Source organism: Eptesicus fuscus, chromosome 7 (genome assembly GCF_027574615.1).
Source record: "Eptesicus fuscus isolate TK198812 chromosome 7, DD_ASM_mEF_20220401, whole genome shotgun sequence".
Taxonomy (NCBI): Eukaryota; Metazoa; Chordata; class Mammalia; order Chiroptera; family Vespertilionidae; genus Eptesicus; species Eptesicus fuscus.
The window spans coordinates 104,686,652-104,808,547 of record NC_072479.1 but is presented as its reverse complement, the minus strand read 5'-3'; the positions used below and the strand labels follow the sequence as shown (position 1 = coordinate 104,808,547).

The 121,896-nt window shown below is 50.5% G+C and overlaps 1 protein-coding gene, 2 long non-coding RNA genes and 2 pseudogenes across 13 annotated transcripts; 2 read left to right on the top strand and 3 right to left on the bottom strand.

The window, feature by feature from the left end:
* Positions 1–9,129: 9,129 nt before the first annotated feature.
* On the top strand, positions 9,130–120,874 carry PACSIN2 (protein kinase C and casein kinase substrate in neurons 2). 9 transcript variants are annotated; one of them, XM_054719606.1, is made up of 12 exons: positions 9,130–9,299; positions 57,575–57,678; positions 98,427–98,546; positions 105,604–105,760; positions 107,554–107,789; positions 109,131–109,286; positions 110,442–110,617; positions 112,703–112,823; positions 115,031–115,152; positions 117,068–117,190; positions 117,615–117,811; positions 119,186–120,874. In XM_054719606.1, exons 3-12 carry the CDS (start codon positions 98,487–98,489, stop codon positions 119,296–119,298), a joined length of 1,461 nt encoding a protein of 486 aa, XP_054575581.1. In that variant the 5' UTR covers positions 9,130–9,299; positions 57,575–57,678; positions 98,427–98,486; the 3' UTR covers positions 119,299–120,874. The 9 variants fall into 9 exon arrangements, with proteins under 9 accessions (XP_054575581.1, XP_054575580.1, XP_008153614.1 ...); XM_054719605.1 differs by having other exon boundaries at positions 57,572–57,678; XM_008155392.3 differs by lacking the exon at positions 57,575–57,678.
* On the top strand, positions 60,051–61,291 carry LOC114227742 (palmitoyltransferase ZDHHC4-like; annotated as a pseudogene).
* Positions 73,116–74,347, bottom strand: LOC103298667 (keratin, type I cytoskeletal 18-like; annotated as a pseudogene).
* LOC129149871 (uncharacterized) lies at positions 90,586–92,273 on the bottom strand. Its single transcript, XR_008556680.1, has 2 exons — positions 92,157–92,273; positions 90,586–90,891 (listed from the first exon to the last, which is right to left on the bottom strand). It is a non-coding gene; the product is annotated as an uncharacterized LOC129149871 (long non-coding RNA).
* Positions 94,245–101,872, bottom strand: LOC114227743 (uncharacterized). 3 transcript variants are annotated; one of them, XR_008556678.1, is made up of 4 exons: positions 101,785–101,872; positions 101,461–101,580; positions 100,879–100,990; positions 94,245–94,819 (listed from the first exon to the last, which is right to left on the bottom strand). It is a non-coding gene; the product is annotated as an uncharacterized LOC114227743 (long non-coding RNA). The 3 variants fall into 3 exon arrangements; XR_003613809.2 differs by lacking the exon at positions 94,245–94,819 and adding an exon at positions 98,483–98,809; XR_008556679.1 differs by lacking the exon at positions 94,245–94,819 and adding an exon at positions 99,857–100,443.
* Positions 120,875–121,896: the final 1,022 nt, after the last annotated feature.

Below are 121,896 nucleotides of genomic sequence, written 5' to 3'. Positions count from 1 at the left end.
GGCTGCATTCCGTATGATTCCAACATCAGATATTCTGGAAAAGGCGAAGGCATGGAGGAGGAAAGAGGTCGGGGCCGGCCAAGGGTTGAGGGTGGGGCGAAGGACGAGTAGGCGGAGCACGGAGGATTTTTAGGGCAGGGAAACCATCTGAATGACATAGTAAGCAGGACACATGCCATAATGCACTGGTCAAAATCCATATAATGTACAACACAGAGAATGGAGCCCAGTGAAAACCATGGACTCCAATTAATAATAAGGCGTGGCTCAGTGGTTGGGTGTTGACCTATGAACCAGGAGGTCACGGTTCAATTCCTGATCAGGGCACATGCCCGGGTTGCAGGCTTGATTCCCAGTGTGGGATGTGCAGGAGGCAGCCAATCAATGATTCTCAACACGAAGCAGATTATTATTGTAGATCACGCAGGGAGAACAAAGGGTAAAGTATTTAACTGCAGCAGTGTTTGACTATATTCTGCACAGTGAGAAAACCTGAAGTCATTTTCAAGGTCCACCATTTCTTCTTTTCAGTCGGGTCAAGTTTCTAAATCTCCATTTTCCGGCTAATGAAAAGAAAATAGGATTCCACCGAGTCTCCTATCTACCTACTCCAGGACTTCTGCGAGGATCAAATGAGATGAGGCACGGAAAACGCTTCACAGACATTTGGTTAAGGTGTGAAATGTTTGCACCTGGCTGTAAAGCAAGTCGTGTTCCTGGGCTGAAGAAACTGCCAGGAGGCTAGTCGCTAGGGAGAGGAAGCAGGGCGTTGCTGCATGACATCATTACCTGGCACTCACAGCGACCATTTCCAGGCTGGGCTGGGCTGTGGGCTGCATTTTGCACCATGGAGTCTCGGCAGTGTAGGCTGCGTTTTGGTGGGGTGTTGCTCCGGGGTGGTGGCTGGGCCTGTGTCCCACCTGGGGGAAGCCGAGTGTTGCTTTAGGGGCACCAAGTCTGAGGTGCCGTTTCTCTGTAAACGGCCAGTGCGCGTCCCGGCAGCTCCTGCGTTGAGCATCTGGCCCCTGGTGGTCACTGTACGTTATAGCGACTGGTCTGATGGTCGGACACTTAGCCTATTAGCCTTTTATATATAGACTAGAGGCCCGATGCACGAAGATTCGTGCAAGAATAGGCCTTCATTCCCATGGCTGACGGCACCGCCTTCGCTCCGGCCAGAGCTGCCTTTCCGCCTCTCGCCTTGTCGCGTCAATTTGCATATTCCCTCCTTATTGGCTGTGGGCGCCACCATCTTTGTCGTGGAGTTATGGTCAATTTGCATATTCTGTCTTTATTAGGATAATAATAATAACGATGCTGTGCTAATATAGGCTCATCAGTTGTAACAAATGGATGTAACATGGGTGTAAATACCAGGGGCTAGATGGAGGGGAGGAGAGACATGTAGGCAGGTGGGGACTTTTCTATTTTCTGGTCAATTTTTTTGTAAACCTAAAACTGCTCTAAAAAAATTCACCTCTTCTTCTGGTCAGCACTGAGTTCTCCTCTGGAGACTGTGTCTCTGTCCTCTCTCATCGGGACCTTTCTTCTCCGAGGCCTGAGCCCAGGAGGAGCTGCCGGGTGCCGGGTGCCGGGTGCCGGGATGGAGGATTCGGTCAGTTTCAAGCTGTGGGGTGGGAGGCCATGGGGGCGCTGGGAGGCCCGGCCAGGCCTGCATTTCCTGAGGGAGGCTGGTCTGAGAGGCCTTCCTGAAAGAGGCACCGAGGAGGGTCTCCGAGGAAGAGGATGGGCTCATGTCTGGCGGGGGGGGGGGGAGCTAGCAGGTGAGGGAGGACGCGGGAGCCAATGCCAGGAGGCGGGAGAGAGCACGGGGCTAGATGGGCGAGGGCATCACAGAGCAGGTGCCTGGCAACAGCCTCCAGCACCAGGCCGGTTCCAAGGCCCTGCTCGCGAGGCCCAGGCTGCAGACACTGGCCAGGCACGTCCTCTCTCTCCGGGCCGCCCACTGGGACTTAGTGGGCGTGGGTAGTGCCAAGGGCATGGCTCTGGAGCCAAAGGCTGCATGACCTTGGAGAAGTCACTTCATCTCTCTGAGCCTCAGTTTCCCCAAGTGCCAAGTTGTGAGGAAGCAGGAGCTGCTATGTCTCAGCATAGTCACGGCCTGTCGCCATGGACGGAGGTCATTGGGTGACAGCCATGCTTATTCTGGGGGCTGGAGAAGCCCGGGCCAGTCTGACCCTGTGGGGCGCCCCCCCCCCCCCCGCCCCTGGAGCAGAGCCTGTGATCTGCCCTGGCAGGTGCTCCAGGAAGGCTGGCCTAGTGACAGCATGAATGAGCACGCGGTGGCTGGCGCCCAGGCCTTGTCCCGGGAGGCCTGGCTCTGGGTGCCGGCTGTCCGGGCACACGTGCCGTGACCTGTAATTAGCCCAGCCGGGCGGGCGGGCTCCCGGTGCCCACATGATACTCGCATCAGCCTCGATGATGCACGTGCCGCAACCTGAAACCGGCCACCGCTGGAACCAGTTGCACAGAGAGTGGAGCTGTCCCACAGGAAGGGCGGGTCAGGAGGGACAGTGGGAGGCCGGCCCTGCTCCCAGCACCAGGCCCCGGAGCTGCCGGGACCGGAGGCCTGGGGGCTGGGTACCGGGAGCAGGACCTCGGGCTGCTGGATTCGCCCTGGCTGCTGCCCTGACCTTGGGCTTGCCCTCTGAGGAGGGTTGTTTGCACTCGGCCTTTGGGGATCTGCCTGGGCTCCACCTCAGGTCCCTGCACCTGCCCCTCAAATGTGACCTTCTGAGTCCTGCTTATCTTCTTCTTTTTTTATTTATTTTATTTTTTTTAAATGTATTTTATTGATTTCTTACAGAGAGGAAAGGAGAGGGATAGAGAGCTAGAAACATCGATGAGAGAGAAACATCGATCAGCTGCCTCCTGCACACCCCCTACTGGGGATGTGCCCACAACCAAGGTACATGCCCTTGACCGGAATCGAACCTGGGACCCCTCAGTCCGCAGGCCGACGCTCTATCCACTGAGCCAAACCGGCCAGGGCTCTTCTTCTTTTTTAAAATATATTTGTATTGATTTCAGAGAGGAAGAGAGAGAGAGACATCAATGATGAGAGAGAATCACTGATCGGCTGCCTCCTGCACGCCCATCACTGGGGATTGAGCCCGCAACCCAAGCATGTGCCGGTGTGTGTTAACCTGCCGACCGGCAGCTCTGGCTGGATCTGTGTCTGCTGACCGGGCCCAGAGGGGGGAGGAAGTGGGTGGCCACGGGCAGTCCACGGGCAGAGGAGTTGCTTGAACTTTTTTGTTTGTTTGTTTGATTTTTGTTAATCTCACCCGAGGATATTTTTCCATTGATTTTTTTAGAGATAGTGGAAGGGAGGGGTGAGGCAGAGAGAGGAACATCCATTGGCTGCCTCCTGCACGCTTCCTGACCAGAGCCAGGGACTGAGCCTACAACTGAGGTCCGTGCCCTTGACCAGAATCGAACCTGGGACCCTTCAGTCCACAGGCTGACACTCTATCCACTGAGCCACACCAGCCAGGGCAGGAGCTGCTTGAAGTTGCTGTGGGCTGTTTGATTGGCGGGCAGGTCTGATGGGTCTCAGACCTGGTTGGAGGCTCCTGCAGAGGGCGGGGGACAGGGAGTGAGGCGGCACGGGATGGCCTGGGAGGAGCAGAGGCCGTGGGAGTGGGAACCAGGCAGCAGGGCGGGGCGGCCTGGGAGGTGGAGAGATGGTGCCCACATTCCTCGTGGGTGATGATTCCAGGGAGCTGAGGTCCAGCGCCCCTGAAACTCACCCTCGGGGCAGCACCCTTAGCTCTGCCCCTCTCGGGGCGGGGAGTGCAGGAAGAGGGAGAGAGAGAGAGAGACATCCCTGATGAGAGAGAACCATGGATCGGCTGCCTCCTGCACGCCCCACACTGGGGATGGAGCCCACAACCTGGGCCTGTGCCCTGACCGGGAATCGAACCCTGACCTCCTAGTTCATAGGTTGATACTCAACCCCTGAGCCATGCTGGCCGGGCTGTGCTGCTTATCTTTGAGGATGTGCTTTTCTTAGGAGCCCCTTAGGGCCCCCCAAAGCCCCCCAGGGCGCTGCTTGGCCCCTCCGGAGCCCTGCTCTCAGCTGCCTCCTGGGGCGCCCAACCACAATGAATTGCTCAGAGGGGGACTGTGCGCTCTCCATTCAGGCCTAGGTGCGGGCATCGTGCGTGTCAGAGGGGAGTCACCGAGGAGGGTCTCCGGGGCGGAGGGCAGTGTCTGGGAGGGCTCGTCGGCAGTGACCGGATGGCGGGAGCCAATGCGAGGAGGTAGAGGGCGTGGGGCTGGATGGCGAGGGAGCTAGCTTGTCCACGGGGCCTGCCTGGCCTGTCACCTGTCCCTCTCCCCTCCACCGACCAGGAGGCGGCTCAGGTGGACACGTGCACGATGCCAAAGGCAGTGCCAGCATCCGCGGAGTGAGCACCTACTGTGTGCCGGCGCCGTGCAGAATGCTTTAGTCCGTGACCGCATTTAACCCCCCGCCCCCCAGTAGGGGTGAGCCATCGTTCCTCTGTCCAGACAAGGACACTGAGGCCAAGAAACGAGGTGACTTGCCCAAGTCCATAAAGTCTATTAGAACAAAACCCAAAACAAAGCAAAAAGTAAAAAAAGCACAGGAACCTCTGGGCCTAAATGTCCTAATTGCTGGAAGCAGCACCCTTTTTCACAGAAGATAAAACTGGGTCTGTGAGGCTCAGCCTCTCCCCCTCCTTTCTCTGACACCCGGACGTGACCGGGACCCAGTGAGATACTGAACCCCAGGGGGGTGCCTGGGGGGGCCTGACCTCCTCCGCTGCTGCTGCTGCCGTGGTAGTGACCCGGCTGCATACAACCCCGGGCTCTCGGCGGGAGAGGGCCCGGGACCAGCTCACCTGGAAGTCCCCCGACCCCCAGCGAGGCATGGACGCCCCTCCCCACCCCAGGCAGCCCTTGTCCAGTTTCACAGATGGTGATTCAACAAGGTCCCTCCTGGGCAGCAGGGCCTTGGGGAACAGCTGGTCTGGGGTCCGAGAGCAGCCCCTGATGGCTTCCCGCTGCCTTCCATCGTGGTTTCAACACCTCTTCATCTTTTTAGCTGCGGGACACTTTCCGTGACATCTTACATGCAACCAACAGCAGCGCTGTATGGCTGCATGTTTATTTCACAGTGTAAGAACTGGTGCACAGCTTCTTTTACAAGTTCAAGCTCATTAACACTCCTTTGTTATAAACTGAACCAGTAAGAGCAATGCCCCTTTTCTGATGAATGTACATTTTGAGACTGTTACAGGTACTTTTTAAAAAAAATTAGTTTCAGCATCTAATATTATTTCGTATCAAGGAAATCTGGATTCCCAGGACTAGTCACCTATGATAACAAATATCTCGCTTTACCATCATCACAGGATGACCTTCAATTTGTCCGAGCCGGGAGCCGACATGGGTGAGATGAGACTTAGCATCAGAACGGAACCCGGTGGTGGCTTCCAGTCCCCCTGACTCCAGGGCACAGGAAAAGTCCCCAAGGAAGCTTCTGTCTCCACTGGTAGAAAGTACTTACAATGTATCCCGTCAAGGCTGGGCATGGGGAGTCTTCATTCAAAGTTTCAAACTCTCACCTCAATGTATCACTTTCGTTGTTGACACGTGTGCCACTTGGGGACCCACGGCAACACTGTAACACTGAGCGAGCTTCCGCACTCGGTAAAAGTGAGCCGGAAGTGTCTGCGAGGAACGGTGCTTTCAGAATGCCCGAGGGATGTGAGGGCCATCTGGCTGCGACATCTGTCACCCCATGGATCGCCAGGGTTGATTCGCTGATCTGGCTGGCTGGGCGGGTGTCCCCCTCCTCCCTCACCGATCCACGTGCGTCCCTCCCGAAGCCGCGCGCTCCGTCGAAGAGGACGACCTTCCCCCCAGAGGAGAGGACCGTCTTCGGTCGAGGGTGTACGAGCAGCTGCGCTCCCCGCTAGAACCTCCAAACAAGCTCTCTCAATGCCTGAGACGCGGGAACCCGCCGAGGAACTGAAGACGGGGTGATCCCCATGTCGGTGTCTTGGAGACGCCCAAGTGGGGAACCGTCCTCGTCCAGGTGATGTGACCATGTGGCCCTGACTTTGGGTGGGAGCAGGCTCCAGGCATATGTGTCCTGCTCGGTGGCACTGGGTGGGACGTGGCATGGTGTGGCACAGGTGTGAGGCCACGTCCTGGCTGGTTTTGTGGGAGCAGACCTGTGCAGGCCAGAGCGGGACAAAACAGAACAAAGCAAGGAAGGCCGGGTAACTGCTTCCTAATCAACGACACATCTGCCAGGAAGTCAGATCTTTACGCAACGTTGGCCGGTGACAGGTTCACTCCCGTGTATCTCGAGATGTGTGTCTTTGGCCTCGACGGTTAACACTTCGGTGTCCGTGAAATATCACTGGTGCGCAGCACGTGTTCTTTGGTCTTTCTTCTTTTTTTATCACAATTTTTTTAAAGAGCACTTTCACAAAACGTGTATGAGCCCTCGCACACTCTCAACAACCACAGACTGGGCCTGTGACCTCAAGAATCCGCACACTTTCCCTCAGCACTAGATTCTGCGATTATTCCCATTTTACAGGTGAAAGAATTGAGGCCTGGGGGTGAAGCAACTTGCCAGCACGGCACAGCTACTTGCTGCTCAGCCGCCTTCCCCACAGGTTTCCCCTAACCTCCCCTCCAGTCTGCAATACTCTGGCCAAGCAGAACCCTCTCCCTCCTCGGGCCGGATTTCTTGCCTCTGGGCCTTCGCTCATGACTCCCACCCACCCAGGCGAGGTGAGACTTCACTGCCTTCCATGTTGTTGCCCACCCCCTGAGGTCCCCCCTGTGTCTCTTCTAGGCTCTGTGCCCTGCAGGGTCTTCCCAGGAGCACAAGCAGGACCCGGGTTCATCCCTCCCTGAACCCTCGCTGCCACCCCCTGCCTTGCGCATTGGAATTTATCGAGTCTGGAACAAACTTAGATCTTTGTTTTCTTTTTTTCTCTCTCTTTCTTTCTCCTTAAAATATATTTTTATTGATTTCAGAGAGGACGGGAGAGGGAGAGAGAGATAGAAACATCAATGATGAGGGAGAATCATTGACCAGCTGCCTCCTGCACGCCCCCTACTGGGGATCGAGCCTGCAACCCGGGCATGTGCCCTTGACCGGAATCGAACCCAGGACCCTTCAGTCCGCAGGCCAACGCTCTATCCACTGAGCCAAGCCAGCCAGGGCAGATCTTTGTTTTCTTTTTTTTTTAAAATATATTTTATTGATTTTTCACAGAGAGGAAGAGAGAGGGACAGAGAGCTAGAAACATCGATGAGAGAGAAACATCGACCAGCTGCCTCCTGCACACCCCCCACTGGGGATATGCCCACAACCAAGGTACATGCCCTTGACCGGAATCGAACCCAGGACCCTTCAGTCTGCAGGCCGACGCTCTATCCACTGAGCCAAGCCAGCCAGGGGAGATCTTTGTTTTCTTGGAAGAAGCATGTGTACCACTGTACGAGGGTGTTTACCAGCAGCACCACTGTCTGGATGCTTCTATTTTTTGGAGAATGTTCTGTTCTCTGTGAAAGGATGCTCTAACCTGGGCTGCTATCCTGGCTGGTCAGTGGGAATGGCCAATAGAGACTGACGCAGGCCTTGGTTCCAGACCCAGGAAATGGACACATTTGTGGGAAAGAGGAGCAGAATGGCAGCTGACAAAGTGTGGCCTCAGGTTAGCCGCCCCGGTAATGAGCACGCCCCTGCTGGGCCTGTGCTCCCAGAGGGGCCCTCCCCGCTTCCACCTGCTTGCCCCATGGCTCCTCACCCCAACCCTGCGAGGAGGGCTATCCCTGCGTCACCGATGGACACAGAGGTGCATTGACTGGGTGGTGACCTCTTGGGCCAGGAGGTCAGCATCCGGTCTGCAGGGACTGCTGGGAGCTGGCAGTTCCAGGCGTGGGGTGGGGGGATTTGCGTGAGGTGTGGCAGAAGGTGACGATGGAGAAGGTGACATGCCGAGGACCCGTGCGTGTGCGGGGAGGAGCAGGAGCACTGAGGCAGGGGAGGCGGACGGTGTTCAGAGACCTCGGGAAGGACTGGATCTTCACAAGGCGTGGGCCTTACCCAGGTCCCCGGGGGCTGGGAGACTCTGATGACTGGGTTCGGCACTCATGCCCCGGAGGTGTTTTGGGTGGGAGTTGGCCCCTTTGGGCTGAGTCCTGGAGAATGGCAGGGACTCCTTGGCATTGGCTTGCCCCGGCACAACATGGGGGTACCCTCCCCCCCACTTTCTTTCTCAAATATTATCATAAGCACAGAACAGTTTGGAAAGGGACCGACCACTGTTTCTCGTGGCCTCTCGTCCTGTCCCTGTCCGAGGCACAGGAGTAGCAGTTTTAGGGCTCCCACCATTCTGCATTTTGTACCGGCTGTTTCTTTTAACGTTTTTGTTTAGCATTTCCCCGTATCTTGCTACACTGTCCTCATGATTATTTCCAAGGTGGTGATGTGGAACCAGTGCCGGCCTGGCGTCAAGCAGACCTGGGGTTCTGATCCTGGCTCTGTCATCTACTCTCTTTAGTTGGGGCCACTCCCCCCAAAGTTACCTGGTGTCAGTACCGGAAACCCTCCCTTGGGCTTTGTACACCACCTTCTCCCCTCCAGCCCGCCCCCCCCCCCCCCCCCCCCAAGCCGGTTGAAGTGGAACACACTCTAGCAGTGTGCCTCTGAGGGAGCCCTGATGACGCTTTCAGAAAGGAGACTTTCAGAAAGACTTCCTTGAACTCCCAGTCAGATGCGGTGTTGCCCTGCCTCGCCCCCCATCCTGGTGGCCTCCCCAAACCCGAAAAACTCGGGCTCCACTAGCGAGCTCTGCGGACCACATCCTGGGAGTCACTGGGCTAGAATGACCCCGGCAACCTTCTCAGCCGCTTAAGTAGCCCTGCTCCTTTGATTGACAGAGGAAGCCGCCAAAGGCGCCCAGGGGAGGTCCCTTTTGCGCGCGAGGGGGCGTGCCTCCTCGGCTTGCCCCTGGACCAATCAGATGCGCCTAAGGGGCTGTGGGGTGGGGCCCGGCGCCCAGCAGCCAATGGGACGAGCACAGCGGACGCGGAGGAGGAGGTGCGCTCGGCGCTGGCGGCAGAAGTAGTGGCGGCGGCGGGTCAGGGCTGGGCCGGGCAGCGCAGCGGGAGCGAGGGCGGGATCCTGGCCGCAGCCGGAGCCGGAGCCGGAGCCGGAGCCGGAGACGCCGTCGCTGCCGGAGCGGGGTGCGCGGCCGGTCGAGAGGCGAGCGGCGGCCGAGGTGAGGGGCGCGCGCCGGCGGTTGGGGAGGCGCGGGCGGACGCGGGCGCTGGTCGGCGGCCGGGCCCTCGCCCTGTCAGGCCCCGCGCCGCGCGCCAAGGGCAGCCTCTGGGGTCGCTGCCCGCACCTCCCGGGCCCGCGCTGCCCGCGCGGGAACTTCCTGTCGCGGTGGGAGGGGTGTGTTCGGGGCCGAAGCGGAGGGGGCGCCGAGAAGACGTCTGTCCGGGGGCCCGGAGGAGGTGGGGGGGCCCGAGGGAGGGGGCAGCCGGCGGGGCGCGGGCTGGGGCTGACGGGGGAGAGGAGTGCGGGAGCCGAGCCCGCGGGGTCCGAGGGGGAGGAGGGGGCCACGGTCGGAGGGCAGCCGGGTCCATCGGTTCGCAGCGGAGGCGCCGGCGTCCGGGGGAGACGCCGCGGGAGAGGCGTGGCCGGGAGCCGCCGGGTAGGGGCTCGGCGCGGTCCGAGGGTGGCCTGGAGGGAGGGGCGGAGGGGCCGGCGGGACACATATGCGGATGCGCTTATTTGGGCGCTGGGAGGACCGTCCTCTTTTCCTCCCCCCCCCCCCCCGCCCCTCTCCCGGCTCCGTGGGGCGGGGGCCAAGCCCTTCCTCGTTCCAGGTCCGAGGGCTTCGGGGCGGCCGGGGAGCCCGGAGCGGGGTGCCGTCTGCCCAGACCGCCGCTGCTTCACCGACGCGCGAGCGCCCTCCTCCCCCGCGGGGGTTCCGGAGCCTGCCTGGCCTCGGGGGAGGTCGGCGATGGGCGAATTTGGGATTTCTGCCGCTTCCTTGGAGCGGTTCATTGGGTCTCCGCGCCGCCGACTTTCTTGGGAGACGCAGCCGGCCCGGGCGGCCCGCGGTGCGCTCTCCTGGGGGCCCGCGCGGCTGCAGCCTGGGAGGATGCCGCTCGGCGGGCCGGGCGGGGGGCAGGGGCCTTCAGGTGTGCGCGCGCCATTCCTGGATCTTGCCTTTTCCCTTTCCCCGAACGGCCCTGCGTTTTTGTGGTTCCGGAGGGGAGGCTGCTCCGCATCTCCAGGGCTACTCGTTACCCTGTTTACCAAACACTCCCTGGCTGTCCTGGGAGCATCGAGGGGCCAGCTCGCCCCTTCCTCCTCCTCTCTCCGGTTCCTCCTCCGCAGCCAGCCCGATATGCTGACGTTCTGATGGAATCCTCCTGGGCCGGAGGGGCTGGAGCCCCGGGCCAGGTGGGTGCCCTGGAGGGGCAGCCCTCCCGTTCTTGCCCCAAACGTTCTTATTCCGCTTGACCACTCGCCTGCCTGCAGCCTCCCTGCAGAGGCACCCAAGGGGGTGGTGGCGGGCATGGCAACTTGGGTTTCTCTTGACTCACACGGGAAACTCTCGTCTGTGTGCATTTCAATTTATAATGTTAGCGTTTGGCCATCTCCTTGGTGAGGTTGTGCCAGCTGAGATAGGAGGCCACTGCAGCAGAAACATACTTTCCTGTGGTGTGTTTTTCTTTGGACAATTGTCTGGAATCTTTTAAGAAACTGGCCCTTAGGCCGGTGATATTTATTACTTGGGAAAGTAACAACACAGAGGAGATGCGTTGATTAGATCTGCACTCTACTCACTTTTTCGGAGAAGAATAAACACTCATTTGAATGGAAATGGCATTCTTAGCTCATGCTGTTTGGGAACTGGAAACTTCATTACTTTTATTTATTTTTATTTTTAAAAATATATTTCTTTATTGATTTCAGAGAGGAAGGGAGAAGGAGAGTGATTGAAACATCAATGATGAGAGAGAATCATTGATTGGCTGCCTTCTGCACACTCCCTACTGGGGATCGAGCCCGAAACCCAGGCATGTGCCCTTGGCTGGAATCGAACCTGGGACCCTTCAGTCCGCAGGCTGCCACTCTATCCACTGAGCCAAGCCGGCCAGGGCGGAACTTCATTACTTTTAGTCTCAAATGTATAAGAGGTCATAATACTGAAATAATCAAAGTATGCATTTGTAAACGACAATATCTGGGTTTTGAACACATTCTCCTTCTGGGAAATAAAGTTGGCTTTCCCTAGTCCTGGATGCCAAGTCCAGATCTCTGATGGCCTGGCCAATTTTTGGGTGGGACCTGAGGTTCCTTTGTCCTTAATCTTTTTGTTTCTTCTCTATTCACTTCAATTTCCGTACCGACTGAGTTAAGAAGCAAGATGTTCAGGCTTCCTGCTTCTGCTGGGGTCATCTGCTGTTGCAGGATGTTATGGAATATCAAAAAGGTTGCATAGGTTCCTTAATGATGATAATAATGGCACCGTGTGTTTGGAGATCCTGCTAGCATTTACCAAATGCTCTCTGGCCACCCTCCCGTGAACGCCCCAGCTCACTTGGGCCTGCCTTATCTGCCATCAGGTTGTAAGGTGGATTGTGGAGGCTGCCCTGTAGATTATGGGGGTAATGACCACCTTCCCATGAGTGAGAGTGCTGGTTCAGTTTTTTTCCAATTAGATTGTTTGGAACTGCAGCTGCATACCTGAAGGCAGTAATGCCTTACTTATGACGTCAGTTTACATTCCACAGGTAGCTACCTTTCTTTCTGGCCCTGGCAGTGATCCTTCACATACCTGGAAGCACCATCAGTGCCCGAATCCTGTCTCCTGATTGGTCCAGTGGTGGCCCCTGGGATGGCTTTGTAGGAATTTCTTTAGTATTTATTACTGGGACTAAGGAATTCCTGCAGATAATGAGGCTCTGTCTGGTGATTGGCGACAGTCTGAAAAGAAGTAGTCTCAGAGTATTCTGTGCACTGCAGCATTCTTGGCATATGTGTAGTTCTAAAGGTAACTATTTGAAGAACAGTTGCCATTTAGGAGCATAAGTTTTTTGGTATTTTGATAAAAAACACCTTAAGAACAAGAATCTCCTTTAATTATGTAATGACTTGCATTTATTCCCATAATTGTACATTTATGTTTGCTTAATAAAACAGAGAGCACCATGTAGTCTTTTTATTTTGTTTCCTAGAATAAAATCTTTATTTTTAAAAATTGAAAAGGAGCCCAGCCAGTGTGGTTCAGTGGTTGCACATCAGGAGGCCCCAGTTCTTTTCCTGGTCAGGGCTCATGCCCAGGTTGTGGTCTCGATCCCCAGCAGGAGGTAGCTGATCAATGTTCATGTTTCATCAATGTTGCTATCTTTCTCTCCCTTTCCTTTCCCCTCTCTCTAAAATAAATAAAAACATTTTTTTTTTAAAGAAATTGAGCCCTACTTGGTTTGGCTCAGTGGATAGAGCATTGGCCTGAGGACTGAAGGGTCTCGGGTTTGATTCTGGTCTAAGGGGCATGTATCTCATTTGAGGGCTGGATCCCCGGCCCTGATTGGGGCGCTCGTGGGAAGCAACCAATTGATGTATCTCTCTCATATCGATGTGTCTCTCTCACATCGATGTTTCTCTCTCTCTCCTCCCTTCTACTCTCTCTAAAAATCAATGGGAAAAATATCCTTGGGTGAAGATTAACAAAAAAATATAAAAATTAAAAAGTATTTGACATGTAACATTGTATAAACTTAATGTGTTAAAATTTTCAATATTAAAAATTATCTGAGTATTTCCTGTCTCCAGGCACTGAACTAGACTGAATGAGAATATAGAAATGAATAAAGTACAGACTCAACTAGCAAAAACCTCAGAAAGAAGCCTTAAGAAGGAAAATGATAGAAACTTTGTTATAACCTGAAACTAATATAAAATACTAGTTTTTATATTACAAATTTAAAATTTGATTTATTTATTTTAGAGAGGAAAGGAAGGGAATCGGGGTGGGGAGAGAAACATAAATTTGTAGTGCCACTTATTCTTGCACGTGCCTTGACCGGGTACCGGTATATCAGGATTATACTCTAACCAACTGAGCTACCCATTCAATAAAATAATATTGAATGTCAACTGTAATTGAAAAATAAACTTTATTATATTTTTAGGTAGAAAGCATGTTTCAACATTACATAATAATATATATTATTGTTATGATGCTTAGAAAGAGCCAGGCTGGCGTTCTTCAGTGGTTGAGCTTTGGCCTATGAACCAGGAGGTCAGGTTTTGATTTCCTGTCAGGGCACATGCCCGGGTTGTGGCTTGATCCCCAATAGGGGGCATGCAGGAGGCAGCCGATTGATGATTTTCTCTCATGATTGATGTGTTTTTTTTTTAAATTTAATATTTTTATTGATTTCAGATAGGAAGGGAGAGGGAGAGAGAGATAGAAACATCAATGATGAGAGAGAATCATTGATTGGCTGCCTCCTGCACAACCCCTACTGGTGATCGAGCTCACAACCTGGGCATGTGCCCTTGTCTGGAGTTGAACCTGGGACCCTTCAGTCTGCAGGCCGACGCTCTATCCACTGAGCCAAACCAGCTAGGGCATGATTGATATTTCTATCTCTCTCTTTCTCTCCCTCTCTGAAATCAATAAAAATATATTTAAAAAATAATGCTTAGGAAGAAAACAAGTGGAAAGATGAATAAAATTAGTGTAATTATTTTGTTAATCTACATGGGCTTGGGTACTTCTGTATTCTCTAAATTTTATGTTATAAGATTATTATTTTTTAATGGAAGGAAGAGTAGTATACTCTCTTAATAAGTCTAGTAGAACTTCAAAAAAAGAAACTTTGCAGTGACTTTAGAAAGCCCCTGTTCAGTGGTTTGTGTAACATACTCTGGCTATAAGGTTTATGTGACCATTTTCCTTCCTAGACCTGTGGAGTGGTAGAGTGGGAGGGGCATGGATGGAGACGGGAAGCCCTGGGCTGGTCCACCTTTCCCCGACTGACCTGAGGCCCAGGAAAGTCACATTCTCGTGGGTCTCAGTTTTCATTCGTAAAATCAGGGGCTTAGAGGTTCTTAACTTTTTGAGAAACTGATAACTATGGACTTTTCTCCAGAAAACACACGGGGACAGCTTCGGAGGCCTGGACCCAGAGTAAGAACTGGATCATCTCACCTCTAAGCTCCCACTCACCTCTGCTATTCTGTAATCCTGTTGTCCTGGTCATCTTTGAGCTAATAATAATGATGACTTGTGTTTAGAGAGGATACATTCCAAAGCCTTTCACCTCATTTTTTTGTCCTTAAAACGTTTCTGAGTGGCGTGGGTAGTGAGGGATATTCCTTTTCGTGACGAAGAAAGGGTACCAAACCGGGCCACCACTTTGGTAGGGTCACACAGCCATCGGACTGTCTTGGGATCAGAACCGGGCTTCTGGTGGCCAGCCTGGGTTTTTTCCATTAGTTTAGTTCCTAGGTGGTTGTCTTTACGAGTTATGTTTGGCAGTGCACGTATCCCAGAATGTGTCACTTGCAGAGGAAACTGTTTGTTCATCTGCTGAAAGACCTGTTTTCTTGTCTGACTTTGGATCACTAAACACCTTTCTGCCTGACCTTCAAAAGGTTACTTACTTTGTTTTTGTTATTTTTTCTTGCCATATTTTCCATAGGGGCACATTTGTTAGACTTGGGTGTTTTGAGCAGACTTTGTTTAATGTTTATTGATTAAAGAGCACATCAAAATGATTACCTCTCAGTATTGCTTAGCACTTGATAAACTTGTGAAATAAATGTTAAGTGAAAATTCCAAATATTTTACTTGTTTCATCCAAGTATGTTCTCACAGAAGAGAGATGTTCCTTGTAGCCTGGAGACCCCTCCCTGGGCTGAGAGCCGCTGGGTGGGCTGAGAGCTGGGGGTGAGTTGTGCCAGTGACCAGGATTGTCCAATAGTGGTTTCTTGTGGCCTCTGGCCGATTCTGAATATTTTAAGGACTGATTTTTTTTTTTTTGAAGTTTATTAGTATAGAGTCTCAGCTACATAAAGAGCTCATGTATGCAAAAGAACACTAAAGCCTCACAGATGTTAGATGGTTTATTATTGATGAAAAGAATTATCCATCATAAAGAGGTTTGGAATACTCAGACCTGGAGGTGATAGGATGGTATACAGTAGGTATCACTCACATGTTGTGTGTGTCCTCCTGTCTTGTCAGTTATGTCTGACACCTGTGAGGAGATGGGCTGCCATCCTTCACTGTCCAGGCATGGAAAAAGGTTTTGTTGATTTCGGGTGCATTTCTAGGCTACCGGAGAGGATGAGGCAGACATCCACAGCCTCACTGACACGGCATATAAAGCTTGGTGTCATGTGTCAGCTTCCCGAGGTGACTTGCTCACTAGAGAGAGGGATTGGTGGAGGTGTAAGGCAGTCAGTGAATCCCGAACATTGAGCAGTAGAAAATCACCAAAAGTAGAAGGCTGATCAGGGCATGAGGCTGTCAGTGAGCAAGGCCCATGATGAAGTGTAAGCTCCAGGCTGCTGCCACTGTGCCGGGATCGTGCCCGTTAACCTGCCGTAGCGCCTCCTTCCTTAGCTCTGCTAGTGCTTATGAGCATCTACTCTTACCAGGAAACTTGCATCCTATGGTCAGCCCTTCTCTGCCGGGGGCCTCTGGTCTGTGATTTAAATATTGATCGAGTGGCAGGGTTGTTAGTAGTGAGCTCCGAATGCCTTTAGTGAGGCTGCTTTGTTGAAGTAAGTGCTTTTTATTCTAATTTCACTCTCGGAGCTGAGAGTGTTTGGAGGGAGTGTATGTGGGTGAAGGGAAGTAGGCGGGTCGGGTCGAAGGGACTTCCTGGTCACTGAGGGTTCAGTGCCCCTGGCATTGGCTGGGATTCTGAGACTCAGGTGGCTTTTGCACTCTGCAGAGGCAGCTCAGTCAGGAAGCGGGCCTAGAAGCACTCACATTTCATTGGGACAGTAGCAAATAGGAGTATGTACCGAGTGGAGGGGACTGAAGAAGGCAGTTCTGACTGCCCTCAGGGCACTGCAGAGAGCTGACTCTGAGGGAGGTGACTGAGGAGTGGTTTTGCCATTTCACAGGTGCTTGCTTTTGTGTGTGCTTTTTAAATTTATTTCTAAAATATATATTTTTTATTGATTTCAGAGAGGAAGGAAGAGGGCGAGAGAGAGAGAAACATCAATGATGAGAGGGAATCATTGATTGGCTCCCTCCTTCACGCTCCCCACTGGGGATCGAGCCCACGACCAGGGCAACATGCCCCGACCAGGAATCAAACCGTGATCTCCTGGTGTCATAGGTTGATGCTCATCAGTTGAGCCACACTGTCTGGGCAGTATACTGTTTTTAAAGCCCCAACATTGATGTTACGTTATCCAATTCTACTGAAAATTCTTCTGAAATGTGTTCCTCTCTTCTCCAGCCAAGGCCTATTTAGTATATTTGGACCTTTCCTTGGTGACTCAGGGTCCCAGGGTTGTTGATGTGGGCGAGGCCTGCAGCCCTGCATGGAGTACCCTCCCTCCTAGCACTACAAGGCCTGCTTCCTCTCTTCTCACCGCCTCCAGGCTTCTTTCCTCTTGGTTGGGATGCGGGCCTGAGGGTGGCCATATTCTCTTTGGGTTTTGAGGACAGCAATGAGGTTAAGGTTGTAGAAGTCTAGAAAGTTTCTTATTTTCCAAACTGTACCATTGCCCTTTTACTTTTAGAGTGAATATTTAAGTAACAACTTGGCTTTGTAATTAAAAAATATATATACACAGCTTGGTTGTGTAGGTATTTGCCGTTTACCAAGAACTTTCCATGGCCCTCATTTTGTTTTCAGAGCAGCCCTGTTGCTTTGCTCCCTCTTCATTGTTCAGAGGAGAAAAAGAGGGAGGACTGGAGGATTGGTGGTTTTGCCTGAGGTCAGTGGGCCAAGACCCCACACAGGCCTCGCCCCAAGCCCAGAGCTCCCAGGGAGCCTGGTTATGGGGCTCTGCTGGGGCCTGCAGGTGGCCTTCCACATATAGAATAAACTGGGGCTAGTGTTTGAAGTTTCCTGTTCCACTGAATGCAATTTTATTATTATCCAGTGATGCCCAAACATTGTTTGTGAGCATTTTCACGTCTTAAACTACATTTGTGTTCCATTGTACCCAATTACATTGTCGCCAGCCGAGTGTGCCAAGTCTGTGAGTTGTGGTCTTCAGAGAAACCACAGAGCAGGCTCTGCTCCCCTCTCGACTTCCAAGCCTGCTATTAGTGGGTTTGGGAGCTGCCTGGTGCCCTTTAGCATGGATATGACAGTGTTTTAGTTAAGGAAGCCATTGTGACCTCTGCACCAGCAAGGGTTTTATTGGCTCAGGAGCCTGGGCAGGTGCCAATGAGGGGGTTGGGCGAGGGGAGGGGCAGATCATGGGTGGGGGTCACCGTCTGAGACAGACCTCCGGATACAGAGGTGTCTGAGGGACCATACAAGAAGCTCTACATTCTGGTCATTTAATTCTTGCACAAGGCAGCATTAATCCACTGTCCTTATGCGTAAACGGCAGCTCTGAGAGATGGCATGACCTTCACAGGATCACTATCATTTCACTTATCTTGCTGCCTTGAATAAGTGAATTCTGGTTTACTCACCTGCAAATATGAAAGTAATCTTTAAAAGTTAATCTTTTCCCCACCCCTCAGAAACAGAAACAAGACAAGTTATGTGGTCTTTTGTTTAAGATGGTATCTATGCCTGCAACTAACTTGCTTAAGATAATCTGAAAGTTTGCAGTAATTTACACAGTTGGGAGATAAAGGGAAGAAAGGGAGAGGCTGCTAAACAGCCTAGCTGCTGGGCGTGAGTCCAGGTAGCCTCTGCTTGTCCGCCTGTTCACCTGTCCATCCGCTGTGCTGTCCGCCTCCCGACTGGTGAGTGGAAGCAGCGTGCCCGGGTGCAGACCTGGCTCCGGAGTACTGTCGTCTCACCTTCCGCTAGCTGCCTTTGGAAAGGTGTCGTATGCGACTAAAATGAATCAAGAGAGGAGAAATGACATTTCTGTAGAGCATTGAGTTTGCATTGCACTTTGTAAAATTGTGTAAGATTTTCACATTTTGCTAACACTGTGATACCAAATTACGGTCATTTGTGCAGGTATATTAGAGCAGATGTTTGTTTTTGTGCTGGTGATCGTCTTCATTTTTGTGTCACAGGAATTCCCTTCCTTTCTTGTCTTTTAGGTCTTTTACATGTTGAAGATACAACATAGAAAATAGAGTTTTTTGAATAAAGAACTCTCTTTGTATTTTATCTTCCACACAGGGAAGCAATCAATAGCTGCCACATTTGTCTCAGGCTTCAGAAGAGGCGAGACAAGCGCAGTGCCTCTGTCGACCTCCGGGGTTACTAGTTAGAACATGAGGGTGCTGCAGGTCGTGAAATCTGTGCTCAGTCCCCGGTCATCCAGGTTGGAAGCAGGAGAGCGGCTTTGAAGCCCGGTCTGACCACATGTGCTCATCTCTTTTTCACTGATCAATATTGTTACAAATGTGTTATTCAGATTTGCTTAAATATTTTTTCATATTAAATTTTTTTAAAATTGATTTTGGAGAGGAAGGAAGAGAGAGAACTAGAAACATCATTGATAAGAGAGAATCATTGATTGACTGCCTCCTGTACTCCCCCCACTGGGGGACTGAGCCTGCAACCCGGGCTTGTGCCCTGACTAGGAATCCAACTGTGACCTCCTGGTTCATAGGTCGACACTGAACCACTGAGTCATGCCAGTCGGGCTATTTTTCATGTTTTTAACATTATATGGTGTGGGGGTGGATGGATGGATGGATGGATGGGTGGGAGAGATTAATGGGGGAACTTAAAGGCATATATGCATAACCCATGGACACAGACAGTAGTGTGGTGAAGGCCTGGGAGGGGCTGATGCTGGGTGGAGGGGGTCAATGGGAAAATAAAAAGGCGGGGGGGGGGAGACATCTGTAATACTTTCAACAAAGATAAGTAAAAAAAAGACTTAATGGTTGCATAATCCTGTTGATGTCATGAGATTAATATATTCCCCTAATGCTGGACATTTTAGGTTATTTCTACATTTTTTTGCTATAATAGATGAATTTGCAGTTTATAATTTCATTTTTCATCTGTGTAATAAGTTCCTGGGAATTTGGGGGATAAATTCCCAGAAACAGAAGTGCTGGTTTAAAGGATCTGCACATCTTAGAGGGTTTTAAAAACCTCCTCTGTTGTTTGTGGGTTTATTTTTCTGGTTGAGGAATTCTTTCTCTTTAAAATACCTTGGACTTTAGAACTTCCAAGTATCTGTGAGATAAGAAACTTTTGTGAGAGTTTCTTACATGAGTCACATTTTCTTCCTAAGTTTCTGCATATCATTTTACTTGAATTGGATGCTTTACTTTTTAAGTAAGAAAGTTTTTGGAAAAGTCTTCCTACTTTTATTTATTTATTATATATGTTTTTATTGATTTCAGAGATGAAGGGAGAGTGAGAGGGAGAGGGAGAGAGAGGAGAGAAACATCAATGATAGCGAATCATTGATGGGCTGCTTCCTGCACTCCCCTCCTAGGGATCGAGCCCGAAACCTGGGCATGTGCCCTGACGGGAAATCGAACTGTGACCTCTTGGTTCATAGGGTGACACGCATCCCCTGAGCCACACCCAGCTGGGCCCTACTTTATTGTTTAATCACCTGAGCTATGATTCCCCACTCCCAGGATGTAAGTGTTTGTGGCTGCATGCCTGCCACCAGCAGCTCAGTCACTGTGGAGTCTGAACCTCAGTATCTCGTCTTCACTCCCAGGCTGCGTATTAGGAAAGGCTGTGCAAGGGGGTTTCTCCCGTGTCATGCATCAGTTGGGATGGCCGAGGGGGGATCTTGGCATTCTTCTGATTTTGCCTGACTACCTTGTAGATGCTGCTCTCATGGATGTCCCTGGCTCGGTTCACACAACTCAGAGAACACATTGGGAGGTTTATAGTGTTGTTTTGTTTGTGTGTTTTTTTGTTCTGAAGTCACTGCGTCCTTCACCTTGTTCTTTCACTGTAGGCTGGCTTACTTACTCACCTACTGTCACTTCGGTATTCACCCTCAGTGAGTGGCGTCCTGTTTCCTGGTGGCTCATTTTCCAGGATCTGCAAAGGAAAACGAGCTTAGCAGGGACAAGGAAGGGCTCCAGGTCAGGAGCAGTGCCCGGGCCTCAGCTCTCACCCTTGGATTCTGTTTCTCTATCAAGTCCCCCATCCCTTGCTTCCCATGGGGGCTACTTCCCTTTTAGTTCTCTGGCCTCACCATGACAAAAACTCTCTTTTTTTGGTTCCTCTTATACTGATTAGCTAAGAAGGGCTGACTTCACAACAAAACAAAAGACATTATTACATAGAAGGTGGAAATAAGAGGAAATAATCACGAACAACCCAGAAGCATAGTAAGAGTTTTGTTTCCCAGGCACAAGTCGGTTTTTGGTGCCAGCGCCGTAGGGCTAGCCTAACGGCATTGGCTCGGCTGGGTGTTGCCTAGCTTCCTGCTTTTCCTCTCTAGCTGTATTTATTCTGTCAATAAATCCAAATTTTAGAGTAATGCTATGCTCTGTGCTTGGCAGTCTGTTTTTATCACAAGTATGGAAAGTGTACTTTGCCCTGGTTTCCACAGATGCCTAAACATGTCTAGGTTGGCTGTTGCCTAGGCAACTGGTAGAGCTGTTGGTTGTGTGTGTGGTGAAGCTTGGACAGGGGTTGGACAGAGGGCCCAAGTCATCCGTAGGCTTCTCAGCCAGGCTGGGTGGTAACCACCAACCCCAGAGGCACAGGCTCTTAGCTTCCCTTTGCCCTTTCCACTCCTAAGTCACGGGAAAATTGATTGGATCATTGGGGTGCTACACTCTGTCTCCTGTCATGGAAACTGAGTGAAATAGTTGATGGAGAAAATTCCAGGCTATCTTTTGTTACCTTATCTTTAATGCTGCTTTTATTTTTGTTTTGATTTCTTTCCTTTTTGCTCTCGCAGGTGTGGGTCTGAAGTTGGTGATCATCTTCAGAATTGCTATTTTGGACCTGTGCTTTTTGGTCTACAAATTCTATCAGAAACTTGCAGGTTCATGAAATTTAGAAATAGTTGAAAATAGCATGCTCTCTTGCTAATAATTAAAGAGACAGGAAAAAAAAAACCCTTCAAATTCGTGTCTTATAAAAATTTAATGTTAGCAGAATGACTGGAGAGGTGGCCTCATTCTTAGAAGACTGTCTGCCCACTTAGACTTGTGGCAGGCAGAAGGAGGGGCCTTTCCCTCCTTGGGAGGAGGTGGCAAATTGCCTGTATCCACAAGGGCTGTGAAGCCCGCTCCCTAGTCCCTTGGTTTGCCCAGGGGACTGCCTTTTGGGGCCCTGAGCTGGGGTCCAGGTTGCTTTCACCTTAGGAGGGCCCTTTTTGGAGCAATGGGACAAGGACAAACCTCTGCTGCATTCCTGTACCCCGTGCTGCAGGTGTATGCAGCTAGCCATCCTAAAATATAAAAAAACCCAGGGTCCATAACGACCGACTGAATGCTCAACCGAACACCGGAAGTCAGTCCTGCAGTCACTGACTGCTGAGGGGGCTGTGGATCAGGCCCGGAGAGAGGCCCGAAGAGAGAGGCAGGGTCTGATCAGCAGCCTCCATGGCAGCTGTTGATCAGCTGTTGCCTCTCTCTTTCTCTCCGGGCTTCGTCAGCAGCCGCACCTCTGTTTCTCTCCAGGCCTCGTGGGGGCTGCTGATCAGCCCGCCTCTCTGATCAGGCCTGGAGATAGGCCCCGAGACGCTGACTGTCATAGAAACCAATCAATCAGAACCAAATCTGGGTGAATTGTGAGGAGCCAATGGCTGCCTAGAAGGCAGAGCTTTTGATGCTGACTGGCATAGAAACCGACCAATCAGAACCACATGGGCCAGCAGGGGAGGGCAGTTGGGGGCGAGATCAGGCCTGTAGGGGAGGGAAGTTGGGGGCGAGATCAGGCCAGCAGGGGAGGGCTGATGGGGGCAAGATCAGGCCGGCAGGGGAGGGCAGTTAGGGGTGATCAGGCAGGCAGAGGCAGTTGGGGGCGAGATTAGGTCGGCAGGGGAGAGCAGTTGGGGGCGAGATCAGGCCGGCAGGGGAGGGCAGTTAGGGGCGGTCAGGCAGGCAGGCAGAGGCAGTTAGGGGCGATCAGGCAGGCAGGCAGGCAGGTGAGCAGTTAGGAGCCAGCAGTCCCAGATTGCAAGAGGGATGTCTGACTGCCGGTTTAGCCACAGGGACTGGGCCTAAACCGGCAGTCGGACATCCCCCAAGGGGTGCCCGATTGGAGAGGGTGCAGGCTGGGCTGAGGGAATTCCCCCCCTCCATTCACGAATTTTGTGCACCGGGCCACTAGTTATTATATAAGGAGCTTGCAGGCAGATTGTCTGGGCTTGAATCCCACCCAGCTCTGGGCAAGTTATTGCATCTCTCTGCGCCTGAGTTTCTGTGCCTCTAAAATGACGATAAGTAGCTGGTTTGGCTCAGTGGATAGAGCATCAGTCTGCAGACCGAAGGGTCCTGGATTTGATTCCTAGTCAAGGGCACATATCTTGGTCGAAGGCTCCGCCCCGGCCCGGGCCCTGGTGGGGCACATACAGGAGGCTACCAATTGATGTGTTTCTCTCACATCGATATTTCTCTCTGTCTTCCCATCTCTCTTCCACTCTCCCTAAAAATCAATGGAAACATATCCTTGGGTGAGGATTAAAATGGGGATAAAGACAGGATTGTTGTGAGGACTGGTCGAGTGCCTGTGTACCCCATACCCCACACTTGGGGATTGCGCCCAGAGAGCCTTCCTTAGTGCTGCCATAGACGTGCCTCTGAGCCCCCAGCATCCTGCCACATGCCTCTTTGATTCCCACTTTACAGTTGAGGGAACAGGCTCGCAGAAGCTTAACAGCTCCTCAGACCCAGAGCTGCCTTCACGCTCCGCCTTCAGTGCATTGGTGGTCTGCTGTGGGGACCTGGCTCTCCAGGACGCTGGGCTGTGATTGCACAGGAGCTGCTCACTCAGGGCTGTGCCATCAGGCGTAGCTTGTAGATAGGTATTTTTACTGCCCCTGTACATACACACATGCACACTATTTATTCATATGTTATACTACATAAATGATACTATGATTATGATTAATAAAATACCAATTCATTAAAAAAAACTTGAATTGAAAGCTAGCTTTTTGTCATCATGATTTCCTTATCATTGAATGCCGAAAGTACCATCCTCTAGGGAGCTAGGGAGGGAGTTGATCTTAAGAGTCCTCTCTTTGTGGGGAGAGTTCAGTGGAGGTTTATTGCTGCCCTTTTAACCCTGTCTGGTATGTTAGTGTATGTCCTTCTGCTGTCCACCATCTGCATGCCTCATGGATCAGGGCATGTTGGGGAGATGGAGTCCCCAGTGTGGCTGGGCTGAGTTGTGAACTGGACGCAGGTTGGAAGCTCAGTCCGTGCCAGGTTCAAGAAGCAGGAGGTCTGAAGTGCCTGTGGGAGCCAAGAAGGTGGTTACGTCCGAGGGGCCTGGAAGGAGTTCTGCTGGGTGCTTGTTCTCTGGAAGCATTGGTGCTGGCTCACCTGTCTTCCCTTCGTGGTGCAGCGTGATTTTGTTTTGTTTTAATTCAACAAATCCAGCTCCCTCCTTAACCTGGGGCTCTAATTGCAGAGTATGTTCCTGAATCCAAACCACAGACCTGAAGGCTGGGCCTGCCCGTGGAGAAGTGGTGATTCCATGGTGGCCAGCCCAAGAAGCCCCTTTTCTAGGAAAGCTCTCCTCTTTGTTAGATTTGGTTCCGTAATTTTTCTGCTTATTCTCCTCACCTTGGTCATTGGTGCTCTGAGACATGTGGTGGAACCCAGCCTACTTCTTGACCTGTATTTGGGTCTCAGATCTCCTTCAGAGTTTCATGAAAATAGATTCTCTTCCTTCCATACTGGACACAATTTTTTTTCATGCAATTCTGACAGGTTCATAAGTCCCCAATCATTTATTCGACAAACATTTGAATGTTATATGCCAAGCATGGTTCTGGGTAGTGGGATTGTAGCAGGAACACAGTGGACAAGTGCTAGTGGGAGAGGGAGGCTGTGGACAGAGCATGGTAGCCATCCCCTACCGCAGCGTGCAGAGAAGGCCAGCCTCGGTGGGCTGGAGTGGCCGCCCTCATCCGCCTGCTTGGGGCTAGGCTCATTGCCAACCTCCCAGTTCCCTTCCAGCTTTTACCTTCTTGAACTGGTTTGTGACTACATCATTATCATAATGACTTAAAAAATTTTAATATTTACTGAGGCTTATTTTGTGCAGCTGCCCTGCTTTTCCTTGCATGATTACACGTATGACAGCTTTGTTTTGCAGGTGGAATGCTGGGCGCAGAGAGGTTCAGTGACAGGCCACATAGTTAGGAAGGGCGCTTTGGGTCAGCATGCCGCCCGGTGTTGAATTCAGCAAGCCCGGCCTGAAGACATCATCGGAAATGCCAACAAAAATTAAGTTGACCATTTTGTCCTGGACCATCTCCGTCCTCAGACTGGTTCCCTTAGCAGCCAGAGATTTCATCTTTACGTGACAGTCACACCAAATTGCCTTGTCAAGGATGGGAGCCTGAGTGGAACATGCGTTCAGGCCTGGATGGGGCAGCCATTATAGATACCATATGTATTTACTGTTAGCAGAATTGCATACTCCCATCCTCAGTCCCAACTAATTGCCTTGTGAATGACATTTGAAATGCACATTATTCAGTACTTGGCCTGAGGAGATTTATATGCACGCTGGTTTTTCCACACCAGACAGTTGTTTTCTTGTTTTAATTTTTCAGGCACTGCCCAGCTGACATAGTAACTTCCTGAAAAGTTGCTTTAAAAAACGTTGTATCCTCTGTAGAAGGTGGAATGAAATAGCATTTGTGATCTTGACTCAGTCCCTGACAACAGAATCGTTATTCTGACTGGAAGTTTGCAAGCTGCCATTCTCCTGGCATCCACTGCTCGTTCCTTCACTATTTATTTACATTTAATAACTTAACAGCTCTGCTTCCAGAATTCTAAGGCTTGCCACCGCTTCGTGTGAAGCACAGACTGCACTTTGGAGTAACTCTGAAACCTGACTAAATGCCAGCTTGCATCATGGACACGCGGTGGGACTGTGTTTAGCTCAGGGTTAATAAAAACGTGGCCGTGCCCCGTCATTCTTCCTGGGCCCTTGGGTCCGGAGAAGCCCCAAGGCTGGGAAGGGGAAGTTCTTTTATTGTGTGACCAAATGATGGCTGTGGGAAGTCAGGTCCTGAGACAGGGCGAGGGGGAATTCTAAATGCAGTGTCCGGTCTGAAGGGGTGAGGCAGGGTTGGGGAAGTCCACGTTTGAAGTCCAGTAAGATGGAGATTGGGAGTGGGAGGATGGCGTAGCTGACAAGAGAGAACCTGTCGGTTTTCTGAGTGTGTGTGAGTGGGGAGCTCTAGTGGCTTCTTTCCCTGGCGGGCTGTGCTAAGGCTGGATGTGCCGCATGGGGCTCCCGCCCTGGGCCCTCTTCTAATGCGACTCTCCCCGGGGGGTGAGGAGTCTGAGAGGCCGAGAGTTGTGCCTACCTGAAACCCGTGCCTCCACCTCTAGACCCTGCGCAGGGACAGAGACCCTGGCATTCCCTGTGGTCCACCTGGGGTTGGACCGTGCCCCCTGTGCACACGCCTCCGCCTGAGCGGTGGCCAAGTGGTGGCTGTGTGCAGGCTGTGTGTGTAGCTGGAGCTTGGGTGTGCAGGCGGGGTGTCCCCATGAGTGCACGTGGGGTGCAGGGTCCAGCTCCGGAGTCATTGTATATTTGCTTTCTTGAAATAGCCAAGTCTGGGCTTATTTATTGGGTGTGTTTGTCCCATGCCCTCCCTGCTGCTCAGGGTACCCTGATGTCCCTCCCTGTCTGACACTGCGGAGCTGGGTTCCAGGGCAGGCCTGTCCCTGCTCAGCTGTTCTCACCGCCAACCCAGCCGCTGAGGACGCCACTTGCATTGAGCCTTTTCCCTGGAGTCTCCTCTAGGGCTTGGCGGCTGGAAGTCTTGGATTTTGTTAGCATCTGGCACCAAATCAGAAGGATTCTAGTCTACATCGTGGACTTTTTAGAGCTCATACTTTATTTCCGCTTTATTCCATGGACTTTAGCCTGGAAGGTTCCCAGTAAGCAGTGTTCACGTTGACACATGAGACTTTTCCTTGCAGCGAAGCACAGGTACCCTGGCTCTGAGGTGAACGGCTCTTCTAGAAACTGGTCAGGTCACTTCTTCAACAGCAAAGCGGTGCTCCCGGCACATTCCTGGGCCTGCTTGTCCTTCAGGGGCAGGGCGTGTGTCTGTGGTCACTGCCAGTCACAGTGTCCACGGTGCACACGAGCTTCCGGGTGCTGCTGGGGCTGGGGTGCCACCCCTCAGGAGGAACGCCAGGTGGGAGATGGAGACCGCAGGGCAGCTGAGGACGTGGAGCCTTCAGCGGTGTCCCCAGCCCAGAGGGTCACCAAGCTGGTCTGCAGTGGTATTGTCACCAATGTGAGGAAACTGAGGACAGTGTAATCTTATGTGTGAAGGTTAGAAACGGCCTTTTCTTGGGAAGAGTTGTCTTTTAGTGTGAAACTGTGAGCTCTGTATCTTTTAGTTTTAAAGTGTCCTTATTTTTTAGTATTGGTGATAAGAGCTGGTCTGGTAGGTTTCCCCCCCCCTCCTAATCCTCACCCCAGGATACACACCCTTTCGACTTTCAGAGAGAGAGAGAGGGAGAGAGTAACGTTCATTGCCCCCTACCCCTCATCCCGCCATGCCCTGACTGGGGATTGAACCCGTCCCCTTCCCCAGTTCCCAGGTGCCTAGGACCATGCTCCAATCAATGGAGCCACCTGGCCAGGGCAAGAGCTGGTAGTTTTTAAAGAGTATTTCTTTCTTGACAAAATAAGAAGTTAGTGGTCATACTTTTCCACCAAAATTTTAAACTTTCCTGAGTATAATTAACAGTTAGTTGCACATATTTAAAGTGTACAGTTTGATAAGTGTAGTCATATGAATACGCCCGTTAAACCATCACCACAATCAAGATAATAAATACACCCATTATGCCCAAAAGTTTCACCGATTGACTTGAATAGTTCCTTCTGCCTGCTCCTCCTCACTCCAGGCAACTGCTCTGCTTTTTGTAATTAGCTTATCTTTTCTAGAGTTTTACATAAATTGAATCAGACAGTATATGCTCTTTTTAGTCTGGCTTTTTCATTCAGCAATATTACTTTTAGATTCATCCATGTTGTGGCATATACCACCGTATCATTCTCTTTAACCCAGTGTATGGCTATGCCGCACTCACATGCACACACAGTTTGTTCACCCATTTGCCTTTGATGGACAGTGGGCTGTTTGTAGTTTGGGGCTGTTACAAATGAAGCTGTTTTGAACATTTGTGTACAAGCTTTTGTACAGACACGCTTTCATTTCTCATGGGTAGATAACAAGAGTGGAAGGGCTGGATGATACGGTGTTTGTTGGACTAAAGTGCTGGACCCTCTTGCATCCCCACCAGCAGTGTGAGAGTTCAGCTCCTCCAGATCCTCCCCAATGTTGGCTATAGTCAGGCTTTTTCTTCTTTGCCATTCTGGTAGGTCTGTAGTGGTGTCTCATTATGGTTTTAATTTACATTTCCCTAATGACTAATGATGTTGAGTGTTGTTGTCTGTATATCGTCCTTGATGAACTATCTATTCAAGTCATTTGCCCATTTAAAAAAGTTGCAGTTTATTTTATTATAGATGCTCCCTGACTTATGATGGGGTTATGTCCCAATAAACCCATTATAAATTGAAAATATCCCAAGTCAGAAATGCACTTAATACACCTAGCCTACTGAACATCACAGCTGAGCTCAGCCCCCCTTAACCATGCTCAGGACACTCACATTAGCCTCCAGTTGGGCAGATCCTCTAACACAGCAAAGTGTCGATCCTTACTCTCGTGATTTCGTGGCCGCTGGAGGCCGCGCCACTGCCCAGCTGCATTGGAGAGCATCACTAGCCCCAGAAAAGAGCAAAATGCGAAATTCAAAGTACGATTTCTACTGAATGTCTGTCACCTTCACACCATCGTAAAGTCGAGAAATTGTATGTTGGGGACTGTCTGTACTTAGTTTCGAGATTTCTATATTCTGGATGTAAGTCTTTTATCAAATATGTGATTTGCAAATATTTTCTCCCAGGATGTAGCTTGTCTTTTTATTCTGTTAACACTGCTCTTTGAAATTTAAAAAATTTTGCTGATGAATGTGTTCTTCTGTGGTTTGTGCTTTTTTGGTTGGTGTCATAGCTAAAATCTTTGCATAGTCCAGTTGAAGGTTTTACACTGAGGTTCATCTGAGTGCTGTGATGTGTACAGCTCCCTTGGTCTGTGTGTGGGGTGGAGATGTTGCAAGAAATGTCCTCTCTCATTAACCAAGTATTGAGAGGGAAGTGGACTCCACAGCTGGCAGAGTGGTGTGAGGGGACAGGGCTGTGGGTACAGCTGGGGGTTGGTAGTCTGGGAAGGCTTCATGGAGGAAGTGGAGATGTGTGTATCTCTGGGTGTATAGAATTTACATACAATAAACTTCACTTAAGAAATTTGGTACTCAGGGACTTTATTAGATAGGCAGTGGGAATTGACAAAGCTTTTAAGCAGAAGAGTAAGGTGAGATCAGATCTGGGTTTCAGATAGGTTTTCTGGCATGGGTAGGAAAGGATGGAAGGCAAATGTTTGATGCAATAGCAAATGCCCTTCTTAGGGTCTTTGCATATCTGGTTCCCACTTCCTGGACTGTCCTGAGCCTGGCTGGCTACTTCTTATCGTTCGGGTCACCAGCCCTCGCACTTAGTCTGATGTTGCTCCCTGCCCCTTGGTGCCCATTGAATGTCTGAAGGCGTCGAGCTTCCATATGGATCTCAGTGTGTTACCTCCACCCTCAGACTGTCACCATCACGTACGTAGGGTGTTACCTCCACCCTCAGTTAGACTGTCACCATCACGTACGTAGGGTGTTACCTCCACCCTCAGTTAGACTGTCACCATCACGTACGTAGGGTGTTACCTCCACCCTCAGTTAGACTGTCACCATCACGTACGTAGGGGCCTGTCTGTCCCCTGTCCTCTCAGAACAGTGTTGGGTCCCCGATGCCCCTGTGGTGTGAAAGCACAGCTGAGGTTCAAGATCCCAGATGCCGAGGGATCGGGCTGGGCTGGCGGCAGCACAGCCGGGAAGGGGAGAAGAATGCCAGGGCCATTCTTTTTAATTCCATGTCATCAGATGAATGCTGCCCTCGATGGACACTTGAGATGTCTCAGTTGGTTGGCCACTGCTCTTTCCTAAACAGCTGGGGTGTTTGCCAGACTTGCTGACCATTCTGGCTGGGCTGTGGCTTACGAAGGCGGCATGATTTTGCTTAGTTTGGATCTCCTTTGCTTTTCTGGTGGGAAAATGCTCTTTTGCTAGCTATCATTTCCTTTTTTCAAGTCTCCCAGCATAGCTCCTGGTATTCCTTTCCACGTCTCTCCCTTGTCGAATGCTTGCTTTTTCTGTATTAATTCTGGAAAAAGGGAAATCAACTTGGAATTGCTTAACCGAGACTACAGAGCAGGGGAGTTGTCAACGTGGAAATTAAAGCTCGAGCTGCCTGACTCTGGACAATTGCTTTGGGCCAGACCGCGAGGTCAGGCAAGGTGACCTTGATGTGTCCTTTGCACTGGTAATGTGAGGGGTGAAGACAGGTGGCCAGGATCTGTCTCTGATGTCAGTCCTGTCGTCAGTGAAGGGAGAGCACTGTGAGGATGGGAGTGGGTGGAATCGCCTCAACTGGCAATAGGGCTGTGAGTTTGGGGTGAGGATGTGGGTTTGCTAAGTGATTTCTGGATGAGGAGGCCCTTATCACATTTCAGGGTCTTTTTAAAACTTGACCTCTTCCTCTAGAATATGATGCAGAAGCAGAGAAGCAGACACAGGTTAACGCTAGCTGAAGCTGGGTGCAAGGTTTTCTCTTTACCAGGCAGGCCCTTCTGAGGGGTTGGCTGATGCCTGGTAGATGGTGTGGAGGGCTGGGGGTGCTGGTTAGTAAAAGGTAACCCTGCTGAGCCCTAGGACTGGGTCTGAACCTGGAGGGAAGTGAAGCCAGGGGAATGGGGAGTCTGGGACCACCATGGAGTCTCCTAGCACTCCCGTCTGCTGGTCCTAGAGCGGGGAGTGTGGAGGTCATCAGGAGCAGCCGGGCAGCTAGCCAGCACCTGGGCGTGAGCACCCCGTCCAGCTGACAGGAGAGGGCCAGCTGACCTTTGGTCACCACACAGAACAAACAAACCAGTATATTCACCTCTAGGTTTAACTTAGAATAATAATGAGGCATCAGCCCCACTTTTGTTTTTCAGCCACCTCCCTCCCTTGCTTTTTCTGGGCAAGCAGCTGCCTCTTTTGAAGTAGTCGCCACTGCTTGGCTTGACAATCTGTTCGTTATTAAATTCATGGCATTGTTGATGTGCCAAGGGGAAGAGACCTGTGTCTGTAATGGGGAGGTGCTCAGTCCAGCCCCGGGTTAAGTTAGTCTTGTGACAGTCAAATAGGCTTTGTAACCTGTTGGCACAGAGGAATTTAATTTCCATTTCCTCTGGTTTACTTTGCTCCTTCCCAGATGCTCTGAAGCACCAGGTAAAGGGAGTGGTTTTTCCACGCGGAGCCATCTTTGCATCAGGTGTAGCTAACCAGCTGTCCTAGGTCAGGTACCGATGGTCACAGTTACCATGCTTTTTCCCTAGCTGGTGAGTTTTCACTTTAGCTCCAGATTCAGTTTGGAGAGAGGGGAGGTGGGAACAGAGTTGTGTTAGGTTCACATATCAACATCAGCGTACTTTCAGGGATGCCTGGGGCTTTTAGATTAGAAAATAAGAATTCTGAATTGGGCATTTTTCTTTTTTCCCCTTTAAATACTAGAGGCCCGGTGCATGAAATTCATACATGGGTAGGGTCCCCCTAGGCCTGGCCAGTGATCAGGGCCGATCGGGGCCTTCTGGCTGCCAGCCAGGGCCTTCCTTCTCCAGCTGCTGGCTGCTGGCCAGAGCCTTCTTTTGTTCCGTGCTGCCCCCTGGTGGTCAGCGCACGTCATAGCGAGCGATCAAACTCCTGGTCTCTTGGTCGAACTCCCGAGGGGACACTTTGCACATTAGCCTTTTATATATATATAGACTAGAGGCCCAATGCACGAAATTCGTGTATTGGGGGGGGGGGTGTCCCTCAGCCCAGCCTGCACCCTCTCCAATCTGGGACCTCTTGAAAGATGTCCGACTGCCCGTTTAGGCCTGATCCTACCAGGGCCAGTCAGACATCCCTCTCACAATCCAGACTGCTGGCTCCCAACTGCTCACCTGACTGCCTTCCTGATTGCCCCTAACCGCTTCTGCCTGCCAGCCTGATCACTCCCATCTGGGAAGGAGCAAAGTAAATCAGCCTGATCACTCCCCTGCCAGCCTGATTGATGCCTAACTGCTCCCCTGCCAGCCTGATTGCCCCTAACTGCCCTCCCCTGTAGGCCTGGTCCCCCCTAACTGCTCTCCCCGGTAGGCCTGGCCCCCCCCCCCCCAACTGCCCTTCCCTGCAGGCCCAGTCGCCCCCAACTTCCCTCCTCTGCCGGCCTGGTCACCCCTAACTGCCCTCCCCTGCAGGCCTGGTCCCTCCTAACTTCCCTCCCCTGCTGGCCATCTTGTGGCGGCCATCTTGTGTCCACATGGGGGAAGCCATCTTGTGTGTTGGAGTGATGGTCAGTTTGCATATTACTCTTTTATTAGATAGGATAGAGGCCTGGTGCACCGGTGGGGGCCAGTTGGTTTGCCCTGAAGGGTGTCCCGGATCAGGGTGGGGGTTCCCTTGGGGCGTGGGGCAGCCTGGGCGAGGGGCCTGTGGTGGTTTGCAGGCCAACCACGTCCCCCAGCGACCCAAGCGGAGGCCCTGGTATCTGGGATTTATCTTCTATAATTGAAACTTTGTAGCCTTGAGCGGAGGCCAGGGCTGCGAGCTTGGCTTCCTCCATTGCTGGGGAAACCCAAGCCTCCTGCTCGCTCAGAGGCTGCAGCTATCTTGGTTGGGTTAATTTGCATACTCACTCCTGATTGGCTGGTGGGCGTGGCTTGTGGGTGTAGCAAAGGTTATATATATTACATATATATTACTCTTTTATTAGATAGGATGTTTTCATTGATTTAAAAATATTTTTATTGATTTCAGAGAGGAAGGGAGAGGGAGAGAGATAGAAACATCAATGATGAGAGAGAATCATCGATCGGCTGCCTCCTGCACGCCCCACACTGGGATCAAGCCCTCAACCCAGGCATGTGACCTTGATCAAAATCGAACCTGGGACCCTTCAGTCCGCAGGCTGACACTCTATCCACTGAGCCAAACCAGCTAGGGCCCAGTGATCTCTTGGTTCCTGGGTCCACACTCAACTGCTGAGCCACACCAGCCAGGTATAGATACTATTTATGTGAGTTTTTTTTTAATCCTTACTCGAGGATATTTTTCCATTGATTTTTAGAGAGAGTGGAAGAGAGAGGGAAAGACAGAGAGAAATATCGATGTGAGAGAAACACATCGATTGGTTGCCTCCTGCACGATCCCTGACCAGGGCCCGGGTTGGGGAGGACACTGCAACGTGCCCTTGACTGCAGTCAAACCCGGGACCCTTCATTCTGCAGGCGGACGCTCTATCCACTGAGCCAAACTGGTCAGGGTGGTACTTTTCTTAATTTGTCCTGGTCTTTATGCAAATTATATAGCTGTTCTGTTTTCACTGATGGGAGGGAAGAGTTTTTAATGCCCCTCTAAGTGCTGAGCCCCATAGCTGTTCATAGCTCACTCAGTGCTTTCCCCCTAGTTTATTTTCCATGAGGCTGTGTTGTCCTCAGGACTTGACACCTGACCAGTGTCATCAGCATTTGTCTCATGGGATTGGGACTGGCCAGCAGTCCGTTAACTAAAGAAGTTGGATAGAGCAAGGATAATTAAAAAATAATACATAGTTTAGGCATTTTATTTTTAACTTAAAAAAATCAATGTATCTCATATGCCAATCTTTTGTTGACCTTTCTTTTTTTTTTTTGACCTTTCTTTTTAAACTTTAAATCTGCTTATCAGAATTGTCAGTTGTTTTCTTGCATAAACCACACCTACCATTCATTTATTGTGTTCAATATTTGGTTTTTGCTTGAAGAGGATTGAGAACGTAGATGCATGAAGCAACCTGAGTTGCTAAATCCTAGATTTTTACACATTTTCACCTTGTCCTTTACACTTGTCTTACCCACAGCTATAATTTAGTTAGGATTTTTTAAAAATTTAAAAAATTTTAGCAAGTTGTAGTTTTTATAGAAACAACTGTGCATTTATTCCACAGGTTTTTATAGTTAAGTATGTGTATGTGTGTATGTATATATCTACATACATATCCATATATAATTTCTAAATACATACATGTTTATATGTACAATTGGCGTAAGCAGGTTTAGGGACAAATACTTGTGTAGCGCACTGGGAATGTGTAGGTCTGTTTGCCACATGTGCTTACTATGCCAAGGGGGTCGGTGCTTTAGTAAATCACAGTGATTCTGCTCTCAGGAAGCTTCCAGCCTAGTGGGGGCAATGTCTGTATTTCAGTAACTAGAACACAAGTTAAAAAGTGGCAGATGCCTTCAGAGAGAGCATGGTCTCCCAGCAGGAAGGGATCAGAGAATTCATGGGGGGGCAGGCTATTCATTTCTTTCTGTGCTTAGGCGAGTGTGTTTCTGTAAGTAGAGGTGTAAACAGAGGTAAATATCTTTGAGAGCCTTGGGCAGTGGTACGAACATCTGGCGCGTGTCTGAAGTTTCTGTCAGCCTTTCCTAGAGGCACCTGCTGTTTCTCCTGACAAAGCTTCGAATATCCCTGTTTGTGCTCCGCTGCAGGGGGTTAGTCAAAAGGGATGGCGTTCCTGTCAGTGAGGAAACAGTGGAGCAGTCACGGTTCTGTTGTCCTGAGCTAACCTGGGCATAAAAGCACTTCCCTGGCATAGTGAGTGGGGTGGCTCCACAGACTCAGAGGGAACCTGACTAGGAGCCAGGGGAGGGACGAATGTTGCAAAGGGGTGGGGTGGGGTGGGGAGGATTCCCCAAAGCCCAGTTGGAATGCTGTTACAAGGAGGAGGAGGAGGAGGAGGAGGGGGAGGAGAGATGGGTACTGGGCAAGGAGCAGCCCTTTCCGATATGCTTCGTAGAGCTCCCCACGAAATGGGTGATGCATTAACCAGGAGCCAGCCTGCATCCAGGAGCAAATAGACTTTGTCTCTCCAGTGAGTCCACCTGAACTTTAGAAGCTAAAAGCGTAGCACAGCATCCAGAGGAAATCAGGAAGAACTAGGGTTCATAGGAATTCAAGAAATGTTGCCAAACTGCCTCCTGAAACTTACTGTCCACATGAGCAGAGAGCCTTCCTGTGTTGTGCCCTGTGTGGGTGTGTGAACTCACGTGTGGGGAAACGGTGTCTGAGAGCGAAGAGCCAGGTTTGCAGTCATTCAGCCGGATAGAGGGCAGATCTTGGCTCTGCCACCAATTTGATGTGCCCTTGTGTTCTTTTGTTGTGTGTAAACCAAAGCTGTTTGCAATATTCTTTACTAGATTCTCAAAGTGACAGGTTATTGCATTTGTTTCTATATGCTCATACCAAGTGAAACAAAAAGATGTATACACAGCACAGTGATAATAAACCTCCCATCCAACACTCAGCTGGTGGAGGCGAGCCTTCCACAACTTTCTCCAGGCTCCCACCAACACCAGCGCATATTTAACAGGAAGAACATCCTGAAGGCATCACTCAGCAACTTGCTGTTTTCACTTCCCTTTGGCTTACAATCTCCTGGTTTGAAGCACTCTGAGAATCAAGACTTAACAGAGTGCTCTGCCTGTTGTAGGTGTGTACTGTTGAATGAATGAATAAAAGAATGAAAAAAATGAATGAATGCCGTATTCTAGGTAGCTCTCCTGGTTAGTAGTTTTGGTTAGTTGCCCCAGATCGAATTGCTTCAGCCCTGTTGCGGGTCATGCTTTGATTAGCAGTGTATGAGTACTCCCTTTTCTGGGCATTTCCACCAACACCAAATGTTGTTTTTTGCTAATGTGATGGGTGAAATACTATTTCATTGTTATTTTAATTTATATTTTCCTGAGTACCTGTGAGGTTGAGCATCACTTCACATGTTTATTGGCCATTTGTATTTCTTTTCCTTTGAATTCTATATCCATACTAGAGGCCCAGTGCACGAAATTTGTGCACGGTGGTGGGCGGGGAAGGGGGGTGGTGTCCCTCAGCCCAGCCTGCACCCTCTCCAGTCTGGGACCCCTTGGACATCCCTCTCACAATCCGGGACCACTGGCTCCTAACCACTCGCCTGCCTGCCTGCCTGATTGCTCCTAACCGCCTCTGCCTGCCTGCCTGATTGCCCCCTAACCTCTCCACTGCCGGCCTGATCGCCCCCAACTGCCCTCCCCCGCTGGCCTGCTCTCGCCCCTAACTGCTTGTGTACCTATCTCCCCCACCCCCCCACCGGCCTGATCGCCCCTAACTGCTTGCTCCCCTGCCGGCCTGATTGCCCCTAACTGCCTCTGCCTCGGCCCCTGCCACTGTGGAAGTCGGACATCAGGAAGATGTTCGGTCCACCAGGTCTAATTAGCATATTACCCTTTTATTAGTATAGATTCATTGTCTCCCCCCCCCCTTTTTTTTTTGTCCTATTGGATTGTGGTTTTTTGTTTTTTTTTTCAGTTTTAGAATATTTTTGTATATTGGGCTATTGCAAATATGCCCCTACTCCCAGTTTTGTTTCTATACTTTGTTTTTTGCTTTGTTTAGGTGTCTTTTTCTATTAAGTTTAAAGATTTTTATGTAGTCAAAGATGTCTATCATTTCTTTATAGTGTTTAGGTTTCTGTTTCATCCATGATCTAGAGAAGACTATATCCCAATTTCCTATGTACATGTGTATATACAGATACATGTTTATATAAATACTCACAGGGTGTGGCAAAAGTAGGTTTATAATATGAGTACATGAAACAGTTTTTTATTGTGTTGTTATTTATTAATCATTGTATTGTATTATTTTCCATATGAACAACTATAAGCCTACTTTTGCCCCACCCTGTAGGGGTGTGTGTGTGTGTGTGTGTGTGTGTGTGTGTGTTTGTGTGTGTGTGTATTTGCAACATTTCTAAATAAGTAATAATTTGAATGGAGTCGTGTGTTAAAAGATTAATTCTCCATGACCAGGTGAGGTTTATTCCAGAAGTACAAGGATTGCCCAAGGTAAGGAGTTGGGTTGGCTGGAGGAAGTTCTGGCTCAGAGCTTCAAGCACGATGTGTCGCAGTCCTGCCATCTGCTAACTCTGACTTTGGCCAAATTATTTAATGTCCCTGAGCTTTAATCTCATCTGTAAAACGAGCAGGACAAGAATAGCATCATTGTATAGGATCCACATCAGGACTAGTGGTTAGAGCAGGACTTGGCTCATAGTAAGTGTTCAATTAGTGTCATGCTAAACAGTTCACTATATAACATTAAAAGAAAACCTATGCTGATATATATTAATAGGTGTTTGAAAGGCATATGATAGAATTCTACAGTTAATTCTAATAAAAATCTAAGTAAAATGACGACAGTAGTAATCTACATGAATACAGACGTGTTGCCCAGAACCCAGCAACAAGCATATGAAGTGGCCATTTCATTAGGCTCCAGGCATGACAGGGAGGCCTGCGTGGAGCACTGTCCCCACACATCTGTGAACCCCAGATGGTCCAGTGGACAGGCTCGTGAGAAAGGAGTCAGAGAAGTAGCTGTGACAGTGTCTGTCCAGCCTGAGCTGGCTCTGTTTCTCTCTCGCTGCCTGGAGCACGTGACCACTTTGTTCCTGAGGCCTGCACTTCCCATTGGCCTTTCACTACTTGGGTGAGAGGCCTCCTGGTCTCACCCTGCAGAAACCAGGAATGAATTCCTGGGGTTGGGTGGGAAGAGGATTGTGAAAGTAACAAGCCACCTCAGACTGGCCAGGGGAGCAGTTTCGTGGGTGTAGGAGGAGTCCTGGGAACCAGGTGTGACACGGAGTGCTGAGGGCCAGCAGCAGGTGGGTTAGCCTGGCAGGTGCCCGGGGCTCTGAACGTTCTCTGAGAAGAATTAGCGCACTCATAATTTCTAACTCCCTCTCCTCTTCCACATGTAGAATAAATGTACCAGCGCTCTCAAAACGAGAGAGGGAGGGAAGGCTGGAATACTCCAAAACCCGGAGGACTTCAGGTCAGAGTAGACCTTCCGGACTGGCCTGGAAAGCCATTCTTGGGGGATGGGGGAACCTTGGCATTGGCCTGCTTTGGGCCTGGCGTTTGGTGAACACACATTTCTCTCCTTGTGCCTTTTTCAGGGCACTTTTCTTGCCTACCTCTAGCTTAGAAATGTTTTATACCTTAAAATTCATGTAAATGGGTGCTGGGCATGTAAGTTTTGAAGCGTTATTATAAAAACCTCAAAGCCAACCTCCTAGCTTGACACCATTGTGCATCACAGGGGAACTCCTGGTGGGCACTTCCTGCCAGGGGTAAGGGGTCCCAGGAAATTTTATTGTTCCCTATTCCCTTGTTTTTTTAAAAAAGAATACATAGTTATGTGTATCTTTAACTAATACATTCAGCTCTTGTTTATGAGCTTTATAAAAAGAGAATCAGGAAATCTGCAAATTGGGGTTTTCCTCCATTTTCACTGCTGAATAATAGTCCTCTATTTGTATTGTATTAGTCAGGGTTCTCCACTAGGATGGATGTGTATACATAGAAAGCAATTTATCTTAAGGAATTGACTCACCTGACTATGGAGATCAGTAAGCCCTAATCTGCAGCCGGGAGAGCCAAGGCTGGCAGCTGAGGGACGGAGGAGAGTTGATGTCCGAAGGCTGTTCAGTTCTGGGCTTCACTGATTAGATCAGGTCCACCCACATTGTGGAGGGCAATCTACTTAACTAATTACAAAGTTAATCTGATCTGAAAACACCCTCACAGAAACACCCAGAACAATCTTTGACTTAATATCTGGGCATTTGGGGCCCAGTCAAGTTGACACATAAAATTAACCGTCACCTGCATAGGCCCGGATTTATCGTTCTCCTGTGGGCAGGTACTGGTTTGCTGCTGTGTGTTGACCGTTGGGGGTACTGCAACCTTAGCCTTCTTTATACCCGTCTCCTGGTGTACTCATTCCTCTAAGGCTTACACTGGAGCGGACTTGCTGGCTCCTGGGCAACATGCACAAATGCCACACCCAAGTGACCGTGCCAGTTTACTCCATCTGCCATGTATGCAGGTTCCTACATCCCCTCCCACACTGGCTATTGTTATATTTCTTAATTGTACCCATGTACTGTAGGTCAAATGTCTCATTCTGGCCTTAATTTATCCGTCCTGGTTACAGAGGAGATGAGCATTGTTTCACATGGGTATTAGCAATTCATGGTCTCTCTTTGGTGACATGCCTGATCAGGTCTTTCCACATTTTTCTCTTGGGTTGTCTGTATTTTTCTTACTGGTTTGTATTATTGTGTTGTTTTTTAAAAATACATTCTGTATACCAGTCAATTTCTTGGTTATATGAGGTACAGATACTGTCTCTAAGTTTGTGCATGTCTTTTCATTTTCATTATTGGCCTTTTGCTAAACACTTTAAATTTCAGTGTAGTATAGTTGACTATATTAATCTTTTCTCTTATGATAAGTATTTTTAATGCTTTGTAAAGGAAGTCCTCCCCTACCGGAGGTCATCCTATATAATAAAAGCCTAATGTGCATATTGTCCCCTGGCCGGCTGGTGGTGGCGGCAGGTGGCCGGGGAAGGGAGGCCCCGGCTGGCAGCCGGCAGCTGCTAGGGACCCTACCCGTGCATGAATTTTGTGCACTGGGCCTCTAGTAAAGATATACATTCTATTTTTTGTTTGAAGAATTTTATTTTACTTTATTTTTATTTTTATTTTGAAATATATTGTATTGATTTTTTACAGAGAGGAGAGGAGAGAGAGAGATAGAAACATCGATGAGAGAGAAACATTGATCAGCTGCCTCTTGCACGCCCCCCACTGGGGATGTGCCCGCAACCAAGGTACATGCCCCTGACCAGAATCGAACCTGGGACCCTTCAGTCCGCAGGCTGACGCTCTATCCACTGAGCCAAACTGGTCTCGGCTTTATTTTTTAAAAATATGTTTTTATTGATTTTTAGAGAGAGAGGAAGGGAACGGGGAAGAGAGAAAGAAACATCGATGTGTGAGAGTGGAACATCGATTGGCTGCTTCCTGCACGTCCTCCCACCGGGGATTAAGCCCACAACCCTGGCCTAAGTCCTGATTGGCCTGAGTCCAATCTTTCAGTGCACTGGACAGTGCCAGCCAGCTGAGCCACACTGGCCAGGGCTGTTGAAACAATTTTAAAGTTTTGCTTTTCAAGTGAAGCCTTAGTGTATCTGGAGTTGACTCTTGTAATGGATTTTTGTGTTTGGTGTGAAAGGCGTCCAGGTTTATTTTCTTCCAGGTGGATGATTAATTGAGTCAGCATCACTATTGAGTGGCCTTCTGTGCTTTGGGACACCACCTCTGTCACAGGAGTTTAGAGATAGGTCTGTTTCTTTTTTTCTAAATCAAAATTTAATTTTTATTGCAGTAAAATATACATACCATAAAATTTATCACTTTAGCCATTTTTAAGTACATAATTCCGTGGCATTAAATACATTGACATTGTTGTGCGGCCACCACCACCACCACCATCTCCAGAACTTTTTCATCCTCCCGACTGCATCTCTGTACCCAGCCAGCAACAACTCCCTGTTCCCCTTCCTTCCAGCCCTGAGGGTCTGTTTCTGGGTGCAGATGGTCACCGTACCACCCGCAGAGGCAACCCTCCTTCCTCTGGTCTACCTTTTATTTTTTTTATTTTATTTTTTAAAATATATTTTATTGATTTTTCACAGAGAGGAAGGGAGAGGGATAGAGAGTTAGAAACATCGATGAGAGAGAGACATCGACCAGCTGCCTCCTGCACACCCCCCACCGGGGATGTGCCCGCAACCAAGGCACATGCCCTTGACCGGAATCGAACCTGGGACCCTCCAGTCCGCAGACCGACGCTCTATCCACTGAGCCAAACCGGTTTCGGCGGGTCTACCTTTTAATAGTTTTACCTTCCTTCTGAGGAAACCACAAGAACGAGGACTTTGTCTTACTGGGTCTCTGTGGCTCTTAAAAGCACTTCACTTTGTGGTGAGTGTCTGGTGGGAGCTTCATAAATGCTAGTAACTGAGCATTGGCATTGGGTTTGAGAGCGGTAACAAGTTAAACTCCGGTTCAGACCTGTGAGAGTGATCGGAGAGTCGGAGTGTGACCCAAACACCACCTAAGTAACAGGCACGGTGGCTGCGGTGTGGCTCATACGGGCCGCCGGCCAAGTGGACGTGCACCGTTTAGGCTGACACAACCTCGGCTGAGTCTGCAGAGCACATATTCTTGCTCTTGATGGCTGCCTGGCACTGGTTTGGGGTAGAGAAAGACGGAAAAGAGGTGGGAGGTGCTGGTCTCTTTATACAGTCCAGGAAACAGGCTGGAGGGAAACCAAATTGTGATTCCTCAGCTGGAAGGCTGCGAGTTGAAGCCACACTTTTATTCCTGAGACTGGGCATTGACACCCGAGCCGTGCGTGTCCATGGGGGAGGCTGCCATTTCTCCCATGGGTTTTTCCTTTCTTTTTTCAGCATGTTGTGCCCCTATGTGCTCCCTGTCCTGGTGCTTCCCAAGGCCACAAGTGCAGTGAGGCATGATGGGGCAGGGATGGGGTCCGGCACAGGCCTGCTGCTGTGGCAGCTCAGAGCGGGGAGCAGCCCACTCCGCTGGGTGTCTGGGGAAGGGGGCTGTGCCTGGCACCGTTGTGGGCTCGCCAAACCTGCTGGAGCACAGGCACGTGGCCCGAGAGCTTGCCCATGAACTTCGCAACTGTCAGATGTGTCAAGTCCAAGGAACGTGACTAGTGTAATAAAACATTTAAAAAATGAATGGAAAAAGCATACGTAGTCTTTTTCTCAATGTGAAGTTACAGGATGAAGCCTCAGTGGAGGGCTGCTGGGCAGTGACACTACCCTACGGATTCCTAGTGGAGTGATTGAGAATGCTGGGGAAGTTTCTCCCTGCATTTTGCGGGCACTTTCCAAAGACTGGCTAAGTGGAAATGGAGAAGCTGCTCAGGAGAGATGGCCTCTTTGGTGAGAAGCAAGCATGGCAGATTCTGTCATTTTCACATTGTCGTTCTGGAGAACAGACGTGATCTCTTTTAGAGTGTCTTCTGGCCCTGGCCGGTGTCACTCAGTGGATAGAGTGTCTGTCTGCGGACCAATGGTGCCCGGGTTCGATTCTGGTCAAGGGCACGCACCTTGGTTGCAGGCTCCTCTCCGGCCCAGGCCCTGGTCAGGGCTCGTGCGGGAGGCAACCAGTCCATGTGTTTCTCTCACATGGATGTTTCTCTGTGTCTTTCCCTTTCTCTCCCACTCTCTCTAAAAATCAATGGAAAAATATCCTCGGGTGAGGATAAAAAAAAAAAAAAAGTCTCCTGTCTTTTAAAAAAGAGATTATTTTTAAAAACATCACTGCTGTGTTTCTCTGTTTGTGTTTCAGTAATTTGTTGCAGGGCATTTGGGGGAATTTTTTACATAAAGTCCTAGGACTGACATTTAAGGGTAAGACGTTTGCTGCAGCGCGTAGGCAGATGTCTGGCTGCTCCGTGAAGCTGCTTGCTTATGCTTTAACCTCAGCCACAGAGGACTTCTTGAAGCCGGTTCAGAGTGAATTCTATCCCACATGCTGTTCATAATTGGAAAGTCCAGGTGTGTACTTTTATTTCTAGAACTGTGTTCTATTTAAAGTGCAGGAGGGTACAGTTATAAAGAAGCACCTACAAAGCCCTTGAAAAGCATGAGTGATTTCTTAATCACTGGGAGGCGGGAGGCTCTGCCGCTCCGAGCATGGTCCCCGGATCAGAAAGGCTGCAGGCAGCATTCTGTTTCTGCTGCTTCCAACCCCCCCTCCCTGCGGAATGGCTGCAGGGTGGCCTGGGAGGAGAGGGCTGCAGAGACGGGGGCCGCAGGGAGGGTGGCAGCGGGAGTGCAGCTGGCGCCTGCAGCACTGTGAGCGTGCGGAGACCAGGCAGAGCGGCCTCACTGTCAGCACAGTTCACTCCCACAGTCAGGGCTCTGTGTCCAGTGGTAGACCGCTGTCCAGTACCCATGTGGGGTGTCCTTTGCCTTCAGACAAGCCCACCTTCGTTTCAAGGGGCTTACTTTCTTTGAGATTTTGAAAAACAAATTATTTCCTTAGTCTTTATCTTTCCTGGCTTAATTTTTAAATGAAAACCACATTGTCACTAACGCGTTCTTGTGAAGAACGTAATGAATGCTCAATAGCCAGTTAAAATTTTTATATTATTACTAGAGGCCCGGTGCATGAAATTCGTGTGCGGGTACGGTCCCTAGGCCTGGCCTGTGATCAGGGCCATCTTCCCCAGCTGCCTGCAGCCGGCCCTGCCCCTGCCCCCCGCCCCCACCTCCACCCACCCCTAGATTCTCCGTTCGCCATCGGGTGATCGGTGCCTGATGGCCTGGAGAAGGGACCGAGAGATTGGCTGTTCCCGCCCGCTTGCCGACCCTGCCCCCACCTTGGGTGGCCATCAGGCGATCGGAGCCTGCCGGCCGGGGAAAGGAACCAGGAGGTGGTCAGTGTGCTTAATAGTGACTGGTCCAGTGGTCATTCTGCTGTTAGGGTCAATTTGCATATTACTCTTTTATTAGATAGGATAGAGGCCTGGTGCACAGGAAGGGAGGGGGGCGGGGAGGGGGAGGCGGGCTGGCCTGCCCTGAAGGGGGCCCCGGATCAGGGTGGGGGGGGGTCCCCGCAAGGGGGCAGGGCCGGCCTGGGCTAGGGGCCTCGGGCAGTTTGCAGGTTGACCACACCCCCATTGGGGTGGGGGTCCCTGTTGAGGGGCAGGTGGTTTGCAGGCTGGCCACGCTCCCGGCTTTGTCAGGAAGAATGTCCAGTCTATTCGGTCTAATTAGCATATTACCCTTTTATTAGTATAGATTTCTGTAATAAAGTTTTATTTTGGAAAAATTTTAGATATGCAGATATATAGAAAAGTTGTAAAGATAAGAGTTCCCATGTGCCTTTCACCCAGTTTTCTCTAACGTTAACACCTTGCATAACCACAGCCCATTTGTCAGAATTAAGAAATTAACGGTGGTACATTGTTATTAACTAAACTACAGACTTGACTCAGATGTCAGTTGTTCCACTGTTCCAGGATCCAGTCCAGGAGATCACATTGCGTTTAGTCTCACGTCTCCTTAGTCTCAATCTGTGATTGTTTCTGTCTGTCCTTATTTTTCATGACCTTGACAGTTTTGAAGCATGCTTATTAGTTGGATAATTTGTAGAATGGCCCTCGGTTTGTGTTTGCCTGACCTCCCCTCCCCCCATATTATTAGACTGGGCTTATGAGTTTTGGGGAAGAATACTGCAGAGCTGAAGTGCCTTCCTTATCACATCACATCAGGGAGTACATGGCGTCAGCATGACGTATCCTGGTTGCTTTAACCTTGCAGTGTTTGCATTCCTTGGCTTTATACAGGTTTAAGGGCTCTGGTCCCCCATAAATTAGCTTGGTCCCTGTTCTGCCTGCTTTGTGCCTGTTCCCACCGCGAGGACTTGTGCTGTGGATGCCAGGGTCAAGGCGGACCCACCAGGTCATTGAGAGACATTTTGGTCACGTGATTCTGTGAGCATTTAAGTTTTCACAATCATAGATGGAGCAAGATTGGCCATGTGCTGCTAATTGTTGAAACTTGAGGTTATTATTCTAGTCTCTCTACTTTTTATATGTTTGACATTCCCCATAAAAAAATAAAGAGAAAAACATTTCCAATATACAGGTATAATGAATCCCAGATTGTTTTGATAGTGAAGGTGTTAGGATGTTGGTTGTTACCAGGGTTGTTTAGGCTGTATTTGTTTTTTTTCTCCTCAAGGCCTCCTTAGGGAAAGAAAACTTACATCTAAACCAATGTTAAATGGTATTGCTAGTAACTGTGGAACAATAATATTCCTTAATATCTTTTTTTTTAATTCTCACCTGAGGATGTGTTTATTGATTTTGGAGAGAGGAAGGGAGAGGGAGAAAGAGAGAAACATTGATGTGAGAGAAACATTGATCAGTTGCCTCCTGTATGTTCTCCAACTGGGGATCAAACCTGCAACGTAGGTATGTGCCCTGACCAGGAATCGAACCTGCAACCTTTTGGTGTGCGGGATGATACTCCAACCAAGTGAGCTATCCGGCTAGGGCCCTTAACATCTTTGAGGGAAAAAATCGTTGATGTGCCGTCAGTAAAGAATTTCAATTAAAATTAGGTTACAAATTAGTTGGGATACATTTATAGAATAGAAAGAAAATCTTTACCACTTATTGTCACCCTAATTTGTTGTAAAGAACATCTGAATCTAATGAATGTGACCTGGCCTATTTCTAATCTGTACTTTGACATTACAAACTGCGATTCTGGTCTTTCAGCAAATGTAGCAGAGAAATACTGATATCATGTAAAGATCCTAGTCTACCCTCCTGAGCCCAAGACAGCGTCTAAGAGGAATTGAGTGTATAGGGGGAATGGGCACCGAGGGACCAAGGGGCCGGGTAAACTCGCTTGTCTTTGTGTTCCGCCATTAACCTGCAGGCACACTGTCACGGCGTTACGAGCCGTAAATGTGTGCCCTGTCGTGAAATAGAATGAGTGCACTGGGTGCTGTCACATTTTAAGAAGACCTTGTCCCTGGAGGTCAGATGACCTCTCAGTGGTTTATCAATGTCCCCAGCCCTACTCCATGTGTGCAGGTCTGGTCCTCTTCCCTGCCGTAGGCCTTTGTAACAGCTTTGTGGGTGCATGCTAATTTGTGGGTTTGGTGTCACTGAGTTCTGTGGGTCATGTGGGCTGTCAGGGGCACTGGGATCTTTGTCTCCTCTCTGGGATGGGACTGTCTGGCTGCTGACTCCCCTTGCTCAGGGGGGTCACTAGGAGGGCCTGGTTGTGAGCCTGAGGAGTCTCCTGCCTGCCTGTGTGTGGATGGGGTTTGGGCCCCTCATTTGGTTCTGCTCATCCAGAGAACTAGGACTGGTTTACTCGCCCGAATGTCTCCCTCATACGTGCCTCTGCCGGGATTAACTCATGTGCGGTGGAGGTTTAGGAACCTGCTCACCGTGGAGGAGATTGCTGGTCTAAGGCCGGGCCAGCACCTGCTGCTTTGGGATCCCGCTGGAGGTCGTGACTCTTCCTGGGACTTGCTTCTTTATAGAAATGGTGTGTAAAATCTCAGGCTTTAGGGACCAAATTGTGTGGAGCACCCAGGAATCACTCCCTCTCTTCCCCATGTGGAATGTTGTATGATTGGTAAAGCCAGCGGCAGGGGTGACGCACTGCCTCTGGAGGAGGAGGCATTGGAAAGGCAGATCTTGGGTGATAGCCACTTGTTCTAGGGTTTATCCAGAATGGGATTTTTACCAAAGCTCTGCAGGCGGTTTTGTGCCCGTGACCTCCTGTGTCTGGTGGTTTACAGAGGACCTGCGAGTGTTGTGGGCCCCCCTCTGTTCAGCAGCGGGGCTCTCGGCAGCCCTTCCACACTGCCTCAGTGCTGTCCGTCCAGGTTTCAAGACTCATTAAGGAATTCAGTTTATTCCTTCAAGATAAAATTCATTCACGCACTTTGTAAAATACATATTCTAAAGGAGAAAATCACTGTCGACACCTTGATGTGCAGTTTCCCAGTGTTGTATTGACACAAACACAAACGTGATTTGAAAAAACAAAAACAAATGGGATCATACCACTTAAACTACTTTGTACCCTGTCCATCTTTAGCTGGGTCACACGTGGGAGATACATGCCCTTCGTCTGTACAGCATCTTAAGCCGAGCCACCTGTCCTGTTACAAATAGTGACCACTACCAGGCTGAGCGCCCTGCTTTCTCCCGGTGACTCCTGCCAGGTTGCTCACAGCACCTCCACCACAGCACCCTGACCTTCCCAGCAGGAGCCCGAGAGCCGTTCGGACTTGGCACTCTGGTGCTCGGCCCAGTCGGCCTCTGGGCAAAGTCCCCTCACACTGTTTCCCTTCACAAGGCCTTCTGAAGCAGCCCGTCCTTATCCATGCTTCACACGTGATCATCGTGAGTTCTGACAGTCACTTCCGTTTTGGTTGCTAAGGCATTGGTTCATTGATTTTCCAATGTTTATTGATTGCCTGCTGTCTGAGTTTCCTGGGGTTAACCTTACGCTGCTGCCACCTAAGTATGTGTCCTCCTGTGCTTCACACCTGCCCTTCGAGAGGCCCTTGGGGCCTCCTGTGGCTTGAGTTGTGATCAGCATCATTGGGAGCTTCCATTTCTGTCATCAGATGGTCCCAGTGGCTACCATGAAAAACGCACTGTGTGTGTATGTTATTTCGCTTAATCTTCACAACTCCTGCGGCGGCTCCTGCGGCTGTCTTCATGGTACAGGTAGAGGAGCTGATGCTTAGAAACTTGCCAAGGGCCTGCATCTGCTCCCTGCTGCCTTGCTCCACCCCACTCAGCTCTGCTTTTCCAGGCGATGTCTGTGGAAGGTCCGGTAGGGGACCAGGCTGTAGCCATTACCTGGCTCATGTCCTCACACAGCAGGATCTCATTCCATGCTGAAGTACGACTGGGATCATTGTATAAAAATATTGCTTAAGTACTGTAGACTTTCATTTACATGGTAAAGGTAGAAAAAAAGCAAAACATTTGTAAAATGAGATATATAGTTAAGTTTGTAGTTGGTATCCTGTTTTCAATCAACTCCATATGTTGGACCTAGAATGGAGGCTTTTGGAGGTTAGAGACCATGTCTTCTAAATTGAATTTATATAACACACAACAGTGTTATAGGATTTAGATTCATTCATTTATTAAACACCTAATAAATATGATAGGTGTTTATTACATGGCACGTTGAATATGATATTGAAACTTCTAAATAAGGGTTCAAATGTTATTTCTTGACACACAAAGCGTACTTGATTCTTGTTCATCTTCCCATCTTACTTTTCTGGCACTGGGCCAAAATAGAGGAGAAAGGGGAAGATAATGGGGGCATTCTGGAATGCTTGGGATCGCCATTTCATTTATTTACAAAGTTATACCTCTCCTGGTTTCGCAGAGGATTTAAGTTGGTTGCTTGGGACTACAAAGCAAAGACAGTGGTGGCAGAACTGAATTTTTCCTTTGCCATCCCCAAAGCAACAACAATAAAGTGCATGTTTAGTTCTGATGAGGACCTCAGAGGTCACCTGAGCCCTCCCATGGCATCACGGTGTGTCTGTGGGTGCTGTCTGAGCGAAGCACTGTGTGACATGGGCAAGCTGTAGTGTTTTCATCTGAAAAATATGGGCATTCTCTCACCTTGCAGGGTTTTTGTTGTATGTAAAGGCCCTGGCACATGTGTATAAAATGTCATAAAATAGTATCTAATTTTATTATCTATTTGCAGGGTTTCTAAACACCAGTTCGTGATGGTATTTTTACTGTCATGCAGCCATACTATCAACAGTAGTTACTATTTTATAAAGCTAAAGATATTAGTTTGAGGCTTTTCATTTATTCTCAGGGTGTATGACTTGTTTTCTGGTGTTAAATGCCTTGGAAATGAAATACTGGGAGGTGGTAGTTGTTTGTTTTAATGCCCTTAGTGGGCAGAATAAAGCTGGTGGCCTTGTGTTGGGTGCTCCCCCTGCCCTTAGTAAAAGACACGGGCCAGGAAAGTTGAGAGCTTGCTCTGGTTCCCTGCCTGCCCTCGCAGGAGGAGGGAGCCACAGCCAGGGAAGGGAGTCACAGCCAGAGGCACGGGGTGACTCCACCTCTGCCTGATTGAGCTGAGGGCCTTGCTTTCCTGGGAGTTTCCCCACATCTCTGCTCAGCGCCCCCTTCTACGCCCCCTTCAGCGCTCCCTGCTTAGTTCTGTTATGTGGCACTTGTCACACTGTGTGGTCCTGTAGTAGTCTACCCCACTAGACTCTAAGCTACGTAAGGACAAGTGTGGTGCAGTATTTAGCTTGTGACTTCTAGAGCCTAGCACGGTACCTATAAATCAGTGAGGGGAAAAATTACTCTAAGTAACCTCCAATGAAACGTTAACATAGCATACATATCTCCACCCTCACCACAAACCTTGTTGAACACTCCTTTTTAAAACAAAGTTTTTTAAAATTGATATCAGAGAGGAAGGGAGAGATAGAAACATCAATGTTGAGAGAGAATCATTGATTGGCCACCTCTCACACACCTCCTACACTGAACCCAACCCAGGCACGTGCCACAGCTGGGAACTGAACCATGACCTCCTTGTTCATAGGTGGATGCTTAACCACTGAGCCGCACCAGCTGGGCTAGCACTCCTTTTTGAATTCAGACCTTCCTTCTGGAGTCATTTTCCATCTTCAGTGTGGTGCCCAAAGAAGGCTCAGATGTTCCCAGGACGGTGGGGCTGTGTGACGTCTTCACCACCAAGCTATGTGTCAGGTGTTCCTTCTCACGATGGGTTTTTATAAAATGCATAAGAAAAAATTAACATGTTTTCTATCACATTGGTGCTTTGAAGTTTTTCCCAATTGGTCTTTCTGCTTTAATTAGTCTGGCTTCTTCTTCTTCTTTTGTTTTGAGCTTTGGACAAGTGCCAGAGAAGCAAAGAAGCTTATATAAAGGGTTTTATTTTTTTTTCACTTTGCCAAAGATAGAACTGGTACTTAGCTCAGCTTGTCCTGGCACCTTCTTTGATAGAGAATGTTAGAAATTTGGCTTGGTTTATTCCTTTTTATGTATATATGTGGGAAGAGTCACAGCAGGATGGCTCTATTTTTGTCTTGGTATATGAAAGGTAACAAATAGGATTTAAACATAGCCAACTCCCCTCCCCCCCTCAAAAAAAAGCTTGACCCATCATATCAGAATGTTTTTATATAACCTGTTTATGAATATGATAGGTTTCTAGAATTTAAAGTTTATTTAAGACAAAGAAAAGCTAATACTTATAATTATCATATTAGATTTTACATATTTACAAACTGTCAGCCATTGAAACATCACTGAAAGCTGCCATTTCTAAGTCACTGACCGGTATTATCACACTTTTTTACTTAATAGTGGAGAGAACTGAGGTAACCTGGTTAGCATGTAGACATTCTGGCTTCTCAGAATCATTTGTGTATGTCAGAGGATAAGTTATTCCAAGAATTGAGACCCAATGAAATGCACTCGGTGCTAACATTACACAGAACTTATTTTAGTCTTTGGAAATAGACTAAAACCCTTTTTAAAGGGTTTTTCTCCCTTTCTTCCTCTTTTTCTTTCTTCCTTTCTTTTCTCCTGTCTTCGTCCCTCCTCTCCCTGTCTCCTCCCTCCCCTTACTCTCCCTTTTCTCTTTATTGAGATACAATTTACATACAACTGAATGCACCTGTTTAGGGACATTGACAAATGGGCAGGCCTGCGTAGACCTGTCCCTAATCAAGGTACAGACCATTTCCATCACTTGAGAAGTTCCTTGTGTCCCTGTGTGGTCCGTCCCCCACCGCACCCAGTTCCTGGCCCCCGGCAAACACAGCTCTGTCACCAGAGATGAGTGTTGCCTGGTTTAGAATTTCAAATAAACCGCGGTGTGCCGTGTGCATTCTGCTCATCCTGATGTTTCTGTGGTTTACCCCGTGGCTCCCATCAGTGCTGAGGAGTTCCATGTGTGGGAAGCCGTGCGCAGGCGGTTTTTGATGTCCTGTGTAGAGGAGTGTGGCAGGGAGATCGGGGCTCGGCAGGAGTGTGTGCATGGTCTGTTTGTAGTTCTCCCTCCCCCGGCACCTGAGGGCTGAGAGCACATGAACAAACCCACACGAAGGAGTCACCTGTTCCTCACGCCACGAGTCCTGCTGGTCCTCGAATAGTTGGGCTTCTCAGAACAACTCCATCCTGATTACCCGTACCATCTTGGTCTTTGCCTTCCTGGCGGTGGGCAGGGCAGGTGGAACAGTCCACATGGTGGAAGGCTGTGTGACCTTGGGTGTTTGCATGACTTCTGCCCGCCCTTCCGATGGTACACCACCTGGCTCTGTATTTAGGGCTTGTGAAGATCAGGGACATTTGAACCATTGAGCCCATCTAGCATGGGGGTGCTGCCAGGTACCCCCACCTCTCACCCCAGCACCTGCCCCTGAGTTGCCTGCTTTTCCCTCGTCTTGGCCCAGCTCAGCTGTTAGCTTTAGCCCAACAGGGAGGCCTGAAGCCCACAGCTGCAATTTGCACTGTTTCATTACCATCCTGGTCAGTTACGGTGTGCCCATACCCTCTGTAAGAATCACCCCGTTAGAGGCAGTGGTTTCTCAGGCCAGGGAGGAGGGATGGGAGGATTGAGCAGTGATAGCTAAAGAGTATGGGTTTCTTTCTAGGTAGTGAAAATGTCCTAAAATGGACTGGGGTGATGGTTGCACATATCTGTGAATATACCAAAAACCATTGTGTTGTTCACATTAAATGGCTGAATTGTATGGTATGTGAATTATATGTCAATAAAGCAAGGACAGACCAGGAGAGGAATGGGGGGAAATCATGTCATAGAAATTTTATTTTTTCCCCATATGACTTGACCTGTTGCCCGATAGCCTGATTTTTCTCACAGGCGTAGTTCCATGGGAGGCATAAGAGTGTGGTAGAAAAGGATGAGCTTTGAAAGCATCAGGTGGGCCTGAGTTAGAATCCCATCCTGCTATGCTGGGTGACTGTGGCAGGTTCTTAACTTCTCTGTGGTGGTTTCCCTTCTGTAAAATGGGGCTGATAGTACTTATTTTACGCAGTTTTTAAAAAGAGTTCAATAGCTCAGCCAGTGTGGCTAAGTGGTTGAGCATCGACCCATGATCCAGGAGGTCACAGTTTGATTCCAGGTCAGGGCACATGCCTGGGTTGTGGGCTTGATCCCTGGTAAGGGGGCGTGCAGGAGGCAGCCGGTAGATGATTCTCTCTCATCATTGATGTTTCTACCTCTTTCACCCTCTCTCTTCCTCTCTGAAATCAATCTATAATAGTAAAAGCGCAGTATGCTAATTAGACTGGACATCCTTACAGATGACCTTCCGGATGAAGCTGAGGCAGAGGCGGCTTCCGCCCCTTGCATGAATTTCGTGCATTGGGCCTCTAGTAAAAACATACTAAAAGAACCCAGTAAAGGCCATTTTTAGCGTGTGCCAGTCGTAACAGAGGTATCGGAGCAAGAGGCTGCCTGGCCAGACGCTGTCCTGATGTTTGTGAGCTATGCCAGGGAAATACTTCACTCACACCCCCGCTGATGTGGGCCGTGGCCGAGGTAATGGGTGGCACTGGTCGTCCTCAGCTGACTTGCTGGACTCTTTCTGAAATTTTTTTGCCTTAATCCACATGCTTTGAGTAGGCAGTGACGAGCTCTCGGAGAACCACCTGTGTCCCTCCTCCGTGAAGCCTTCCCTGACCCTGCTTCCCGCACTGGGTCATTGCTCCTCAGCGGTCCCTCAGCACCCGGTTCTAGCTTTGATCAGCTCATGCCAGTTTTACTTACTGACTCCTGTGCCTGCCCGTGCACTGTGAGCAGCCCAGGGTAGAGACCCTGAGGCCCTAAGCACTGTGCTTGGCACTAATGTTTGTTGAATGAATGCCCAGCAGTTCCAAGTCTGGTGACAGAAACCAGACTGGAACTGGAAATACCAGTTTAGTCACTGCACCGCAGAGGTTAGCAGTCTTTCTGTCCCAGCACCACCTCGGGAGGGAGAGCTGCCTGGGCCAGGCATGTCCCCTGCCGCTGAGAGGTGTGGGCAGGTACCGGCCACGCTGGAAAGCTGGTCTCATCATTTCATAGTCCCACTGCTGTCTGCATTCTGAATTTAGTTCAAATAAAAATTTTACTAAGACCTAGTGTGATCCTTCAGGGAAGCCAAGATGGAGAGACAGTGTGCTGTGATGATTAGCAGCCGGACTCTGGAGGCTGACTGCTTGGGTTCAAATCCTGGCTCCTCGACACATTAGCTCTGGGACACTGGGCAAGTGACAGAACCTCTCCGCACTTCCGTTATCTCAGCTGGAAAATGGAGGAGGTAGCAGTACTCAGGCTCATGGGCCATGGTTAACCCTAAATGAAGGCAGCATTGTATATATGTTTATAAGCAGCCGGTGTTTGTCGGATTAAAAAAAATGAGAAAGAGGGTGTCAGGCAAACAGAATGAATACATCTGCCTAGCATGGTCTGTATGATTGTCTCTTCCCCATAACCAAGCACCCTAAGTGAGACTCGGGGCAAAGAAGCGCTTTCTGCCTTGCTGGCTGATAAAAGGAAAGGTAGACAACCAGTTTGCGTTGCCAAACTCACATGCTTGTTTTCCTTATTGGAAGAAAATACCATTTTGTGTGTGCTGCTTAAATTTAGTTTAAGGACTTTGAAATAAAACCACTAGATCGTTCCTTTTAGAAAGACTGCCCATGTGCTGTGCTCAAGGACACTGAAGTAGTCTCCAGAAACATTTGATCTGAAGCTCAGCCTTTTCCAGCCTTAGTGTCCATCGCTGGACAAAGTGCCTGTTAGGGCAATCAGACCCCCAGCTCCTGGTCCTCTCTGTTCCACAGCAGACCCTGAGAACAGTGGTTCTCAACCTTCCTGATGCCGCGACCCTTTAATACAGCTCCTCATGTTGTGGTGACCCCCAACCATAACATTATTTTCGTTGCTTCTTCATAACCGTAATTTTGCTAGTTATGAATCGTAATGTAAATATCTGTGTTTTCCGATGGTCTTAGGCGACCCTGCTAGCGGTTCACGACCCACATGTTGAGAACCGCTGCTGTAGAGCCTAAGACCATCGGAAAACACAGATATTTACATTACAATTCGTAACAGTAGCAAAATTACGGTTTTGAAGTAGCAACGAAAATAATGTTATGGTTGGGGGGCACCACAACATGAGGAGCTGTATTAAAGGGTCGCGGCATCAGGAAGGTTGAGAACCACTGCCCGGGGAAGATGTGCTGGCCTCTGCAGACCAGAGGATGCTGCTGGGTGAGTGTGGCTGGCCTGGTACTCCTATGTGCGCCCCTCTGTAAGGGAGTCATTGACTTAGCTACAGTGACATCTGCCTTGGGTCAAATTCTTTGTTGTTGTTTTTTTTTTTGGGGGGGGAGAGGGAAGGTGAATTATTATTATATTCTCATATGTCAAGTAATCAAGCCTTGTATTGATATGGTCTTTGCTTTATTGGTGTTTTCCCATTAAAAATTTTCTAAACACAGATTATAGAAAGATTTCTAACTGTTCTGTTTAGTGTTATAAGGTCAGACTAGATGGCTGTTTTTTAAATTTTTGAATAAATTTGGGTAGCAAGTATATCCACTTAGCATAATTTCCCCTTTCCTCTTGCAATATATTCTTTTGTCAATTTCATATCTTCTCTTGGTTACAGACTTCTCCTTAGGCCCACGTTGCAAGGAGGGAATGGTCTGATCCTGTTCTGGCTGCCACCATCCCAGGTTGCCATGGGGTGGGGGTGAACATATATCTTCTGGGAGGGCACTTTGGAGAAATTGAGCCCTTGGAATATTTGTTTCTTGTCTGTTTTTGCAGATTAGTTTCAATGTTGGCTCTCTTCAGTAGTGTTTATATTTTTTATATTGTTGCATAATATGGTATATCCATAAAAGTGCACATATTGTAAGTACCAGTACATTTTTACAAACACAGCACACCTGTAATAGCTCAAGAGATAGGACATTGCTCTAAAGTGCCCCCTCTGACCTCTTCCTGCCCTGTGCCCTCCCACTTTGTCCTGTCCTGGCTTCAAGCAGCGTAGATGGTGCCTCCTCTTTACTGGAGCTAGAGGGAAGTACCGCCAAGTATACAGTATTCCTCTGGGCACATACATTTGAAAACGAGGAGATATAGGATCTCTTCTTCCTCCCCTAAAATTATATTATTATTTTATTTTTCCCCCCTCTGCTTTCAATTCCTTGTAAAACTCTAGGAAGTAAGGAGTTTTGGTGTTTGGTGTTTACTTCTAGGTGATCACATTTGTGCTTTTGAGTGCCCCCGTTCTTGGGAGGCAGTCGTGCTCCGGGGAGACAGGGCCGTCCCTGCCTATCTGCAGCAGTAAGCCTGCATTTCCCTCCAGCACGCTGCTGTGCTTTGGCGTGTGGAGTCCGAGAGAAGTAGGGACAATGTAAGATTTTCTCATGCATGTAAGTCCCTGTCACGTTAACTCCTGTGCCACCTGGCTCCTTAGATACAGAGCAAGTCTTTTCTCCTCAGGAGAAGAACCCAATACAACAAGAGATTCTGAGACTGTCACCTGTGGTATAAGTTAATGTAGACACTGCAAGTTGACTTTGGGGGTAATCTGACTTTTGTTCTTCGGCCTCGTGTCTCTCTGGTTGTCCATGGGAGACCAGTGTTTCTATTTGGTCCCTTTCTGAAAAGAAAGCTCTTTTGTGATGGTCCCAGAGGCCCGGGCTGCAGTCTGAGAAGCTGGTGCTGTAGGACGAATGCAGCAGTGCAGGGGACTGGCCTTATCTCAGCTGCAAGGAGCCGGCAGCCAACAGGAAATGATGAAATGCGCTGGGATTCCGGGGAGCCGAGGTCAGACATACCAGCAGGGCTGCAAGGAGGCAGGTACCGGAGCTGAGCTGCAAAGTTAGGCAGTGGAAGCCAGCATCTGACAGAGAAACGTGAGTGTGCCATTTAAGGTGGACGTTTCCTTTAAGGTAGACCTTTTTGAAAGTAAATTTTCTTTCATTGTGTTTTTTTCCTGAGTGATTGTTTTCACAGAAATCTTGCCTTTTTAGCTCACCTAGTTTTAGAGCTTCTAAAGAAATGTTGAGGCAGTTCCATATTAACTACGCAGTGTGGAATGTTTTATGCAGAATGCTTTGGTTTTCTCGGTGTAGATTTTGGCCTAAACAAATGAAGGATTGTGCTTTATAATTTTTACTCTGCTTTTAGAACGTATGTGCATGCTTCATTTCAATATAGGTGGGATAAATGAGAAACTTTGGCATGTTTTAGGCTAGCTTCCCTGTTGCTAGCTGTGTTTTTTTCTTACTAGGTTGTTAAATGAGTTCCTTGAGGTAACTGTTACCCCCTACTTTCAGCATTATGGTCATCACATGCTGCCATTTTCTCTCTTAACAGCCTGATCTAATCTACGGCATGTAAGTGGACCTTGTGAGAGAAAACGGATAAATTAGCTTTTCCTGTTGGCTGTAATTGCTGTTTTATGCCAGTTTACTCCCGACTGGACTCGCAGACAGAATTAGCGTGCGTTGCTGCAGTCCCCTCCGCCTTCCTCCCCAGCCAGCGCTTTCTTCTCTTCTCTTCTCTTCTCAGCAGGCCCTGTGCCCTCGTCCCCATCCGGCTGCTGTCACCAGACACAGTGTTCTTATTAGCTAGCAACATGTAAAAGTTTTAGTGCTTCAACAACCGAGCAGCCTTACATACATAGTTGTTTCTTATCTTGGAAGTCTTATTCTAGAACTGAAAAAGTATGGCTCCCTCCCCCTCCCTGTATTATGTAGCACTGTCATTGCAATGAGAGGTTTTCTCTAATCCTGATAACGTGAGTACCCATTGCCGAGTGCGTGTGTTTATTGGGTTACCTATTGCTGTGAACATTAGGAAGGCGGTCCCCTCTTTCTGTTCTCCAGAAAGTGCCATGCGGTGCAGTCTGTGCCACACGGAGAAGCACATTTCCCTGGGAGGTCATTCCCGAGCGTGATGTGTATAGATCTCATTCTTTTAGAGCTGCATGCTTTCTGTTTTCTAGCACTCCCCCAAATATATAATACTTCTCTCAGACCTTAATCATGTCCATCAGTTTTGCCCTTGCTCTTGTAATTCTGAACATTTCCTTTAATCCCTTCTTACTTAATTCGCTATCTTACTGAATTCTAGATGAACTTTAACGGCTGCATTTATGAAAATAATGAAGACGTAGTATAACTTCGAACCAAAGCATGTCTTGCAGGTCTGAGATTTATGCCAGTGGTAAATATCAGCCTCCTCCCTTTCTTTTTATACATTGGTAGTGTTCTGTTTTCCCAGCTACATACTTGTATTATTTATTTGGTGGCATAATTAAAAAGGTGGGGACATGGTATTTAAAGTTGTGATGGCTCTTGGAGTTGATATATTCAGTCCTTTTTTTTTTTTTTTTTAAACAAAAGAATTAAGACCAAGAGTCAAAATGCCTTGTTGACTTGTCCAAGGTCACACGGCTTGGTAGCTGAGATAGCCTAGAACCCAGGTCTCCTGACGCCTGAGTCATTGGCCTTTCCTTTATCGCCTTTCTTCACATTATCTCAAGATTAATAGGACTAGGTTAAGAATGGCTTTTTCTCCTGATGAGTCCATTTTTATTTGTTTCATTTTCAAATACTCAGCTTTTATTTAATAATTTTCTTAAGTGGCATTAGGTGTACTTGAATTATCTCAAGCCACAAAGAGCATTGAAATTCCTCTTCTTGCTTCTCCCCTAGTAAACTAGGTTTAAACTGTTATTGTTATAAATGAACCTCGTTATATGATTAACTGCTGGATGAGAAATCCAAACTTAATAAAATCACAACTAATAAAAGAAACAGACAAAGGAATTCGACTCTTCTTTGAAAGAGGATTTCTCAGGATGTGAAAGGAAAACCGTGAACTCTGGGATCATTTCGGCCCCAGTTAGGGAATACTGACAACTCTTAAGTCTTGCTAACCCTAAGTGTACACCGCCCACGTTTTCAGACTGTAAAACAATGCATTATGATACAAATAAAGGAGGAAATGATTTAAATTTATAAAAAACGGAATGTATCCACCACTTTCCAGAATCAGTTAAAAATAGTCTTTCCTAAAAATCAAATGTGAATCTTTCTGAAATTCAAGTATGGGAATTAGATGCAAATAGAGGCGTGCTGAGAACAGTGGATGACTGTTCTTAGACCTTAGTGTGGCTCCCTCTGTCTGTCCAGTCACCTTAAAATGCCTGGTGGGGTGGGCGGGGGCGGGGGGGAGGTTCCTGGAAAAGCACTTACTTGTATTTTCTGAAGTGTATGGAGTATACATGCCTTGAAGAATTTCTGAAACAAATGTACTATAGGAAAACAGGCATTTTCTTAATATTGTAATTGTACTTGAAGTTGTGGTCAATAACTTTATACCTACTTGAATGTATGAGACCTGAGACTGAAGGAGGAAACATGAGCGCTGTTTCTCTGCAGTAGGTTGGAGCCGTGTCTGCCCTCCTGGTGTGCTGGTCGGCTGTGTTGGCATTATCCTGGGAGAAGCGCTTTCATTGGTGAGCCAGAGGACCCATCGGCTAAGGCAGGTGAGGAGCCCGCTTCAGGGATGGAGAAAGTTCACTGCTTCCATAATCTAGTTACCTTTGTTCCCCAATCATTCTTATATACGGGGTGTCCCCAAAAAATATACACACTTTAAATGATTATAAAGTCAGGGGTTATTAACATACAGTTCTTTTTCAAAACTTAAAAGAATCTACAGAAATGAATAATTTTTTTTGTCAATGCCTGTTTTCAAACTTACAACCATTCTGGTCCAGGCACTGCTGATAACATGAAACAATGGAATCGCAAACGTCAAGAATCATTTCGTTCGGCATTTGTGTGCCCTCACTTCGTTGATTGTTGCTGGGTTTGTACCTTAAACTTGATCTTTTATGTATCCCCATTAAAAAAAAAAGTCTAGTGGCACTTTAGATAAAGTTTTATTTGTACAAAGCTTTAGTCTGGCTTCACCCATTATTTCAAATCAGTTAAACCTGATTTAAGGAGTGAAAATTAAATGAATTAATAGCTGTTAAAGTGTGTATACCTTTTTTTTGGGGGGGGGGGTGGGCACCCTATAGTTTCAGTACATGTTAAGTATAGAATATTTTAACTGACTTCTTTTTCTTAATATATAATTGGCCTTCTTAACATATATGCATAAATATGTATATATAAATATGTCATTGATATATAATTGTCCCAGTCAGTAAGTAGTATTTGATATTCCTCCTTGCCCCTCGCTTCTGCCCACATTAGTGTGTATTCTGGTATGCCTGTGAAATGAAAAGATCTGAGGGGGAAAGTGGTGCTGACTTTGCTGCAGGACGGGTTGCTATTGGACCAGAGTTTGTGCTGGTGGTGTCATCCGGGTCTTCCTCACGTCCACTCTGCTCAGGCCTTCTCTCCAGGCCTGTGGGGGTGCCCTTAGAACCTCCTCTAGGTTGAAGAAACGCCTCCCAGTATCCCAGGTAGATCCTAGGCCCTAGAGCTGGGTCTTTAAAGAGGTGTGAGTGAATGAGTGGGTGAGTTGCAGTGGTCTCTTTCTGTAGAGATTGCCTTTCAAAGGCACTACAGCCGTGTGTCCCCAGGCTGGTCTAAATGCATTTGCATCTCATAGTTCTGCCTTGATACCAAATGGCAGAGTAGCTGTCTATTTAACGTGTCCTCCAGCCCTGGGAATCTGGCCTAAATTTTTTTCTCATTAGACTCTGTCATTCATGAATTATAAGACATGAATCTTGATGTGGTCTCACAAAGCATATTCTATTTCTGGATGACTTACAGAACCTAACAGGACGCATTCTGAATGTGAAATGTTTGCCGAAGGCCACCACAGGAGTACAGGATTTAAAATTTCTTTCTGTTAACGAGAAGACAATTTCATATTCAGTCTTGCTTCCCTTCAGGATTTGTTCTGCAGCAGAGTCCTTGAGGGAGATCAGGGGAGAATGATTTTGCTGAAAAATGCTTACTTGACATGATGTTGTTGATGTAGTTGACAGGCTAAATGTTGCCCTTCCCAGTTTGGAATTCTCTCTTTGATTCTCAAGTCTCTGACACGTATTGCTACTGCTAGTTTAGCGAAGTAAATGAAGTACAGGGCAATTTAGGAACAACGAATTGCTCTCGTTATGGTTCTTTTCCAAAAAGAAAAGACACATAAAGAAAAAAATAGCACAGGGCACAGTGAACTAATGACGAAATACCTATTGACTTTGTTAATTTGCCGCCTCTGAAAACGTTATGTGTGAGGCCGTGAGGCCGTGCAGGCAAGCAGCAGGATCTCTTTGGGAGGAGAAATCTTTGTGTATTGCATGTTGAACTGTAAGGCATTTCACTTATTCTTTGGTGCATCCAGTAAACTGCTAACGTTGAAGAGTTTGAATTTGGGATGGTAGAAGTTGTCATCCTGATGAAAATCATCGTGTGAGGTTTACATGAGCTGTCCTCATCCCACCACCTAACTGCTCTCACCCATGGACATGCGGGCACCTGAGCGAGCTCCGGGCTCGTTTCCATTAGGTCACAGCCCGGAGGGGCAGTCCGCCTGGATGCTGGCTGGCTGGATCCATTGTTCCTTTCTGCATGGGCACATTCATTCTCTTCATTGAATTTCTCAACTAAGTGAGTACCATTTGGCATAGGTGTATAATGGGTTACCTCAAGCACAAAGAGCTTTGGAGAGAGATTTTCCTTAAAAATAAAGAGTTCTAGGGTGTGCTGTGGAGGCACCAGCATGGCGCAGCTGGTCGCTCCTGGAGCAGCCAGGATTGCTGCAGCTTTGGGTGTCAGCTGTGGTGCCAGGCGCATGCCACTGCACAGGAGACAGTGTTTGAATTCTCCATAACTGTTAGGGGGGGAATGCCAGGGCTGTTGCTGAAAATGATCTAAACAGGAGAAAATCCCCAGGATGGATCTGGTTCTCTGCTTGTTCTACCTGGCTTTGGTGCTGAGGGGTGGTTTATGATCTACATCTGCTCGAAAGCCCGTTACCTGAAAGGCCCGATCAGGGAAGACAGATATTTTCCTGTGTAATTCCAGAATGCCTTCGGAGAGCCATGCTCAGATTGCTTCATTACCTCTTTCATACACGAAACCACACCTTCATTAACCTGCACCTCGTCTTGCAAGGAATGGTTTATACCGAACACACACGGAAAATATTTGGCTCCTGTCAAGAGCTGGACTTCTCTTGTGTTACCTTCTTCTGCCCTGTCTGCTGCTGATTGTAAACCTGGCTTTTTCCCCCCTGAGTTGTGCAGCCGACCCTGGTACCATAACGGAAGCAAACAGATGATTGTTCCTTCACGGTTATGAATCCCATGAGTGCTGTTCCCAGAGAACACGAGGCTCTCTACTTGTGATTGAGGAGACCAGCGCCGTCCAGGCCCTGCCGTGTGGCCCAGCGTGGGCACCGATCTCACCGCCACTGTGTTTGGGTGAGCAGCTGCATCGGGGCCTGGAGTGCCAGGTACTTCCTCGTCTACCTCTCGACGCTGAGTGCCTCGGCTGCCGCCGCGGTCGTGTGTGCACTGTTTCTAGTCTAGTTGGTGGTGTTGTCAGACTTGCACCTGGAGACTTAATGTTGATGATGTTGGATTCTTCCAAGTTCTCGACCCCATCTTTGCCAGCACCTTTCCCGACCTTCCCAGGGATTGTCTCCATTCTGGGTTTGTGGTTGTACCAGGCTTCCTCCTGGGCGGTTTCCTGTGCTTTGCTCTATACCTGGCCGTCACCAGCCAGACCACCGAGTGGTACAGAGGTGACCGGGCCTGGTGCCGGCATCGCTCCCCTGTGGCCCGGCCCCCATCAGCAGAGCCCAGGTCTACCAGAACATTCGCTCCTATGGGCTTTGGAGCAACCTTGGAGAGAGCTTTCTACCTGCTGCTGCACATTATGAGAGAAAGAAGAAATGGGAATGGGAAGAGTCTTACTGCCTCTTAAATACAGTATATATTTATTTAGACATATGGGTACTTACTTTCTAAGAAAAAGAAAAAAGAATTCGGTTTTGTCAGTCCTCGTCAGGCACTGTGCTCGGCCCTGAGATCCATGATTGTCGAATTCTTGCCTCTGAGAAGCTCACAGTCCAGTGGGGAGATGCGGGTGATGAGTCATCTAGAGTTATAGGGACCTTCTGCCGTGAAGAATGGGGGAGGCTGGGAAAACGTCACAGTTGGGTGGTGTGTTTTGGAGACAGAGGTTTTCAGTCACACAGGAGAGATGGAGGAAACAATATACGCAGAGGCAAGGAGGTCGGAGAGAATACGGCATATTGGAGCCTGTTGGCTCTCTGAGCAGCAGCATGGCGGTCGGCAAGAACCAGTGCCTTATTCTCTTGGTTCCTGGGTCGACGCTCAACCGCTTGAGCCATACTGCCCGGGCAGTGCCTTACTCTCAGCACCAATCTCCCCACCCTCCCCATCCTCTAATCCCCACTATTTGCTGGCTATTCTTGGCTCTGAGAAAGGAAATGTTTTCCAGCCCAAGTTATGCCTGTGAAGACTCTGGGGTCTTGAAAAGAAGTCTCAAGAGAGCATTGCTTAAGGTGCTTCATTTCCTAATCCCCTTTTGATTTGTTTCCAAATAAAAGAGTATTTCCCCTCTTCCCCCCAAAAAGAACAAGTGCCTTACAGAAGGCAGCAAAAGGGGAGCCAAAAAGGAAGTAGTCCATTCATTTTCTAAGGAAGATGGGTGTGACATGACATGAAAACACCCTCAGTGTTCAGTATAAGAAATGTTGAAAACACACTAGTCACAGAACTCATGGAACCAAAATCATATCTGATGATCTCAAGGAATGTGTTTTTAAAAAAATATGTTTTATTGATTTTAGAGGGAGGAAGGGAGAGGGATAGGATAGAGAGATAGAAGCATCAATCAGCTGCCTCCTGTACGCTCCCTACTGGGGATCGAGCCCGCAACCTGGGCATGGGCCCTGACCAGGAATTGAACCAGTGGCCTCTTGGTTCATGGGTCCATGCCTAACCACTGAGCTACACTTTCCAGGCTTAAGATTCGTGTTGTGTGTGTATTTTTAAATATATGTTGATTGATTTCAGAGAGGAGATCAATAAACATATATTGGGGGGGAGTTGGAGAGAGAGAATAATTGATTGGCTGCCTCCTACAAGCCCCAACTGGGGATTGAGTTGCAACCCGGCCATATGCCCCCACCTGGAATGGAACTGTGACCTCCTGGTTCAATGCTCAATCGCTGAGCCACGACAACTGGAGAAGAGTCGTGTCTTTGAAGTGAGTCTAGCTGATCTGCAGAACTATGAAGTTGCATTTAGAAAATTCAAACCAATTACTGAGGATGTTCAGGGCAAACACTGCCTAATTTCCATGGCATGGTCTTACTCGTGACAGAATGTGCTCCATGGTCAAAAAATGGCAGACCACGACTGAAGCTCATATTGATGTCAAGACTACCGGTGGTTATTTGCTTCATCTACTCTGTGTTGGTTACACTGAAAAAAGCAGCAATCAGATTCGGAAGACTTCTTTGCTCAGCATCAACAGGTCCACCAAATCCAGGAGAAGATGATGGATATCATGAGCCGAGAGGTGCAGACAAATGATTTGAAAGAAGTAGTCAATAAGTGGATTCCAGCTAGCATTGGAAAAGACATAGAAAAGCTTTGCCAATCTATTTATCCGCTCCACGATGTCTTTGTTAGAGAAGTCAAAATGCTGAAGAAACCCATTCCCTGCAAGCTTCAGATCTCGCCCCAGGCTCTCTTCCCTGACTTCCTTCAGGTCAGTATCGCCTCCTTGTACTCCACTGCACCTGTATCACCGTCATACTTGCGTCTGGGAGAGTAGAGGTGGTGTCCTCATTATTTGTCTCTCACTCTGTGGCAGGCATAGTGGTTAAGCTTTGGGGACAGATAGATTTAATTTCAAAAGCAGTCATTTACTTGCCAGGTGGCTTTGGGCAAGATATTTCACCTGTCTGAGTCTCAGTTTCTTTATCTGTCACAGGAGGGTTACAATGGTGTCTCCCTCGTGGTAAATGAGACCCACTGCACAGAGCCCACAGCACTGTAGCTCTGAAATCCCAGCAGTGTCCGTCAAGCTTGCTAAAACCCTATCAGCTGCAAATAATGATGTTTTCTTTCTTCTTTTCTAATTCTTACATCTTTTACTATTTTCTTTATTGCATCGGCTAATACCTCTAGTACAATATAAATAGGAATGGTATTGCATAGATGCAGCCTTTTCTTGTTCTGGTGCCTTCTATTTGCTATAGTTTTTCTGGTGAGTTAAAAAATTCTTTTAGATTCTCTTTATTTTTTATTACAGTAGACATACAATGTTATATTAGATTCGGGTGTACAACATAGTGGTTAGATATTTATGTAACTTAAGAAGTGTTTTTTGCCTTCTTTTGTTTTGAGTCCTGTTGTTACCCCTCACCCCCTTCATTGCATTTGTTTTTTCTAAGGTTAGAAATTAAATTCTGTCTAGTCCTTTAGTAGCTATCCTAGATATTTTAACGCACTTAACAAAATGTAATGTCTTTACTTCTCCCTTCACTAATGAAAGGATTTAAATCCTTTTAACTCCACACCCCCTTCCAGCTTGTCCAGTATTTCTCTCCTGAATTGTTTAATTCTGAAAATTTGATGCTGTGTTTCATGCAGTCAGTGCTGTTTAGATTTATCCATATATTCACCAGTATATTTACTTACCATCTTTCTTGTGCTTCAAGCTTTCCACCTCAGATTATTTCATTTTCCTAAAGTATATTCTTTAAAATTTCCTTTTTCTGTGAAGGTTTTTTGCTGTGGTATATATTTTATCTGTCTTAAAATGCCTAATTCTTTGTTCTTAAAAACTAGTTTTGCTGGGTATGGAATTCATAGTTGGCAGTCATTGTTACTCAGCATATAGTATATATTATTCCATTGTCTCCTGGCTTTCACTTTTGCTCTTAGTTCAGTTGCCATTCTTTGTGGTCTTTCTGCTGACTGCTTTTATGATCTGTTCTACAACTTGGAGGTTTTACAGTTTCGCTTTAATTGTGGTGGTCTGGATCTCTCTCTTTAAAATCTTGCTTGAATTCATTGGGCTTCCTTGATTTTTGGTTTAGTCTGAGAAATTATCTTTAGATATTGCTTCTTCCCCATTCTTAATGTTATCTTCTTCTGTAACTTCATTAGATGTAAGTTAGGATTTCACTTTTTCTCCAAGTCTATTAATTTTTCTTTTATATTTTCTTTCTTGCTATTTCAGAAAGAAATCTGATTTATCTACTTTTATTCTATGGTTGCTTCTTTAAATTTGTGTTTTTAGTGTCTTTATCTCCCTTTATTTTATGCCAACTCAGTGATGTAAACATATTTTGTTCAGCTGTTTAAATTTTGCAACAAGAGAGTCATTAAGATACCTGCTTTTCCTTGCTGCTGAAAACAGAAGTCTGTTCTGTCACACTGGGTGTGTGCTCCAGAGCCTCGCACATTTCTTGACTCATTCATTCCAGACATGTTTGTTGTATGCCTGTTATACATCAATACTAAGGCTACAAGTTGAACAAGGACTTGGTTTTTCAGAGCCTGCGTTCTGGTGAGTGGAAAGAGACAGTATGTAAGTTGGCCTGTGGGGCTAAGTGTTATTAAGAAAATGGAGCAGAGTCAGGGCTGAGTGTCAGAGGAATGGGATGGATTAGGGGAGGTTTTCTTCAGAAGAAGGTGATGTCTGGTGATGTAAGGCAGCACAGCCTGCAGACGTTGGAGGAAGGGTGTTCCTGGCACAGGGGTAGCCAGTGCAAAGTTGGGGCTAAGCCGGTGCATTTGGTGACCCACAGGAAGGTCACGGTAGCTGGAGGAGTCGAGCCAGGATTGGAAGGAGCTGAGACTGAAGTTGGAAGCTGGGGCCAGATAGCATGGGATCTTGTAGGTCAGAGAGGGAAGGGTAGGTAAGTATGGCAGACAGCTCTTGGCAAGTTTGAACGTGGTGGCTTGAACCAGGTAGCTGAACAGAGAGGAAGTGTGAGGTGGCCACATTCTGGCCCTGTTTCAAGGTGGAGCTGATGGCATGTGGGGTGTGAGGGAAGGAGAGGAGTCAGGGATGACGCCAGGGCAGAGTCCTGGGCGGCTGCACAGATGACGGAGCTGTTTACTGAAGGAGAAAGATTAGGGGAGGAGCCCATGAGTGGGTGGGTGGAGGAGCAGAAGGTGAATGTTGGGCAGCGGCTCTGAGAGGTCTCTCAAATGCCCAGGGTGCGTCCTGAGCCAGTGGCTGGGTTGTGTGGGGGTCGGAGCTCCAGGGAGAGGTCTGTACTGGAGAAGTAAAGTCAGAGAAGAAGGGGGTCGCCTAGGAAACCGGTGTGCATATCTCGGAGCCCTGGGCCCTACTAGATCGCACACAGCCGTGAAGGTGTTGCCTGGGGACTTTGCAGGACAGACCGAAAGGCATGTGGGCACTGGGATTGAGTGAATGTAAGTGATACCCAAGCCAGTTATCTGTGACTTAAAGATAAGGAACTCGAATTCCTTTACCGGAAAAGCTTGAATTTCATGATTTGGAAATCGTGGAAGGTGCCTAGTGGTGCCGTATTTTCCTTTTAGATTTTCAAAAGTAACTCAACTAGGCCTGGCTGGCGTGGCTCAGTGGTTGAATGTCGACCTATGAACCAGGAGGTCACAGTTTGATTCCCAGTCAGGGCACATGCCTGGGTTGTGGGCTCGATATCCAGTGTGGGGTGTGCAGGAGGCAGCCGATCAATGATTCTCTTTCATCATTGATGTTTCTTTCTCTCTCTCCCACTCCCTTCCTCTCGGAAATCAATAAAAAAATATTTTTAAAAAAACTTCACTAATATATTCTTAGGGTAGAAAAATAAGAAATACAGGGATGCACAAAGAAAAAACCAAAACTCACATATTCCACCATCTAGAGAAGGGGAAAGTTAACATTTATTCAAGTATTTGCTCAGATGTCAGCTCCTCAGGAAAACCTTCCTGACCACTCTGTGCCCCAACCCTCACCCCACCGGCCACTACATTCCTTACGGGTCCGTCTTCAGGTCTTCGGGGCTGACCGTCAGCAGGGCCTTTCCCACTCTCCTTCACCCCTGGACCCCTTGTGCCTGGCATATCACACGCCTTCATTACAGTTTGTTGAGTGAAAGAATTCACACACTTTGGCTATGCCTTCCAGACTTCTTTTCTGGGCAGGCACCACTCTTAAACATGCATTTTTCATTAAGCTGAAGTGTTTGGTGTTTTAGGTACTGCAGAGAATCTGTGCACTCAGTCTGTCTTTCCAGCGGGAGCACCTCAAACACACTCACTGGGCTGCAGGCAGCAGGCTTCTCCTTCCTCCTCGCTCCCTCCCTCCCAGCCTAGTCAGATGTGACCTTGACTTATCTTTCCTGCTGCTATACTGTGTGCTCATGGACTGCAGAGCCCTGGCTTATTATGGATTTATTTCATTCCCTTCTCCCAGCTCTTAGTAAGGTTTCTGGCGCTCAGAAAGAAAATGTTTTTAGAATATTGGGGAAAATATACATAAAATGATAAAACATTGTTTTGACTTAGCATTTTACCCAGTTTTTCAGAATAAATTATATATTTTATTGGAAATGTTTAAAAATTTGGGACACAGGCTATTTCTTAATTAAGACAGCCAAATTGACAACTGTTTTATTAAGGAAAGGCTGTGTGTGTATGTGTGTGTGTGTGTGTGTGTGTGTGTGTGTGTGTGTGTGAAAGAGAGAGAGCAAGAAAAAGAGGAGGATGTGTATGAGGAGAGAAGGAGCGAGAGAGAGGATGTAGGAGGCATGGGGATGTCTGTGCATGTACTTGTATGTGATTTGTACATTTATGTCTGTGTTTGGTATTATAATTGAAGTTAAGATAGAACCAAGCCATTTTCAGGGCTTCTCAGGTAATACTTATTTATGCTAGTCGGGCATCTATATATATAAAACCTTAACATGCAAATAGACTGAATGTTGGAACAACCGAACAACCGAACAACCGGTCGCTATGACGTGTGCTGACCACCAGGGGGCATGCACGCAGACCATGGCAGGCCTCGGCCATAGCAGGATGTTGGAGGAGGTGAGTGGGGACACCAGACCAAGGCGGGGTGCCGGTCACTGTCATTGGGGTGAGTCTCTGGTGGTTACTGAAAATTCTTGGCTCTCATGCACTGTGGTCCCACTTGGCACTTGCACCTGCTGCCGGCGCCGGCCCCATTTGCACCCGCTGCTGGCGCCGGAGCCGCCACTCGCATGCACTGCTGGCACCTGGTGCCGCCACCTATTGCTTGGCGCTGTCAGCGGGTGCAAGTGGCAGCTGCCGACCCCAATCACCCCTCAGGACTTCACCTCCCCCTGCTCCTGAGGGGCAATTGGGGCTGGAGCTGCCTCTCTCACCTGCTGCCAGTGACAGCCCTGCTTGCACCCACAGCCGGTCCCGATTGCTCAGTGCCATCAGTGGGTGTGAGCAGAAGCTGCCAGCCCTGATCACCCCTGAGTGCTTCTCCACCTCCCCTGCTCCTGAGGGGCGATTGGGGCAGCAGCTGCTACTTGCACCACTCTTGAATTCCTTTACCGTCAGCGGCTGCGAGTGGGGCCAGCGCTGTCAGCGAGTGGGAGTGGTGGGAGGGGGAGTGGGGCTGCTGGCAGACAGGAGACTGGGGTCCACAGCAGGAGGGGTTGGGTGGGGACATGGAGGATGGGCCAAGACCCACCCCTGTGCCCATCACAGCCTCGCAGCCCACAGTTCCTTTTAAGGTGCACGAATTCATGCACTGGGTCCCTAGTTGTATCATAAATAGAAATAGCATAAATTTTTCTCCTTTGTAACCTGGTAACTGGAAATGTATATTAGGCAGGTAGCATCATGAAAAAAATATAGGAGGCTTAACATTGCAGGCGTTTGTTTTGTATTCCTGGAGTTTTCAATGGCACAACTGAGGAATGAGCATGTAAGTCTGTTTGCTGAAGTGACATGTGCCCTATGGGATGAATTATGGCCAGAGAGACTGAGAGGAGTGTAATGGGGACAAGCAGGTATAGACGGACATTTGCTGAGTGCCTTGTGTGTTTAGGCATTTACATATAACGTACCATTTAAGTTACTTATAACTTCCCTGAGAAGTAAGTCAGCCGTGGTTATATCCCCATTTTATAGATGAGAAGAATGAAGCTTACAAGTTAAAACTTGTAGCTGTCACAGCTAGTTCAAACCATGGGCTCTCTCTATTCTCCTCCTTTAAAGGAAACTTTTGCTATATTATGCTTGGCTTTAGCCCATCAGTTTTAGATCGTTGCTTGATAAATAGATGCCCTGTTTATTTTTTCGAATTATTGGATCGACCTTCATGTTATATGAACTTTTTAAAAAATAAACTCACTTTCAGGTTAGAACTAGTTGTCAGTTTGTCACACCAGGTCCAAACTGGCCCTATGTCCTTCTTTAAAACAGAAGGCATTGGCTCCAGCTTGTACATTTGAATGAAATGGAGTAGTTTCTTGAGGAAGTAGCACCATAGTTGAGTGCATAGACACCTACTTAAAAACCAAATCCTTTTGTGGTTTGTATGACTTTTTTTAACTCAAAGGCACATATTCACAGCACTTCACTTCCTGACACAGCTCTGATGGGTGAGTTCTCATCAGGGGTTTCCTAGCCTTCTTGTGGGGGGTGGCAGGTCGGGACGTGCTGGTAGTAGACGGAGCAGAGGTCTCTCTTCTTGCAGCGTAATGAGTGACTCGGGCTGGCAACCAGCGATGTGCCCATGGGCACCCTGCCCTTTGTAAATTCTCTCTCCCCTTCGCTTAGAAGCCAGAGCCACTTCCTAGGACCTGCCTCAAGGACCTGTGTGACCCTGCACTGAGCTGGTGTGTGCCTCCTTCTCTTTGCCATGCAGGGTCCTCTCCCTGGGGTGCCTGTCCCTCCGGCTCAGGAGTTCCCACGGAAATGTCAGTCCATGCACCCTTTCTGGACCCTCCTGTCTGTTCCTGTAGCGTTTTGTGCAGAATTCTCTTCGAGGACGTGCACTCTTGTTAGAGGCCTGTCCTCCCCATGGCAAGGGGAATGCTCAGTGTTTGTGCCTGGCTTGTTGGACGGAGTCTGGCCCGTGGTCACCACCGTCAGCCTGGCACTGTGACCGGTGGTTGAAGGCCCACACTGGCACCGTGCCAGGCCTCGGATAGATGCCATTGGGCCCTCAGAACCTCTCAGGCAGATTGGGTTCCATTTTACAGGTAAGCGGTATCAGTCACAGGCCTCTTCAGTCGTTTGCGTGAGGTGACTGGGCCATGGAGCAGGCATGCCAGCATGTCCGGTTAAAGAATCACAGATGCACAGTTCAGAGACCGCCTCGACTGACCCAGGAGCGCCGTGTTCTTTGGTCTCACTCTCTCTTGCTGCCTCTAGCTTTCAGGGGGGGCACTCGCCCGCCTGCAGTCCTTTCTCAAGGATTCAGCAGGGAGGTGCGCTCAGAAAGACGCGGAGGGAGGGAAGAACCTCGGGAGTGCCTGGCTCTGCAGGAAGAGAGGCAGCGGGAACTGCCCACAGAGGCCCTTTGTGTGACAGGAAGTCCTGCGTCTGGAAGGACTGCCTCAGAGTGGAGGGGCTGAAAGCAGCGAAGTGGCTGACCTGAGGCCACTCTGACTCATGCTGTTGTTAATAACGCCCTTTGTGAATCTTGGGAACCTGCTTCAGCAGACCTCGGCTTGGCCTGGCCTCCTAACCGCCAGCTCTCAGGTCGGCATTTCTCCGGTCACATCTGCCCTTGTGAATGCCCCCATTTTCTCGCCTGAACAAAGGACAGCCTCCCTCCCGATCCATTCTATAGTTTTCCTTCTGCTTTTGCCAGAGAATCTTTCTGTCTCATCTGGGCCTACGCCACTTTCCTTTCTTTAGGCTTTAAGTGTGTGTCTTAAGTTGGAAAACTTGCAGCTCAAGGAAGAAGTATCCCACTGGGCAAGTTCTTCTGCCCGAGAGAAGGAATCCTCGGAAAGTGTTTGATGCCGCTTAACAGCTGGCGGTGGCGGAGCTGCGCCAAGAGCTCAGGGAATAAAGATGAAATGAAGGGGCCCGAATCGACAGCCCAGTTCCCCGCCACTTCCTCATACACTCCGCCTATCTGTGGCCATCGGTGGTCACTGGTTAGCACTGTGGATAGGATGCAGGATACCCTGACGTGAACGGGGGAGGTAGTGGTGGTGATGAGCTGACAGTCCTCATGTGCTCTCCAACCCTGAGCACCAACTCCAAGAGAGAGAGAGAGACAGAGAGAGAATGAGAATGTGTATAATGCTGCTTGTATGAAGGGATTCTAAAATTATGTTGGAATAACACCCCTTCTGTCTTTAGCAGGCAGCTTTACGTGTTGGGACTCCTCCTGGGTTGACATGATGGCAAATCAATGTACATTTGTTCTTTAGAGCCATAAAGTGAGTCTTTGTTGAATGTGGCTTTTTCAGTGTGCCTGGGCAATCAGCGTAGAATGCTTGCGTATGTGGGGCAGAAGAAGCCACATCTGTTGAATGTGTTTAATTGTGGCTCATACATACTCTTTAGATTTTGGTGACCAGAGGTCATATCCTTTTCCATACTTAGAGTGGTGGAAATCAGAGCTGCAAAGACCCTTTTCATCTAGCCTACCCCTCACATTGTCGAGAAGGGGAAGTGAGTGAGTATCAGGAGGGTGCGGGGAGGAGTAGGAACAGATCTGAGAATGACTCCAGCCCCCTCCCCATTCATGTGATGAAACCTGGGGTGAGTTACTCAAAGGTGGCTTAGCCCTGGCTGGTTTGGCTCAGTGGATAGAGCATTAGCTTGTGGACTTAAGGGTCCCAGGTTCGATTCTGGTAAAGGGCACGCACATGCCCGGGTTTGGGGCTCAGTCCCCAGTGGGGGGATGTGTGGGAGGCAGCCGATAGGTGATTCTCTCTCATCATTGAAGTTTCTATCTCTCTCTCTCTTCCTCTCTGAAATCAATAAAAATATATATTTTTTAAAAAGGTGGCTTAGTGTCTGGTGAAAGACAACTTAGTATGACTACTCTTTAAATTTCTGGTGAAGTTTTCCCATTAATGTAACTACTAGTCCAAAGGAAGACACATGGTGTTTATAGTTATGGAAGGAGGTTGTATGGTTACAGATAGGAGTCCATTGAGAAAGTGTCCAGGTGTCTGAGTGATGACTCTTCTTTGTGTGGCCGCCACTCTTCTGGTGCTTTAACACAACCTCGTGGGGGCCTAATCCCACTTCCGTCTCTGCCTAACACTGACAGGTGGCCTGCCAGCCTCTCCTTGAACTTCAGGGCACCACCTGCTTAGGACTCCTTCCCAGTATTGGAGAGCTCTGAGTTTAGTGAGTTTTTCTTTATGTAAAGTCATGCATGACCCATTCTCTTGAACATGAATCCAGCTTTGGTATGTGAAGAAAGAGTATGATTTCCCTTTCCCTGGTGGACCACTGACGCCACTTTACAGAAACGAGGCTGAGGGGACTCCCTGCATCGCCACGGTCTTCTCCATCCCGGTATACTCCCTCCCCCACTCACTCACACAGTTGGTCATTTGTTGGTTCAGACATTCAGTCACTTAGCAAATATTTGAGCGTCTACCTCACTGGGCTACAAAAACGAAAACACAGTCTTGCCTGTAAAGTTTGTGAAATGAGTGTCCATGTGCTGTTACCCTCTGCTTTTCTTTGCTTATGTCCAGTTTCGCATATTAAACGGCTCACCTGCTGGTCCTTTATAATGGCCGGTGGCGTCCGTTCTGTCAATCACCATGTTTTCTCAGTTCACGAACATTTGACTCGTCTCCAGTCTTTGCTGTTATAAATGTTACTGAGATGAACATTTTGTTCAGGCTATTTTTCTTTGAGTTTATTTGCTTGAGGCATATTCCCCAAAGTGGGACTGCCAGGTCAGAGGTCGGTAACTATTATCAGCCTTGTTCTGCATTTCCCGATTTTTCCATGAAGCCTATTAGCAGTGTTAGAATACATTCCTGTTTTCCGATAGCCCCACTAAAACGGGCATTGTCATTTTAATTTTTCTTATTTTTATAAATTACTGCCTTTTTTGGTTGTTGTTAATCCTCACCTTAGGATATTTTTCCATTGATTTTTAGGGAGAGTGGAAGAGAGAGGGAAAGACACAAAGAAACATCAATGTGAGAGAAACACATCGATTGGTTGCCTCCTGCATGTGCCCCAACCAGGGCCCAGGCCAGGGAAGGGCCTGCAACCAGGTATGTGCCCTTGATAGGAATCAAACCCGGGACCCTTTGGTCCGTAGGCTGACACTCTATCCACTGAGCCAAATTGGCTAGGGCAAGTTTTATTCCATTTTTATTCCAAGTATTTCCATTTTTAAAGGGGGTTAAGCTATTTTCCTCGCATGGAAATTTGCTCTGTTAGTCTTGGCTAGGTTATGTTGCAGTAATAAGCGAGCCCCAAATCTCAGAGGCTTAAGATAACAAAAATATTCTTCTGACTCACTGTGCCTATCACTGGGGGTAGTTCCACACAGTGTCCAGGGCCAGGCTGGTTGAGGAGACTCTGTCCTGTGGCTGCAGTGGGATGCTTCTCGGTGGATGACAGGCAGAGAGGAGAGGGCCAGGACTGGGCGAGGCTCTTCACTGGTTACGGGGCCTGGCTGAGCAGGTGGAACTTCAGGGAGCCTTCCTGCCTGTGCCCCAGCTGTCTTTTCTCCAGGGTGCTCACCTGCTCACCTGCGGCAGCCTCTTTGGACCCTCAGTCTTCATTTCAGCCCTGAGTATAGTTTAGGTAATAAGATTTTGTCAGTTGTGTTGAATCCATTTTTCTTTATTTGCTTTCCACATGACATTTTATTATGCAGAGGCTTAAATAATTACATAAGTTTTGGAGACATCATCTTTTTCTCTGGTATTTTTTTCTTTTTTACCCCCAATGATCTCTGAACTTTTTATGGCCTCCTGCCCCCCAAGGGGTACTCCACTTCTGCTGCCTCCTTAACACCTCAGAACTTTGGTGTCACTGCCCTCAGACACCACTTTGCAGACATCCCGCGGTGGTGGTCTTTAGGGCGGAGTTGCTGTTGTCTAGGGCGTCACCAAAACCGAAGTCCTCCCCTGATCCAGCAGGCAGCGGTAGGTGGTGATCTCAGCCTCCATCGTGACCTTGATGTTCAGCAGGGCCTTGTACGCCCCCTCTGCCCAGGTCTGGGCCAGCTCTGCCTCCAGGTAGAGCAGGATCCCGCCTGCTGTTCCATCTGCCTGGCATAGCGTGTCTCCACCTCCCGCTGGCTGTTCTCCAAGCTGGTCTTCAGATGTCTCATCAAGTGCAGGTCGATCTCCAAGGACTGAACCATTTGTCTTAGCCCCAGGAGTGTCATCGCAGAAGCTCCTACCTTAGCGGTCTGCGAGGTGACCACTGTGGTGCTCCCTCAGTCTGGTGGGACCAGTGCTTGTCTAACTCCTCTCGGTTCTTCTGCGCCAGCTTGTCATATGAGGCCGCTGTCTGCCAGGATCTTGCTGAGGTCCTGAGGTTGGGAGCATCCAACTCCACAGTCAACCCAGAATTGGCAGTCTGGTTTTGTAGACCATTTGCTTCCTCCTTGTGGTTCTTCATGAAGAGCCGCTCCTCCTTGAGAGCTTTGATCTCTGTCTCCAGCTGCAGCCAAGTGGCACTTTCGGAGCCCAGTGATGTCACTCTCTAGTCGGTGCATGGCCTACCCTATCTCATACTTGACTCTGAAGTCATCAGCAGCAAGACATGCATTGTCCATCTGCAGAATGATGCTAGCATTGTCCACAGAACTTGCGAAGATCTGAGCCCTCTGGTCTTCCATGGTCTTGAAATAATGCCCCCAGTCTCTGACCTGGGGTCCCTTCTCCACGTGTTTACGGATTATGCTCTCCAGTCTCCCGAGTATCAGCCTTCAGGCTCCTCACCCTCTCCAAGTAGGAGGCCAGGTGGTCATTCAGGCATTGCTTAATCTGCTTCTTACTCCAGATGCCCCCGGATGCTGCCAGACCCCCAACCATCCTCACAGTCAGGCCCCCGGACCCCAGCCACCTGGACGCTGGTGGAGTAGGATATGGAGATCCAGGAGCCTGAGCCCCCAGCATCTGTGTAAACGCTGGCTGTGCTGCTGGCAGGTGGGCTCAGTGGCTGGGAGACCGCGGAGTCCAGGGTTCGGTAGTCTGTGGAGAAAGAAGCCAGAGCGGGTGCTGAAGCTCATGTTCAGGGAGAAAGGCCAGAGGCCAAGATTCAGGTTCCAGCAGTCTCTTTTGTTTCTTTAGCATCACAATTTATCTTTTCCCAGAGCCAGAAAATAAACTATTTTCTTTGAGTTGCTTAAAATAGATTTTTATGTGGCTCCATCTGACACTTCAAACTAATCCAAATATATATAATCTAAGTGAACTTAGGTTTTTGGTGATATGTTTGTTCTGTAACATGAAAAACCTGAGCACATCCCTTCAGTGCAACACCCCTGCATGATGAAAACACTCCTCAAGGTAGGAACGTTCTCAGCCTGATAGAGGGCATGATGACCACTCACAGCGCTGGTGAAGAGGACTGAGGCAGGGTGTCTGCTCTCACCACTGCTGCTCACAGCGCACTGGAGGCGCTAGCCAGGCGGTGAGGCCAGAAAGGTAAATGGAAGGCATACAGATCAGAAAGCAAAACGTAAAACTGTCTCAGTTCCCAGATGATGTGATCTTCTATGTAACAATCCTAAGGAATCCACTATAAAACTATTAGAACTAATATACGAGTTCGGCAAGTTTCAGAATACAAGGTCAATATATAAACGATACGGTATTTCTGTAGACTAACAATGAGTAATCCAAAAATAAAATTTAGAAAACAATTCCGTATAATAGCATGAAAAATAATAAAATATATAGGAATAAATTTGAAATACAAGACTTGTACACTGAAAACTACAAAACATTGTTGAAAGAAATTGAAGGTAACCTCAATAAATGGAAAGATATCCCACATCCATGCATGGGAAGACTTAACATTGTTAAGTTGGCAGTATTCCCTAAATTGTACAGATTCAGTGCAACCCCTATCAGAAGCCCAGCGACTTCTTCTGTAGAAATCAACAAGCTGATTCTAAAATTCATATGGAAATGCAAAGTATCCATCCAGAATAGTCAGAACAGTTTGGAAAAAGCAGAACTCACACTTTCCAATTTCAAAAAGGCCTGTAAGTGTTCTAGACTGGTATTGGCATGAGGATGGAACCAAGAGAACAGGATGAATCCCTAACATTTATGGTCACTTGGTTTTAGACAAGAGTGTCAAGCTAAAGAATAAAGAATAGTGTTGTGAACAATTAGTGCTGGGACTACCTGATATCTACATGTAGAAGAATGAATTTGGACCTTTGCCCCACACCACATATAAAACTGAGCTCTAAATGAATCAAGAGTCTAAGTGTAAGCGCTAAATCTATAAAATTTTTAGAGGAAAACAGGCGTAAATGTTCAGTACCTTGGATTAGGCAATGGTTTCTTAGCTCTGACACCAAAACAAACAACAAAAGAAAAAAAGAAACTTGGCTCAGTTGGTTTGAGGCTATGTCCTGTGCGCTGAAAGATTGCCAGTTGATTCCGGTCAGGGCACATACCTGGATTTCGGGTTTGATCCTGGTCAGGGCTTGAACGGAAAGCAACTAATCAATGTTTCTCACATCAGCGTTTCTCTCCCCTTCACCCCCTACCCAGCATGTCTCAGATGAGGATTAACAAAAATCAATCAATCAATCAGTCAATCAATCAATCAATGGATAAGTTGGACTTTATAAAAATTAATACTTCAAAGGATAATATCAAGAAAGTAGAGAGACAGCTACAGAATGGGAAGTTGGACGAGGCGTAGGCAGTGGAGGGCGGCCAGCTTGAAGGGAAGGAACTGAGAATCGGGAAGTCCGGGGATTGGCAGGTGCCCATCTCCAGGCCGTGCTAGTCTCCCTGGCCCCAGTGCAGGGGCGCCACTTCCTAACTCCTGACCTCGGCGACTGGGTTCTTTTCTCCTTCCCTCCCTCATGTGTACAGGGGGAGTGGATATTAGAGGCGTGTGGGAGGCTCTGCGCATGGCCGGCCTCTGGGTGTAGGTGTGACAGCCACCAGTAGCCGATGTTACTCAGTCAGCAAACAGTGCTCTTCTGTGCGCAGCTGCCTGTGCGCAGCTCCGAGAGGCTGAGATGAAGAGGACGTGAGCATGCTCTTGAGCAGCGCATGTCTTTCCTCTCATTGCATAGAACATACAGATCTATTTTTGGAATAAAATGCTGTCCTAATTACGGAGTAAAGAAGGAAATGGAGTTTTTATGCCAGTGCTATTTCTTTCCATTTTGTTTCAATTTCCATTCTTTAATGGCTGACTATGAAATAATAATAATAGGTGACATTTGTTAGGCTGGTCACAGCACCGTCCTACGTGAGTGTCACCATCACCACCTTCCCTGCAGCAGGCTGTACTCCAAGCTGGTCGTCAGATTGGGCCAGGAAAGGGTCCAGCTTGAGGAATCTGGTCGTTGTGTCTGGTGCTGGGGAGAGCGTTCCCGCATTCGGCAGCTTATGGGAGGCCGGATGTGTGCAGACCCTAAACTGCAGGCTCTGGGAAGTCGGCACTGTATCTGTTCACCGTGGTCGGCGTTCCGTGCGTGACTCAGGGAATAAGTGAATGACCAGAGGGACTGACCACGAAGGTGAGGAGGTGGCTTGTGTGGAGGCAGCACTAGACCAAGTCTCCGGGCTCCATCGTCCCAGCCCCGCCTTGAAAACAGATGTGGTCCTACGTCTCCTAAATACTGCCCTGTGGAGCATGCTCCCTTCGCACTGTGGGGCTGCCCCCCTGAAGGGTTTTGGGGACAGGGAATAACTAGGGTTTTTAGGCTACTTGTTTTCTGGCTTGGCTAGGCCTACTCTCAGTTTTCCTCTCAAATCTTGGAACTCTTCCTATCCATTTTCTTGCATTGTTGTTTGCATTCTCACATTAACATCAGTTTGGAAAGTGTGTCGTTTTTGTCCCTGTTAAAGTAACGTTTTCTATTTTTAAACCTGTGGAGCATCGAGTCAGTATTTAGCTCAGGGAAACCTTCAGCCTGAGTCCCCACGTTCCCAGGGTGCTTGCCAACCAGAGGCCTAAAAAAGTATCGCTGTGAAAATCAGTCCAAGACCCGGACCTGTCAGTTTCTTTTCTTTTTTTATTTATTATATTTTATTGATTTTTTACAGAGAGGAAGGGAGAGTGATAGAGAGTTAGAAACATCGATGAGAGAGGAACATCGATCAGCTGCCTCCTGCACACCTCCTACTGGGGATGTGCCCACAACCAAGGTACATGCCCTTGACCGGAACCGAACCTAAGACCCTTCAGTCCGCAGGCCGACGCTCTATCCACTGAGCCAAACCGGTCAGGGCCTGTCAGTTTCTCTTATGTGAGAAATGTGAGGGGTGGGGGTGGGACATGAGTGAATGCTGTTTGCTCCAGCTCCTGGAGGAAACCTGTGGGTAAGGAGCTGACAAGCTGGCCTGAGACCTGGTGACTATGGATCTTGTCCTTTCCGCTGCCGAGACAATTATTGCCCAGGCGTGGGAAGCCACCTGAAGGTGACAGGGGCCTGCCGTGACGTGTTTTCTGTGAGCTCTTCAGATGTAGAAGACACAGGCCAACCTAGTCATTTCAGGGTTACTACATGACTCCAGATCTGGCATTTTTTCAAAATGCTAATTCCTCCCATGGAAAGTGTCACTTTCTCTAACCTGCAGGATCCAGCTGAGACAGCGCCCCTCTCCCTCCTGCTCGCCCCTTTGCCTGGTGGTTCTGTCTCATTTCTTGAGCACCTGCTTTGGGTTACACGTAGATGAAAAGGGCAGAGACTTCCCCATGGGGTTCAGGTGGAGTAGGAGAGGCCCCTGTGAGCCTGCAGGGATGGCACGTGGCGGGAGTGCTGAGTCGCCAGGCTGTTTGTCCTAAAGGACACTGAGGGGTTGCCAGGGGCCTGTTGGTGCGCCCTCGGCTGTCGTGGTCCTTGACCAGTGCATACCCCGTGAGCCCTTTCTAGAGAGGACTTCCCTAGGAGCTGCTGAAGGCTCTGTGCAGTGCAGCAGCTCGTGGGGCAGCTGATTTCCCCACGATCGTTGAGATCGACCGCGCCAACCTTTCCCGCCTCCTGCATGTTCCAAAGGTGGATGTTTCCTTACGCGTTTTCTGCATCTGCAGCTTTCCTGTCTTCTTCGGGCCAGTTTTCAGAATAAAGTAAATTGACCCACCTTTCTCTAGATCTTCAGAACCATTTCATTTTCATTCTCAGGCCAAAGGAATTCACTGCTGAGCATTCACTATTCATACACAATTACGAAGTTCTGAACTAATTCAGTTACTTTCTAATTTGGAAATGAACCCCCTGGTGCAGATAGAGAGTGAGTTATTTTTTAAAGACCCTCCCCAAACTTACCTGAGGTGACTGCCAGCTTGTTTCAAACACATCTTCTGTTCCGCTCTTTTTAAATGGCATCAGCTCTTAGGGTTGTCAGCTCAAACGCAGCATTTAGCAGAACGGATCTGTTGGACTGTGCAAGTGTGCAAAGGGGTGGTGAGGAGTGAGCTGGGAAGAGTCCGCCAGGCGGGAACAGGCAGACCTCTCACCCGATCTCCTCCCTCTGAGCTACTGAGTGGAAGAGGGAGCCTTCTGGAGAGGGGGTCGCGGACCACTCGATGAGGGAGGAGGACTTTCGGGCTCCGTATCTGCGCAGCTGGTCCCCAGGCAGCGTGGTTCCCCTCGGGTGCTGGGCGTGTCTGCTTCTTGGAGCTACATGCTCTCCATCCCTGCTCCTTACCACAGGGGCCTTGGGCAAGTCTGGGTCTGGGAGAGCTGAGTTCAGGGGGAAATGCAGGGCTGTAGATAGGCGAGGGGGTGCATTCTCAGAGTAGGGTGGCGGGGCGGGAAGTAACAGCATTGGATGTGTTGGTTTACGTGCCTTGTACAGAACTCTTCTTTGAGGACAGGGACCCTACATCCATACTTAGGGCGCTGGTGGCCTCTGAGCACATGCTTGTTAAATGGTGGAGCCAGGAAACCAAGGCAGAGTCGGGGATGGACAACGTGGTGGGATAGAAGTTGAGAGAATGAGGTCATTTTGTGTTAACCTCAGTGTTTTTTCAAAGCGCACACGTCTTCATTTCTACTCCTGTCTGCCTGGTCTCGGCATCATCTCTCCCTGGGAAGCACTGTAGTCTGTCATCCCTGCTCTCCTTTTGTGGGGTACCTTTCCCTGGAGCCCCTGGCTCACTCCTTCCCTCTCCTTCAGATGTCACCTATGACCTTCTGTGTGGCCTTCTATAGCCCCTCTGTTTACATGTGCAGTCTCTTTTCTTCCTCCACCCTCACCCCTTCCCTTGCTTTAGTTCTCTGCAGAGCAGCTTCTGTGTGATTGCGTTTGTCAGTCACCTGCCCTGGAGCACAGACTCCGTGAGGCAGGGTTTTTGTCTCTTCTATACCGTTAGATGCTCCAGCACGAGAACATCGTGTGACCCAGGGGTCCCCAGAACATAGGTGCTGAAGGAATGGAAAACAAGCAGTAGACTGGGTGGATGATCACGGCCCTCCCAATGGACAGAGGCCAGTTTAATTAAAAAGAAAACCCTCTTGCCCTCGCCGGTTTGGCTCGGCGGATGGAGTGTCGGCCTGCAGACTGAAGGGTCTCAGGTTCGATTCCTGTCAAGGGCACATGCCCAGGTTGCGGGCTCAATCCTCAGTGGGGGGTGTGCAAGAGGCAGCCAGTCAATTCTCTCTCATTGTTGATATTTCTATCTCTCTTTCCCACTTCCTTCCTCTCTACAATCAATAAAAATACATTAAAAGAAAAAAAAGAAAACGCTCTTTTGATTGTTGTCTTGATTTATTTATGAAACCATCTTTCTTTTTTGTTTCGACACAAAACGTACAATGTACGTGTTTACTGAAAACTTTGAACTGGGGATTGGCACAGCCAGCCCTGCCCATCCTTTGTCCACATGCCCAGTCTCTCGTTAGCATGTTGGAGTCTAAGCAGAGCTTGAGGATCACTTCCTTTTACGAACAAGCACACCTAAGGCCCAGGGAGTCGCGTGCTCAGCCCCAGGTCTTTCTGCTCCCTCTCATTAGAGTCACCCCGGAGCCGGGGAGGGACCCAGCATTCCCTGCGTGAGGCAGCGTCCATGCATCAGCTAAGCTCGTCCCCCTTTCGCGGTCTGCAGGTGGGCCTCATCTTCCTGTTTCATGAGTGGGAACCAGAGGCACGGAGCAGTCGTGGGGTTTGCTTGGGCACATGGCTTGTAAGACCCAAGTGCTGAGTCAGTCCCATTGGGTTCTGTTCCTTGCCAGTGCTCTCGGCACACCGTGTAGCCCCTCCCAGGTACATGGGAATCTCCTCCTCCACATGGTAGGGGTGTCTGCAGCAGGCTCCCAGATCTTGTGTTTTTAAACTATTTTTTTTTTTTATTGATTTCAAAGAGGAAGGAAGAGGGGCAGAGAGAGAGAGAGAGAGAGAGAGAGAGAGAGAGAGAGAGAGACATCATTGATGAGAGAGAATCATTGCCTCCTGCAGGCCCTACACTGGGGGTGGAGCCCACAACCTGGGCATGTGCCCTGACCGGGAATCGAACTGTGACCTCCTTGTTCATGGTCAGTGCTCAACCCCTGAGCCACGCCGGCCTGGCTCTGTGTTTTTGGAAGATGCTGCTGGTCAGGCCCCCCCATGTTTGAGTTTCCTGCCGTGAGTCCCTTCTCGGGTTGACCTTTGTCTGCGCGGGCAACGCTTCCCCTGCCCAACATCTCTGTGTACGTGAGTGATTCTCCTGGGCTTTGGGTAACAAAACAAATTGAAAGCTCAGTGATTATGGGATTTGAATAATTTATGTTGCAAAAGATTAAAAAGTTAGGCCTCACAGAGTAAATTTTAAGGGGTCGCTTAAGTACCATCACTTTGTCGAAACTGTTCAACTGCCAGCAAAGCTTTTTCGCAAACAAGTTTTCCTGATGCTCTGACTCCAGACAGCCTTGGAGGTGAGGATGCAGTGTGTCCAAAACCAGTCTCTGGGCATGAGGCAGGGTGGCCGTTTGCACAGGAGGGTAACTATTTCATGGGAAGAGGAGAGGAGATACAGCGAGTAGGGCAGGGGAAGGGGAACAGGGAGGAGGCAGGTCCTAATCTGATGAGGATGCCCCGGGACTTGGAGGTTTCCTGAGAAATTCATTCCCTGGCTCCATTTCTTCCTTCAGCAGCTGTCACTGAGCAGCTGCAGGTACGGTGATAGGCACCAGGGTTTCCCAGGAGCTAACAGCTTCATTGGGGAAATACGGCACCATAGAGGAACTATAAGGAGACAGGTGGGCAGAGGGTCACTAGCATGGTGGAGGGTAGAGGAGGCTCCTCAGAGGAGGTGACACTTAAACCGGGCCTTGCAGGATGGGTAGGAGTTGACAAGGAAGGGCAGTCTCTGGTAGTAGCACGCAGCATGTGTAGTTGTTCAGGGCCTGGTAGGAGGCTGAGGCTGGCTAGGCAGGTAGGGCAGGCCAGAGTGGATCCCCAGGGCTGAAACCTGTGGGTTAAGGGTCTTCTGTAAGTATACACTGAGTGGCCAGGTTATTATCTCTGAACGCATGTATATATTAGAGGCCTGGTGCATGAATTCATGCATGGGTGGGGTCCAGCCTGCCTGCTGGTCGAACTCCTGGTCGAGGGGACAATTTGCTTATTAGCCTTTTATTATATAGGATATACACTGAGTGGCCAGATTATTATGCGTTCAGAGATCATCATCATCTGGCCACTCAGTGTAGTTAGAGGACATGCAGTGGAGACAAGGTTCCAGGGAGGGTGTTGGGGCGTACTCAAGTGAACGAAGGGAAAAGATGGTCACAAAATGCCTGAAGAGGTTGTATGTTAACGATAGAAATGATGCTGTGGTTCTTTCCCGCCTTTCCCACACTGAGAACACAGTCAGTGCAAGGCACTCTGGGGCCTCGGTTATACTTTTTGAATTCAGTTTGGCTTTTATGAAAAGTCTCAAAACAATTCTTGTTGCGTGAGTGTATGTTTCCATACTTCCATCAAACTCTAAAGCATACAAGGTCTTATTCATATCACATTGCTGGTAAAATTAGAGAAAATTTTCAAAGCGCCTTTTCCTTCCTTTTACTTTCTTTGTCTCACGTTTCTCCGATAGGGAAAAAGCCTGGAAGACTGTCAAAGAACTTGCTGTTCTCATAAGTATTTGAGGAGAACAGTGTGAGTCATTGTAGCTTTTTGCTGGTATTTTAGTATCCGGTTTATTTTTAAACAGTTCTGTGCAACTGGAGTTTCTTCCATAGTTTCTGTTACCATGGCTCCATAATATTTCCTCAAATCTGCTTATTCATACTTTCACACACTCCAGCATCGACTTTACAATTCCTTCGAGTCAGAATATCTTATTCATGATATCCAAGAATGTTTGTCCAGCTGCAATAGCATTTTCTCCAAAATGCATTTTCTCCAAAAGTTAGTTGCTTTTCCCACTGTAGATGCTGGGACGAGAGAGCATTTGGTTCTGTGAAGGACGTGTGCAGTGAGTGGGGTGGCGGGCTATTCGGGGGCTCTCCTCGGAGGTCTTAGAGGAGACTAGTGTCACCTGTGAGGAGCCGCTTCCCCTTTAGATGCCACAGGTGAAGGCACAGGGTGGCAGTGCTGCCACGTTTGCTTGGGAAGTGCTGGCCTTAGGTGTTTCGGTCCAGACATCCACAGACCCTGGGTTCTTGGTTGTCTCAAGTGTGTGCATGTTTTTGTTCTCACTCTTATTTATTCATTCATTTGTTTTTGGACTTGACCGAGACTTCCACTTTGGGACGGTCTCTTGTGTCAAGAATCTGCAGTGAAAAGCAAAGCAGTCCCAGGCCTGGCGGGCACGGGTGAAGCTGCCTGGCACTCCCTCCTGGCATTCGGACCTTCACGGAGATATTACTCTGCCTTTCGTTACTTTGAGAAATGTGTGTGTCTTAAAGGATTGTTAGGACTTAAAGAAAGTCCCAGAGCAATAGGGACTCATAGACATAGTTTGTTTCTAGTGTCTACGTTGACCTCTTCCGTTTTGCAGGGGTAACTGGGTTCTCCTCTGACACATAAATGTAATATCAGACTAGAGTCTGGGTGTGTGCTTGGGGCTTACCACAGGGGACTCGTCTTGGCCAAACATTTTCAAATTCCACTATAAATATAAACGCTGACTGAGCAATGATAGAGCAAATCCTAATACTTGAGAATTTAAAGTATGGTGTAACTGACTGGACCTTTTGTCTACTAACAGTTGCTTCTACTAACAGGACCCCCTCAACAAAAACAAAATAAAACGTGGGTCTGGGTGCTCTGGAGGCTGCCCAGGAGTCTCCAGGTGGGAATGTCCTCCGACAGTGACTGCAGAAGCTGACCATGGTAGCAGACCTGACTTTTCAAAAATCACTGAAAAATTACTTTGCTCTCATCTGAGCAGTCTGTTTTCTTTCCTGGGTAATCCAGGGGCTGTCAGTATGCGGCTTCGTAAGTGCGGGTGCTAACAAAACCTTACTGTAAAGCCATTGCTTTTCTTCGCCATCATCCTATCTAATAATAGAGTAACATGTAAATTACTATCACTCCGCTACGCCCACGATTGGGTGGCGGGAGGCTGGGGGGCAGGACTCGGGGTGGCCTATCCGGCCATTGAGAGGCACGGATCCGCTGCCACTGAGGGGGGCTACCCTGCTGTTGAGAGGCGCAGGGGGCGGGACTCCCGCCCCCTGTGCCTCTCAACTGCCAGATCTGCGGCCGCTGAGGGGGCCTGCCGCGGACACCCAGCTGCGCCTCTCAACGGCAGGGTAGCCTGGTGTCCACGGCAGCCCCCCTCAGCGGCCGTTGAGAGGTGCAGGGGGTGGGAGTCCCGCCCCCTGCGCCTCTCAACAGCAGGGTAGTCCCCCTCAGCAGCCGCGGACCATCAAAAGTGGGGGAGCTGGGTGCCTGTCTGCTCCAGCACCAGGCTCCACCGCGAAAAACGAAAGCGTGTAGGGGACCCTACACGTGCATGATTCAATCATGCACTGGGCCTCTAGTTTCATTTATAAAGATCCCAGCATGTATTTGTCACTTTCAACAAGTTAAAGAGGACCTATCATGGGTGAGATACCCCAGTGGGATTTACTTTCCAGAGCGGGGAGCAAACTACTTGGGTAAAGAAATTCAGGTAGCCATGTATGTTTTAAAGAAATATACAAAGAGAATAGAAAGTAGCAGGGTAGAGGGGGAGGTGGGGAGGGGGAGCTGGATGCAAGAGGATAGTCAGAGGCTTCTCTGAAGACCTCTTGGCCGTGGACCAAATGCCGGCAGGGAGCTGGCCACGCACTTTCCTCAGAGAAGAACTTTCCAGGGAGCGGGAACAGCATGCGCAAGAATCCCGAGGCAGAAACGAGTTGAGTGTGTTCCAGAAACGGCGGGGGACCTTTGTGGCTGGAGCAGATCAGGGCCAGCCAGTGAGGAAGGTTGGAAGGGGCAGCGGGGCCAGTCATGGTGGGACTTGCCGCGAAGGGCAGGGTTAGGGCTGCACTCTGAGTGCCAGGGTTGGAGCGGGAAAGTGACGCAGTGTAAGTATTGAAAAAGGTTGCCCTGTGGAGACCAGAAATCGGAAGTGAGGGTGGGTTTTCTGTTCTACCTAACATTGGGATTTTTTTTTAAGCAAACTTATTGACATTTTAGCTTTGAAGTTTTAGAGTTATTAATACTACCTGCATCCCTGGGGATTTGGGATTCTGTGAAGTTTTCTGGGCTCTTTTGGAAGAGAGGTATTGTGTGTGTAAATAAATACACTGGTTATTAATAACAATAATAACAGAATGATCTCTGCGTGGTCCTGTCAGTTAAAAATATACCTAGTCATAGTGTGCACCATAGATCTCAGCCTAGCCAGCAGCTGAAGATGACAAGCTGTGAGAAATTCATCACGTTTAAACCTCATGGGGATTTCTGTGCGGAAATGGGGCACCAGTTCCTCCTTCCTTCCTCACTGTTCCTGTTTCGGGGTGGACACCCAGCCCTGCTGTGTAGCCCTCTGAATCCTGCGTGGTCCCACTGACACTGGCCTGTACCCCTCTCTGAACCCATTTTCAGACCCCTCACCCACTCTTCCCTAAAGGCTCTTCTTTCTGGGATGCCCTGCACCCCTCTACCCCTGCCTGATCCCCCTCTGTTCCTCAGGAGTCAGCCTGGTGTCCTGGCTGGGAAGCCGCCTGTGCTGGGCGTCCCTGCAGGCTTGCTCAGCACCCTGGTGGACAACTACCCCTGAGAAAGAACTTGGAGGGATCATTTGTGGGGTTCAGAGATAATCTGCCCACTCTTTGGAGGAGGACTCAGCCATTTGCAGGTGCACTGCTCTCACCTGATAGGTCACAGCTCACTGCACCCAGTGTTGTCACCATGCCTGACCTCCCAGCAGCCATTAAGAGGGGGTCTTCAGCCCTAGCCGGTTTTGTTCAGTTGGTAGAGTGTCGGCCTTTTCACTGAAAGGTTGTGGGTTTGATTCTGGTCAAAGGCATGTATCTTGGTTGCAGGCTCAATTCCCTGTGCCAGTTGGGGCGTGTGTGGGAGGCAACCAATCGATGTGTCTCTCACATCAATGTGTCTCTCGCAACTCTGTCTCTCGCCCTCCCTTCACTCTCTCTAAAAATCAATGGAAAAAATATCCTCGGGTAAGGATTAACAAAAAACAAAAAAAAAAGAGGGGCGGGGGAGTGTCCTTCAGTGAGAAGCCCTGGGACCCAGGGTCAGAATGCATGAGGCCATGGTTACTGACAGTCATGCTCCTTTTTACTCGTTTTATAAAATGTGCATGCTAATTGCTGTCGACTTTCCCTTTAAGCCTTGGGATTTGTATGTGCAGGACTTGTACCCCAGGTGACGTCCTGTGCCACCAGCATTGGACGTAATTTCTGGGGTGTGGATGTGCTCAGAAGCGGGGGCTTGCTTCACAGTGGGCCTCTGGGAGTGAGGTCAAGCTTGGACTTTGGGGTCCTGGCCAGGGCATCCTCGCAGGGTGGCTGTGAGGCTCAGATCGGATAGAGGAGGAAGGCACTTTGCAGCCGTGAAGGTCACTGCCAGTGCACAGCGCTTATAATGACTTGGCTGTAATCCACTCAATTCTCCCATAATCTCTTGCCAGTAGGAGGCTCTTTTAAAACATTTTAAGCTCAGAAATCTAAGAGTTTGTTTAATCCCGCACTCTTATTTTCAAGTAAAGATAGCAGGGTGCTGAAATGATGCCCAAGGTCGCATAGCTCTTTAATGGCAAATTTGGGACCAGCTTCTAAATTGTGGCCCTGAGAGCCCCTTATAAGAGTGAAAACTGACTTCTGGATCATCAAAAATGACAGTTTGTTCCATGTAGCTTTACTGATTTTGTTGGTTTGTTTGTGGTGTGTGAATGTCTGTTTTTTGTGTTGGTTGTTGTTTTGTTTTGTTTTTAATTGTATTCCCAGCAGGGAATACTCAGTGGTTCCCTAAACCAGACTGATTACCACCATTCTTGTCTCTTGGGGGGAATTAATTGTGTTTAGACAACCGCACCATCCCAGGAAGTTTAAAGGACATTTGTCACCAGGATGTCCATGTGTGGATAACTAGTGTCAAGGTAGGGTTGAATGGATTGAGTCTGAATACTCTGAAAACTTACACATTAAAGGAACTTTATATTTAAAAAGCTATAAATGTTTATTCACTTGAAGTTTCTTAAAAACAAACAAACAAAGCAGCCACCTGATTTCTGTACCTTCCCAGGGAGAAAGTGGAAGCTATGGGAGGCTCACCGTCTCCACTGCAGCCCCGGTCTCCTTTCCGTGGAACCTCATTCCCTGCTTCCCCCTCTTCTGCCCATTTCCTGTTCATGTGTAATCTTGCACGTGCTGTTTCACCTCCTGAAATGTTCTGATTCATCATGTGAAACAAACAGGACCCCCAAAGGCAGCAACGTTTTTCTGCCTACGTGTTTTTGGGGTCATTTTTTCTCCCTCGGCCCCTACCCCTGGCAGGCCCGCCCCCAATACCAATTGGGGGCAGGGCCAACTGGCCCACCACCCACAGCCCCTCCCCATGGCTGGCCCCATCCCCAGTTAGCTCCCACCACCCCAATCGGCCCACGGCCCCTCCCCCAGCCAGCTCGGCCCCTGATTGGCCCCCCCACTCCAATCAGGGGCGGGGCTGGCAGCCAACTCCCCGCGGCCCCTCCCTCTGGCTGGCCCCATGCTCGATCCGCCCTCCCCATACCAATCAGGGGCGGGGCTGGCTGGCCCACTGCCCACAGCCCCTCCCACAGCCAGCCCGGCCCTGATTGGGCCTCAATCGGGGCTGAGCCAGCCAGACCACCTGTGCACAAATTCGTGCACTGGGCCTCTAGTTGACTAATAAAATCAGATATTTTTCCCCCACTCTTTTTCTCTTTTCTTTCTTTCTGTCATGTTCAAAAGCCCGAGCCATGTTTGTTCTCATTAAAATGGTTGTGTCCTAATAGAGTTCCTAAAGTCTCATCTCATCAGCTCCTCCTTCAGTTTGCAGCAGGTAGTTCTGTGCCACCAAGTGCTTGGAATTACTGAAACTGGTAGTTTCAGGAGATGGTTTCCACGGCAACCCCAAGCTCTTTCTGCCCAGAGATGCTGTTTTTCAATCTCTGGAAGCACTTGAGTGTGCCCACTGCCCATCCTGATGGGTGCTGGTAGAGGACCTTCCCCAGGCCTCTGAGGGCTTTAAAACCCAGCACTGAATCCTGTGCACCGAAAGGTGATGGGTTCGATTCCTGGTCAAGGCACATACAGACTGATTCCACAGATGAAAAAAAATAGGTTGCCAGCCGAAACCGGTTTGGCTCAGTGGATAGAGCGTCGGCCTGCGGACTCAAGGGTCCCAGGTTCGATTCCGGTCAAGGGCATGTACCTTGGTTGTGGGCACATCCCCAGTAGAGGGTGTGCAAGAGGCAGCTGATCGATGTCTCTCTCTCATCGATGTTTCTAGCTCTCTATCCCTCTCTCTTCCTCTCTGTAAAAAATCAATAAAGTATACTTTAAAAAAAAATAGGTTGTCAGTTTTATCTGCAATTGGGGCATGTATGGGAGGCAACTGATCGATGTTCTCTCTCTCTTTCTCTCTCCCTTCCTCCCTTCTTTCCCTCCCTCCCTCTTTTCCTCTCTCTCTAAAATCAATGAGCACATCCTCAGGTAAGGATTTAAAAACAACTGAGCACTGAGCACCTGAAACTAATACTAAATAATATTTATTGTAAACTAATTGAAAGTAAAACAATGAAGACTCACTCATCAGGAAAAACAAAACAAAACAAAAAATCAAGCACTTTGCAGTGAACAACCTGTTTGCCGTTGTTGAAGTCAACGCACTACGCACTTTTCCAGAGATACGAGTCACTTGATTTGCTGATCTCTATCTCTTCCTTTGAGGAGTGTTCACTTTTCCAGATGAAATCACTGGAAACAGAAGAGGCTGTGCCAGGTATTCGAGCCAGTAGGAAAAGTGTTCCTGTTTTGCTAATGGTGCAAAGCGGTGTATTACCTCCGGCCTTACTCCCTGGGCACCCAGCGGCTCTAGGCTGGGGAGAAGCAGGGACCCGCCCTTTCTCGGGTGCTGATGGGCTGCCCGGGCGGACCCAGGACCTGGGGCCCCAGCGGTGCTCAGGCCGTAGGACGGAGCGGCAGAGGGGGGCTCCCTGTGTGGCTGGTGACAGCTGGGGCCTGAGCCACACATCCCCACTGTGGTTGCCGAACCCATTTGTGGTTTAGTTGAACGTGTGCAGTAGTGTTTATAAGAGAATTCTAACCACTAGAGTTAAAACATCTTCACATAAATGCTCCAATTACCTTTCATCTGTGGAACCAGTCTGTGTAAATAAATGACCCAGACTCTTCAGTTCAGCTTCTCTCATCCTGAACCCATCCAGGTCTTTCTCAGGTGACTGCCACATGTCAGCCACGGGATGGGGACTAGAGCAGTGAACAAGCAGACAAAACCCCCGCCCTCCCAGAGCTTGTGTTCCGTGCGGGGCAGTCAGTGAGCAGCACAGCTCAGTAAACAGTGTAGCTTGTTGGAAGGAAGCGTGTGCTTCGGAGAGAAAGCAGAAACGGAGAAGGGGCCTGGGAGTGCCCAGAGGGGGATGGGTTGGAGACCTGCCTGATCTGGGGCTGATGCAGGCCTGAGGGGCCAGGGGCAGCCTGCCTCCTGCTGTGGGCTCCCTGGAGGAAGACCTGGAGCCGAAGAGCAGTGTGGCTGTGCCTGGCAGTGCCCCCCGCAGCAGAGGTCTTAGGCTGGAGCTGGAGCTGGGGCAGTGGGGAGAGTGGCACGGGAATGAGGGCTGAGAGGAGGTCACCGGTGGGGGTGAGCAGGCGGCTGCACTCTGCAGAGCACTCGGGGGCTTTTGCTCTGCTTAGGAGGGGAGACGTGGTCTGACATGTTTTCAGGGGGTCACTGTTGAGAATAGACCGAAGGGACGAGGAAGCTAGGACAGCTGACAGGAGACGACTGCAGTCACCCAGGGGCGAGGCGAGGGTGGACCGGACACCTCTGGCAGGCAGAGCAGGTGGGGCTCCTGACCGTCAGTCCTTGAAATGTGTGTGGGCAGATGTCCTTTCTCGAAGCTGTGCTGTGGTCATGCGGTGCACAGGCACCCTCCCTTCATTCAGCACAGGCCATTCATGAAACAAAGTGGAGTCTTTTTCTTCACTAGTTTATGTATTCTAAAAATATTACTTGCCTGCCTATAGTCACAGTTTTCAAATAGATGACAAAGTTATGCGGTGAAATGCTAAAGTCCCCTGCCCACCCCCATAGCACTCCCCAGAGCGAGTCCGAGACCCACTGTGTTACTGGAGGAAAAATTCCAGCCTCAGGTGCATATAAGAAATGCTGTTGAAAACCAACCACGTGTGCACACCTCATTTCAGACTTCCCTTACGAGCTGTTCTGATCGGCAGGCGCTGTGGGTGCCTAATTGTTGGGTAATACAATTGTTTGGTAATACAATTTGGTAATACTGTGTCTGCGGCTACAACCCAGTTTTCCTCTGGTGTGTGGGAACATCTTCTCTTGTCTGTGCACAGTCCTGCCCACTGCTCCTCTCCACAGGTGGGCTGGCAGTTTTCATTTTTATTTTGTTAATCCTCACCCGTTGATTTTTAGAGAGGGTGGAAGGGAAGAGAGAGGAAGGGGTAGAGAAAGAGAAACATAGATGTGGGAGAGACACATCGATTGGTTGCCTCCCACAAGTGCCCTGACCGGGGCCGGAGATCAAACCTGCAACCCAGGTACGTGCCCTTGACCGGGAATCGAACATGAGAATGAGACCCTTTGGTGTGCGGGTTGACTCTAACCACTGAGCAATGCCAGCCAGGACCAGTTTTCATTCTTTTTTTTTAAAAAAAATATATTTTATTGATTTTTTACAGAGAGGAAAGGAGAGGGATAGAGAGCTAGAAACATCGATGAGAGAGAAACATCGACCAGCTGCCTCCTGCACACCCCCTACTGGGGATGTGCCCGCAACCAATGTACATGCCCCTGACCGGAATCGAACCTGGGACCTTTCAGTCCGCAGACCGACGCTCTATCCACCGAGCCAAACCGGTTTCGGCCCAGTTTTCATTCATGATGGACAGGGAAGTGGTTTTCAGTGTGTATATTTTGTTGCCTCCATGAACACCTACATTTGACTCTTGGGTGAGTTTGTCTGTGGGATAAAGTTTTAGAAGAAATAGTTGGGTCAAAGGCTATAGGTATTTTCTTCTGTTAAATCTGTCACATTGAGAAGCCTGTAACAGTGCGTAAGGGCAAGTGTGAAATGAGGGTGCATACATGTGCTTGGTTTTCAGCAGCATATCTTTTTTTTTTTTTTTTTAATCCTCACCCAAGGATACATTTATTGACGAGAGGGGCAGGGGGGGGGAGGGAGGGGGGGGGAGAGGAGAGAGAGGGAGAGAGAGAGAGGAGAGCATTGATGTGAGAGAGAAACATTGTATATGCCCCGACCAGGGATCAAACCTGTGACCTAGGTATGTGCCCTGACCAGGAATGGAACCGGCAGCTTTTTGGTGTATGGGACGACACTCCAACCAACTGAGCCACCTGGCCAGGGCCAATAGCATCCTATCTAATAAAAGAACAATATGCAAATTAACCAGCACTCTGCTACACCATAAGCCACACCCACCAGCCAATCAGGAGCAAGTATGCAAATTAACCCAACCAAGATGGCTGCAGCCACGGAGCGAGCAGAAGGCTTGGGTTTCCCCAGCAATGGAGGAAGCCAAGCTTTCTGCGCATCCTGGTCGGCCCAGGCCTCCACTCAAGGCTACAAAGTTTCAATTATAGAAGATAAATAAATCCCAACAAAAATGGCGGCAGCCACGGAACTGGAGAGAGCAGGAGGCTTGAGTTGCCCCCGATGATGGAGGAAGCCAAGCTTTCGCAGCCCTGGCCTGCCTTGGCCTCCACTCAAGCTACAAAGTTTCAATTACAGAAGATAAGTAAATCTCAGATACCAGGGCCTCTGCTTGGGTCGTTGTGGGGCGTGGCTGGCCTGCAAACCACCACAGGCCCCTCGCCCAGGCTGCCCCATGCCCCAAGGGAACCCCCACCCTGATCCGGGACATGTGTTTGTAGAATGAATGGGTAAATACGTCCTTACTTAAGAAATGATCCTCCCCTAACTCTGGGCCAAACAGTGACTTAGAAGGAATTATAGTCATTTCCCAATTAATGATGAATTTTCCACCCTAATATAGCCAATAATACTATAACTATGTGATGCCAGGTGGGTACTAGACTTATTGAGGATCAGTTTGTAAGTTATATAAATGTCTAACCACTATGCTGTACACCTGAAATTAATATGAAATTGAATGTCACTGTAATTGAAAGAAAAAAGCCCTTCAACTTGTTAAAAATTAAATAAAAGAATTTTCCACCCTGGAAAATGAATTTGAAGAAACAAACCTTAGGTGGAGTGTGTGCTCGCTCCGAGTCCTGCAGGGCCGCACAGAGCCTGGCAGCGTTGTGGGGGCAGCTTCGAGGACACCTTCCTGACGCTGCCTGCGGTGACCGAGGCCTAGAGAGGCCTTTCTCCGGAGGCCGACCAGGGGCCGCGAGCCCAGCCGCGGCGCCTTCGCTCAGAATGTCCTTGCCTTATAGTAATAGCCTTTGGCCCAACAGCCTGTTCTGTTGTTTTTCTTTTTGGGAACAAATGAAGGGCATTCAGAGGGAGCTGGATGTACTTAGGTAATTTGTACCTTTTGTTTAGTGGATACCTGTTATCAGGCTCAGAGGGGAGGAGGGCGGTCCTGCCGCTCCCAGCCTGGGCCAAGGGCGTCCTCGGCAACCTCCGTTAACCTCTGAGACTCAGTGAATCATTTCAGGAGTGGCTCTGACTCACCAGCGTTTATATACGTCAGTGGAATCCGGAGAGCTGGACCCGTGTCCCCTGCCTCTTAGAATGTGTATTCAGCAGACGTTGATGGAGGGCCTGCTAGGTGCCAGCATCACGTGGAGGACCGCCGGTGTGATTTCAGGAGTGGGAGGCGAGAGGTGGTGATTTGTACATCCTTGTGCTTTGATTGTCTCGCTGTCAAGCTCGCTGCTTCTGCAACCTCTGATGGGCAGACAGGTTCAGACGGAAGCCCCTTGTCCCTGTCCCTCGAGCAACTGAATTTAAGGTCTCCAAGGGGACTGGCGTGCGCAGGAGCCTCCGACGGGAGCATTCACTGACGTGTAGCGTTAGTTCATGGAGCTCACTCAGCATTCTGTTTGAGTATTGGGTTTCAGTTTCTCTAGGAAGAAACAACCAGTCACCTACTAGGTAGTGGACAGTCTGAAATTCACTGCAGTGCCACTCTGTCCAGTCCTCGGAAAGAGCGGTACTGACTCACCTGTCCCTTATCATCCCTGAGCCATTCACAGCTCAGGAGGGAGCGCCGGGGATGACCTTGCCTCACAGAGGACAGGCTCTCAGGATGGCTGAGTCCACAGGGGCGGAGCCCAGATGCCACACTGTCTTCCCAGGAACTTCACCTCCTGTGCAGCAGCACCTCGTTAATTATTAAAGCACATTTATGGGGTTGGCTTTGATAACCACATCTCAGGAACACTCAGTACCGTTTGGCAGTACAGCCAGCTGGTTTCACAGCCTGGGCACAGCCTTGGTGAGGGGTGGGTTTGGCTCAGACCCTAGCAGAGCGAGGGAAGCAGGACCAGGAAGTTGACCCGGCCAGATCTCCTTTTGAAGGAATGGACCGGAAGGTTCTCTCGTGTTCCCCTCAGAAGCCTTGGTTTCCCCCACCTTATCAGTGGGTACGAAAGCCAGATTCACATTTCTGCATGGAAAAGAATCTGAGTAATATTCCCGGACAGGCCCAGGGCCTTGGGATATTTGGGCAGTGATATTACTAAGACAGCCCTGAGAACCCAGCCCCTTCCCTGTGGGAGCAGCCTCCCAGCCAAGCAGGGTTCCCAGGCCTGGGAATGACTTGGGGCTGGTCATGCAGTGTCCTGCTGGAGTCAGCAGCATGGAGCCAGACGCCTGGGTTGAATCCCAGCTTAGCATTTACTAGAGGCTCAATGCACGAAATTCGTGCAAGAGTAGACCTTCCTTCTCGGGACTGCCAGCACCGGCTTCCCTCTAGCACCCGGGACCCGGGCTTCCCTAGCAGCCCCTGCTTCGTCCGGAAGGACGTCCGGGCTAATTAGCATGTTATGCTTTTATTATAGATTATTATAGATGAGCTGTGAGCTCTTGATTTGATTGCCTCCCTGTAAAATGGGGACAATAATACATTTTTTACAGGGGTTTTAAGGAACAAAAATAATATATTTAAAGCTCACCTAGACCACCTATTGGTGATCAGAGGTGCTTGGTACATGGGGGCTGCTTTGATGTTGCTTTATTCCCACCCTGGGCTCCCAGGTGGAACAGCAGAACCATGTGTGGTTGAAGCAGGCATTCTTTTTTCTTTTTAAAAATATATTTTATTAATTTTTTACAGAGATGAAGGGAGAGGGATAGTTAGAAACATCGATGAGAGAGGAACATTGATCAGCTGCCTCCTTCACACCCCCTACTGGGATGTGCCCGCAACCAAGGTACATGCCCTTGACCGGAATTGAACCTGAGACCCTTCAGTCTGCAGGCCGACGCTCTATCCACTGAGCCAAACTGGTTAGGGCAAAGCAGGCATTCTTGATTTGACACGGACAACTTTGGCCAAGAACCTTCTTGGTTTCTCTGTGGGATTGAGCATGGCTCCTGGGTGTGGCCTTGTCTGCAGCTGGTTCCCACTCGGTTACCACACTCAAGTGAGTGCCCGTATATGAGAACAGAGTGCCAGTGTTTGGACTTCGGGGCTTTGTTCAAGGAGTTCATTTCCTCTGTGTAGGCTGTGTCCTATGCCCTCTCCCCTTACCTGAGGGTTATTTGTCTGCAGCTCTAGGCCCCCAAGTCACACGTGTCCACCTCGCCCCGCCCCCTACTTTAAGGAGGGAATAGATGATATCTGAAAACAGCTGTAAGGGAGGAACATACATTGTGTTGTCTTCCCGTGATAGGACCATGGATAATCATCCTTCTTCCTGGCCTTCCTTTCTCTGCCAAGCTCTCTTGGAGTTCTCTATGGAAAAGAGATTTTTTAGGTTACAAATAAATTAAAAATAAATAAATAAATAAAAAGAATGCCCAATTTGGTACATTAAGGCCTTAACATTGGATATTGCCATTTTTCTTGCCTTACGTAGAGCAGGCATTCTGAGGTCTTAATTTGATTGTCATCAAGTATTTTCACATCAATCAATTTCATTTTATGTACAGTATTAAAAAGGCAAAGACTATTTTTTCTGTTTGTACTTGACAAAGTTAACATTTGGGACTTCCTGATTCCCACTAATCTAGTCCAGTTTCATTGTTTCTCAGTTTTATTTAGAAGAACTTGAGGCCTAGCCCATGGTCTGTCTGTATTCCCAGCGCTATCTCAGTTCTGGGAACTTAGATCTTTAATGAATGAGGCTAAGTGCAGCTGATAATGGCAGGGCTTCCTCTCTTTCCAATTTTTGTTGACACAAGACCATTGTGTCACTGAGTCACATGATATTTCATGGGTTCTTTCCTTCCAGTCCCTTCCTGACAGTCTCTGAAGCCAGGCTGGTGTGACTCGGGTCTTATGGGCCCAGGGATAGTGGTTGATCATTGTGCCATATGGAGTCAGTGGTGTCAGTCAAATCCTGGCCATAACTGACCAGATCTAACTAGACATTGTGGAGAACATTTTTGTTTGAGCCCTGAAGGCTGACAGCTGATTCTCTTACTTTTGTAAAATCACCAACCATGGATTTCCAGGGGAGATGAGATTTCTTGGCCTCCCTTTGACCCATCTTGACCCCCTCCTCGCCTTCCAGATAGGAGGCCCTCTCTTGTGCACTTAAACAGAGCCCACCTCCCTGTAAGTCTCACTCCAGCTTTTCCCACGCCCTGTTCATGAAAGGATTCATTCCTGCTCTCTTGATATTTTCACAGCATTTTATTCATTATACCTATACACTTATTTAATTATCTGAAATGTAATATAATAGGAAAAACTTGAACGTTAGAATCACAGAACCTGGTTTTGATTCTTGATCTCACCATTTATAATCTTAAGTTACTTGATCTTCAGTTTCTCATCTGTGGAAAGGAAATAAAAACACCTACCTCATGGGACTGTTAATGAAAAATAAATGAGATTGTGGAATATAGCTAACATTGTGCTTCAAAGGATGCTTAATAAATCTTGTGCAGAACTGATCTTCCATTAGTGTCTACACCAGTGATGGGCAACCTTTTGAGCTTGGTGTGTCAAACTTCGCCAAAAAACTGAGCATAACTCGGGTAGTGTGTCACTTTGAGGAGAAAACTAACTCCAAGACTCTAGTCGCAATTGTTTCATCCTCAGGAGCAGCAAATGTTTCATCCTCGGCATGCGGCCGCGTGTCATCAGAAATGGCTACGCGTGTCAGTGCTGACACGCGTGTCATAGGTTCGCCATCACTCGTCTACACCATGGCTGAACCCGGGCAGAAAGGAATTCCTCTGCCTGCGCTTTTCTCCACCCAGAGCAGGTGCCCTTCCTCCCGGTAACTGCTCCCTGGAGCTGGCCCGGCAGCCAGCCAGCCGGCGCTTGATTGGACCCCTTTGAGACTTGCCTGAGCCAGACGCCCAGATACCCCTGCGGAGCCTGGAGCAGGGACCAGGTGTGCTGGTAGACGACTTCCTGCGGCTGCAGAGGCAGGCTGGGTGCGTCCCGGAGGCTCGGAGTCGGAGCGCAGGGTTCTGTGGAAAAGGGGCTGCTGTGCAACAAGGCGGGACGAGGGCCCCGCCGATGCCTGTCAGGCCTCCGTGCTAGCCTTGTGGCCAGTGACACGCGCCCGTGGTGGTGGAGCCGAGGGTTAGTCAGCGAGCTGTCAGGACGAGTGTGTGGGTGGCACCCGTGCGGCCGCCTGGTTATACTTGCGTGCATTGGAGCTGTGGCTTTGGCGTGCCATCATCTGTCTTTACTTTGAATTCATTGGGCATACAGCGCTGTTTACCTTCGGAAGCTCCACCAGATTAAACCCTCTTAACTAGCAAGTAGATCTGAGGTTATGGATCTTATTTACATTGGAGACAGAATGTACCTTACAAACAGGCAGGGTTGGTGTCAAATGCTGGTCTCTACCATTCATTACTTGGGTGAACCTTGGGCAAGTTACTTCTCCAAGCATCAGTTTCTCAACTATAAAGTATAGTCCAAAGTAATGCTAGTAATACTGATAATAGTTACTGTTCTATATAATAAAAGGCTAATAGGCAAATTGTCCCCTGACCGGGAGTTTGATCAAGAGGCAGGGCCTGCCGGCCAACTGCCCTCGGCCCCTCCCCCTGGCCGGCCCCGCTCCTCACCCCCACCCTCCCGCGCCCCCTCCTCTCCACCGGCCGGACTCCACCTGTGCACAAATTCTTGCACTGGGCCTCTAGTCTAATAATAATTACATTATTATTTACTATGTCCATAGCACTTACTATGGGCCATGTATTGTTCTAAGCCCCTGTATGTATTGCCTCATTTGACCCTCAGCAATTCTGATTTACTTATTGCTGTCTTTTACAGAGAAAGCCATTGAGGCATAGAGAGGTCAGGTAACTTGCCCTCTGTTGCCCAGACAGTGAGTAATGGATTGAGGATTGGAGCCCAGGAAGCCTGACTCTAGAGCCTGTATTCCTTACTACGGCTCTAGACTGTCTCTCAGGGAATCATGAGGATTAGATGTGATAACATGAGGAAAGGACCTAGAACAAACCAGGCCGGGCACCTGCAGGTGTGGCAGTGTAGGTCATTCTGCCTGCCCGCCCCACCTGCTCCCTGCTGGCACGAAGCTGAGGCTTTGAATCCTGACTCTGTAGTTAGGAGAGGTTTGGATCTGGCTGTGTGATCTGAACACAGGCCGATGGAAAGGGAGTGGAGTCATCCCCGTGGACGGGTCATTCCGCCACAGTGATCTGTGCTTCCGAATGTGCTCCGGCTTCCTCCCTCCAGCAGGGGAGCAGCTGCCCCGGGCCTCTGCTGGGTTGGGAACACCGCGTCTGCACGCAGAAACCGTCTCTTTCGCGTGTTCGTCCCTACTCTGTGTAGCTGACCCTCACACACATGGTGTCCAAATAAATTGGTCTGAATTTGGGGTTTCAGTGGCTGAGATGAGTCAGCCATGGGTGGGAGAGGACAGTGCCCGGCACAGTCAGAATGTGCTGGAACCCTGTGGAGAGTCGTGTCAAAGGTGGGGTTATTCCCACTCCCATTTTACCTCGATCCTCTCCCTGCTGGACGGCTAGGACAGGCTGGGGCAGAGTGAGCCCAGAGATGCAAGGGCTCTGCCTTCATTTGCCGCCCTCCGCACGCGTTCTGTGTCTCGTTCTCCAAGGGACGAGCAAGAGCGTTTAGGGAAGGCATCAATCTGCTGATCTCAGAACACAAACTGTTCTGAAAGCTCTTCAGGATGGTGAGGAGGGTTACTTGTTAGTGTGAAATACACATGTGTATGCATATCACATACGTGTATGTGTCATGTTTAGAGTTTATTGACCTTCTCCCAACTAAAGGAAACGTTTTAGACTGTTTTGTACACAGGCAATGATGGAAATGGACATCGTCAATGGGGATGGCTTACTTTTACGTTGGGAATGCAAAATCACAATGGTATGTTTTCTTGTAGGTTTGTCTTTGGATTTGGAGTGTCTGCAGCTGACCTGCTGCTCCCTCACCCTTCGGAGAGATGTCTGTCACTTACGATGATTCCGTTGGAGTGGAAGTGTCCAGCGACAGCTTCTGGGAGGTAATGGCTAGGCTTTTCCCCATGATACAGATCAGGCTGATGCCTGCCTGCCAGGACTGTGGGGGTGGGGGTGGGGATGGGGTGAACACCCCCCCAAACCAGCCAGGCATCTGTGGTCAGATCTGGATGGTAACAGGATGGCTAAGCTGTCAGTGAAGCTGCCTTGCTAGAAAAGTCAGGCACGTAACAGTTTAGAGGTGCTTTGGAGGTCTTGTCAGTTTGTCCATTCTCTCATCTTCCTTTTCCTGTTCAACCCTGTGTGACTAGAGTGAAATATACAAGTCACTGGGCTTAGCCTGAAAGGCAGTTCTGTGTAGAAAAACAGACGGCGGTGATGTGATATGCTGGCCAGTGCAGGCAAATGGCCAGAGGGCTAAACACACTGCCCAGAGCTGGTTGGAGCATCTCCCTGTCTGTCTGAGCCTATGAGGAACTCCCTTCCTGATCAGATTATTTTGTGGTTTTAGTAGTCATTCTTCCTGAGCCCCACTTTTCCTGCCTGCTGGTTAAAGGAAAGTCTTTTTTTATCAAATTTTATTCTCATGGCAAAACCCCTGTAACTTTCCCAGTAGCCATGGGTTTCATGGAAAGAGCACTGGCTTTGCAGCTGAAAAGATCTAGGTTCTTCCCTAGCTGGTTTGGCTCAGTGGATAGAACATCGGCCCGTGGACTGAAGGGTCCCAGGTTCGATCCCGGTCAAGGGCACATGCCTGGGTTGCAGGCTCAATCCCCAGTAGGGGGATGTGCAGGAGGCAGCCGATCAATGATTCTCTCTCATCATTGATGTTTCTATTTCTCTCTCCCTCTCCCTTCCTTTCTGAAATCAATTAAAATATATTTAAAAAGTATATATTAAAAAAAAAAAAAGATCTAGGTTCTGATCCCAGCTGTGCCCTTACAGCTGTGTGACCTTGGGCAAGTTGCTTGACTGATACTAGCCTCAGGCTTTTCATCTGTACAGAGGGAGTGGTACTGGCCTTTGAGGGAGGCAGCCAGGATGAAGTGAGAGCGCAGACATTGGCTCCCACACGGGTGCTTTCCTGACCCTGGAGGCTCTAGTGGTACAGAAGGTGAGGATGATGGCCTGGGTCTCACTGGGGATGAGCACAAAGGAGTTGTGTAAACTTAGAATAATTAAGTGTATAATTTTGTCTGCCATCAAATACCATCTGATATTATTGACTAATAGACAAGTGGTCACAGGTGGCCAAGTTTAGAAAAGATGGGCCAGGAGCTGAAACTTCTATCCACACTTCTCTTTCCTATGTATTGGGGAAAAGCCCATATTAACTTTTAGCTGAATACTTCATTTTATTAAAAGTATGTGTTTGTTGATCACCTCCTGTGTGGTAGGCCCTGTGAGGCCCCAACAAGGCAGTCTGAGTCCCTACCCTCAAGGCGGGTAGCTGGCTTCTGTGGGATCAGAGTCAATGAAATAGCACAAGGGGTGCCAGTGCCCTCTGCCCCTGCCTCTTGGCTGGTAGCACCTTCCTGGTGGGCATCTGGGCCAGAGCTCCAATATCAGTAGCCAGAAAGGCACATTGTCTGAGGGAACATTTCTTAGAAGGCAGCAAGAGTGACAGGGGCAGCGACAGAGTCATGGGCACGTCCCGGCCTGTGGGCAGCAGCGGCTTCCTGGCATTGTCAGGTGCACTCCCACTGCGTAGGGGAATGTTGGTGGTGAAGCTGGATGGAGCTGTTAGAACTGGTGCTGGAATTCAGACTGTCCCTCTGTCCCCAGTTCACAGACAGGCAGGCCCTGCTTGCTGGCCCCAGGAAGGCTGTGCAGCTTTGAAGGACGCTCAGGAGCCGGCGGTGGCGGTGCAGACTTCCTGGGAGCTCCTGGAGCGGGGGCGGGGCTGGCCTTTAGAAACGCAGGTCCTTGTGATTCTCACCCCTGAGCCAAACCTAGGCAGAATGCTTTAGAGTCTCGGGGAACATTTTTTCTCCCAATGCAGTGACATTGCACCCGGTATTAATCAGTACCTGCCCTGAGCTAGGTGGCGATGCGGGGGGATGGAGCACACAGAGGCCTTCAGGAGACAGACCGACACAGCAGCGGGGCAGGTTCAGACACGTGCTTTGGAGCCAGGTGACCTGGGTTTGACTCCCAGGCTTGTCACTTCACATGTGTGGCTTTGGGCAAGTTGCTAATTTGTCTTTGCCTCCATTTCCCAATCTGTAGAGTGGGAGTGATGCTGATACCCACATCCTAGCATATGTGAGGGTTCAGGGAATGAGAACATGTAAAGTGGTGTAAGGTGTCGGGACAGGCTCCGGCTGGGAGCCCCGGCCCTCTGCTGTGGCGGTGCGGTCTCAGCGCGCGGCACACCTGCTCCTGCAGCCGCGTGTGGCAGCATCCCTGTGATGGCCCAGTTGATGACAGAAGCCGCCTGGGAAATGAAGTGGCTAAATGTCGTGCTCTGACAGAAGTCTGCAGCTGCCTGGTTAAAAAAAAAGGTGCAAGTGGCCAGAATATGTCATCAGCATATATTAAATCACGTAGCTTTAACAAGCCATTGATTTAAGCTCTTAGGCTCCCGTTTCAATTCTTAGCTGTCATACTGTCGTAGACAAGAACATCTGCTTTTGCCTGAAGAAAGCAAAGACAAATGGGTTTATTGTCTAGGCAGGCTCTGTCCACTCCGCTCCGCTCGCCCTTGAACGAGCCTCCAGGTGTGGAGGGAGCAGTGTGCTTAGGCCTCAGGGTTGCAGGTTAAAGGGCATGAGTGTTCTGAGGCTAAAATAAAGGTCATCTTGAGCAAGCGGTTTTAGTAGTTTTCAGGTTTGGGGTTCCTGATAGCCTTGCCAGCACATGGCGGGATCAGGGACAGGGCCTGCATGCTACCTGCCAGTCCTGACCTCTGTGGCCTTCCCTGAATCTTCGGAAGCACACACGTCACCTGATACCAACCCGTCAAATCTTGGCTCTATGCCTTCTCTGTTCGTGGCCTGAGGAACGCTCTGGAAGGTGGGCTCTGCCTCCTGGCTGATGATCATGGGGGACTTCGCTTCTTCAAACCTGTTTCCTTTTCTGTAAAATGGAAACATAAGCAGCACCCACTGCCTAGGATTGTGACGGCTCGATGATGCGGCACAGGGGGAGCTGGCAGCACACCGCCCGGCCAGTGCGGACATGCTCTATTGTGATGCTGCTGCTGGGGAAAGACCGTGTGGCACCTGCTGCCAGGAGGCCGGCAGCCAGCACGGGCAGGGAGCTAACATGCACGATCGTTACCTGTGCGGGACCAGCTGCGACTGCGGGGCATGGGGGCAGTGCTCGGGAGGGCCCTCCTGGCCCCCGGGTGGACCAGCCAGCAGGAGTCCGGGCTGGGGAACTGGTCTCGCCTGTGCTCCAGTGCAGGCGATCCGGGTGCTCCGCACTGGTGGCCCGGCTCCGGCGGCAGGTGGCAGGGAAGCCGCCCTGGGGAGGCCGAGCTGAGCCTCGGAGAGCAGAAATCGGGGCAGGTAGGATGGGACACTTCATCAACACCTGTCTGCTCCCCCTTTCTCCCCCTGCCTTGGACACTCAGTCCCCTCCCCTCTCTGACATTATCCTTGTGTTAGGTCTCCTCTCACAGCTGGGCCCCGTCTCAGGAGGCACTCTCACACCTCCTCCAGGAGCTTCCCCACCCAAGGCCCAGCAGGCCCTGCGCACAGCACCTTCAGGATGAAGGCCCGCCCTGAGATTCCTCACTGTGTGCCCCACCTCCCACCCCACCCGCTGCACTGACCCCTGGCCAGGTCTCTGCTCATTGCCCTGCGTTCTGTGTTCCGTGTTCCATTCCTGGGGGGCGACTCACAGTGCGCCAGGTCTCCGTGCTGTCACCGCTTCTTCCCTTTGCCAGCACTGTTCCCTGCCTGGAACCCTTCCCTCGCCTCTCCGTTAACGTGGCCAGCCTCCTACTTGCCCATTAACGTGGCCAGCCTCCTACTAGCCCATTAACGTGGCCAGCCTCCTACTAGCCCTTTAACGTGGCCAGCCTCCTACTTGCCCATTAACGTGGCCAGCCTCCTACTAGCCCATTAACGTGGCCAGCCTCCTACTAGCCCTTTAACGTGGCCAGCCTCCTACTAGCCCTTTAACGTGGCCAGCCTCCTACTAGCCCTTTAACGTGGCCAGCCTCCTACTAGCCCATTAACGTGGCCAGCCTCCTACTTGCCCATTAACGTGGCCAGCCTCCTACTAGCCCATTAACGTGGCCAGCCTCCTACTAGCCCTTTAACGTGGCCAGCCTCCTACTAGCCCTTTAACGTGGCCAGCCTCCTACTAGCCCATTAACGTGGCCAGCCTCCTACTAGCCCTTTAACGTGGCCAGCCTCCTACTAGCCCTTTAACGTGGCCAGCCTCCTACTAGCCCTTTAACGTGGCCAGCCTCCTACTAGCCCTTTAACGTGGCCAGCCTCCTACTAGCCCTTTAACGTGGCCAGCCTCCTTGAAAGCCCAGCTCGGATGTTGCCTTCAGTATACCTCCCCACCCCGCCCCTCCCTCAGCCAGGCAGACCTGAAGGGAGAGGACGAGCATCGTGGTCCTGTGCCAGGCACATGCGTGTTGAGCGCCTGTCTTTAGCGTCTTGCCGTCTGAGGGGTGAGCTGAATGCAGATGAAGTTGCGGGGCCTGTCACCGTGAGCACTCCTTCCTCCCGTGGCCCAGCATGGTCACAGTCCGGCACTCAAACGTGCAGCACGTGCTTCTGGGGACATCCTTCTGTACTCCTTGCTGCTTCTCAGGTTTCAAGAGTAGTTATTTGAATATAAGTGGGGCACAAGTAGGTTTACAGTTGTTTGAGTGGAAAATAATACAATAATTAATAAATAATGGTACAAGAATAAGCTGTATTTCACATACAACTGTAAACCTCCTTTTGCTCACCTTGTATGTGCTGATGGGTTGTACCAACATGGACCTTGTTAAGAGACATCCTTTTCTTTTCTGTAAATCTTTCTACAAGGGTTTTGAAAGTCAGAGATGGGCAGGTTTCTGGAGAGCCAACCTGTCTTGATGTTGATTACCAGCTTGAATATTGTTGGTGACTGGGATGAAAGCCAGCTCATATGGTGGCTGCCTGGGAACTGTCAGGTATGCATGGGCCGTGGTGATCTCAGCTCTCCTGCCACCAGCTCAGCGGCACTGACTTGGGTTTGTTTTGTTTTGTTTTTAAATAGATTTTATTGATTTTAGGAAGGAAGGGAGAGGGAGAGAGATAGAAACATCAATGATGAGAGAGAATCATTGATTGACTGCCTCCCGCACGCCCCCTACCGGGGACCGAGCCCACAACCCAGGCATGTGCCCCTGGCCAGAATCGAACCTGGGACCCCTCAGTCCACAGGCTGACGCTCTATCCACTGAGCCAAACCGGCTAGGGCCTGACTTGGGTTTTGTTGGTGATTTTTTCATCTTGCTGTAAATTGCAAAATGACAGCAAGGCCCTACTTTAAATGGGAAGTGAGCGTGTGATGTCACTTCCAACTGGTTGTGACATGCTCGCGTTCGCCTTCCTGAAAAGGGGCTGCTGAAGGTAGGACTGGAAGCTCGGGTTCAGCCTGTGCGTGTTGGTGAGCTGCTCACCTGCTTCCCTGACTGGGCTGGGGGACTGTGGAGGGAAAATAATACAATAGTAAGTAATAATACAAGTGCTGGTGTTCGTGAACTTCAGCAAGCTGCTGCAAACCCCAGTGGCCAGGCCACCTGACTTCCAGGGCTTCTCCTGTCCCCATGGGAGCTCGACATCTCAGTCCCTCCCCCGATTGCCCATCTCCCTGCAGGCCTGCCTTCGGTGCCTTCCCAGGCTCCCACACTCCTCAGAACCCCTCCTCCACCCGTTAGCCAGGCTCAGGGTAGGAGAGACTCTGGCAGCTGCACTGTGCGTAAATCAGAAGTCCGCAGCAGTGCCGTTGGCCACAGCCTGAGGACCGAGCCCTTTGCTGCAGGAGTGGGACCCTGTTCCCCAGGAGCTTCCAGCTTCACTCTCAGCAGGGGTGAAGTACGAGCATGCTCAGCCAGGCAAAGAGACTTAGGAACGGTAACACTGGCAAAAGCTTGGCTAGGGTGTTTGAAGACAGGGAGAAAGGGGCTGAGAATACAATAGATGGCTTTTCTGCCCCATTTCCTCCGGGAACCAGGTATTTCTGGTGTCCAGGATGAGCAGCTCAAAGAATGAAACATTGAACACTTGATTATCCCTCCAAATTAGCCACTGGAATCTTCTCAATTACCTGTTTATTATTTACAATTTAGATGAGCTAGTCTCTCCTTTCATATGTGAGAAAAAGTGGCCAAAACTCACCTCAGTCCTTGTCAGAGCAGAGAAGGGTCTGCAACTGAGGGGTCTTGGCAAACTATGCGACTTCTCTAAGCCTTGGTCTCTTCATCTTAAAGCGGGGACAGTCACTCCTGCTTGTTACGGTGGAGGCAGTATTTGGAGGTGTGATACACCTGTGGTGGTGATTGGCACATAGTAGGTGCTCAGTAAGTGGGAAATAGTGTTGATTGCTGTGATTGGGAGGCAATAATAATCCGGCAAGTGATGACTTCAAGGCAGAAGACACCTGTTTATACCCATGATGATCAAAGGCCTTTAGCCAAAAGTCTGTAATGTAAGATCATTTTAATGAGTTACTAAAACATTATTATTATTATTTTAAATCTCTCTAGTTAGGCATCACCTACTCTGGAAAGCTGTCCCTGGCCCCTCAGTCTGCGTGAGATGTCCCCCTGGGTGCCCTAAACCCCTCACTTCCCTCCATCGTAGCCATCCCTGAGCTGGTCTGTCTCCCTCCCTGACCCCAGGCCAGAGCATGGACACTGGCCAGGTGGACATGGAGAAGCTTCCAATGGCTGTTTGTATGTTCCTGCTGCTGAGGGAAAGCGGGAGCTTGTCATCTGATGATGTGGGATGCCTTTCAGATGGGAGAGGGATGAGCCTTCGGGAGCCTGGTCGGCGTGGAGGCTGTTGGGACAGCAGTGAGGTCAGGCTGTCCTGCTCCGGGAGGGTCTGGCAGGTGGGCTGCTGCCCAGAGCCCCAAGCCTCCCAGCGCGCTTCTGTCTCCTAGGTCGGGAACTACAAGCGGACCGTGAAGCGAATCGACGATGGCCACCGCCTGTGCAGCGACCTCATGAACTGCCTGCACGAGCGGGCACGCATCGAGAAGGCGTATGCGCAGCAGCTCACCGAGTGGGCCCGGCGCTGGAGGCAGCTCGTGGAGAAGGGTAGGGAGGCCCCTGCCCAGCACAGCGCTGGGCAAACCGGTGACCTCCCTGTGCCAGTTTCCTCTCTCATAAGGAAGTGGGCAGGAGTGCGTCTTGCAGTTCTGAGGCCGTGATTCGTTTGGGGGAGCAGCAGCGTACGGTCACCCACAGGCTGCGTGCGATTTCCTCTCCTCACGGCAGGACTGCCCTGGGGACAGCATCTGAGTCTCCCACGGAGGCTGCGCTTGCCGGTTTAACGCAGAACAGCTCCCGGGGCCCACCCTTGAGAAAGCTCCCACCCGAGCAGAAGCCTGGCCGCGCGGCACTGAGGTGCTGGCCCTGAGAGCCGCTGAGGTGTGAGCTCAGCCATGTAGCGAGTCAGGCGGGACTGGATAGTGACATCCAGCAGGGCGTCCGTTCTGAATTTTAATGGAATAGCGGGTTTGCCTCTCTCACCCCCTAGCCCAACAGAAGATTCTGGAGCTTAGTGACAGGAGGCTGCTGTGGACCTGGATTGTGCTCGACGCACTTCCCAGCAGTGGAGGGGGCACTGACTGGTTCTGGGTGTCCTAGGACAGAGCGGGTTGGTAGGAGTTTCTCGGTGTGTTTCTCAGGTTCTTCTACCGTGACCGCTGTCCTCGAAGGTGCCAACCAGGGGACCTGGTCAGGGTCCTGGAGGGCCAGGGGTCCTGGAGGGCAGGCTCCCAGGGTCTGGACCAGCGGAGCGGCTGTTCATGGATGAGGAGTAGCCAGGGATGGGCCCAGTCCCTCAGTAAATGGTGGCTGTTGTCGTTCGTTTCTGCCTCTCAGGATCCAGCTGTTGACACAATCCCTTCTGTCCGTTCAGAGCTTGAGGGTCGCAGAGCACTTGCCCCTCACCGTGTGGATCGTGCCCCGGCGTTGCGGATCTAGGCAGGACAGGGAGCTGCAGGTTTCATAGGCGCCGGGATTAGAGGTTCAGCGGGGCTCGCCTCTCCCCTCCCCCAGTGCCTCTGTGTCATCACCCAGCCCAAACAGTAATTGTCCCCTGAGAGTGCCTTGAGGACAGGACCTGGGGCTCCCATGTTCATCCCAGCTCTGCCTTTGTCCCTCCCTCACCTCATGCCACCCCACATCCTCAAAATGACAGGCCGGTTGTGCGTTTCCTTCCTGAGAACAGTGAGTGAGGTGACTCAGGCACCCCACCCCACCCCACTATAGAGATTTCCATCTGGCCAGAGCAGGTTCCTGCCTCCATCTCTTCCCTCCCCCAGGACAGAGCTTCTGCTCTGCTGAGGGCACAGCCCTCCCTCCACAGGCAGCTCTCGAGCCGGGCTCGGCCGGGCTCTTCCTGGGAGTGAATGACAGGGCCTGGCCTCATCCCTGGGAGGGGGCGTGTGGCCCAGGAGACGGGGCCACGGTGCTGAGGAGCCCCCCCCCCCCCCAGGGAAGTGTCCAGGGAGAGCGGGCAGCTCTTCCGAAGGCCCCTCCTCCAACAGCCAGCCTTACACAAATTGAAACGGCAGAAATTTGAGTTTTTAAAGAGCCCAGTGACTTCAAAAAAGGAAATTGATGTAATCTCTCAAGTTCCCTAGCAAAAAATGGCCAAGCTGATTCAGCTTCAGTTCCTTATTCTTTTCATCATCCCAGGAACTGAAAAAGGAAGAGCCGCTGAGAGGAAGGTATCTGCAACAACCACAAGGAAACCTCCTGGCCAGACAGCCGGGCTGCGGGCCCGCACTCCCCGGCCGCGGGAGGGACTGACAGGAAGTCCCCTGGAGGCCTGTGGGTGGGCCCCACAGGGACAGTGACCGCCCCCTTCTCTCTCTGTGCAGGGCCTCAGTACGGGACGGTGGAGAAGGCCTGGATGGCCGTCATGTCCGAGGCGGAGAAGGTGAGCGAGCTGCACCTGGAGGTGAAGGCCTCCCTGATGAACGAGGACTTCGAGAAGATCAAGAACTGGCAGAAGGAGGCCTTTCACAAGCAGATGATGGGCGGCTTTAAGGAGACCAAGGAAGCCGAGGACGGCTTTCGGAAGGCACAGAAGCCCTGGGCCAAGAAGCTGAAAGAGGTGCGCCCTCCCGCAGGCCTGTGCTCCTGGCTGGGCACCTGGGGCCCTAGTCCTCCCACCAGCAATGCTCCCCCCACTCTCCCCGGAATTCCTGCATTTGTTAGCATCAGAAATGAAGGGCCCCCTCAGGCCATAAGCCCTAGTGGCTAACATTTACCCAAGTTCCAGACTTCAATGTAATCCCTGCCGACCCATTTTACAGTCAGGACACTGGGGATCAGGTACCAGTGCTAGAGCTCCAAACCCAAACTCTCCACCAGCCGTACTTCCCAGCCTGGGAATTGTCTGCTAGAGAGATTGAAAAGTCCCTTGGGACGAGGAGAAAGGGTTAGTTCAAAACTTTTTTTCCTCTTATATGTGTTTTTCTCTCAAATTTGCAAATGATACTGAGATTTGTTTTCTGAAAGCCACTGAGTCTTGTCCAGCCTTGGCTGCTGGAGGCTTTCAGCACTGCGGCCCCACCCGCACCCTGGCCCCTCTCCTCCCCCTCCCGCTTCCCTGGCTCTCCTAGGAGTGGCACCGGCTCCTCAGAATCACTCCCTCACGCCTGCACCTTCTGGTGGGAACTGCAGTCTTTCCTCCTTCCTCTGTGTCTTGGCTTTTGTCGCTTCCTCTCTGTCCCTGGCCTCTCTGCAATGACACTACCCCCTCATGTGGCCATGGTTACAAGCTCATCCCTCAAATGAAATCCATGACTGGCTCAAGTAAGGAAGCTTCCGTTAAATAAATTATGCATACATCAGTACCTGTATGCATGTGTGTGGCTGAATGGCCAGTGGAAAGTGTGGCCCGTGACCCCGCCTTCCGGTATCACCCCTCTGTGTTAGGTTTCTCTTGTGAAGTTTTCTCGGCGTTTGCTGTTTTCGCTGCTGGGCATGCTCTCCCCTCAGGTGGCCACCCCCTCCCCCCGCCGCCCCTAATTCTTGCTCCATGTCATCTGGGGGGCTTTCCCCAGGCCCAGCTCCAGCACCGACTTCCCATCTCTCTTCCTTGCTTTCTTCTCCTCTTTGGCCCTTAGCACTTCTACTTTACCCTGAACCTGAACTGTTTCTTACTGTTGCCTCCCCAGCTAGACCGTAAGACCCATGAATGCCCAGGTCCTTTGTTGGTGCCATTCCTCATTCTGGTGCCTAGGACAGCGCCTGGCCCACAGCAGGCACCGTCAGTGTCTGTTGAATGGGGCCCTCTGTCATAACCGCGTGTAGTTACACCGAACACACAGCTCTACCTGCGCTTTCCTCGCCTCTTGAGAGCACAAGCACCTCCCAGGGGCTCTGTAGCGTCGGGGGAGGATTTTGACCTTTCAGAATCCCGAGGTTCCGGAACCCCTTCTCCCTGCAGGTAGAAGCAGCAAAGAAAGCCTACCACGCGGCGTGCAAAGAGGAGAAGTTGGCGATATCGCGAGAAAGCAATAGCAAAGTGGACCCATCCCTGAACCCTGAACAGCTTAAGAAATTGCAAGACAAAGTAGAAAAGTGCAAGCAGGATGTTCTTAAGGTAAATCCCGCACCTCTCCCCCGTGGTGAGCGCACCTGCCCCTCCCGCTTGTGTATCTGGCACACGGGAGCGTCTGCGCTGCTTGGCTGCCTGGGTGGAGAGAGGGACACACAGTCACCGCATTCCTGCCCTCAGAGGGCCTCTCCAGAGCCCACTGTGCCCACCTCAGGATTCCCGTGCTCGGGGGTAAGGTGCGGGGCAGCTGGGTGGCTGTGGGCAGAGAGGGGGGAAGAATGCTTGTGCAGGACTCGGAGGTGTGAATGTCCCAGGGGGAGCTGATGTAGGAGCTGATACGGAGGGTTTTGAGGACCAAACTGCCAATGGCCTTGAGAGTCAGGCAAAGTAAGGCGCCTGAGATGCTGCTGACGGAACCACTGCACGAAGGGCGGGCAGAGGAGTGGCGGGCCAGGAGGGTTAGAGCGATTGCTCTGGTGTGGAAGCGAGTCCCATGAGGGTTGAGGAGGGTGGAGGCGGGTGCGCTGGCCGCAGGGAGCCCGAGGGCCTGGAGCAGGAGGGTTTTCCTGGCAGCCTCAGCCGTGAGGGCCCCAGAGAGGTGTGGGCAGAGCGGCAGGAGCTCGGGCGGCGGGACAGGCGCTCTCAGTCAGGAAGAGACTGGGAGCAGGTAGTGTGGCTTCCGGGCCATCTGTGTCTTCCACTGTGAAGGGGGGTCCCCCGCCCCTCCCCCTGCAGTGGATTAGGGAGAAGATCAAACAGGATGTTTATGAAGGGCTCCTCAGATGCAGGTGGCCTTCCGCCTGGGAGGTCTGGGTCACAGGACTTGAACCCGAGCCAGCAACTTGTGATTGAATAGTTCCCAGGAAGTGGGCTGGGCTGTGCCTGGCCTCCAGCTTCCAGCCCCTCCATCTGCTTTGCTCTGTGGGAGAGAGAGGCTGCTGCTGTCAAGGGACCTGAGGGGTGCAAAGGAAATAGGTCGGGGTGCTTCTTAGGTGCAGGTCACGGCTCCTCACTGTGCTTATTCCTTATAGAAGTCACCCAAAGCGGCTGGTGTAATCCTGCCACCTGATAAGTAAGGCCAGCTGCTGCTGAATTCAGAGTGGTGGGAGGGACTCAGGCCATGAGGGCCCGCGTGGCAGAGCCTGGCTCGCCTGCTCTGGGTGGTGACCCTCCCGCTGCGGTGTCTGCGTTTTCTCGCAGACCAAGGAGAAGTACGAGAAGTCCCTGAAGGAGCTGGACCAGAGCACCCCCCAGTACATGGAGAACATGGAGCAGGTGTTCGAGCAGTGCCAGCAGTTTGAGGAGAAGCGCCTGCGCTTCTTCCGGGAAGTTCTGCTCGAGGTTCAGAAGCACCTCGACCTGTCCAACGTGTCCAGGTAGGTGTCCTTCCCGCCACAGGGCACGTCACAGGGAGGGCAGCGGAAGGTGCTTCTGAGCGCGGCTCGGGCACCGGTCTCCGGATTTGGGTGGCAGTGTTGGTCAGGTCTTCTCAGCCCAGGGCGAGCCCCTCTGCTGAGCCTGTCGCCGCTGCTCGCGGCAGCTGGTCCCTGGCCTGAGCCCCGCGGCCCCGCTCCGCACGCTAAGGGGCCGGCTCTACCAGCTCTGTGTGCAGCACTGGGTCTGCGCACGGGAAGGGCTGCGGCTCGGACTGGATACAGTCGGTGGATTTGAAGTCATCCGGGTGCAAGCACAGCATTCCCGGGCTGGCAGGCCCTGCCCCAGGACGGGCTGACCTTGCGGCCCCTTTAAGTCCTCTCTGTCCAGACTAGCTGGCTGCCAGCTCGGGCCTAGACTTCTCAGTGTCCCAGGCCCGGGCAGCACAGGCCCTCGGAGACTCGGATCTGAACTGTGCTGGGAGCCTGGGAAGCTTTTTCTGCACTTCTGTCTCTGGTCCCATGATGCCTCTGTTCAGGGCAGAGGCCTGGGCAGCCCTGGACATAGACTTCTGCCATCCACAGAGCAGGGCTTGTTACCAGGAAATTACATCCCCTATGTCTCCTTCTGTATAAAACAACAGAAGCAACAATTACTGCACAGCTCCCCTGCCACCATTTAATTCATCTTATGACAGTCTATAAAGTAGGTGGCATTGTCTTACGATTAGGCGGCTGAGGCTGGGTGAGGCTCGGTGACTTGCCTGAGGCCACACAGCGGGCTGGGGCAGGGCTGGGCTCCTCTCTGTGTGGAAGTGCTCCCACACGGGAGGGCAGTCTGACCTTGCTCAGCCTCCAGGGCCCTCTGGCCAGGGATGGGGCAGTAGGGTCTGAGGGCCGCTGTACCAAAGTACACAGCTGGGTGCTTCCCTCACCGCAGTCTGTCCTCGCTCCTGGAGCTGAGTCTGCAGCCAGGTGTCGGCAGGGCATGCTCCCTCGGCAGCTCTAGCGGAGGTCTTCCCGCCGATTCCAGCTTGTGGTGTCTGCGGTCACCCCTCGGCCTTCCTAGGCTCTAGGCCAGTGATGGCGAACCTATGACACGCGTGTCAGCACTGACACGCGTAGCCATTTCTGATGACACGCGGCAGCTGAGGCGGCCGCATGCTGAGGATGAAACATTTGCTGCTCCTGAGAATGAAACATTTGCGAAATAATGTTTTTTCCTCAAAGTGACACACTACCTGAGTTATGCTCAGTTTTTTGGCGAAGTTTGACACACCAAGCTCAAAAGGTTGCCCATCACTGCTATAGACCATCACCTCAGTCACATGGCCGTCTTCTCTCGGTGGCTTCACACTGTCTTCCCTCTCCGTGTCTATGTCCAAATCCCCCCTTTTTTATACAAAGATGTCCATAGATTAGGGCCCACCCTAATGACCTAACTTGAACTTGATTTCCTCTGTAAAGACCCTATGTCCAAAGAAGGTAACACTCTGAGGTGCTGGGGGTTAGGACTTCAACCCATAATAGAGGGTATTGTGCCCACTCCACGGAGGAGGAAACTGAGGTCTAGGGAGGGTAAATGACTTCCAGCCATCAAGGTTAGGAGTGAAAAAATACAACGACCTATAGTGATAGATACTCCTATTCGACGTGGTCAGCTTCTTAGGGAAGCGAGCTGCTGGGAGCTGTCCAGCAGGAGGCGTCCCCACTTCTGATGGGATGAGGAGGGACTTTCCCGACACTGGATTCTGGAGCTGGTTAGGTGGGACCACCCAGATTGGTGGCCTGTGTGGCCCAGATGCCGGTGTTTTCTGTATTACCTGGTACAGAACAAAGCCAAGTTGCCCCCTGGTGATTGAAAGCTGGCTTATTAGAAGCCAGAGCTGTGGCTTCCACGCCATTGTTGGTGGTCATCTGTGCACGTTGAGGCCAGATGACCACCGGCCGAGCCAGGGCGGGAGTCCTGGTCCCGTGTGAAGCCACCTGTGGTAGGCTGCAGACCTCAGTGCCCGTTGTGGCAGGCACCGGGCTGGGGTGAGTGTGGCCGTCCCTGCCTTCCAAGAGTCACGCTTCTTTCTGATTTAGCTACAAAAACATTTACCGTGAACTGGAGCAGAGCCTCAAAGCTGCCGACGCGGTGGAGGACCTGAGGTGGTTCAGAGCCAACCACGGGCCGGGCATGTCCATGAACTGGCCGCAGTTTGAGGTAGGAGGAGGCTGCACCCGGGACCCCCTTGGCCCGGCCGGGGCCGGGCCCACGGGTCGAGTCATGCACTGTCTTTCTCGTTCCAACTCCACGTTGGCCTTTGCCCTGTTCATGAGGCAGCTGTTACCCCCAGCGACGCTTGAAGACAAGCTGATGTCTAATTCTGTGGGGCTTCCGGCGTTACTGAAGGGCCTGAATCTCTGGGGAAGGCGCAATTATGTCCTTTCTCGTTAAGAACTTTGATCACCTGTTAACCACTGGCATTTCTTCAGGGCGAGTCCCAAGAGCTGCAGGGCATGCAGGCCCCCCGACCCCCGTTCCCTGCCCCACCTGGGATGTCTGGGAGGCAGCGGCCACAGTGCGCACCCGCCTGCGGGCCACGGCACCAGCTCAGCTGCCTCTGGGCTGAGTGTGTAGCTCTTCCCCTTCACGCCATCCTTCTTTCAGACGGTCACTTTGGGTTCAGGTTAACGCTCCTCTGAGCCTCCCAATGTCTTTACATGCAAAATGCCTGGGGATCTCAGGCTCTGCCAGCCCTAGGATTGGGTCGCCAGCCCCCCAGCCCCGCCTCCCCACCTGGATGGTAGCAGAGAAGGCCGTGGGCACTAGTCCTGCTCCCTGTTCTCTGAGGGCGGGATTCTCCCTCCTCGAGGTGGAGCAGGGCCTCTCCCGGGAGGATGTTGGAAGCAGCTCTGCCTTGGACTCAGGCCGAGTGGCTTCCCCCGATTCAGTGCAGCGAGAGCCCAGCTGTGGGGTGATGAGCAAGTCATTTGCCTTTTCTGTGACTCAGTTTCCCCAGGTCTAACATGTGCGGACAGTAGCTGTCTCCTCGGGTGTCGGGTTCAGGGACCTGGGCCAGACTGGGTTTGGGCCACGGGCCGACCACACAGCAGCCGGCTTGGCCCCATCGTAGCCTCACATGTGCCTGTGTTCTCTGGAGCTTCTCCAGAAAGCCGCTTCAGCTGACAGCGTGGGCCCCACTTTTAGGACATTTCCCAGCAGGAAGCCCAGAGCGGGCTGTGCCCCTGCCACAGGCCCGGGGACAGGACAGGCCCGGGCCCTTCTGAGTGCAGTGGACCCGGAGGAAGGAGACGGCGCCCAGCCTCCCCCCCACCCCACGATGACTCCGTGGGAAGAAGCGGGTTGAAGACGTGTCTTGTGCACACAGCACCCACCCCACCCTCCCTCCTCTCCTTAGGGTGGCCTGTCAGCAGGCGGTACCCAAGCGGCAGAATGGCCTGGCAAGGAAGACTTGACAGGCTGTCTCCCGGGGTGGGCGTCTGGGCGAGAGCCCCTGGGTGGCCCCTCTCTCTGCGGGTCCGGGACCAGCGCCCACATGGGGCGGATCATGCTTGTCTTTCTCTAATGAAATGATTTGTTTTGTTTTCCATGCCACAAGGATGAAGTAAGTTACTATTTATGGCTAACTTATTGGATCCCAAACCTCCGGCGGTGTGTGCAATCCCTGGGGTCTGTGTGGGTCCGCAGCCCGGTTCTGGAAACGTGTGCTGCCCTTCCTGTCCGTCAGGCAGCACAGATTTACATTCCAAAGGTCCCCGAGGGCACTCAGGTTCCAGCTGAGTCCTCAGCCATGTTATTTCGCTTGAGAAGTAAAAGACTTGTGGGTGACCTGAGCGCCTGCTAACTCTGTGGAAAGGAGGTTTTTCTTTCTGGGTCTCAGTTTCCTCATCTGAGCAGTTAGACTTGGGATTGTTAAGATGGCATTGAACCTTAAGATCCTGTAACTGCACGTGAGCACAGCGGGGGACTCGGTGGCACCAAGTGCTGGGTGCTGTTGGGAGGGAGGGAAGCCCCATCAGCCATGTGCACGTGCGTTTCTGGGAAATCCTGCCCCTTCCTCCTCTCCCGCTCCGGTGTTTCCCAGGGACTTGGTAAAACTGGCCACTTGCTGGGAAGGAGCGGACCTTTGGGGAGATGGATGCATGGAATAGGACTAGCACAGCGCGCCACGGGAGGGTGCCACTCCTTGGAGACTTGAGTGGTCAGTTAGCTTATCTGCCCCTTTGGTGATGCAGGGGCCCCCAGCCCCCGATGGTATTTGCACCCCAGGGTTTTGTTTCCCCATCGCGGACTTGCTCAGGTCCAGTTTAGGGCACAGTCAGCTCTGAGGGCCAAGCCCCTGCCCAGGCTTTAGACTGATGTGGCCTCACGCAGTGAACTTCTGACTTCTCTCCTTCGGGAACCAGGAGTGGTCTGCAGACATGAATCGAACTCTCAGCCGGAGAGAGAAGAAGAAGCCCACTGACGGCGTCACCCTGACCGGCATCAACCAGACGGGCGACCAGGCTCTGCAGAACAAGCCCAGCAGGTGGGTGAGGGCAGCCTCCATCCCTGGGCCCTCGGCCTGGGCCAGGACACCGCCTGCAGCTTGGACACGTGGGCGTGTCCCCAGTGGGGCTTCACAGGGTCTCTCTCCCATGGGCATCTGAGTTCTGTGGGCGAGGCCTCGGGGCATCTCTGGGAGGATCATCTGCCCACCGGCTGGAGCTGCAGAAAGATCCAGAGAGGAGCCTTTGCCACACGTGCTTTGGGCCCAAGTGAAGGGAGACGCTGATCCGGTGCTGGTCACACGTGTCCCCAGTGGCGCACAGGCAGGTGGAGGTCACTGAGTTCCCTTCGGGCTGCTTCAGGTACCCTGGCCAGGTGTGCACTCCCCCAGGCTGTGTGCGGGGACGGGGGGACAGGGGGCGTTGTCAGGTGTCCCCTTTCTGAAATCACCGCTTTGCTGAGAGCCTGGGTTATTCCTCGTTGTTTGGAGAGAGGAGGTGGCCCTGAGGTCACTAGGCCCGCTTGTCTAGCAACAAGGCCTGTCCTCACCCAGAGTTCCCATCAGGTAAGCACTGAACCTCTGCAGAGCTGGCTGCAGGCGGCCCTCCCTGGGAGCCGTGCCCGGCTGGCTGAGGCCTCCATCACGCCGAGGGATGATGCATCGCGTGGTGATGATGCATCACATGATCGTGGCTTCCGAGGAAGGGTCAGCACAGGTTCCAGAGCCTTTCTGAAGCCCCAGATACTGAAGCCCCCGCCCAAAGCTCCCCCGCCCCCCCCCCTCCCATGCAGACATGGCCTGTCATCTTTCCCCTGCTTTGTCACCATCTGGGCAGGTGGGCTTGGTTAAGTGAGCAGAGCAGTGAGCACCATCCCCAGGATCATGCCAGCACCTGTGTGATGGGGTGGGGTGGGAGGGAGAGCTACCACCCCGGGGAGTGCCTGGGTCAAGTCTGCCTTGGCTGCTGTACAGATTCAGCTGCCCAGGACCAGTCCCCTTTCAGAAAGTCAGAAAAAGGTGCCCAGGAGGGAGGAGGGCCTGGGGTCTCAGACATGTGGCCCAGGTGTAGGCAGCGGGCAGGCTGGGGTCCAGCGCCCTTCACCAGGCCTGAAGTCGGTGAGGTCATGGCTCACTCCAGTGGCATTTGAAGCATTTCTTCCCCTCCCCTCTCCACCTCTGAGCCGTCCACCCGGAACTTTGAGTGTCTGCTCCACGCAGCCTGGACTTGGCGAGAGGTGGTGCTGGCCGCCGGAGCCTGCCCTGGGACTTGGTGTCTGGCCCATCGGCGCAGAGTTACACGGGGTGCCGGGCTCTCGGGGCCTGTCTTCTCTCCCATCGGTCCTGCGCTCAGCACCTGCATCCCGCACCCCGTCGCCCCTGGCTGTCAGCCTTCAGGCCGGGCTCGGGTCTCGTTTCTCTGGTCCGCCCAGGCCGGGCACACAGGAGGCAGTTGACATGGTTGTACAGACGGGTTTTCTCTCTGCAGCACGAAAGGGGTTCTTCCTTCCTAGACAGGGCTGTTCCGCGGCTCCCGGACCGCGTTTGGAAGCTCCAGGCCCAGAAGACCCTTTAGTAGCCAGAGGAGGGGTGCGCTGTGCTGTGGGCTCCGCAGAGCTCTGGGAGCCGCCCTCCTCCCCTCAGCGGGCTCTGGGCCCCACAGGCTGAGCCCCAGGGCTGTCTGGCCGGCCAGCTCACAGGATGGGGAGGACTGGACAGAATCCCCATGTACCTCCCCAGGGCTCTGATGCCCGGATGGAAATGCAGGTCTGTCCTCTGAGACACTTAGTGTGTTTATTGCCAAGAATTTTGCTGAAACAACTTTCTGCTCATACAGCATATTCCTCCATCTGACTGTGCCCTTAGCCTTTGGCCCTGTGACCCTGCAGCTGGGAGCACCCAGGACCTCAGGGGCTGCCACGCTGGGGTCCCCTGAAAGCTCTCTCTCTCCCCATAGCGACCTTAGTGTCCCGAGCGTCCCCACACGGTCAGCGCAGTCACTGTCCAGCTACAACCCCTTCGAGGATGAGGACGACACGGGGAGCACCGTCAGTGAGAAGGAGGACATTAAGGCCAAAAAGTTGGTGAACGGACGTTTCCCTCTGGTCTTCACCTGCTCGCTCTGTCTTCTCCTCTCTGTCCAGGGTCTCGGCCCCGTGGCCCTGACAGCAATGCATGAGGCCCGCAGCCGCGGCCCGGCGCCAGCTGTGGACAGTCTGGCTTTTCCGTTTCGCAGGGAGGGGGGCACCGTTAACAACCTGTGGTTGCTTTCCTCTGTCCTCCACTAACCGTAGTCAAAGCCTCTGCACAGGAAGACAGGCTGCGGGGTGGCGCCGCTGGAGCCGCCGGCCTGCCTCTGCCAGGAGCTGGTGCGGGTCCGGCAGGGAGCCTGCCGCGCTGTGATGCTGAGGGCCGTGCTCCTGCGGAGGGAGCCCCCAGCCCAGCCAGGGCCTCCTGCCTCTGGCAGCCCATGCTCAGGGCCCCGGCCCCACCCTTTCTTGCAGCGTGAGCAGCTACGAGAAGACGCAGAGCTACCCCACCGACTGGTCCGACGACGAGTCTAACAACCCGTTCTCCTCCACGGATGCCAATGGGGACTCCAATCCATTTGACGAGGACGCCACCTCGGGGTCGGAGGTGCGGGTCCGGGCCCTTTACGACTATGAGGGGCAGGAGCATGACGAGCTGAGCTTCAAGGCCGGTAGGTGGCTCCCCGTGGGCATCTGGGAGATGCTGCCAGCCTGCGGGGAGGCTGTCTTACTGCAGGGCGGCTGAATCCGGCTGGTTCCAGTGTCGGGTCCCCCACTCCAAGAGTAGCAGGTGCTTGCCCGGCTGGTGTGGCCCAGTGGTTGAGCATTGATCTATGAACCCAGGAGGTCACAGTTTGATTCCTGGTCAGATGCTCGGGTTGCGGGCTTGATCCCCAGTAGGGGCGTGCAGGAGGCAGCCGATCAATGCTTCTCTCTCATCATTGATGTTTCTCTCTCTCCCTCTCCCTTTCTTTCTCGGAAATCAATAAAGATATATATATTTTAAAATGTAGCAGATGGCCCTGGCTGGCTTGACTCAGTGGATAGAGCGTCAGCCTGCGGACTGAGGGGTCCCGGGTTTAATTCCGGCCAAGGGCACATGCCTGGGTTGCGGGCTCGATCCCCAATGGGGGTTGTACAGGAGGCAGCCGGTCAATGATTCTCTATCATCATTGATGTTTCTCTCTCTCTCTCTCTCCTTCTCCCTTCCTCTCTGAAATCAATAAAGAAATATATTTTTTAAAAATGTAGCAGATGCCCAATGCCAGAGCTTAGCAGGTAGTGAGGTGCCTGTGCCTTTGCCTAAGATGGTGCCTCTTGCCGGGCGAGGCCTGGCACCACAGGGCACCGGAGCAGGAGATGCTGGTCGCCAGGACCACCCAGCCCCAAACATCTCGCGCGCCGGCCTGCAGGTCCCCTGAGGAAAAGCCTTTCTCCCTGGGCCCACGGGCGGTGCCGCCTTGCCCGGACCCGAGTGGCATTTGGTGTGCCCTGGGCAGCAGAGGCTCGCCTTGGGGGTGGCACCTGTCACACTCTCCCCGTAGCCATGCTGTGTTCACCTTTATCACCAACACAGCTCTGTTGTGAGGAGCCGAAACCTCGGTTTTACGGCACAGGCTGCATCCTGACCTCAGGGCCCTGCGTGCATTTTCTAGCCTGTGTCTTTTTCCTTCTCTCTTGTATTTTCATTGTTTTTTAAATCTTTATTGTTGGAAGTATTACATGTGTCCCCTTTTCCCCCTGTCGGCTCCCTCCAGCCCCCCCACCCCCACCCAAGCCCTCACCACCCCACTGTCCGAGTCCATGGTTATGCATCTATGCATACAAGGGCTTTGGTTGATTACCTCCCACCTTCCCTCCGAGATTCCGCACTCTGTTCCATGCTCCCATGTCTCTGGACCCACTCCGTTCATTGGTTTGTTTTGTTCGTTAGAGTCCACATATGAGTTGGGCCCAGAGTGGGGGCTAAGATATGAGGGAGACTGACCCGGTGGTCAGTGTGTCACGTGCCTGCTCACCAAGACCCCTCCGCCTTCGTCTTGCAGGGGATGAGCTGACCAAGATAGAGGACGAGGACGAGCAGGGCTGGTGCAAGGGGCGCTTGGACAATGGACAGGTTGGCCTGTACCCAGCAAATTATGTCGAAGCGATCCAGTGACAGCCCAGTGGGCTGGCTGGCGGAGGGGTGCGGTCCCAGGAACTCCGTTAGCCATCGGCCTGGGCAGCACTCCGGCAGCTCCAGCCGGCCGTGGCGTCCACTCCTTTTCCTGCAGAAGATGATGGTTCCATTGCTTTGGCTTCATGGTGTCTCTTGAAGACAGACGAGCCGGTCATTTCACCTGGGACTTGGCAGCCTTTCCACAGTGCCGATGGAGGGATCTGAGCACCGAAGACGCAGTACACGCCATCCCGCCCTTGCCGCACCCGCTCCCTGCTCAGTGCATGTGGCTTATCGTGGATCTGAATATTCCTGGCCTGTCTTTCCGCCTCTCCTCCGCGTCTGGTGGGTTACCCTGATCCTTGTTCCACCAACTTCTTTCTCTGATGCGCTTCTCACCCGCAACTTAAAGAACAAAATGCCATTTTCTGAGGTCTTTAAGGCCGTGTACAGTTGTACTTTGTGGTACCTGTTCATCCATTCATTTAGGCTTAAGTTACGGCACAGATCGCCGTATACCAGGCATGAGAAGTGCATCCTCTGCTTCCGTGTTGTGCTGTTACTTGCCCACCACTGCCCGGGCCGCCTGGCCCATTCAGATAGGGCGCGTGAGGCAGGAGACCACAGTAGGGGTGGGCGCGCGTATGGTTGGGCTCCTCCTGTGAACATGGGTGTCGGGAATGACCTGTAGTGCTCCCCGAGTCTCCATATTTAAAAACTGTTTCCACTCTCCTCGTGCTTAGAGCTTTACTCTTGCAAATGAAGAATTCTGTCAGTGATGTGGAAGGCGAACCTGAAAAGACTAGCTTTTCAGGCCCAGGCACCTGTAGATCCAGACACTTTATGCTGGGCCGTCTTGTCCTGGTGTAGCTATATATATTATTTGAGATTCAGAGAATCTAAAGAGCTTGTCTACTGTTTCCATGAGATTTCAAAGGCTCTTGACAGTGGATTTAATGTGTAAACTGCGTGAAGACCGTGGCCTTCGGGCCCAGGCCTGGCTGGTGGGCTGGGTGGGCCTTCTCCAGGCTCGGATGTGGGCCAGGGGCCTCGGGCCCTGGAAGTGGACACTGCCGGAGGGAAGTTCGTGCCACCGGCCAGCTGCAGGTCCGCTGCTCACTCGCCTTCGTCCCTCCGTAGCAGAGCACTGTAAGCTCCGGGCCTCGCAGCAGCTGCGGGTTCCCGTCACCGTGTCCCCCCTGAGCCCACAGGGGCTGGGCCTCACCCATAGCGCAGGGTCTCTTCGGAGTGTCCTCGGTCATCAGGGAGCAGACGTGCCGCGGCAAGACGCTACACTGTAATCAGGTGGGGAGGGGGGGAAAGCTTTTATTTTGTGTATCAGACGTTGGAGAAATGGCTGCCGCCATATAAGCTATGCATTTACTCATGTTCCAGTGAGCGCGACTGTCTTGCTTGGAAGTGGATGTGTGTACGTGTTTATCTTGAAGACTTACCAGCAGAAATCCTCATTCCTTTGCTACAGATTACCAAAAATTGTCACGTCTTTTCAGTTCAGAAGTTTCTTTAAATGTATAGTATTTTAGGGAAAAGAATCAATAAACCATTGATCTCGTGATGTGATGGTCTCTGCGTGCGTGTGCCTCATGCTCGCAGCAGCACGTGCGCGTGTCTGTCGCACTTCCAGCTTCGGGGCCCCGTCCCACTGCCCCTGCTACATCAGAGGTGGTGGGATTTGAGGCCTGATCCCCTTGGGGTTTCTCTTTCCCCCAAACCTTCCACCGTGTGGCCTGGGCTTCCCCAGTGTGGGCCGGACCAGAGTCCACTCCTGGAGGGGCTTCCCTGAGCCCATTTCCTGAGCACCTGCTGCATGCTGGGAGTGGGTGAGTCTCCCCATTTCCCTTTGACACAGCAAGGAACAGGCTCCAAGGGCCAGACTCAGCTGAGGAGGCCCAGCAGCCCGTACCCCGAGTCACATCCCCTCGGAGCCCTCCACGCTCACGTGGGTGAAGGGAGGAGAAAGGCCTGAGTGAGATGAGGAAGGTGAGACGGCTGCCGCAGCCACAATCAGCAAACCTGGTGGAGCCGCCCGGAAACGCACCCACCAGGCACCCGGCGCTCGGAGCCAGGAGTGAGGTGGCAGCTGCCACTGCAGTGTCAGTGCCCGGCTCGTGATGAGTCTTTGTCACCTGGCCGCCTGGTCTGATGGGTGATGGGCTCCTGCTCTCCACTTCTGAGGAGGAGTGGGAGCCCCTGGAACTGCCCGCTGCCACGGAGGACGGAGGGCAGGGTGCGGGGAGGGCCCAGAGCAGGCTGGGGCACCTGGTGAGCGCGTGCGCTGGACGCCAGCCCGTGGGGAGTGGGAGAAGACACGGGTCCGGGAACTCCAGCTCACCGTCCCGAGGGCACTAACAAACCCGCATCTGCCGGATTCTCCAGGCAGCCCTTCCCGGGTCCCCGCTGACGGATAAAGAGCCAGGGTGCGAGCGGAGGAACCCTCAGGGGTCGGACGGAACAACCTCTGCTCAGCGAGGCCCTCTGCTCAGCCTCCTGTCATTTCCAGAGCCCCTGCAAGGAATTCCGAAGGGCCCTCACTGCCCACCTGCCCACTCCTGTCCTGGCCCTGAATCCCCCCTTTGG

Coding starts and splice junctions, on each gene's coding strand:
- PACSIN2 (XM_054719603.1), top strand. CDS start 101,814: ATGGGGGCAGTGCTCGGGAGGGCCCTCCTGGCCCCCGGGTGGACCAGC. Junction 102,015..105,603: donor GAGAGCAGAAATCGGGGCAG/GTAGGATGGGAC, acceptor TCTGTCTCCTAG/GTCGGGAACTACAAGCGGAC. Junction 117,812..119,185: donor CGAGCTGAGCTTCAAGGCCG/GTAGGTGGCTCC, acceptor TTCGTCTTGCAG/GGGATGAGCTGACCAAGATA.